Below are 144,179 nucleotides of genomic sequence, written 5' to 3'. Positions count from 1 at the left end.
GATTTGGCCCAAGTCTACCAACAGCTCCCAGTGGACACAGAGACTGCCAAGGCCCAGATGATAGTGACGCATAGGGGGGCTTTCAAGGTATGGCAGTTGAAATTTGGGGTTAGCGTGACTCTGGGGATATTTCAGAGCATAATAGACTCTATCCTAAAAGGGATCCCCGGAGTACAACCCTTTTTTGATGACGTTTTGATTGCTGCCCCTGAGTTCAGCTGCCGTCTGTGGGAGGTACTTTGCCATTTTCAGACTGCGGGACTGAAGGTGAATCGGGAAATGTGCTCACTCAGGGTGCCACAGGTGGAGTTCCTGGGGTTTGCGGTCAATGCTGCGGGAATCCACCCTACAGCTGACAAGACGAGGGCCATAGTCCGAGCTCTGGCTCCCACTTGCAAGGTGGAGCTCCAAAGTTTTTTGGGGCTCCTGAACTTTTATCATTCCTTCTTGCCTCACAAAGACACCCTCGCTGAGCCCCTACATAGACTCCTTTACAAAAAAGTGCCGTGAGACTAGGGTCCAAAATAGGCTGCCGCCTTCCAGGTGGTCATTCTGTTTCGAACTAGGAGCTTTACCACTTTGATGAGTCACTGCCAGTGATCCTGGCCTGTGATGCTTCTCCCTATGCAGTGGGCCACCTGAGTCACCAACTCTTAGATGGGAGGGAGGTTCCTGTGGCGTATTACTCCCAGACCTTGACCCCCGCAGAGCGCAACTATGTTAGGGTGGCCATAATATCTGCAGGCCAGCCAGGGACACCTTGAGGGGGGAATGAATGTTTGCCGCCGCAAACAGGAAGTGACATCACTTCCGGTGACATCGTTTCCCCGCGCCATTTTACCGACCTCGGAAGGATGGAAGGCTGAGTCAACCTGAGCAGGCTACCTGAAACCAGCTTCCGCCGGGATCAAACTCAGGTTGTGAACAGAGTTCAGACTGCAGTACTGCAGCTTTACCACTCTGCACCACGGGGCTCTAACTTTCTTTATGGGCCATTGCAAAGCCAGAAAACCCTAATAAATTCTGCAGGTGAACTGACACACACACACACTAAATAACATGCTTTGAAACAGAATTTTTACTGTGTGAGAATAGTAAAAAAAAACCACTTGTGAAAGTCACTCTGTGAAAGCACCCTGATTCCTCACAGCTTGAGAGTGCTGCTGTTTTCTCTGCCCTTCAACCAACAAACTCTATCTCTTCAGTAACAGACTTGGCCTAGCCTAGTCTAACCCTAACCCTGCCAGATCACATCCTTTCCCTCTACCAGATGCCAACAGGCTCTATTAAGCCCCACCCCCTGATCTGTCAGGTATCACACTTTGATTCCCAGGCCACACTTCCTGAGCCTTCTGGTTTCAGCCTACAGAAACCTTAAGACAAAACTCTAGACCAGTGGTTCTCAAACTGAGGGTCAGACCCAAAAGTGGGTTAGGCAGCTGAGTACAAAAGTGGAGGGTGCTGGGACAGGAGGTGCAAAGGGGGCCAAGAGCAGATTTGGGGCTGCCTCTATATAATGCAATATATAATATATATAATGTACAAAATGGCCACAAAATAAAGAATGGTATAGATTGATCACCACTGTACATAATAAATAATAAACTGGGTCAGCGTTAAAAATCTCATATAAATTATGCTGGAGAGGGGAAAGTGGGGACAGGGACTCTGCAGTAGTCCCAACCAGTAAGTAGAGAAATAGCAGAACTCAGAAAGATTGAGACCCACCATTCTACAGATATGAGCATTCAGAAAAAAAACTGGACAAATGTGGTGGAATGGGGGGGCACATTCCCCATCACACCTTTCCCCCAATTTTGGGGGCAGTACTAAAAAAAACCCCATGGAACATTTTCCCTTTCTGAATAAGAAAAACTCAGTAGCTTTTGGTGCTATGGTAATTATTTTACATACTTATTTTTCTTACAGAAAATGAAGATAACAGAATCATAGAGTTGGAAGGGACCTCTAAAATAATCTACTCCAACCCCCTGCACAGTGCAGGAAAATCACAAATACCTCCCCCCCCCCATACACACACACGGTGACCTTTGTTCCATGCCCAGAATACAGCAAAAAACCTCTCCAGGATCCCTGTCCAAACTGGCCTGGAGAAAATGGCTTCCTGACCCCAAAGCAGTGACGTGTAAGAAAGGACCATGACAACTAATCACTGAGGATATCTTTACTTTTTAATTCCATCAATACGCCAAACAGTACAATTTCATATACTACGTTATGTTGTTCAATCAGTAAAAGAAGTTTAGGTTTGATAGGAAAGTAAGTATTGCACCTTTCAACCTTCCCCCAAAGTTCCACTCCCCCCTTCCTCATGGTTTCAAACTTTCTGAAAATTGCCCATCTCTATCCCAATCAGCTGGATGTTCCTCTGAGGGACTCCAAGACTTCCCAGTGTGAAGCTCCTGAGTCAACTTCCAAACCTTGGGGAAGGTTGCTTTTTTTTCTTAATTAGCACAAAAAACTGACAGCCCCACAAGTTAAAAAAAAATTGCTGACACTACCTGGCATGACATTCAGGGTGGGGGACTTAAAGAGGAGTTTTGTAGAGCTCTTCCACAAGAGACCCTGCCTGGTGTGAGTTTTGTTTTATTTATGGCATAACAGCATACCTTCTATGCAGGAAGGCCCCATCCAAACAAATCCCTAGGGAGGAGGGGGGAAATGGAGCCGGGGAGCGTGGCAAGCCGCCACGCCGCTGCGGCCTCTTCTCCGCTCGCCGTGGCTGCTCCTCCGAGATGGGCTCAGCCTGAGCCCATCTTGGAGGAGCAGCCACGGCGAGCAGAGAAGAGGCAGCCGCGCCTCTGGGATGGAAGCGGAGGGGGGGGGTGGAGGGGGGCCGGGAGCGTGGCGAGCCGCAAGTCCGGGTCCTAGAAGGGCCTGGATTCGTGGCTCGCCATGCTCCTGGCCTGCCTCACCCTCCCCTGCGCTGCTGCCGCCTCTTGGCTGCTCCTCCAAGATGGGCTCAGGCTGAGCCCATCTCGGAGGAGCAGCCACGGCGAGCGGAGAAGAGGCTGCCGCGCCTCTGGGATGGAAGCAGAGGGGGGGGTGGAGGCGGGCTGGGAGCGTGGCGAGCCGCAAGTCCGGGTCCTAGAAGGGCCCGAATTTGCGGCTCGCCATGCTCCTGGCCTGCCTCGCCCTCCCCTGCGCTGCTGCCGCCTCTTGGCTGCTCCTCCGAGATGGGCTCAGCCTGGGCCCATCTCGGAGGAGCAGCTGCGGTGGGCGGGGAGGGGGCGGCAGCGGCAGCCTCACCCGTTCCAGGATCGGGCAGCTCACCATGCTCCCCGGCGCCGTTTTCCCCCTCCCCCCGCTTCCATTTCCTCGCCAGCCCGCCTCCTGTCCCAGATCTACCCCAACACCAGCTGCCGCTCTCGGGAACGGCAGCCGTGCATCCTGTGTGGGCCACTCCGGGAAGAGGGGGCGCACGCCGGAGTGCTTCTCCCTCCCCCCCCGCAGTTGCGTGCTGACATCACCCTCCTCCTCCTCCTCCAGCGGCTGCTGCCTGCTGCACAAGAGACTCGGCTTCAGTCTGGCTGGACCCCAGAAGTGGCGATAGCGTGTGGATAGCGGTGGAGCAGCTGCGGCGGCTGGTCTCCGCATGGGCGGGGAAGAGGCATTCGGCGGCGGTGGCGCGCCCTCGCAGCTGGCCGGCGGCGGGATTTGGTTTGTCCCGGGTTAGGCAACCCGGGAGGCGGGAATTTGGGGCAGGGGCGGGACTTTCCCGGGTGGGCGGGATGATCTGGCCAACCTAAACTATGTGCAAATAGACAAGAAGGTGCTGGCAATTGTGGCAGGAGTATATAAGTTCAAGTATATAAGTATATAAGTGATCCTGGCCTGTGATGCTTCCCCCTATGGAGTGGGCCACCTGGATCACCAACTCCTGGATGGGAGGGAGGTTCCTGTGGTGCATTACTCCCAGACCTTGACCCCTGCAGAGCGCAACTATGCGCAAATAGACAAGAAAGCGCTGGCAATTGTGGCAGGAGTATATAAGTTCAACGACTACCTGTATGATAGGCGCTTCACAATTGCCATGGATCACAAGCCCCTGCTGGGCCTCCTTACGCTGGATCGCCAGACCCCACAGATCCTGTCTCAGCGCATTCTGCAGTGGAACCAGTACCTGAATGCATACATATACACCCTCGTCTACCACCCTAGCAAAGCAATGGGCCATGCGGACGCCATCAGCCGTCTCCCATTGCCAACGATGGACCCTGATCCAGCCCCTGCTCATGACATTATGCTGATTGAGACTTTTCCCAACAGGCCTCTCCACACCGCTGAGGTAGCACGATTCTCAGGCTGGGTCTGCATACTTGCACGTGTTTTGGACTGGCTAGGGAGGGGTTGGCCCAATGGCAAGGTTGACTCAGTGTTCCAACCATTAACATCCCGCAGGGAGGAACTGTCCTCACATAAGGGTTGTCTTCTATGGGGTAGCAGGGAGGTGGTTCCCCCCTCCCCTCTGGGAATTCAATCAAACACCCTGGTACAGGTTACATCTAGACTTCACGGGGCCATACCAGGGTCAAATATTCTTCATCCTGGTGGACACTTACACAACGTGGCTGGAGGTGATCCCGTAGCCACAACCTCCACATTGGCTGCAGTTAGGGCCCTCCAGAGAGTCTTTTGCATCCACGGGATCCCAGACACCATAGTGATGGACAACGGTACCACGTTTATCTCCTGGGAATTCCAGGAATTCCTGAATAGGTACCTTATCTGGCACATACGATCAGCCCCCTTCTACCCGGCCACTAATGGACAAGCAGAGCGCATAGTTTGCACCACCAAAGAGGCCCTGGGTTGCTATGGGTTGCATAGTTCAAGGGGATTGGGACCACCACCTAGCCGCATTTCTTTTTGGGAACTGGATCACCCCAAACCCGGTTACGGGGCGGAGTCCCGCAGAGCTACTCATGGGCAGGAGATTAACGATCCAGCTAGATAGACTGCATCCCGACCGAGCCCCAGACCTCCGCAGCTCTCCGGAGACCCAGGAGGCCACTAGGGGGTTCTTTCCAGGGGATCCAGTTTATGCAAAGAACTTTGCAAGTGGGCCAGAGTGGATACCAGCCCGAGTGCTGCGGGTCACGGGGTCCTGCTTGTACGAGGTCTTGACAGAAGGGGGGGCCAGCTCCTCTGTCGGCACATTGACCAGTTGCGACGTCGCACCTGCTGGACTAACCGGTGGAACCTGAGGGAGTGGGGAACGGGGAGAGTGAAGGAACACCACCAGCCACTATCCCCCCCCCCAGCCCTGGTCAATGCTGATGATTGCTGGTGACCCGCCCTCAGCAGGAGAGCGGGCAGAGCTGCTGACACCAAGGCAGTCACAGGGCGGCACTCTTCCAGTCGCACCTCACAGCAAGGAACGCACAGCTCCATCAGTGATTCCATAAGCCCCCGAGCACCAGGGCAAACCACAGTGGTTCCACAGGGAGCGGTGACCACCAGCTTATTTGAAAGACTATGTGTTCTGAACTGGGGGGGGGGGGGAGTGTTGTGTCTTGCATTTCGGTCCCTGAAATTCCAACACAGCGCGACTGTGCATGCGCTGAGGTGACATGTGGGAAACCACGGTTCACCTGACGTAAGGACCTATGAAGATCTGTGGCGAGAAGTGTAACTGGCCAGGATTGGACCTGACCAGGAAAGGGGTTGTTCTGGGAAATGTATATAATCGAGGACCTGGCCCCGCCATGTTGTCTTTGTGATGTACTTGCCAATAAAACATGTTGCATTCTAAACATCTATGACCCCAGTACATTACAAAAGTCAAGGGTTCTTCTGAAGACAGCAACAGGCAGCTGCGGCTCCCAGCAAGCGGGGCATTCACTTTCAAAGAAAGCTGCAGGTACTTCCCACCACTTTCTGCACCTCTAGCTCTGTCACTACTGCTTGAAAAAAGCGTTTACACCTCCCTACTTTGTTCCAGAAATGGATACTTAAGGGACTCTTCCAAGTGCCATTCCTAATCAGAAATGGCAAGGGATGGGGTATCCATCTTTCCATTGCCCTGGTGACACAAGAGGTGGCACAGCAGTAGTTGATAATTAGCATTTACATTACATATTGCTTTTGGGCGCAATTGGCATGGATCCTACTGATGGAGGTGCAGGGAGTCTGGGCCGAAAAGGCAGGAGGGAGAAGGACAGGGTGTGGAAGGAAGCCAGCCCGGTGGCTCTCCCTGCCACCCTGCGCTCAGGGAGGAGAAGTGGTGGGGGCGGGCAGGCAAGCGAGCACTTGGGTGCAATTGACATGGCTTCTACTGATAAAGGCCCAGAAAGTCTGAGCCAATGAGGCAGGAGAGAGAGAATCGGGGGGTGGGGAAGGAGGATGGCTGGGCAGCTCTCCCTGCTGTCCCATGCTTGGGGAGGAGAAGTGGCAGAGGCAAGCAAGCTTTTGGGCACCTTTGGCACAACAGCTTTCCATGGAAGAGCTGGAATTGGCATAGCTCAGCTCTTGTGCCAGACAGCAACATGTAGTAATCTCTGTCAGTCCGGCTGCCCCTTGCCAGCGCCCTCTCTGGCAGCAGGAGGGGAAACAAGCAGATCAGACTTCACAGCCCCAGGCAGGCCCATAGCCATGGGGGGGGGCGGGGCCGGAGGGCCTGGTCCCTCTTTTAAACCCCTTCCCCCTGTAAGGCCCTTCCAGTGCCGGCTTGCACCCCCCCACACACACACTGTGCCACCTGCCCACTGCCTGTGCCTCCTCTGCCAGCCTGCTATCACTGCTACTGCCATCGCCCACCCCTCCTTTCTTTCCCTTCCCATCACCTCTTCCCCATGTGATCATGGCAGGGCCCAGGCATGGTGTGCTGTGATCACGCGTGGGGGGAGGTGATGGAAAGGGAAAGGAGAGGCAGGTGGTGGTAGCGACAGTGGCAAGCTGGCAAAGGAGGCACAGGTGGCAGGCGGTGCACTGGGAAGGTGCAAAGGGAAGGAAAAGGAGGGGTGGGTCTTTACCAGGTGGGTTGGAGGGAGGGGGGAGGCTCCGTGGAGGAGGGCAGGACTGCCAGAGCTGCAGGGAGGTCGAGGGCCACCAGAGCAATGGGGGCAGCCAGAGCAGGGAGCCCCTCCAACCAAAATTTTATTTCGCGGGCCCCCCCATCTGAAATTTTCTGACTATGGACCTGGTCCCAGGGATTCTCTACAGCTCTCCACCAGTGAGACTATGTTTGTAGTCACATGGGTGGTGGCCGATCGGGTGCTCCTGGGAGGCCAACGCCCTAGGCAATTGTCTAGTGGCAGAGCCGGCCATGTGTACAGCTCATATGCATGTGAGGTCTGTGCAAAAAAATTAAACTAGATACATGCAGGTCAAGAATAAGGTACAGTCCTGATCCGTTACATTCTACAGTTTTTAATGGCCATAAAAGGGTTCCACAGCAAAACAAGCATGTATATGTATGTGTGAACCAGTCTCCAGTCTGAAGTTAGAGTAATTGTTCCCACGGACATGGGGAAATTTGTGTTAGATCAATGCTTGTTACTACATGGCCTTACATTGATTTCTGCATTGCATCAGTATATTCATATGTATATTCATAAAGCTCAATGACTAGTGTTGTAAGCTGGGCCTAGCTTCAACAACTATTTGGAAAAGAGACTAAACACAACCTTCTAATAAGAACAAAGTTCATTAACATTAAAAAAACACCCAGCAGACAGGAATATCTCAGACAGAGATTAGTTTTTAAGTTACCACATCCCTGTCTTCAAGGTCTATCAGTAAGTTAAACAATATGAACAAACAGAGTGAACTATTAATTGAAGGTATGGGTAAACTTGATGCTTTCAAGTTGTGGTGCTGGAGAAGAATCTTGAGCATCCCTTGTACTGCAAGAAGATCAAACCAGTCAGTCCTAAGGGAAATCAACCCTGACTGTTCCCTGGAAGGTCAGATGCTGAAGCTGAAGCTCAAATACTTTGGCTACCAAATGAGATGGCTGGACAGCATTACTGATGTAACTAACATGAATTTGAACAGACTTCGGAAGATAGTGGAAGACAGGAGGACCTGGCATGACTTGATCCATGGGGTCTCAAAGAGTCAGGCTCAACTGTGCAACTGAACAACAAAATGGATAAACTGCCCAACTTCAGTGGTTAAAAGGCGGTGGGATTATTCTGCCCTGGCCATTACTCTCTACTGGCCAATTTTTATAGATTGTTTCCTCAGTCTCTTTGACCAGTGAGCCAAGAAAGCACTATTGTGGCTGGTATTGACTCAGATAGTTCTGGAACAGTTGCAGTTTCAGGAAATTCCTGACCATCACATGGAGAATTTACAACTCCTTCTTGAGACTATGATCCAGTTTAAGTTATGTTAGCTCTTAGAGAATCCACCTCAGATAAATCATTTCCCCCAAAATTCACCTCAGCATTCAGAAACTCAGACTGTACTGGTAGCACCATAAGAGCATTTAGGGCTTTCTGACTTTCAGTGGGCGTTTTCGCACTCACCTTCAGCCGGCACGACCCCCCTCTTCACCGCACAGGATCTGCGCGGATTTCGCACTAAACGCTGCGGAGCAGCTGAAAGAGCCGGGAACTCCCGGCGCTTTTGCGGCGCAAACGCCAAACTGCTTTTTGGCGGTTTCAGTTTGCGCCGCAAAAGCGCCGGGAGTTCCCGGCTCTTCCGGCTGCTCCGTGGCATTTAGTGCGAAATCCGCACAGATCCTGCGCGGTGAAGAGGGGGGTCGCGCCGGCTGAAGGTGAGCGCGAAAACGCCCAGTGTGAGACAGGAGATGCTCTACATGGTGTCTCATAACCATCCCATCCTCATCACCATATGTTGTAAGATGACCCTAACTTACAATGAATATTTGAAACAGAGACCAGACATATCCTTCTTATAGGAACCAAGCTTAATAATGTTTTAACTTCACCCCAAAAGTCTTTTATATCCCCTGCAGAACAAGCGATTAACCCTTAAAGTACCATGACTAGCTACAAGTCCATAGCTTTAAGACATCAGGGAGGATTTATATTCCTTCTTAACAGTTTCCTTATGGCATCCTTTACATCCTTGTTCCTTAGACCATAGATCAAAGGATTCAGCACGGGGATGATAACAGTGTAAAATACTGAAACCATTTTGTCCGTGTCCATTGAGAACTCAGAAGACGGCCGGAAGTACATAAACAATATAGTGCCATGAAAGAGGGCAAAAGTTATCAAGTGAGAGGCACAAGTAGAGAAGGCTTTGAGCCTGCCTTCTGTAGAGTGCATCCTGACAATAGTCATGATTATGAATGCATAGGAGGTGAGGATGGTCACAATGTTGAACCCTTCAACCAAGGTGCCAAAGATAAAGAGCAGCAACTCATTGAGAGATGTGTCTGAGCAGGCTAAGGCTATCAGGGCAGCCAAGTCACAGAAGAAATGGTTGACATAATTATTCCCACAAAATGATAACCTTAGAGATGCACAAGTATGAATGAGAGAGCTGATGACACCCCCAATGTACGCTGCAGCGAGCAACCAAATACAAAATGGCTTTGACATGATGACTGAATAGGACAGTGGCTTGCAAATAGCCACATAGCGATCATATGCCATAACAGCCAGGATGAAGGCCTCTATATCAGTAAAAGTACAAAACATGAAAAACTGGACAATGCATCCACTATAAGAGATGACTTTGCTCTTCATCAAGAAGTTCAACAGCATCTTGGGGGCAATGGTCGAAGTTACGCAGGCGTCCATAAATGAAAAGTGCCTCAGGAAAAAGTACATGGGGGTATGGAGCTGAGGACTGCTCCTGATCAACACAACCATTCCCAGATTCCCTACCAAGCAAAAAAAATAAAGGAAGAGAAATAATACAAAGAGGCTTATCTTCGCTTCTAGGTCCTCTGTAAATCCTTGGAGAATGAACTCTGACACTCTAGTGGTATTTCTGTATACCATTTCTGGAACAACAAGTCTTCTCCTGATGTGCGAACCAGCCAGGCTAAGAGCTGTCTTAGAGGGTTATTGTTCTGAGATCCCCCTAGAATTAGCACCTGAATAAATCCTTGAGCATGGTACATGATATGTGTAAACTGCTCTGACTGGGTCATGAAGATCTCTTGTGCATAGATTGCCTGAAAGATATATGAATGTTTCATCAGAGAAAGGTATGGCACATCATAAATCACATAATGCTTACTGGAGAAATTTCCATGTTAGTCTGTTATAGCAAAATAAAAAGGAACCTTGCAGCACCTTAAACACTAACAAGAGCATAGCTTCAGACTTTGAAATTCTGGCTGCGCCTCCACTTTGTATCTGAATACCCTAGTTTGTTTGTTTGTTTGTTTAAATTTTTATCCCACCCTCTCCACAAATAGTTTTGTGCATATTGTGTTACATGACTCTTTTTAAGCAACCAATCATGTTTAATTTTGCAGAAAATAAAGTCAATTAGTATTTCACTCGACTCACTTTTCATGCTGGAGAAACAACACGCTTTTAGAGTGTTGACTAGCCAGATATTGTTGGATATTTGGTGTGATCAGACGGGGAGTTAGCCACAGCATTCTCTCAGCTTTAAAAAAGCCAATCCTGGTTGAGACACATCATAGTGATCAGACAGCACTTGCCCACCTGGCAGCTGAGGCACGGGCCACACACATGCAGGGCAGAACAAACACATCACTCCCGCATGTGCATGGCAAACCCGGGCCAATAGCACAGCCAGAAATGAGCCTTGGAAGCATCAGAAGGACTTTGCCACCAGAGCAGGGGATAGGATGAAAAAATTCCAGAGGCTGGAATTCCCAGACTTTTTTTTTTAAGTGGATCTTTCCATTTTAGTGTTATACCTTTCCCCTTATATCTCCACAACAGGAGAGGGTAGAGATTTACTTTTCTTTTAAAATGTAAGCTGGGGATTCAGAGACACTGGTACACATACTTGTTATAACATTGTATTAATATATACTGTTACTCTAACTAAAAAAACATAAAGCCTCCTGTAGTGGAGGAAGAAAATGGCCTGTTTGGGGACAATTTCAGTGGAAATGGCTGCCATGTGGATGGGGGAGTCTGAATTTTCTTGGCCACACAGCAGCCTTTTAGGTTTTATTGCAATCTTTCCCAAAATTTCAGAGCAAAACATGTTTGAGAAACATCTAATAAAAGCCAACAAAACCCCAAGAGGGGCACAAATGAATCACAATGATATGGAGAACCTGGAAAAAAAACATTGCCCAACAGCACTGAAAGCAGATAACCCATGTGGGAGCCATTGGAGAGGCTGGATAACCTACGACAGACAGTGCTAATTAGATGTTACTAACTGCATGAGTTCTTCACAGGGACTCACAGCTATACTGTAGCTGTTGTACACTTTGTGGGTTTTGCTGGGTTGTTATGGTCTATGGCTACAACAATAGAACTACTTACTTACCTATATTGTAGCTGCAGCATCAGCAAATATTTGGACTGGGACCACTGTATGTAATAAAAAGGAATTCCTGCCTTCTCCTTGTGCCATTTTAGCAGTTGAAACAGCCCAGGGGATTTGGATGTTAATTGTTATTTTCTCTGAAGAGAGCCAGCACATGCAAGCCTTCAGAGCATATGCTGACTCCCAATAAACCAAATAACTTGCCCTCATGGCCCCATGGTTTTAGCTACTGAAAACAGACAAGGGAGTATTGTGCTTTTCACAACTCTGTTCCTTTAATCTGGGCCAATGTTTTTGACTGCCATAGTCCAGAACTTTGTGTAGAAAGGAAGATGTCACTGCAGCTCCAGATAAGAGCAAGAACCCTTGTTATTAAACTATGTTCCTGTTTAAAACTATGCTGCTTCCTTATTCTGATGCCATGCTTTAAGGACACAACAGGGAGAAGGCAGAAATTCCTTCTTCGCCTGCACAGCAATCCTGGTTTGAATTTGACCCTGCTGAACATTTACACATGAATTGCCACCAACAACTCAGCAGCCACTATATAAGCTGAAAACTTGTGCAGTTTGTAATGTCTAGTTAGGTTCTGAGGCAAAAGCAAACATTTGCATATTCTGAGATGCCGTGCCAACATTGGAGCAAAGCAAGGGCCCCCCCCCTCCCCCATACACATACACACTTATTTTCAAGTTTTTACTCATTCCTTCTCATTCTTACCCTGGGCAGCAAGTTGTATCATGCTTTATAGTAAAACACTAGACTTCTGCTAATATTACAAACAGTCAAGTTAATATTTCCCAACAATCTATCAAAGCAGTGAAAGGGTGATTTCATCACTTTCCTCCACTCTTCCTTTCACCTGGAGAGCCAGTTTGGTGTAGTGGTAGTGCGGGGACTCTTATTTGGGAGAACCGGGTTCGATTCCCCACTCCTCCATTTGCACCTGCTGGAATGGCCTTGGGTCAGCCATAGCTCTGGCAGAGGTTGTCCTTGAAAGGGCAGCTGCTGGGAGAGCCCTCTCCAGCCCCACCCACCTCACAGGGTGTCTGTTGTGGGGGAGGAAGGTAAAGGAGATTGTGAGCCGCTCTGAGACTCTTCGGAGTGGAGGGCGGGATATAAATCCAATATCTTCTTCTTTTACATTTATGGTGATCTGCAGTAATCTGTGTTCCCTCTAAGGTGAGTTAGTGTGAGCTAGCTCACAGTTTTTTAGCCTCTGCCTCACAAATTTTTGTCTTAGCTCAGGACAAACTCCTCATGGGCTGCCGGGTAGCCATCCTACTAGACCAATTGCACCCACACAGAGCCCTCGACCTGCAAAAGGTTCCAGAGTTGATCCGGGCACCTCGGGGGCTAGATATGGGGGACCAGGTTATGGCTAAGAACTTTGGGGGAGGGGGCCTGCTTGGATTCCGGCAAGGGTTGCCAGGGGGCTGGGGTCCGTAATGTATGAGGTTACAACAGAGGGGGGGTCCACCATAAGGAGGCACATTGACCAGCTGAGGTCCCGCAAGAACCCCAAGGTAGAAGTTGAGGATTACAGCCCTGACAACCAGACTGCCACCTCCACTCCTTCCCCGACCACCGCAGCGGAGGTAGGGACCCAGAGCCCTGCCCTTCAGGTGGAGCCGGCAGTCACGGAGGCCCGGGAACCACCAGCTGAGAGTGATACAGCGGCAGCCCCTCAACTCACCACCACTGCAACTGCGTCTGCTCCACCACCACCTCCGGGGCTCAGGTGGTCCATCAGCGAGCATCGCAAGCCAGCCTACCTCAATGACTACGTCAGCTAGGCTTGTGAACTAAGGGGAGAGGGATGTTGTATATGTGCTTAGAATTGTATCTATAAGCTGGAGTTCTTGCCTGGCTCACTGGGGCCTGAAGGACAGAGCTTGGGGGACTTGGGAACAATAGGCAGCAGGATCCAAATCCTGCTGCCCTGCTCCAATCAAGAGCCCCCGCCTGGTTTGAATGGTCCAGTCACAGGCAGCATGGGAACTTTGGGTGTGTATATATAGTTTTCGGTCTTCGTAGGCAGCACTATACTATGCTGTATTCAATAAAAGAGCTATGTTCAATGCTACCTCGCGTCATTAATGTATAGAACCCACTATATTATACCCTGCCATGGCAGAGCATGAGAAGAAGAGGAGAAAGCACCAGATTGGGGAGGCAAGCCTGCCTCCTTAATCTGGCCTGCCATTCTTGTGCAAGTACTGGAATTTAGGTGGGCAGCTAGCCACCACCCCTCTTTCTCCCTTCTGCAAAATCTAAAGGTCCCCCAAGCTGATTGGCAGGCCACATGCTCCCTTCAGATCAGCTGAAGGGTCCTTTTAATTTTGCAGGAGGGGAGGGAGAGAGGGGTGGCCATTGGTGGCTGGGCTTGGGGGTGAGGCTCCCCCCACCAGCCAGAGGGGCAGGTTGGAGCCCCCGAAAGCAGGGAAACCCCCACTGGGACCTGAGGGCTGGCAACTGTATCTTAGGCTAAGCCTTAGTAAAATCATGGTAGAAACAGAGTAAGCAGTGGTGAAGGTAAACAAAAGGAGAGACAGATTCTAGAGTGGTTGACATATTATCTGCTGTGGTAAAACCAAAAGGGCCACTATTAAAAAAAAATAACACCACAATCTCCATGGAGGCTTATCTCTCCAATTTTCCTTCTCCATTAAGCATCCTCACATTGCTGTGAGCTTGCTTTTTGGCAACCCTAGAATCATAGAGTTGGAAGGTAAACTACAGGGTCATCTAGTCCAACCCCCTACACAATGCAAGAAATTCACAAATACTTCCCCACACACGCACACACACACGCACACACACAGTGGCCCCTGTACCATGCCCAGAAGGCAAAAAACCTCCAGGATCCCTGGCCAGACTGGCCTGGAGAAAAATTACTGACTCATCCCAAACTGGCAATCAGCATTTCCCTGGGCATGTAAGAATGGACCGTGAAAACTAAGCACTGATGCAACCCTTCCTATCCTCACTCTCGTGGTTTGTCTAAGTTCACAGAATCAGCATTGCTGTCAGATGACCATCTAGCCTCTATTTAAAAACCTTCAAGGAAGGAGAGCCCACCACCTCCAGAGGAAGCCTCTTCCACTGAGAAAGAACTCTGTCATGCAGTTCTCCCTGCTGTTTGTCCAGAAACTCCTTTGATTTAATTTCACCCACTGGTTCTGGTCTGACCTTCTGGGGCAACAGCCAGCCTTCCCGGGACCCAGGCTCTGATCCTGCTCAGCCTTCCTGGGTCTCAGGAAAGCTGAACAGCAGTGAGCCACTCCACCACCACCACCACCACAGTCAAAAGGCCAGCAAGCTACCTGCCGCCCAAAATCACATAAGTGGAGAAAGGGGTGGTGTGGGCTTCTCCAGGGGTTAATGAGGGCTGCTGGGGGTGTGGCAAAGTTCCTGGTGGCTGGCTGGCTGCCCAATCTCCTAATCCAAGGATTGTTGTGCAGCTGCACCCACTACTCAATGGACAAGGTAGGTGGGAGGAGGAGGGGAAGCCATCAGAAAGGTTCAGAAGATATGCTCCTGTGAGCTCCTGCAGAATTCAAGGCCTGACCTTGGGCAACCTTTGCTAATCTTCATTTTCAGTCCAATTTATCTCACAGGGTTGCTGTGAAGATAACAGGGAAAGGGGAATTTCATACACTACCATAAACTTATCAGAGATGGAGTTGGATAAAAATATACCATCTCACTCTCACTCTCTCTCTCACTGTTATTCTTTAGGATCAGTTCTCATGGACATAGCTGCCAGGCTTGTAATGGCTGCTTCCCCACCCCAACTCGTGCAGCTCATAGAGAACAATTATTTGTCAAGCATGCTGAGGACTGGATTAGATGGTCTTCAGGCACATCTTTTTAATTTTATAATGTGATGAGTGTTTGATTCACCCTCTATGAGAAGGGTCTGCAGTTATGCATACTGATGCATAGCAAGTCAAATGGGGTTGGACTAGATGGCCCTGGAGATCCCTTCCAACTCTATGATTCTATGAATGTAAAATTGTAAATTCTCCTCATGGGGAAACAGAAATTTACCACAAACTGGGAACTGCAAAAGGAAAAGGCTATGCATTATGCATGAACAAGATCTATTCTGAGGAAATTTGAGTAACTGCAAATTTGTCCAGTCCAAGTTTTATGTCAGATTACAAAAACACACTGAGAAGAATGGGGATTGATTGTATGCATGCATGTATGGGACCTAATGAACTATCTAGCCTCACTGGCCTTTGGATACATTAAGATCAAGAATCAGTCATTTTGCATAGTTTCCAGAAGTACTCAGAAACATAAGGAAGGACTGAGTTATAAGCTGTGTATATACTAAAACAGCTATGCAACCCTTTCCATTTGTGCCAAATCTCTGTACAGATCCAGTAAACTTATCTCTGAACACCACTACTTGATCATGTGAATTGGCCCCATCAGGGAAGAAAGGATGAAACAGAAAGACCCTGTATCTTAAGGATTTGATGTCAGGGAACATTTACTTAGGGAGATGTCTCTCTGGTTATAAAGCAGCTTTTACCAAAATAATTATTTATATGTACTTGCATCCTGTATTGATTAATTGCTTATGTAAAGATGAATGAGTCTGGATATACAGAAAATTCACAGAATTTATAGCTCAGAGAAAACATCTCAGCTGTTTGTTTCTGAAAGTAAATTGTCATTTTAAACACACAGCATGAATAATTATTTCCCCCTTTCACATATTTTGAGTGTGTAGTTTCAGTTCTCAGACAGGGATAAATTTGGCAATACATCATAACTAGTTAACATGAGATTCCTTGCTAATGAAAAGTCAGAAATACAAGATTTACCTGAACTGAAAGTGTGTTGCTTTAATTGACTCTTGATTATTTACTGAGAAAAAATTTAGCAGCAATTTTAAAGTCTTTGAAGCTGATCCTTGGGGATCACTGCAAGGGAAGAAGTGGGCAATTAAAGAGTGTCTAAAGGTGGGTAAGCAATATGTCACATCATTCCTTTAGGGAGTGTGTCAGTTTCAAGGTACAATCTATTATTCCTCTAGGATAGTCATCCATTCTTCTCTGAAGTTTAGTCTTACTATTTACTTTTATTTTATTTTTTTATTTCCACAGATTTATAGGCCACCCTTTCCCATAGTGGGCTGAGGGCCACTTCCAACACAATAAAACAATCAAAACAGTTTAAAACAATTAAAAGTTAAAACAATTTAAAATTAAAGTGATTAAGCCACCGCTCACATTTACTTACATTTACTATTAAATGTCTGTTCCCAGAGTGTATCCAGAAGTTGTTGAATGTTTTTTGATGCAGGGTTTTATTTTCATCAGGGGTACAAAAATGACCCACCTACCCCCACGTGGTCTTGAGGTGGTACAACCAATGTAAGAGAATGTTTTCCCCTTGGTTATATGTCTGAATCGGCCCTAAACTGCCCTAGGCAGTTCAGTCAATGACACTTTTTCTTATGGAGACTGATCCAGGCAGATTAAAACTCCAAAGATTAAAAGATACAAAAGAATCTAAATGGACAATATGTGTTTTTATATACAGGCTCCTCTGGAAAAACTGAATATGCACCTTCTAGTTCCAGCTTGCTCAGTTGGCCATTCAAAGCTGGGAGAAGCCAGAGATCGTTATGGTGCATAAGGCAAATGCCTGCAGAAGAGAAGATTATTCCTGGCTTCTTCTTGCACACACTGCATCTAGCAGAGTGGTACTGAACTGGTAATTATGATAAGATATGACAGGAACATGTATATTTGTAGTACATAATAAACAAATCATGTGACTGGAACCAGGTGATAGTTTCTTGGTTATGTAAATATAAAATGCCAGGGCATTTTACCACCTGTGAAAAGGAGGAAGAGGAGGATTTATACTCCACCTTTCACTCAGAGCAGCTTACAATCTCCTTCCACTCCTCTTCCCACAACAACCCTGTGAGGTAGGTTGGGGCTGAGGGAAGCTCTGAGAAAACTGCATCTGGATTGAAGTGGGTTGGTGTTGCTGTTTCTTGATTTGACAGCAGCATTCAACATGGTCAGTTATGATCTTTTCCCCCACTGTCATTTCACCCACACCTAATTCAATCACTCATGCCTGCTATTGCCATTCAGCATCTGAAATAATCTTTATAAAGTTTGTATCTCTGGTACCCCATGTTACACTTTGTTAGTCTTAGCCATGTGTGTCATAAACTGACATTTATGTCAGATCTGTCCCTCATGAGTTTGACACCCCTGCTTAAGGGCTGTGATGGATCCAGCACAGGTGTTGGAGGTGCAAGCTAATGTATTATTTCAGCTTCATTTAACCCATGGGTGTCAAACGTATGGCCCATGAGCAGGAACCAGCCCACCCATGGCTTTAATCTGGTCTGCAGTTCTTTTCTTCCCCATCCTCTCCCTTCCCTGCCTGTCCTCACCTTTTGAAGCTCTAGGCTGCGAAAGAGACCAGCTCCCTCAGCCTTGTCTTTGTCTGCTTTGCCAGGAAGTTATTCTGGGCTTGCAAAGAAAATCTGGGATGGATTTTCCATTAAGGTCTCTGCACACAGATATTTATTTTATTTATTTATTATTATTTATTACATTAAATTTCTATCCCGCCCTCTCTGCAAGCGGACTCAGGGCGGCTCACAACATTCATTTTCACAAGTTAAAAACCAATAAAACCATAGCCTACTATGAGATTATTTCTATCAATAGAAATAGAAACAGTGCTCTGGGACAGGAATGACATCCCCCAGAGTAGAATGACAGTCTTTGGAAATATTATTATTATTATTATTATTATTATTATTATTATTATTATTTGTGAATTGCCTTATCCCGGTGATGCTGGGCTCTAAGCAATGTACATCAACATAAAATACATATAAAATCAGTAGATCCAATTAATTAAAACAATTTACAACCCAATTACATCCTTCATGGTGTGCAACATTTAACTTTCGAGGCATTGGGAGCAGAGAAACCCCCCTTGGGGGGTGCCAGCCCAACAACTGTTGCTGTCCTTACTCTTCCCTGTTCTTACTCTTGGAATAAGATACAGTCTGAAGGAAAGGTCAACAGTCTGGCACACCAACCTTGGTCTGACTTCATCTATAGACTTAGAAGGCAGTCTTAAGCCTCTGTGTACTTTGCCCTTATGCAAGACTGCTGAGGGCCTTGGAATATTTTGTACCCTTTCTCCTCCTTCCTGGAACACACATTTGGGATAGAGCTAAGGTAAACATCTGTCTCCTTATTCTGCATAATTCTAGTAAATGATTGTGTAATGAAGAATGTATAAAATAAACGATCACTGTCAGACAGACAGAGACTGGTGCAGAGAACATCAACCCTGTGTCGTGATTTCTACAAGTGGCGCAGCGAGCAGGGACCCCTCTTATCAATGCCTGGCATAGGCCCCCTGAGTACACTCCGTCATGTTCTATGACCCCTTCATTGGTGAGTATGGGAGGACAGTTCTCACAAACCCAGAGCAAACATTTGGAGGAGCTGCGGTCCCTCATCCAAAAGTCCGGCGGGTCCGTGACTTCTGGCCAACTTAAGACTCTGTTACAAGAGATCAGTAAGCAGTGCCCCTGGTACCTGGAGGGAGGTTCTCTTAAACTTCAGGAGTGGGAGAAGATAAGGAAGACCTTTCATACAGAGCCTCGAGCTTCTGTCAAAATTCTTCAAGCCTGGCATCAATGTCGGTATGCAGTAGAGAAATTTATGCCCGTTTTTAACACAAGCCAGCTCTCCAAAGATTGTCCCCCAAAATACACTGGTGTCCAACTTGTGCCTCCTGCCCCTCCTTTTCCCCCTCCTCCGCCAGCAGATCCACTTGTAGGCCCACCATCTAACACCCCGGGACACATAGTCCATGAAGTTTTGGAGAAGGAACTTGGTCAGGCTAAATTGGAAAATGTTCCAGAATTGGTGGAAATGTTGTCAATTTGCTCTGTACATTTGACAGGGGAAGAGTTTCCTGACCTTTTATCGGTATGCCAAGTAAAATATGCATAGAATGAGGATGGGCAACAGGTTGTTAACTATACTGCATTGCCCCACTCTGTTTTGAGTGAAATTCAAAAGGCTATCAGAGATACGGGCATAGGGGGAACCGATGTGCAGGGTCTTTTAGAAGGACTCCCTAATGGATACACTATGATTTCTCAAGATTGGAAAAATATGATGAGGATGATGTTAACTCCTGGACAGTATGTAGTATGGGACAGTGAATATCGTAATTTGGCTGATGCTCAAGGGCGTGGCTCCAATGGGGCTTATACTGCTGAACACCTATATGGATCTGGACAGTTTAGCACTATTGAAGCACAAACTGTGCTCCCTGTTGCAACCCTTGCTATAATATCTAAATGTGCTTTACAGTCCTTTGCCAAGGTACCTAGAGAACGGCAGCCAGCCCATAGTTTTGCAACTGTCTGTCAAAAGCCACAAGAGCCCTATTTAGACTTTATCAACCGTCCTCAGGCAGCAATCAGAAGACAGGTTGATAATCCTGATGCAGCAGGAGAATTGATGATGAAATTGGCCAAGGAAAATGCTAATTTGGATTCAGAAAGAATTCCATGGTGCAGAGTGTTAAAGCTGCAGTATTGCAGTTTTGAGCTCTGCTCACGGCCTGACTTTGATCCCAGCGGAAGCTAGGTTCAGGTAGCTGCTTCAAGGTTACTCAGCCTTCCATCCTTCCTAGGTTGGTCAAATGAGTACCCAGTTTGCTGGGGGGGAAGTGTAAAAGACTCACTTTACTTTGCAATAGCACTTAGTGCAGCAGGCTGAAATTGCTGCTATTACAAAGGCCTTTCAACTTAATAGCTGACACCTTATATGCATTGAATCTGATTCATCAATTTCCTGGTGCATGAATCACTTCACAAATTGACTCAAATTTGATTGGCTATATTTTTAATCTTGCAGTTTTTAATTTCTTGCCGTAGGGTACTTTTTTCTGTTGCTCACTATTCGAAGCCATTTTAATCTTCCTGGTGTGATTGCTAAGGGCAATGTATACGCTGATAAGACTTTAAAAGGTGTTACTTCTCTATTTACTGATCTCTTTCTCAGTCATAGTTATTTTCACCAGAATACCAAAGCACATGCCAAACAGTTCTTTTTTTTTATAGTTTTATTTATATTTCCGAACCTATAACTAATACATACAGAAAAAGAAATTTCGATACAAAAAAATAAAGCAAAGGATTAACATCATCCTATACTACTCAGTTTCTTACAAGAAGAGGTGAATTGCGGTTTAATACCCGCCACCAAAATTTACTATCCATCAATTATCTAAATAACTATAAACACAAACTATAAATCATAATAAATAAAATTCAATTTTTATCCAGCCATTTATATACTTTCTCCCATTTTTGTTTCGCTTCACTTTTCGGTATTCCTTTAACCGTATTGGCTAAAATATCCATTTCCGCTACCTGAAGAATTTTCTGAATTACCTCTTCCTTTTGTGGGGCTACCTTTAACCTCCAAACTTTAGCATATAAAATTCTTGCTGCGGTCAAAATATATACAGTAATATTTTCATCCTCACGGGGAACAATCCTCTAACAAACGAAAGTAACATAGTTTCTGGCTTAAAAGCGATATTTACCATAAGTATTTCTTTTAAGATTCTATGAATTACTATCCAGTATCTCTTTGCTAAATGACACGTCCACCATAAATGGTAGAAGGATCCTATCATCCTTTCACATTTCCAGCATTTAGGGGATATAGACTGCCTAATCTTATTTAGCTGTACCGGGGTAATATACCATCTGTGAAATAATCTTAAAAAATTCTCTCTGAAGTTAACAGGCTTTATAATCTTATAATTATTTTTCCACAGTAATTCCCATTGTTCCAGCTTTATGTTTATTTTCAGATTTTTAGACCATTTTAACATAGTTTCTTTTACCACCTCCTCTCAAGCTCAATTTGCATTATATAATTATAAACCTTCTTAATAACTTTATCCTGTCTTGTGGCTATAATTAAATCAAAATCAAAATTCTCCTTAGTAAAGCCTGTTACTCTATCTTTGTTATATTTTGCTAACACTTGTGTCATTACCCACCAGTCCATTGTAATTCCCCTTGCCTCCAAGTCCTCCTTCTTTCTAATTTTGGTATTTTCATCCAATAACTCTGCGTATCTGATCACTCTTCTAGAAGACCATAATTGCGGTAAAGTTGATGCTTCCACAGGGGAAAGCCATCTAGGCGTTTTTCCATAATTTTTCTCTTAATTTCAATCCAAACTTCTTGAGGAGATTTACGTATTAGATGATTTTTAAAGTAGTTTTGTGGTTTTTCAATATACCATAGATTTGCATGCCACCCAGCCTGCAAATCATGTCCTTCTAGGGCTAGTAAATGACTGTCTTCCAGTATAATCCATTCTTTTAACCATACAGTTGAGCATGCTAAATAATAACTCTCATAGTCAGGGAGGCCCAGACCTCCGTTCTCTTTTTTGTCTGTTAGGATCTTCCATCTAACCCTGAGTTTCTTTCCCTGCCATATAAAACTTCTTGTCAGCTGATTTAGTTTAATAAAAAACGGCTTCACAACTGCAAAGTTCACCATTTGAAATAAAAATAAAACCTTGGGCAGTATATTCATTTTAAGTAGCGCGGCTCTGCCCATAAATGAGAGCCTCAAATTACTCCATTTTTAAATAAAAGATCTATTTGTTTTAATAAAGGTATATAATTATCCTGGTATATTGTGCTACATTTATCCGAAACTAGTATACCTAAATATCTCACTTTTTTATCCCTTTTAAATCCTGTTTTCCTCTCAAGATCATCCTCTGCCTGTGAGGTCATATTTTTGGTCAAAATTTTAGATTTATTTTTATTTACTTTTAAACCCGCAGTTTCACCATATTCACTTAGATGCTTTAGAACCACCTCTACTGAATCTAGAGGATTTTGGAGTATAAGAACCATATCATCAGCATAAGCCAACAATTTATACTCTTCTCCTTTGACCTTTAAACCCTTCACTTTACTGTCCTTCCTTATTACCTCATTTAGAACTTCTAAAGATAAGATAAATAACAGCGGGGATAAGGGGCAGCCTTGCCTTGTGCCCTTAGTAAGAATTATCTCTTCAGTAAGATCTCCATTTACTATTATTTTGGCAAGTTGTTTGTCATAAATTGCTCGAATGTTATTTATAACGATGTCTCCAAAATCCATTTTCTTTAAAAGTTCGAACATAAAATTCCAGTCCAGATTGTCAAATGCTTTTTCTGCATCGAGAAATAAAAGCGCTAATTGTTTATCCCTATTAGACTCAAAATATTCCAAAACATTTAATAACATCCGCATATTTGTTCTCATGTACCTTCTTGGTATAAACCCGGTTTGATCAGGATGGATGACTACCCTCAGGATCTTTTTTAATCTATTGGCCAATATCGCTGTGAATAATTTGTAATCCAAATAAAGCAACGATATTGGGCGATAATTCTTGATATCATCCATTTCTTTTTCGGGTTTGGGAATAAGGACAACATTACTATACCTCCAGGATTCTGGTATTTTGGCCAACGACCACACCTCATCCATTAGATTTTTGAAGACATTTATAAGGTTTTCTTTAAAAGTTATATAATATTCTGGAGGAATACCATCTGGACCCGCGGCCTGATTTCTTTTTAGTTTGCTCCATACGTCTTCTATTTCGCAGATCGTTATTGGACCATTTAAAAAACTCCTCTGATCCTCCGTTAACTTTATCTCCACTTTATTTGATAAATATTCTTCTTGTTTTACCTTATTTTTCTGAATCTCGCTGTACAGATTCTCATAATAGTCTCGAACTATTGTTTTCATTTCCTCCAAAACAGATGTATGTTTTCCATTTTTATCTCTCAAAACTTTTATCACTTTCCTTTCTCTTTCTTTCCTAACTCTATAGGCAAGCCATTTACCTGGTTTATTTGCATTTTCAAAAAATTGCGATCTAGAGTAAATTATCTTTCTTTCCATCTCTTCTAACAACATTAAATGAATCTTGTGTTGAAGATTTCTAATTTCAGCCCTAAGTTCTTGCAGTGACGGATTTATCTTCAATTGTTTTTCTTTTATTTTAACTAAATCTGTCCACTTCGTCAGTATTTTACTCTCCTCACGCCTTTTATATGCACTATAACTAATAACTAATCCTCTAAAGAAGGCTTTACTCGCTTCCCAGATCGTTAAAAAGGAAATGTCCTTCTGATCATTTGTCTTAAAAAAAATTCAACTCTTCCCCTATGTAACGAATAAATTTCTTATCTTTCATCAAACTTGGATTCATTCTCCAGCCTGATTTCTTCCTAGCCGTTCTCATCGATAACAAAATAGGGGAGTGATCAGCCATCGTAGAGGGCAAAATCTCTACTTCCTTGACTATTTTGATTAGACCTGTTGAGATCCAGGCCATATCTATCCTTGACCAAGAACAGTGTCTATTTGAAAAGGAAGTATAATCTCTTCTGTTCAAATTAAATATGCGCCACACATCAACTAAAGAAAATTCTTCCACCATTCTGCAAAAACTTTCTGGGAGAGTATTACCACCCAAACCCCTACGTTTCTTTTTATCAGTTCTAGGACTCCTGTCTAAGTCTGGGTCGTAGACCGCATTAAAATCACCAATGATACAAAATTTTTCATACTCAGATTCAGCCACTTTACGATATAAATTTCTGTAAAAAAGACCCTGTTTGTCATTAGGAGCATAGACGTTCACAAGAAGAAATTTTTAGACTCTTTTATTATTTCAATTCCTTGCATTCTAGCATCCTTATCCTCAAAAATTAACTCTGCTTGCAAATCTTCTTTAATATATGTCACCAATCCTCTCTTTTTCTTGTCAGCCTCAGAGGTTATAACTGCCTTTCCCAACCTCTTATTGTATAGAAGAGACTCATCTTTTTTTTTAACATGTGTCTCTTGCAGGCAAATAATATCTGCATTTAATTTTTTAAGTTGTAAGAAAACTCGATTTCTTTTTTGAGGAGAATTTAAACCGTTAACATTCTGCGATATGATTTTTAAATTATTTGCCATATTTCAATCTTGAACTATCTACTGGATTCTCTTTTTTTTCTGTAACCTCGTCTCCCTTTGTACCAATTCTTCTGTTTGGGGAACCTCTCCCTCTTCTCGTTCTTCTAAAAACAACAAATCCGCCAATTGTGTTATATCTTTTTGTTCTAACTGATCGTCTGAATCTCTTGAATTTTTCCCTTTTGACTTTTTTTGCCAGTTACTAGTATAATTTTTAATAAATTCCTTTAATTTATGCGTTGAATCAATCTTGAATCAGTTATTTGCGAAGGTGAACAACATTCCTTCCGGTACTAACCACCTATACATGATCCCTTTCTCCTGTAATATTGAAGCTAGTTTCATATATTCTTTTCTTCTAATTCTAATTGACCACGGGATCTCTTTCATAATTTTTATCTTTGTCTCTCTGATCGTCATCTGCTGCTCTCTAACTTCTCTCCACACCCTTTCTTTAATGACTTTACGCAGAAATTTCACGTGGACCTCCCTATTAAGACCGTTCTTTTTAGCATATAAAGTATTTACTCTATAAACAAAATCAATTTCCCTCTCCATCTCATCCCTTCCCATTTCCAGAATGTCCGCTAGCGCTGCTCCCATTAATTTAATTAGGTTTTCATTCTTTTCCTCCAGAATATTTAGAAATCTGAGGACATAATCTGCCTGCGCCATCTCCAATTGAGCCATTTTAGAGTCGTATTTCAGTTGTTTTGATTCTAATTCCTCTAACTTATTTTCGGTTATTTTAAGCTTATCTTCTATGGATTTAGTTATTTTAACCACTTCAGATATATCTTTCTTTGTCTCTCCGATTTTATCATCAAGATTTCCTATTTTACTCGATAATCCCTCCATCTGTTTGGTCAAAGACTCTTTCATTTGATTTAAGGCATCTAAAAAATTCTGTTGAATATCTTTGAAAGAGTCCTGTGAGACCAATGCTCTAACAGCTTTTGGTTGTCCAGGGGAGAATTTTGATTTACCAGATTGGGACATTATTTTGAAGTATTTAAAGGTCTTAATTTCCACCAAACTTAAACCACTGTTCTTCAGTTCTTGAATTCCCACTCAAGAGATACCATCAACCCTTAGATGATTGGGCAATTTTGTATAACAATCAAAGCAGTAGTAACAAGATTAATAGCAAGAGCATCAAAGAAAGAAAAAAAAAGAAGGAAATTATTCCAGTAACCTCCCACCATCCAAAGACTGACTGGAGCCAACACCCAGCAGCCAACACTTCTTTAATGCCAGTCCAGAATCATTTAACTTCAGTCCTCACTTCAGCCTTCCAATTTTCCCAACCAAGTTGAAGCCTTACTTAATTCTGCGAATTATTGTCCCGAATACCGCTCAGGTCTCTCAGTTCAGCCTTACCCGAACATACAATAAACTTCTTTTCTTCCTATCTTCTCCTCTTCTTTTCCTCTTCTTATCTTCCGTCTTCTGTCTTCCAACCCTGTTTTTCACCGCCTCTTCGTCCTCCTTACATCACGACACAGCGTCTACTCCAGATCCTGCGCCTTTAACTCCTCACTTGCCGGCATCCAACCAATTTGCGGAAACGCCTTCCCCTCCAACCGGAAATCGTCAGCACCTCCTCCTCCACTCAGCTTCCACGAGAGTAATCTCCTCCGGAGAAAACCTCAGAGAGTCATTCAAACACAGGCACGGATACAAAAAAAGTAACACATAAAGAGACACCACCAGTTCACTCCGCGGCGAAGAGACTAAAAATCCAGCTCCAAAAATAAAATAAAATAAAAGAATCTCTGATACCCTCCGCTGCCGAAGGAAGAGGGCGCTGCACAGGCAAGCCTCACCAAAAAAGAACACATGCCAACATTCCGAGAAATCAAAGGAGAAAGAAACACGAAGGAAAAACCCCCCAATATCAATCAGTCCTCTCCTCCAACGCCCACCGCCAATCACCTCAGTGAACCGGTGGCTGGGGCTGACTCGCCCGCAGACGTCTTCAATCCCGGGGTAAAGGTAAGAGGGTAAACACTCACAGGGACGACCCGTTGGTCTCCCCTTTGCTTCCCTCGCCCCTTCTACACACTATGCCTCCTCAACCAGAGGCTGTGCGGACCTTAGCCCCCCAAAAAGATTGAAAAATTCGGGTCGTCTCGAAGAGCAGTCTCCGAACGACACCGCACCGCCCCGCCGGAACCGGAAACCCCCTCCCAAACAGTTCTCATTACCTTTTGATCAGGTCAGTGGCCCATCCAGTCCAGCACTCTGTGTCATACAGTGACCAATATATGTGTCAGTTTGGTGTAGTGGTTAAGCATGTGGACTCTTATCTGGGAGAGCCAAGTTTGATTCCCTACTCCTCCACTTGCACCTGCTGGAATGGCCTTGGGTCAGCCATAACTCTGGCAGAGGTTATCCTTGAAAGGGCAGCTGCTGTGAGAGTCCTCTCAGCCCCACCCACCTCACAGGGTGTCTGTTGTGAGGGAGGGAGATAAAGGAGATTGTGAGCCGCTCTGAGATTCTTGAGTGGAGGGCGGAATATAAATCCAATGTCTTCTTCTATGTATACACACATATACATACACACACACACACACTGTGGCTAATAGTAACTGATGGACCTCTGCTCCATATTTTTATCCAGTTCCCTCTCGAGGCTGGCTATGCTTGTAGCCATCACCACCTCCTGTGGCAGCGAATTCCACATGTTAATCACCCTTTGGGTGAAGAAGGACTTCCTTTTATCTGTTTTAACCTGACTGCTAAGCAATATCATTGCATGCCAACAAGTTTTTGTATTGTGAGAAAGGGAGAAAAGTACTTCTTTCTCTACTTTCTCCATCCCATGCATAATCTTGTAAAGCTCTTATCATGTCACCCTGCAGTTGACGTTTCTCCAAGCCAAAGAGCCCCTTTCTTCATAGGGAAAGTGTTCCCTAACAAGCTCTGGCAAATGGATGTTACCCACATAGCTTCCTTGAATACCTGGTACTGTGTCCATGTTTGCATAGACACATACTCTGGATATCTTTGGGCTACTGCCCACTGTGGTGAAGCTACAAAACATGTCATTGCTTGTCACTTGTATGTAAATAATCCTGACAGTTTTCTAGCACATGCTGGGAAAGTGAAACTGATCTGCTAAGCTAGATCATCTAAATGACAGGTGGTGGCTGGTTGCCAGAGGTTGCATCAGCCTAGAGCTTGCATCAGCATGACTCAGCAGGAAGCTGATTGGTTACTTGATGTATAAACGTACAAAGACACTTTGCTATGTGTGGATTATGGAAGTTGGAGAGCAGCGGAGCATTCTGTTGGATTGGAGAGTGAGAGGTGTAAATAAACTGTATATAGTGGTTTTAACACTGCTGTGTACAGCCTTCATTCTTTGCGTCGCTAAAGACCACCCTCTTAAGCTCGGGCGCATCAACATTGCTCACCTTATTTCTGCCTTTGTGGTAATGGGTCGTCCGCAACTGTTGAAAACTGATAACGCCCCATCATATAGTTTTTCTGAATTTGTTGATTTTTAAGAAATGGTGTCAGTTTGTGAATAGAACAGCATCCGAACCCCAACCTCAATAACTCAGAGAAGTGTTTGAATGAGTGCCTGTTATTAATGGGGGCTGGGCTGGCTGGTTACCCTGTTTGCTGATGTCTCTGTGAGTAGAAGAGAGGACCTGAGAGGTGAAATGATAGTGGAGCTCCAGAGATTTTAAAAGAGATGAGAAGTGTAGCATCAGGTAACATCCTGACCTACTTACAATCCTGAACCTGAGAGAAAGAGAGGTTTGTGGAGGGTGGTAGACACTCTGAGTGAATGGAGAAGGGGCATCATATGTGTGAATTTCATCTTCTTCCTTATCATGATTAATAAAGTCTAATCTTATTACAGATACAATCACTTGTTGATGTCATTTTGGCAGCCATGAATCTTCTTGACTACGCTACAGTAGAAATAGTTAAAATAAATGATGCCCTCAGGGCTTTTTTTCTGGAAAAAGAGATGCCAGAACTCTCTCGAGAGAAATGAAGGACAAACACATGGATGCCCCTCATAAACTTGTAAACTTTTTTTGAGAATTTTGTTTCCTCAAAGAGGTTCTAAAATTCCATTCCACCATGTTCCCCCAGAAAAAAAGCCCTGAATGCCATTGTAAGTTCCATACATCTGGGACCATGTACTCTGCCCAGGAACAATTAAGCTCTATCAGTGTCATTCTGGGAGATGATATTCTAGAGGTTCTCAAAAGAATACATAGCCATTAGTTTGCTGGACCTATTGGCAAAACAGATGCAACATTACATTCTAAGAGTTTCTTTTTCACTTGCTTTTAATTGTGCCCAAGGGATTCATTTTGAGAACCTTCAGAATAGTTACCAGAAGGTCTCAAGAAGTTGAAAAGCAATTGCTCTGTATATGAACAGCAGCTGGAATAACGTATGCAGAATCATCTCCCTAAACCACTAGTTATGCCAATCGGCTATTTAGGGGCAAGAAGAAGCAGAGCATGAAATCTGGCCTCCTGGCCCATTTCCTGTGAGTAGGGATGCTGAGACTTCTACTCAAACATTATCTCCAGGCAAACTTACCTCACGGGCAGCCCAATCCAGACATACATAGCGGCCGGCTGCTCAGGCATGGGCAGATCTACAGCGCCGCTCGTTGGCTTTCAAAGGGGAGATGTTACGCCACGCTTGGAGGGGGAAGAGTGTTGATGCGCCCGTGTTTAGTGAGGGTGGTCTTTAGTGACGCAAAAAATGAAGGCTTGCACACAGCAGTGGTAAAACTACTATATACAATTTATTTACACCTCCACTCTCCAAACCGACAGAATGCTCCGCTGCAACTCCACCATACATAACCCACACACAGTAAAGTGTCTCTGTACATTTATACAATCCATCCACCCATGCTGCTGAGTCATGCTGACATTGTCCAGGCTGATGCAATCTGGAAACCAGCCACCTTCTGTCACTTAGATGATCTACCTGGCAGATCAGTTACTTTCACTTTCCCAGCTTGTGCTTAGAAACTGCTTGGCTTCCATAATATTGACACCCCTCCTCAGGTTCGTATAGCACATAGCTGTCACATATTTTAACATTGCACACTACACATGTTCCACAGTAACACTGATACACAGTTTACATTCACATTTACTTTTATATTTTTACATTGCTTTCAGATATACAATCATCATCATTTATTATACTGTCTCTGTGACTCTATGTTGGCTCACACGTTTAGTCCTGTTACTTTATTACTGTTCCAAGTACATTCTTATCAGTTAGATAGTTTACTTAGGTAGCCTCCCTCGGCTCATCCCTTTTTCCTCCTCTGGCCGCTCTGCCAGAGCACATACTGTATCATCTGTATTACAGAGGCACACTATTTTTACAGCTTTGAGCTTACCAGCACTCATATCATTCTTTGGTGCTTACACATTGGTTTACACCAGTCTGCTGGCACATAGAGTCCGTTCTCGAGATACCTTCTTGGAGCCTCTACCTTTTTAGAACTCTTAGCTTGTGACTCTTCCTCCTCTGTGGAAGAGATGCCATAATCTAGATCCAGTACATTTTGGTAACACCTGGGCGCCCCATTAGACAGATAACCCCCATTAGACAGATAATTTATGTCATTGTCATATCCATACCGTTTAGGTGGAATTCCCTTGTTTTCTCTAGCAGACACTCTGACCTCAGGCGTTTTGCACCTTACATTTTCAGAGCTTTCCTGCTTTATACTGTCTGAACTGCCAGCAATTTCCTCTTTCTGACTCAGTACGGAGCTTCTCTGTTTACATCATTTTGCCCCTCCTCACTATGCAGAGATAGCTGTAATTCAACCCTCTTAGGCATTTCATTGGCATGGATTCTAGTCCAGTTTTCATCCTCACAGAACGAAGCTGCTCTGCTCAGCTTTACCATATCATTTGAGTCCGCAAACCAATATGCTTTCATGCCATTCTGATAGCCTACAAATAATAGCTTTCTGGCTCTGGCTCCCCCTTTTTTCCTCTTGTCCAGAGGAATATTCACCCATGCCTTAGACCCAAAGATTCTAACGTAGTCAAGGTTTGGCTTTTTTCCATACAGTACTCTGTATGGTATATCATCCAGAGCCTGAGTCCATAATGTATTAGAAATAAAACAAGCTGTTTTTAATGCTTCTCCCCAATATGCCAATTTCAGTGCACTGTCTGCCAGTAAGGTGTGACACATGGTCTGGAGGACGCCTCCTTTTCACTCCGCGACACCATTTTCGGCTGGAGAGGAGACTTTGGCAACTCGGTGATTAATGCCTTCTTCTCTTAGCCAGGCCTCAAACTGCTTGCCAATAAATTCACCTCCCATATCACTTTGGAGAGCTGCTATTTTGCAGTTTAACTGCCTTTGTACTCTTTTTGCCCAGTACCAGAAGGTTGAAAACACATCACATTTTTGCTTAATTGCATACACCCACGCAAAGCGACTGTAGTCGTCCACTATGATTAAACCATATCTATTCTTCGATACACTGGGTGCATACGGCCCCACCACATCTGCATGCACTAATTGGAGTGGCCTCTCTGACACCCGGTCACTCTTTTTTAGCTACTGGGAATGCTTTGGACTTTGCCTCTTTACATATATTGCAATCTAGGAACACATTACATGCATCAACCTTTTTCCCTTGCAATATGGCAAGTGTCTTATTGATGGTATTATAGCTTGCATGTCCCAGACATCTGTGCAATCGATGAATGCACCTACTGTGGGGTTGCTTATTCCACACTGTCTGTGCCCTTCCCACCGTCTGGTCTAATACAGAAACATTTTCCTTCAATACACCCTTTGCCAACTTTTTACCTTCTTTCAGTATCTTACAGCCATTAACATCAAAGGATACTGTGAAACCAGCTGCTGTTAACACTGAGACGCTTGACAAGCTTGTCTCCAAAGCTGGCACACACAATACATTAGCAAAGGTATGCTTTAGTCCTGGAAAATGCACCATGCCTTGACAAAGCATGTCAGCCTCCCGGCCGTCTGCTAGGCTTACAGTTTTTAGAAAGGCATAGAAAGATATGTATGTATGTGTGTGTATATATATGTGTGTGTGTGTGTGTGTGTGTGCGCACACACACACATATATTGGCCATTGTGTGACACAAAGTGTTGGACTGGATGGGCCATTGGCCTAATCCAACATGGCGCCTCTTATGTTCTTATGTTCTTATATATAGGGTGTTTCTTTATGACAGTTTGTGTTGAATATCTGGATCTGAAAATATATTTTGACCGAAGGTTGACCTAAGGTAACCTATTGGCAAAGCACATCTGGAAGTCATGCCTTGTTGTATAACAGCAAAATATTGGCAAAAACAACTTGTTCTCAAAACATCTGGAAATAATGGAAATATTGGCAGAACAATTTATCCTCAACACATCTGGAAGTGATTTGTTGTATAATGGTGAAGATCTGGTAAACGTCTATTAATCTTATTGAGGAAGAAATCTTTTGACAATGCACTTGTATGGAAAATGGGTCTGGCTTGGGGAAATAGTGCCAAACAGCCCGAATCTTATAGAATAATGTATGGATGTTTGTTTATACCCTGTTGGAGGAAAAATGAGAAGGATAAAGGGGTGGAAGAAATAATTTCCTATGAGATATGGAGTTTTTACAGGGAATTGATTTAATGCCATAATAAAATAGAGGAAAGGAGGGGGAATGAAATAGAGAGAGAGAGTTTTTGCCAAGTGGGAAAGCCTGTCAGAATTTAAGCATAGACACAGAGAAGGGATTTTTATTAAATGGATTTGTGTAGGGCTTGTTAGAGCTATAGGTGGAGGTAGAGAACTATGGTGGATCTGATGGTTAGTAAATCATAAATTTGAATTGAAGAGCAAGCATCGTTACTTACATAGAATCTTTGTGGGATTATATAGGACTCCCTGTATACACACATAAACCTTTCCTTTTGATATTTACACATGGGGGGAGGGAAGATATATCTCTGAACTCCTATATGCATAAATATATTGATTACATGCTTTGTTATGATATATATGTGTTAATGAATATGATCAGAATGGGTTAGATTGGGTTCTTAAGCACCCATGGAGAATCTCTGGTCCCAGATTAGGAGAATTGGCATCCGGAATACCAGAGGGAGATTTTCTTTTAGAGTTCATTGACTTCTCTGGTACCAATTATCAGGTCTGATATTTGGCAACAATATGTGGTTTCCTTATGTAACAGGGGTTTTTGGTGCTTTCCAGCCAAAAGAGGACCAAATCTAGCTTTCTTGTCTGTGATTGGTCAGAGGGAAGGGGCAGACATTTTAGGGAAGAGTATAAAATGGGAGGAGGATCTAATTTGGAAGCACAATTCGGAATTTAACAAATTTGCCACAAGGCAAACAAAATATTAGGGAACTGGATATCGGCTGTGAGGCTTTTGTGAATTTTTTCACAGATAAGGTCTTGTCACTTAGCCATGACTTCCCTGCCACATTAGATACAGTGAGTGAACTCGAGGTACCGGACACATCTTCTGGTCCTGTTTGGATTGCTTCACTCCACTCAGCCTGGAGGAAGTCAACAGAGTTCTCTCTTCTGTGTGCCCTACTACCTGTGTGTTGAATCCATGTCCATCCTGACTGATAAAGGTTTGTCTGGAGAGACTACAAGATCCTCTCCAGGAGATTGTCAACAGATCTCTCATAGAAGGGATTTTCCCAGACCCCTAAAAGAGGCTGTGATTTGGCCCCTCTTTAAAAAGAAATCTTTAGAACTGGCTGCATTGGTGAACTATCGGCCATTGTCGAGCTTACCATTTTGGAGTAAGGTTATAGAGGGAGCAGTGGTGACACAGAGTTTTCTGGATGATGCTTCCATGCTGGATCCATTCCAGTCTGGCTTTTGCTTGGGTCACGGGATGGAAACAGTTCTGGTTGCCCTCATAGATGACCTCCAAAGACATCTGGATCGAGGTTGCTCAGCGGTGCTACTGTTATTAGATCTGTTGGCTGCATTCGATATGGTCGATCATCAGCTGCTAGCCAACCATCTTGCTGATGTGGGGATTCAGGGGTTTGCCTTGCAATGGCTTATTTCTTTTCTCCAAGGCTGGGGACAAAGGGTGGTGATTGGGGAGACATCGTCCCAGAGACACCCACTTATATGTGGTGTGCCTCAAGGGGTGGTGCTTTCCCCAATGTTGTTTAGCATCTATATGCACCCCCTTGCTCAGATTGTCTGGAAGTATGGGCTGGGGTGTCATCAATATGCAGATGACACCCAGCTCTATCTATTGATGGGTGGTCAGGCTGAATCTGCCCTGGAAAATCTTGACCTGTCATTAGATAGATAGGTAGATAGATAGATAGATAGATAGATAGATAGATAGATAGATAGATAGATAGATAGATAGATAGATAGATAGATAGATAGATTGTTGGGTTTTTGATGCAATTTTACTTCCTGTTGTCATGAATTAATTAAGTGTTTGTATATGCATGCTGATGTTTAGCCAGTGAGTAAGTAGAGCCAATGAGAATGTTTGCACGTACTTCCCGCCAAGGTAGAGTCAAGGAGAATGTTTGCACGTACTTCCCGCCAAGGCTAGGTGTTGATATGCATAGTGACCATTGAGGGAGAGCCCTAACAGGTTAATCCATATATTTGGGTGGTGGTCTAAGGGAAACCATTTGGTCAGTTTTATTGCCCGTTGTGTTTAGCCCTTAGATCTCCATGCAATTGAAGTTAGAACTCGAGAGAGTCAAGATGTAACCTAGAAGCTAGATAGGATATTGAATCCTTCTTTGTTTTCTAGAAATCCAAGTCATACCTTTTCCTCATTAGTAAAGTCAACTCTCTTGCTCTCTCTCTCTCGGCTTGGCTTCGCAAACGAAGATTTAAGAAGGGTGCAGTAGTCCACGTCTGCTGCAGGCTCGCTGGTGGCTGACAAGACCAATGCGGGACAGGCAGGTCCGGCCACAGTGGCTGCAGGGAAAAGTCTGATTTAGGGTTGGTGCTGTAGCAGTGCAATTCTTCCTCAATCTCCTTTTGTCCTCAAGACCAGCTATGCGTGCGTTCTCAAAGGAAGAGACAGCCTGGTGGATGGTGTGCCTCCATGCTTTGCGATCTGAGGCTAGGTCAGACCACTGGTGATGGTTGATGCGACAGGTGCCAAGGGATTTCTTCAAGGAGTCCTTGTACCTCTTCTTTGGTGCCCCTCTATTTCGATGGAGAGTTCGCCATACAGGGCAATCTTGGGAAGGCAGTGGTTTTCCATCCTAGAAATATGCCCTGCCCAGCGCAGCTGCATCTTCAGCGGTAGTGCCTCGATGCTGGTAACCTCCGCCCGCTTGAGGACTTCAGTGTTGGTCACAAAGTCACTCCAGTGGATGTTGAGGATGATGCGAAGGCAGCGCTGATGAAAGCGCTTGAGGAGTCGCAGGTGATGACGGTATAAAACCCACGATTCGGAGCCGTAGATGAGGGTTGTCATCATACAAAGTCAACTACTTTGTATCTTAAGCTAAACCATGTGCTTGGCTGTTATTCATGGTTCTCTTCACGTTACTCTGCTAATAGTATGCTTAAACCCCAACATAGATAGATAGATAGATAGATAGATAGATAGATAGATAGATAGATAGATAGATAGATAGATAGATAGATAGATAGATAGATAGATAGATAGATAGATAGATAGATGGATGGATGGATGGATGGATGGATGGATGGATGGATGGATGGATGGATGGATGGATGGATGGATGGATGGATGGATGGATAGATGGATAGATAGATAGATAGATAGATAGATAGATAGATAGATAGATAGATAGATAGATAGATGGATGGATGGATGGATGGATGGATGGATGGAAGGAAGCATGAATAAATCAGGTCCACACAATTTGATGCAATACAATCCCCACAGTTGCTTTTTTCCTTGAGAGGAAAGCCTGAGATTTAGGCTTGCAATGCTCCACCTGCTCCTCTTGGATTACTGGGCATGGCATGGCAACCCTCGAGAGATCTCTCATTCTGTGTGTGTGTGTGTGTGTGATCAGCAATGGTATGATCAGCAATGGTGGACACTTCATCACAATTTCTAGAGAGAACAGACATAGATTCTGGGTTTTCCCCTGAGTGATGTCACACCATTGGGCTGATGGCTTTTTTCATTCAAGTACTGCTCTGACACTGGTTGGGAAAAAATAGCTCAGATTGCCTCCATCGAGGGCTTGGAACCCTATTCTCCTTCACCCCAGGTAGCTCCACATTTTCTTATTCCAGGAGAAGTGGCTCCCACTGGTCAGATTGTGGCCATGTTCTGGGTTCCCAAAGCTGGAAGAGATACTATCTCATTGTTGTAGGCCTTGTCAGTGGACATGGCTGTGAGACAAAGAAGGGTGGCCCGACTTCTTGCAATGGAGGAGCAGGATGTGGGCCTGATGGCAGCCCTGATTGTGGGTTCTGGAGCAGAAACAGTTTGGCAACCCCGCCTGAAGGAATATTTTAAGAAGCAAGAAAGGAGCTCTACTAGCCAAACTATTTATAAAGTCCTGATAGCCTAGTTTTGGTGTCCCCCACTACCCAATGCCTGGTCACCACAAGGACAGTTTACTGCCTTGTCCGCCCCAGGAGGAACAGCCACTTGCCAACTGCCTGCCTTCCCCTGGTGCTCCTTTTAAAATAGCATGTCCAAGACAGTGGAGATCTATGTGATATAGAGAACCACTACCAACATCAAAAGTGATAAAGTATTTATTAAAAAGAAAATGTTCAAAAGCATACTTTTAGCACAGCACTGGGCTGAGTAAGGGAGTCAAAACAAATACAGGTGGTTTAGCTTAGGAAGTTACAGATCTTTACAGAGTAACCATTACCTAGAACCTTTCTCCAGCTCTTCCAGGCCAGCACATGGTCAATGGCTGCCTTCTCCAGACCTCCGTTAAGACTTCTGTCAACTCTGATGGACTCAGCACCCAAAGAAAGAGTGCTTCCTCTTTACTCCCCTGAGTTTTGTTACCTCTCTTTCCCCACCAACTAATCAGGTCAGGCCAGTCAGAAAAACTTTTCTTGAAACCTCCAGAATTTTTCTTCCTGAAGCCTTTCTAGTATTTAATTCTTCCAAATCAATATTACTTTGAGTGGGGGGGGGGGGGAGCTTGACCATCCCATTGTCTAGACCTGTTAGCATTTGTATGAAGGTGGGCTGAGGTAAGTCTGGAAAACAACTGGACTGACTTTACCTTTCCTGCCTGTACTCTGGCAAGGGGAGGAGGCCCTTAAAACTCAGTGAAGGTTTTGTTCATTTCAAAACTCCAAGGGAAAAAACACATTTCTTCACAGTGCCTACTGTATAATTATATAGTGAAGAATTGTTTGGAATACTTAATGCATTGTCTATCTGTCTGTCTGAGAGCCAGTTTGGCATAGTGATTAAGTGCGCCGACTCTAATCTGGGAGAACCGGGTTTGATTCCCCACTCCTCCACTTACAGCTGCTGGAATGGCCTTTGGTTAGCCATCGCTATCGCAGGAATTGTCCTTGGAAGCGCAGCTGCTGTGAGAGCCCTCTCAGTCCCACCCACCTCACAGGGTGTCTGTTGTGGGGGGAGAAGATATAGGAGATTGTAAGCTGCTCTGAGTCTCTGATTCAGAGAGAAGGACAGCGTATAAATCTGCAGTATTCTATCTATCTATCTATCTATCTATCTATCTATCTATCTATCTATCTATCTATCTGTCTGTCTGTCTGTCTGTCTGTCTGTCTGTCTGTCTGTCTGTCTGTCTGTCTGTCTGTCATCAAATGAAATTAAGTCTATACCAAGGGATATTTTACATAATATAGATCAGATATGTAAAAGGTCAGTCAATCTTTGCTGTAAACTTCCAATGACACTGTGTGCATATATTTGGGAATCATCCTTGTATTTAAGTATAAAAGTATAAAGTAATAGGCTATGTAATATTAAATTGAATGTCTTGTTCCTTTTTGATATCAATTCATATAATAATAATAATAATAATAATAATAATAATAATAATAATAATAATAATAATAATAATAATAATAATAATAAATTTATTCTTATATCCCGCCCTCCCCCTCTGAGGCGGGCTCAGTCACCTCAAATATAAGACTAGGAAAAACAAAAATAATAACAATCAATGCAACAACAGATCAATAAAACAAAAATATGGTTTTCAGAAGTTCTCCAGCTATGGCTCTCCTCCTAGATATTTAAAAATGAATGCCTGCATTTCAACTATGGATCATCTCTTTGTTGTTGCTTATTTTGTGGCTTCGATAGAATACCCTGAATGTGTACTGGTTGCTAGCCAACTCTGTCAGGCTTCACACTTGCTTTTTTTGAATTGTTTGCTCAAGGACACCTCTAGTTATTCACTATAACTTCATAAAGTGGGGGGAGTTTGGTAATAGTGGACATGTTGATCTTTAAAAAATCATGAATGCCATCATGCATTTACAGCAAAATATAGGACACCACAGTCTGCAAAGTACAACCAATGAAGAAAAACACTGTGTAACAAACAATTATATTGTAATGCACTTTAAATATAATAAACAATTTTTGTTTTAAATGTCCAATTCAATCTGAAATTATTAATGTCCCATCCAAGAATATCATCATCATCATCATCATCATCATCATCATCATCATCATCATCATCATCATCATCATCATCATCATCATCATCATCATCATCATCATCATCATCATCATCATCTTCTCAATTTCAATCCACTGCATAAGATGAGAACCTTAACTGCCTGTGTTATAGACTAGATGACTGTTACATGCATAGTTAATATTGAGCAGTGGCTGCATTATACAAGTGATAAAGTGAAGAAGACTGGAATTGAAACATGCTATTTCTACTAGGGATGCATGCAGTTAGCTTTCATCTTCACTAGAAGATGGCAGTGGCTTGCTGCAATCAATAATCGGGTGACTTCGTAGTTTTGGATTTCAGTATATTATGAACTTGAGAAGATTCTTGGATGTATTATTATTGAAAGATTCTTGGATGGAACATTAATCATTTCAAATTGAATTGGACATTTAAAAATAAGAGTTGTTGGTCAAGATATTGTTTATTATAGCTAAATTGCATTACAATGTAATTGTTTAATTTTACACGGTGTTTTTCTTCATTGATTATATCATGCATTTTCAGTCAGATTTCTTTGGAAATTTTTTTTAGGAATAGTAGGGTTCTGTGGAACAGCTTAAAAACATCACTTTATAGCCAATATATTTTCCACACATACTCTTGTTCCTTCCATGGATAACTATTTGGAAACAGTAGCATTCCTTTTCAGAAGCCCTTCTTACAAAGTGCTTTTGTCAGGGCATGTTTTACATCTTTGTTCCTGAGACTGTAGATCAACGGGTTTAGCATGGGGATGACTACAGCATAGAATACTGAGATCCATTTGTCTTGTTCCATTGAGTGGCTAGAACTGGGTTGAAGATACATGAAGAGTGCTGTCCCATGGAACATCCCAACAATTGTCAGGTGGGAGGTACAGGTGGAAAAAGCTTTCTGTCTACCTTCAGTAGAGTGCATTCTCATAATGGTTGTCAAGATGTAAATATAGGAAACAAGAATAATTCCAAGGCTACCTGCTTCAACATAGCCATCAAAGATAAACACCACAATCTCACTGACATAGGTGTCAGAGCATGCGAGCTCAAAAAGAGGAGGCATGTCACAGAAGAAATGATTGAGGACATTGGAGCTGCAGAATGAAAGGTGGAATGTTGAGCAGGTGTATGCAATTGAGTCTACTGTGCCTATAACATATGCTACAGCCATCAGCCTTTTGCAAACCTTCTTTGACATAATCACTGTATAAAGCAGTGGATTACAAATAGCCACATATCGGTCATAAGCCATCACAGCCAGCAATGCACACTCTACATCTGCAAAGAATGTAAATAAATATAACTGTAAAGCACAGGCATTGTATGATATCCTTTTACTGTTGGTGAAGAAGTCAGCCAGCATTTTGGGGCTAGTGACTGTAGAGTAGCAGAGGTCAACAAAAGACAAATTAGCCAGGAAAAAATACATGGGGTTGTGAAGCTGCAGGTCAGTGCAGATTAACAAGATCATCCCAGCGTTCCCTATTACAGTAATGACATAAACCAGCAGAAACAACATAAAAAGAGGGAGCTGCATTTTAGGATTGTCTGTGAGTCCCAGAAGAATAAATTCATTTACAGAAGAGTGGTTTCCTTTATTCATTATTATTTGCAATGTAAACTGGGTTCAAGGTATTAGTTGTCTGTAGAATTCCCTTCTGATGTTTTCCTGATAGGGTAGGAATGAAAAATTATTTTCTTTAGAATTAAATATGTGCTGACATTCATGTGAGAACGATTATGGAAAATTAAAATTATCTACACGACAAACACCACTGTGCTAGTAACACCCAGTGGTTTGTCTGATATCAAGAAACATAATGAAAAATACAAATTATGGCAGCAGGCCCGTAGCTATGAGGGGGCCTGTGGGGGCACAGCCCCCTGAGTGCTAGGCAGGGCCCCCTGACTTGGGGCACCTAATCAGCCTCCAGTGTCTCGGAGCCTCCCGTGTCTTCTGCCGTCATCATACACAATTGTTTCTGCTTGCTTAGGGGACGTGATCATACACAGTTGTTTCTGCTCAGCAAGCAGAAACAATGGGGCACTTTCGGAGCCCAGGATTGAAACTTAATCTCCCTGTTGCTTCTGCTTGCTTAGGGACTGGAACCCAGGACTGAAAGTTAAGCTCCACATTGCTTCTGCTTGCTTAAGAGCTGGAAAAAAATCTCTGACCCCTCAGCAAGCAGAAACAAAGGGGCACTTTCTGAGCCCAGGACTGCAAGTTAAGCTCCCTGTTGCTTCTGCTTGCTTAGGGGCTGGAAGAAATCTCTGACCCTTCAGGAAGCAGAAACAAGGGGGCACTTTCAGTGTCCAGGAGTGAAAGTTAAGATCCCTGTTGCTTCTGCTTGCTTAGAGGCTGAAAGAAATCTCTGACACCTCAACGAGCAGAAAAAAGGGGCCCTTTCAGAGTCCAGGACTGAAAGTTAAGCTCAAAGTTGCTTCTGCTTGCTTAAGGGCTGGAAGAATCCTCTGACCCCTCAACAAGCAGAAACAAGGGGGCATTTTCAGTGTTCAGGACTGAAAGTTAAGCTCAAAGTTGCTTCTGCTTGCTTAAGAGCTGGAAAAAAATCTCTGACCCCTCAGCAAGCAGAAACAAAGGGGCACTTTCTGAGCCCAGGACTGCAAGTTAAGCTCCCTGTTGCTTCTGCTTGCTTAGGGGCTGGAAGAAATCACTGACCCCTCAGCAAGCAGAAACAACAGGGCACTTTCAGTGTCCAGGACTGAAAGTTAAGCTCAAAGTTGCTTCTGATTGCTTAGGGACTGGAAGAAATCTCTGACCCTTCAGGAAGCAGAAACAAGGGGGCACTTTCAGTGTCCAGGAGTGAAAGTTAAGATCCCTGTTGCTTCTGCTTGCTTAGAGGCTGAAAGAAATCTCTGACACCTCAACGAGCAGAAAAAAGGGGCCCTTTCAGAGTCCAGGACTGAAAGTTAAGCTCAAAGTTGCTTCTGCTTGCTTAAGGGCTGGAAGAATCCTCTGACCCCTCAACAAGCAGAAACAAGGGGGCATTTTCAGTGTTCAAGACTGAAAGTTAAGCTCAAAGTTGCTTTTCCTTGCTTAGGGGTTGGAAGAAATCTCTGACCCCTCAGCAAGCAGAAACAACAGGCTGAAAGTTAAGCTCCCTGTTGCTTCTGCTTGCTTAGGGGCTGGAGGAAATCTCTGACCCCTCAGCAAGCAGAAACAATGGAGCACTTTCAGTGTCCAGGACTGAAAGTTAAGTTCTCTGTTGCTTCTGCTTGCTTAGGGGCTGAAAGAAATCTCTGACCCCTCAGCAAGCAGAAACAACTGGGCACTTTTAGTGTCCAGGACTGAAAGTTAAGCTCCCTGTTGCTTCTGCTTGCTTAGGGGCTGGAAGAAATCTCTGACCCCTCAGCGAACAGAAACAATGGGGCACTTTTAGTGTCCAGGACTCAAAGGTAAGCTCAAAGTTGCTTCTACTTGCTTAGGGGCTGGTAGAAATCTCTGACTCCTCAGCAAGCAGAAACAAGGGGACACTTTCGGAGCCCAGGACTGAAAGTTAAGCTCCCTGTTGCTTCTGCTTGCTTAGGGGCTGGAAGAAATCTGTGACCCCTCAGCAAGCAGGAAGAACAGACTGAAAGTTAAGCTCCCTGTTGCTTCTGCTTGCTTAGGGGCTGGAAGAAATCTCTGACCCCTCAGCAAGCAGAAACAACTGGGCACTTTCAGCCCCCAGGACTGAAAGTTAAGCTCCCTGTTGTTTCTGCTTGCTTAGGGGCTGGAAGATATCTCTTACCCCTCAGCAAGCAGAAACAACAGGGCACTTTCGGAGTCCAGGACTGAAAATTAAGCTCAAAGTTGCTTTTGCTTGCTTAGGGGCTGGAAGAATCCTCTGACCCCTCAACAAGCAGAAACAAGGGGGCATTTTCAGTGTTCAGGACTGAAAGTTAAGCTCAAAGTTGCTTTTCCTTGCTTAGGGGTTGGAAGAAATCTCTGACCCCTCAGCAAGCAGAAACAACAGGCTGAAAGTTAAGCTCCCTGTTGCTTCTGCTTGCTTAGGGGCTGGAGGAAATCTCTGACCCCTCAGCAAGCAGAAACAATGGAGCACTTTCAGTGTCCGGGACTGAAAGTTAAGTTCCCTGTTGCTTCTGCTTGCTTAGGGGCTGAAAGAAATCTCTGACCCCTCAGCAAGCAGAAACAACTGGGCACTTTTAGTGTCCAGGACTGAAAGTTAAGCTCCCTGTTGCTTCTGCTTGCTTAGGGGCTGGAAGAAATCTCTGACCCCTCAGCGAACAGAAACAATGGGGCACTTTTAGTGTCCAGGACTCAAAGGTAAGCTCAAAGTTGCTTCTACTTGCTTAGGGGCTGGTAGAAATCTCTGACTCCTCAGCAAGCAGAAACAAGGGGACACTTTCGGAGCCCAGGACTGAAAGTTAAGCTCCCTGTTGCTTCTGCTTGCTTAGGGGCTGGAAGAAATCTGTGACCCCTCAGCAAGCAGGAAGAACAGACTGAAAGTTAAGCTCCCTGTTGCTTCTGCTTGCTTAGGGGCTGGAAGAAATCTCTGACCCCTCAGCAAGCAGAAACAAAGGGGCACATTCGGAGCCTAGGATTGAAAGTTAAGTTCCACCTTGCTTCTGCTTGCTTAGGGGCTGGAAGAAATCTCTGACCCCTCTGCAAGAAGAAACAATGGAGCAGTTTCAGTGCCCAGTACTGAAATTTAAGCTCGGAGTTGCTTCTGCTTGCTTAGGGGCTGGAAGAAATCTCTGACCCCTCTGCAGGAAGAAACAATGGGGCACTTTTGGAGCCCAGGACTGAAAGTTAAGCTCCCTGTTTCTTCTGCTTGCTTAGGGGCTGGATGAAATCTTTGACCCCTCAGCAAGCAGAAACAATGGGCCACTTTCAGTGCCTAGGACTGAAAGTTATGCTCCACGTTGGGCTGACGTTGAGCTAGAGGGTGCTTGCAAGAAGAGGGCATTCTGGCTCTCAAGTGGGGCGGAGGGTGTAGGTGGCAGATGGCTCCATTGCAGACAGGGCAGGGTAGGGTAGGCTTGTGCACACAAGTGGAGGTCCCGGCTGCAGTCCAGGGCTGGTGATCGGTGGAGAGGTGATGTTTGCCTGCAGGGGTTTTCTGGCCTGGTCTTGCTAGCCATCTGAGCGAGGGTGGGAGCTGCGCTTGGGCAGGAAGAAATCCGAATTGGAGGTCTTGTAGTTCCAGAAGTCAGTTGCGACTTGGTGGCGCCTTCCACCCCCCTGCCCCCTTGTCCTGCCGGGCTTGCCTAGCTGGATCATGCTACAGGTAAGGGCAGGAGACCGTGCGGCACGTATCTAAACCTTTGAGTGGCTCCCCACCAGAGCTGCTGGAAGAGGGGTGGAAAGGGATCACCTTTGGGCAGCTTGCTGGCAGTTTTCCTCCTCAGCTGTGGTAGGAGAGAATGCCATGGAGGTTGGGGCCACTATGTGCCCCCTGAAAAAAATCAGGGCCCCCCAATTCTTCAAATCCTGGCTACGGGGTTGTATGGGAGTATTTATATAATTTCATAAAACAGCCTGGTGGTCATGCATCTGAGAACTTATCCCAGATTAGGCATGTTGTCAGTCTCAAGAAGTACAAGCACACATTCCATCCCTGCCATTCAATAACCAGCGGACCATAAGAACCAGGAAATACAAGAGATGGATTCTAAATATTGCTGCAGGTGTCGATGCTAAACGATTAAGAGAAGTGGTTAAAGCAGCCACCAAAGCTAGCTATTGTCATGCTCATTAACATTACTTCTGGTGTCTACTCTCAATCTGCCTTTGAAGCTCCAGCTATATGCCTGATTGAACATGCTCCTGGGTGCTCCTGCTACCACATGATTGTGTACCTTTATACTTCCACACATATACACATGGATGATTAATGATATAACTTTGCTGATAGTATGATTTGGATAATCTTTGCTGCAGCATAGATTTGAAATAATTATGTGATTTGGAATATTTAAGGTTAATCAGATGGTTTAATGAATAGATAATTTTCTCATAATGGTCTACAGCAACTGAACTATGGCTATCAAAGATTTCAGGTTTTCAGGGCTGGTAACATCATTAGGGTTTGTAGAATCTTTCGGGATCAAGTGCCGTGTTCTACTGGAGAAAGTTTTCCTTCCAGACGTTTCGTTCTCAGCTGCGGAGAACATCCTCAGTGGAACATCCACTGAGGATGTTCTCCGCAGCTGAGAACGAAACGTCTGGAAGGAAAACTTTCTCCAGTAGAACACGGCACTTGATCCCGAAAGATTCTACAAACCCTAATGAACTATGGCTGTCTTTCAGACAACCTGATGGAACATAAAAGATGTATATTAGTATGCACAAATTCAAGACAAATTCCACAGTATTTCTTAAAAAGTTATAACTATTGGAACAGAATAACTTATTTGGTAGAAGTCTTGGTTTGATCATTTCTATTATAGGCAATCAAGGTGGCTAAACTTGCAATGTATTTCTTACACTATAAGTAAGACAGTGCTCTGTATACAATAACAGTTCTATGTCTTTTCTAAGTGAAAGACACTCCTAATGGAAGATCTTAAGAAGGCTGATCACTTGGAATTGTGACCAAATATGTATTCAGCATAGCTCAAAAATCTTGCTAGTCTGTGATTCTAATTATCAAGTTATACATATCCCAGTCAAGTGACTGGAAAGAAGTAATTTTTAATGGGGAAACATAAAAGCCTCAAGTACCAACATTTGCGCAAAAACATTTTTCTAAATTGGCTAACATACCTGCAGGGTCGGGAATGATTTCTTCTCTGCTTCCAGAATCTTCAAGTGGAAGAAGAGATTTTAAAAGCCACTGGGTTCCATGTGGGATACCATCCCTGATGTATCTGAAGTCCCCAGACCATGGGAATAACAAAGTTTATTGTATGCATGAGCAATTACATCTTGTAATATGTTTTTCTTACAATTAAAATTGATGTGCAGACATTCTGGACTAACTTTCTGATGGTTATGTAGAGTTACTTCTGCGTATTTGCCTCTAGGGCCCTCATTAATAATAGTAATTATTTTACAGCAATCAATGGCAATTCTTATGGATGCTGCAAAAAGTAAGAGTTTTTATCAGCTGATTAAGAAAAGAGAATAATTTGTTTCCTTTGTAAACTTTTACGACAAAATCTAGAAGGGTGTTTCAGGAATAAAAGAAACATGTTGTTCTTGTCCTCTATGGGCTTCATGGCTAACAAATATCTTTGACCCTCAGGAGCCATAAAACATTCGTTACTCAGGTCAATGAATGATAGAAGTTACAATGATAGCAATGACTAGGGTTGTCAAGTCCACTTCAAGAAATATTTGGGGATGGAACTAGGAGACTTTGGGGGTGGAGCCAGGAAACTTTGGGGTGTAGCCAGGAGCAAGGTTGTGACAAGCATAAATGAACTTCGAAGGGAGTTCAGGCCATCACATTTAAAGGGACCACACACCTTTTAAATGCCTTCCCTCTATTAGAAAGAATGAAGGATGGGGCAACCTTCTTTTGGGGCTCATAGCATTGGACCCGCTGGTCCAATTCTTTTGCAACTTCGGGGGTGTTTTGAGGAGAGGCATTGGAGGGAGATGAGTGGAAGACTGAGTTCAACACCCCCTTGGGACAATTTGAATATCTAGTCATGCCTTTTGGTCTTGAAGGGGCCCCTGGGGTGTTTATGAACTTGATCAACGAGGTGCTAAGAAAATACTTCTACAATGGAGTAGTGGTGTACCTTGATGATGTTTTACTTTATTCTAATGATTCTGAGAGCAGTTGATATAAAAGGCTCTCTGAGTCAGAGTGGAAATGTAGCCGTAGCCAGTATTTAAGTGACATTAGCCATGCTTGTGTTTCCACAAGATTCGTCTCTGTTTCTAAACACAAAACTGCATATGGTACGCACTTTGGGAATCCCAGAATTTTCCGTAGGAATTTTGATTGGACACCTTCAATGTTATTATCCAAGGCTTTGATCCACACTGGGACCTCATATAAAAGCTGCGATATCACTTTAGCCTTAAAGATTTTTAGCGCCGCTGGTATAAATTGATTGCCTCTGCTGTAAAAGAAGCGCTGCAACACTAACATTGACTGACTTAATTATACAGTTACGATGATTAGTCCAAAGTATGTTATATTGAAAATGAATTCCTACTTGTTCTATCTCTTTGTCGCCTATTGACCATTTAGTTGGTTTCCAAGATTTGGAAAAAACAACAATTTTAGATTTGTCATAGTTCAAGAGGAGCTTATTGTTGTTAAGGAAAGTGCTACAGCGAACAAGCAAACGCTTTAATCCAATTCTGGAACAAGATAGTAAGACTGTATCGTTCGCATATAACAGTAAGGGAACATGTCTGGCACCAAGTTTTGGACTATGATGGTCAGTATCTGACAAAAAGGGAGCAAGATCATTAAGAAAGAGGTTAAACAAACAGGGGGCCAACACACAACCTTGTTTAACCCCCTTTCTTAACCGGATTTTTGATGTAAGATTGCCTGATAAAGAGCATTTGACTTGACAAAAGTTGAAAGTATATAATTTTTTAATAAGCATAAGAAGTCTTTTATCAATACTTGTTTGTTCCAGTTTATCCCACAACGGGTCTCTGTCAATTGAATCAAATGCTCCCTTTAAGTCTAAAAAGGCTACATACAATTTCATCTTTTTCCCAATAGTGTATTTGGAAATTAGATGGGACAAAGTATTACAATGATCGAGAGTAGTTTTGCCTTTACAAAAACCCAGCTGTTCCGGATCAAGAATTTTTTCTCATGTCATCCATTGTTCAAGTTTCCTCAGCAGATACTTAAAATATAATGTACCAATGGTGGATAGGAGACTAATCGGCCTGTAATTATTTGGAATGGCAGGATCTCCTTTTTTATAAATTGGAACCACTATTGAATTAAGCCAGGCTTTAGGAATTATGCCAGTTCTGTCAATACTAGTAAAAAGAGATGCGAGCAGAATAGCCCACCAATCTGGATCTAACTTTAGGATTTCAGAGGGAATAACATCTGGACCTGCTGCTTTACCTGATTTCAATTGCAAAATTAGATCTTTAACTTCATCAGAAGTCACAGAGGGCCACTTCGGAAGATCTACCTGAGAAAGTTCAAAAGGTCTAGAAGTGTATAGTTTACTTTGGGAGAACACAGAGAAGAAATATTGGTACCAGACATTGGGGGAAATGGCAGACATAGAAGGGGCATCAACTCTATGGGCACCTGATACAATAGACCAAAAGTTTGTAAAGTTCTTTAAGATTATGGCCTGGTATAGCTCCTCCCATTGAAGTTTAGCACAATCATTCTTTTTGCTTATAATAACCTGGGACAGCTGATTTTTAAGATCAAAGTACTCAGATGGTAAAGACAAAGCCCCAGAGTCGCGGTAACATCTGTAGATGTTACACAACAGAGTTTTAACGGCTCTACATTCTTCATCAAACCAGGGCTGCAGATATTTTTTGTTTCTTCCCTTTTTTACATTTTTAGGTTTAACATTTAGTGAACTAAGAACGTTAGATACTAGAGAATCATAGGCTATTATTAGCACTGAAGAATTCGTTGTGGTGGTTAAAACCCTTCTAAGATTCAAAAGGGAATGAGAATTTAAAAGTAACTGAGCTTCTTGTTTAGTCTGACTATTCCAGCAGATTTTTGGTAAGGACGTAGACTCCAACAAGTGTATAGAAGGATTAAGGGAAGGGTATGGGGAAGACTTTGTATGAAGGGTCAAGATAAGTGGAAGGTGATCACTAATAATGAGATCACCTATACAGAAATCTTTTATGTAAAATTCTAGTGAGAAAGGGACAGTAATTTAATCAGTTATACTGCAACCTTTCTTAGAAATGAATGTAAAATCTCCCGAATGAGAAAATCTTTCCAAACCATTTATTGTGTTGGATACAAAATTTGGCAAAGCAAATGCCTGCCGGATTTGAATAGCTATCTTTAGATTGCCTCCTATAGGGAAAAAAAGGTGGTAAGGTATCATCTAGATTGAGGTTAAGGGCCTTAGAAAAGATTTTATCATCATTGCCCACTCTTGCATTAAAATCTCCTGCTATTATTATTTCAAAAGAGGGACATTTGGTTTCCAATTCACTCACAATTACATTCAAACGTTCCCAATGATGTAAAAGGGCTGATTTATCTAGGCAGGAGGAGATATATATATATATATGTTTACCAAACTCATAGAAAGATTCCCATAGATCAGCTTGATAGCTTGTTCCATAACACTTCCAGCCTGTAGGGGGATGCCTACAGAATTATGAAGAAGACACACAAATATAGACAAACCCATTTAAAAATGGCCTCTTGAGTTGGTTCTAAAGGCTGGGAGCGAATAGGACTTATAACCTTCAAGATGAATCGGACTTTGGGACCAAGTCTCTTGGAGTAAGATGACATCAAAGTTCTTAAGGTAACTAATAAATTCAGCATCTTTGGATTTATTCCACCAACCAGCCACGTTCCACGAGATGATCTTAATGTCCGATAATGGAGAAGTATTTGGAATTGAAGACAATGAAGGGGATCTCAGTCAGTCATCTTGGGAAAGTTGGTTTGGCAAGCAGGAAGAAACAAAAGTCATACCTTCATTTTCAAGGCCCCTAGAAATATTTTTGCTAAGTTCACAAAGGCTTGGCCAGATGAAATTATCTTTAGGATTGATGGAATTGTCCATAGACATGGTGGGTGCTGGATTTCAGCAATGACCAGCCTTTCCAAAGGCCGCCTGATTTCAGGTTGGGGATAAGTGGTTAGTGAAATCTCAGATGGGAAAGTAGATATCATATTATCCACATTCGAGTTTGTTAAAGGAGGGCAAATGGAAATTGAAGATTGAGGAGGATCTTGTTGATCTAGGTCAATCAAAGGCATATCTTGAAGCTCTCTCAACTCGATAGAAGAAGACCCAGGAGAGCTCTTTTGCTGCTCACTCTGCTTCAATAAGAGGCTTTCTTTCAACAAGTCTAGTCTTTTTAAAATGTCTTGTTGATCATAAGACTGAAGGGATTGGAACTGATCTCTAATATTGTCTTCCAAGATGTTGGTTGCAGAAAGAACCTCCATAGATTCATTAAGAGGGTAAGATTGAGGAGACAAATTTGCTGTGGTGGATGAAGTGTTTGCGTTCAATAAGTCACCTGATCTATCTGCAACTATTGAAGAGTTATCCTGTAGGTCTAGATATTTCTTTCGATGAATCAGGGGTAGAATGCTTTCATTCTTGAAGATGCGCGTAGGGAAGATTCCTTTGGATGAGAGATATTTTTTTGATCGCAACAGAAGCTGAGGAATCTTCACTGACCTGAAAGATAAAAGCACCCTCTGTGACTGGGAACAAGCATCAAAGAAATCTATCTCATGTAGATCAATCCAAGCCATTTCCCCTGGGAATAAAGTTCTTAGATATCTTTTGGATAGTTGCATAGAGTTCCACAAAGGGCCCCTCCCCTTATAGTTGCAGATGGTTAAACAGATTTTGTTTGGGGTGAGGATGAGTTTATAGATATTGAAATGCAAATGTTATATAGCCTGGCCAACAAGTCCTGCTCCCCGTTGAATTTCGAACTTCCTCTCTCAGTAGGGAAATTAGCGTCGTATTTCTCCTCTCCACAAAACTGAGCTCGATTGCTTGGGGTTTCATGTATCAGGGGAGGGACTAGCCATGGACCCCTCCAAAATTCAAGTATTGGGGTAGGAATCTCTCAAAACCCGGAAGCAACTACAAAGTTTTCTTAGGTGTGCAAATTTTATAGACTATTCATTCCAAATTTTGCCCAGACTGCCCTGCCCCTCACAGACCTCTTAAAAATAAAAGGGAAAAGGCCAGAGACACAAAAACCCAGGGCCTACCTAAATTGGCTTTTTGATTACCAACAGGCATTCAATGAGCTAAAGAAACTATTCACCTCAGAGTCCATTTTGCTGCACCCCAATGAAGGGAAAAAAAATCATGGTCCAATATGATGCCAGCAATGTGGTATGGGTGGGGTCCTCCTTCAAGAGGATGATGAAGGGACGTTATGCCCATGTGCTTACATCTAAAAAAAATTATGACCACAGAACGCAATTGGTCAGTATGGGATAAAGAGGTCACAGCCATTACGTTCGCTCTCACCACCTGGTGGCAGTGGTTTAAGGGAGCGCGAGTCCCCTTTGAAGTTTGGACTGATCACAAAAACCTAGAAGCCCTCCACACCCACCACAAATTGTCCGTTAAACAAGTTTGGTGGGTGGGGTTTTTCTCCAAATTTAATTTCATGCTGCAACACCTCCCTGCCAAGCGTAATTTTTTAGCCAAAGCCCTATCCTGCCTACCTGAACACAAAAGCAAATGGGAGGAGGTGGTGGATTAGATGTTCACTCCCTCCCAACTAGGGGGAACGGTGATGACACACAGCATAACGGCCCACCTTCTGTAATAGATGCAATGGGGAGAAAAGTTCAGACAAGCAGCTGAAATGGAAGGGAAAAGCTGCTGGTCTCCAGATGTAACACAAGGGGATGGAGGCTTCTGGTACAGAGGCAGTAAGCTATATGTGCCAGAAGCTTTGTGAAAGGAAGTATTACAACACTACCTTGACAATAAACTGTCAGGTCACTTTGGTTACATAAAGACATTACATTGGTCCAATGACAGTTCTGGTGTCCACACAAGACAAAAGACATCTCTGAGTACGTGGCCTCTTGCCCTATATGTCTGATGGCAAAACAGAGAAGGGGACCCCTCCCCCCATTATGACCACTAGAAACAGCTAAGCACCCCTGGTCTGTTGTTTCTATGGATTTTATTACAGACTTGCCAACGAGTAAAAGGAAAACAGTTATTTTGGTAGTAGTGGACACATTCTACAAACAAGCCCATTTTATCCCTTGCTCAAAATTACCATCCGCCAAGAGATTGGCTTACTTATTTTTCCAACACATTGTGAGATTACATTCATTCCCAGACAAGGTGGTCACAGGGGCCCTCAGTTCATTGCCGTCTTTTGGACTGCCTTTTACAAGCTCACACAAACAGAACAAGGGCTTAGCTCCGCCTACCACCCACAAATGGATGGGCAGACGGAACGGGTTAATTCTTTAACTGAACAATACTTGCACTGTTTTATTGGTTATCATGACAATTGGGTGGAACTGCTCCCCTTTGCAGAATATGGATATAATAACAGCTTACACAGCTCCACTCAAGACTCCCCTTTCCTGATTGTGAATGGTTATGAGGGCAAGCCATTTCCCTAGTTGCCTGGGGGAGGCACTGCCTCACTACCAGCTGACTTTGCACAGTGGTGGTCAGACCTGAGCACATCCTGGAAAACAATAACACAAAATCTGGATAAGGCTGAAGAGACATTTAAAGCTCACTATGACAAAAATAAAAAATAAAAATTCCCCAGGATGGAAACTAAAACTTGGAGACTCTGTATATCTGTCCACCAAAAACCTCCCCTCTCTTCAACCATCCAGGAAACTTGGATATAAATATTTGGGATCTTTGAAAATTAGAAGGGTGATTAATAAAGTGACTGTTGCACTTGATTTACCTAAGACTTTGAGTAAACTTCACCCCATTTTTCATTCCAGCCTGTTGAAACAAGACCCTGGTGAATCGAAGTGGCACCCCCACTCACTTGCTGCAGACGTTATCATTGTGGGGAACCCAAATCACCATGAGGTTGAAGAAATCTTAGTGCAAAATGAAAACAAGGAAAACTCTATTATTTGATCAAATGGCTCCACTTTCCCCCATCCCATAATGAATGGGATGAAGCCCCCAGGTTTCTTTGCCAATTTTATAAAAAATATCCCGACATACCTGGAGGCCCCTCTGAAAGGAGGCAGTATGTCAAGATCCCTTGCCATGTTTTAGAAGCTATTTTAGAATGCTTGCTTGCTTTGCAGCTATTGTTTCCAAATTGTATCAACTCCAAGCAGGGCCCCTCAAATGCACCAACACAAGCTGGCTTTCAAGGTTAAGTGATATCTCATGGTGTTTGTAACTGTCTCCCTTTGATTTTCTTGTGAGAACTAATTGTCTAGCTAAGGCACACTTTTCTTGCTTGAATTCTGGCAGGGAAGTAATGATTGCTGATAAAGGTATATAACCTGGACAATTCTCAGTTTAGACACTTTCCCCCAGAAATATCTGTCATCTGTTATTCAAAATAAACACTTTTCCTGGATACATGGAGAGTGTCTTTATTTGAAGATAGGAGCAGAGCTGACAATAACCATGGATCAATTCTCCATTATACCCTATGGGAATCAGTCTCCATGGGGAATAATGGAATACTCAGCAGACATCCCCCCCTCTGCTTTCTGATGACCCTGAAGTGGGGGAAGGCCTCCAAACCGGGGGAGCCTCTGCCTCCACCTGGGAATTGGCAACCCTAGCAGTGACAGATTCTACTGGTGGCTTTGAAGATTATTGTAATTGTGATAACAACAATGGGAAAGGCAGCAAGGTTGCTGCCTACCAAAAATTGATATGATCAATGAAGTTTTATTCCAGTTTGGTCCCATACCTTGTCAACTTCATTTCTCCCCACCTTTATTCATTTACAAAATCTATATCCTATCTTTCTGCCCTTACAAGTGCTGCCAAAATGGCTGAGAATTTGAAACATGCATGATAAAATTAAAAAAAAAACCATTAATATCAATCCACCTACCAATCATACACCATTAAAACAACTTTCAAAAGAGTTTTAAAACAGAATGAAAACACATACAAAAGAATAAAAATATATACAAAACATCTGCATGTAATCAGGGTGAGCACCGCAGTGACCTGGTATTTTCTGCCTTAAGAAGGCTGCAGTCAACTAACCAGTCAAAGCTGTTAAAAGGCATTCTTGGCCACACCTGCCCCTTGCTTATCCAGAAGTAGGCCTGGGTCCAAAAGTACACCCAGGCTATGGGTTGCTTCTTTTAAGGAGAGTGCAATGTTATCCATAATAGGTGACACTTTAAAGCCCAAGTCAGACCTTCTGTACACCAGTAGCACTTTGGTCTTGTTGAACATAAGAACATAAGAGAAGCCATGTTGGATCAGGCCAATGGCCCATCCAGTCCAACACTCTGTATCACACAGTGGTCAAAACACACACACACACACACACACACTGTGGCTAATAGCCACTGATGGACCTCTGCGCCATATTTTTATCCAATCCCCTCTTGAAGCTGGCTATGTTTGTAGCCGCCACCACCTCCTGTGGCAGTGAATTCCACATGTTAATCACCCTTTGGGTGAAGAAGTACTTCCTTTTATCCATTTTAACCCAACTGCTCAGCAATTTCACTGAATTCCCAGGAGTTCTTGTATTGTGAGAAAGGGAGAAAAGGACTTCTTTCTCTACACTCTCCATCCCATGCATAAACTTGTAAACCTCTATTGTGTCACCCTGCAGTCGACATTTCTCCAAGCTATAGAGCCCTAAGCGTTTTAACCTTTCTTCATAGGGAAAGTGTTCCAACCCTTTAATCATTCTAGTTGCCCTTTTCTGCACTTTTTCCAATGCTATAATATCTTTTTTGAGGTGCGATGACCAGAATTGCACACAGTACTCCAAATGAGACCGCACCATCGATTTATACAGGGGCATTATGATACTGGCTGATTTGTTTTCAATTCCCTTCCTAATAATTCTCAGCATGGCGTTGGGCTTTTTTATTGCAATCGCACACTGCCTTGACATTTTCAGTGAGTTATCTACCATGACCCCAAGATCTCTCTCTTGGTCAGTCTCTGCCAGTTCACAACTGAGATTAATCTTCAATTTATTAGCCCACACCTACTTCAAAACTTCCTCCAGGCACCAATTCAGGAATTCTACAGCCTCCCTGGGATCATTTGGAAGTGCAAGATACAGCTGGGTGTCTGAATCTCACCCAGTTAACAAGCATATGGGGAAAACTGGACCTTGTCAGACCCCACAGGCCAAAGGGGCAGAACAACACTTTCCCAGCACCATCTTCTGAAACCCATCCTCCAAATAGATTCAGAACCAACGCAGAATGGTGCCTCTCAATCCCAGCCTAGATAGGTGGTCCAGAAGGATACCATAATCAATAGTACTGAAAGCTGCTGAAAAGGTCAGGAGAATCACACGCTGTCTACCCATTTTCTAGCACAAGTAATTCACCAGGGTAACCAAGACTGTTTCAATTCCACAACTAGGCCTGAAAATAGATCTAAACAGTTTGTCTTATCCCGGAAGACTTGGAGTTGTCTAGCCAATATTCATTCCATCACCTTACTCAGGAATGGAACAGTTGTGACTGGTCAATAATTATCGAGATCTCCAGGGTCTAGGGTAGGCTTCTTTAGGAGTGGACACACTACTGTTGGGGAATTCTGTTTTTGCATAGTTCCTGTACCTCCAATTACCCAAACAACCAGGAGCTTCTGAAATCACATCGATAGGTCATCAACTTTGTTGGGGGATTTCTTTTGTACCCCCAACAGCACAAACCCCTAGCTAAAACCTGCAGGTACCAAAGCAACCAGCAGTTATCAGAAGGCTAATACATATTCACTAATAAGTTTTAAGACCTCGTAGAAAAACTTTATTAGACTTCCAGTTTGGAAAAGCAAAACGGTTTATTAGACTCCAAGTTTCTCCTTTAGACAGAAGGCTTAAAATATCATTAGAAAGGCAAAACAAGAGATTACATTAGTACAGTTGCTCATACAGTTCCTTTAGACAGAAGGCTTAAAATATATGGATAGAAGGGCAAAACAGAAAACAGTTACACAGTTAGAATTCAGTCAAGCATAAAGCATAACAAACAATAAAGCAGCCCCGTAGCCAGGATTTGAAGAATTGGGGGGCCCTGATTTTTTCAAGGGGCACATAGTGGCCCCAACCTTCATGGCCTTCTCTCCTACCACCACTGAGGAGGAAAGCTGCCAGCTTGCTGCCATACAGCCTCCCCCCTCCTCACAGCTGCCCCAAGGTGATTCCTTTCCACCCCTCTGCCAGCAGCTCTGCTGGGGAGACACTCAGAGGTTTAAATACGTGCTGCACGGTCTCCTGCCCCTAACTGTAGCATGATCCAGCTAGGCAAGCCCGATGGGACCGGGGGGGGGGGGGTGGAAGGCGCCACCAAGTCGCAACTGACTTCTGGGGCTACAAGACCTCCAATTCAGATTTCTTCCTGTTGGAGGGCAAGCCAAGGCTGCCCAAGCGCAGCTCCCACCCTCGCTCAGGTGGCCAGCAAGACCAGGCCAGAAAACCCCTTAAGGCGAAAATCACCTCTCCGCTGATCCCCAGCCCCAGACTGCAGCCGGGACCTCCACTTGTGTGCATCAGCCTACCCTATCCTGCCCTGTCTGCAATGGAGCCATCTGCCCCTACCCCCGCCGCCCCACTTGAGGGCCAGAACAGCCTCTTCTTGCAGACGCCCTCTAGCTCAATGTCAGCCCAACGTGGAGCTTAACTTTCAGTCCTGGGTGCTGAAAGTGCCCCGTTGTTTCTGCTTGCTGAGGGGTCAGAGATTTCTTCCAGCTCCTAAGCAAGCAGAAGCAACACGGAGCTTAACTTTCAGTCCTGGGCAGTCTGTTGTTTCTGCTTGCTGAGGGATCCCAGCCCCTAAGCAAGCAGAAGGAATTCAGAGCTTAACTTTCAGTCCTGGGTGCTGAAAGTGCCCCATTGCTTCTGCTTGCTGAGGGGTCAGAGATTTCTTCCAGCCCCTAAGGAAGCAGAAGCAACAGGGAGCTTAACTTTCAGTCCTGGGTTCCAAAAGTGCCCCGTTGTTTCTGCTTGCTGAGGGGTCAGAGATTTCTTCCAGCCCCTAAGGAAGCAGAAGCAACAGGGAGCTTAACTTTCAGTCCTGGGCTCCAAAAGTGCCCCATTGTTTCTGCTTGCTGAGGGGTCAGAGATTTCTTCCAGCCCCTAAGCACGCAGAAGCAACAGGGAGCTTAACTTTCAGTCCTGGGCTCCAAAAGCGCCCCATTGTTTCTGCTTGCTGAGGGGTCAGAGATTTCTTCCAGCCCCTAAGCACGCAGAAGCAACAGGGAGCTTAACTTTCAGTCCTGGGCTCCAAAAGCGCCCCATTGTTTCTGCTTGCTGAGGGGTCAGAGATTTCTTCCAGCCCCTAAGCACGCAGAAGCAACAGGGAGCTTAACTTTCAGTCCTGGGCTCCAAAAGCGCCCCATTGTTTCTGCTTGCTGAGGGGTCAGAGATTTCTTCTGGCCCCTAAGCAAGCAGAAGCAACTGTGTATGATCATGTCTCCTAAGCAAGCAGAAGCAATGGTGTATGATGATGGCAGAATGGAGAAGGATGCAGTCGAGGCACTGGAGGCTGGTTAGGAGCCCCAAGTCAGGGGACCCTGCCTAGCACTCAGGGGGCTGTGCCCCCCACAGGTCCCCTCATAGCTATGGGCCTGCAATAAAGCAGAGAGCACACTGAAAAATATAAGTCCCAACAGCAACAGGGACTTACCCTATTAGTCTACATTTTCCCATTTAAAATCTAAGTCCCATTCTATCAGAGCTATGCTCTATCTTCTAAGTTTGAGCATGTTTGAGACCCCAAACAGAAATCAACAATGACCAGATGAAAATGATCAGATGAAAAGGTAGCATAAAAGGTAGCATAAAAATGTTTTAAACAATTAAAAATAATATTTTGATGCTGATTCTATGAGACTCATCCTGCAAATCTTTTTAGGTGGCAGTGTGCATATCAGACCAGTACATATGATGCCTCAAAACCTCATTCTATTGAAAGCATTATAATGTTGCTTAGAATGACATAGGGAGAGCTCCTAAGTAGGTCTATTTATAAGTAAGTCCCATGCTATTCCCTTGTTATTCAGTGGGGCTTCCTAGCTGGAAATTGTCCTTAGGACTGCAGCCTTTGAAAGCACACCTAAACATAACTACTCAGAAGTCTTATTTTACTCAGTGGGGTTTACTCCCTGGAAAGTGTTCTTGGAAAAGCAGCCTAAATAATTTCTGATATGCAAGAACATTGCACTGAATAAGCTCTCAGATCTGATGAAGGGATGTTGTCATTTGCTTTTTACAGAGAACCTCATTGTGGTACTTTAAAATGATGCATTTTCCTGAGTTCATTAAAAATTGTTTCCTACACTAGAAAAAAAAAATATGTACTTCTTGTTATATTACATCTCCAGACTGATTCCTCACCGGCAGTTGCTCCACCCCCAGGTTTTGCTTGAGCTGGCTCAGTGATCAGTTCCCCATCAGTTGCTGCGCAGGTGCCTTTTGATTGGCAGCTACCTCCCATTCCCCTCACAGCAACCATATCTCCAAAAAACCCCCCAGATCCAGTTGCTGAGAGGGGAATGGGAGGTAGCCATGGATCAAAAGGCAACCTTGCAGCAACTGGTGGGGAATGCATCGCTTGAAGCCCAGAGGTAGAGCAACTGCCAGTGAGGAATCAGTTTTAAACAGCACCTGCTTTAAGTCAGCATTTCCTATCTGTGGGTTCTAACTCAAAAGCAGGGTTCTAACCCAAAAGCAGGTTGTGAAGCCTGCAAAAGTGGATCCCAGGCTTTTATTCTTTTGCTGACCTGTGCTCTTTTTTAAAAATGGGTCACCGTACCAAATAAATTTAGACTTCTGAGTCATCATACCCAAAATAGTAGGAACCACTACCTTAGGTGTATCCTAATATTCAATTCCTCCATTTCAATCTGTCAGTTTACCAGGCTGACACTAATTATATGGGAGTATAAAGCACCACGAGAAGAAAATTCACCCCTTTTTATTTCTTAAAACTTAGACAATATAGCAAGAATTCAAACAGTTTAATTTTTTTGGACTACATGGAAGTCAAAATGGTAGAATATGGGATAATTTTGTGACATGAATATCACTTTTCTGATGTCAGCCAACAACATTAATTAACCACCATTAATGATAATTTTCTAAAAGAGACTGACTTCTAGAAGAGATTGAAACCCATGGAAATTTTCTAGAAGAGACTGAAATCCATGGAAAATTAGTTTAAAACAGTTAGCTCCTTTATTCTCTTATGAATTTGAAGCACTGTTTTTTTTTAACATACCTATTTTTTAACATACTGTTCTATTGTCTACCTGCTCCAAGCTTGTCCAGTTATGAGATTCAGAAGTATCAATGAGCAAAGATTTTAGTATCTTTTGCTTTCCAGAAAGCATCTTTTACATCTTTGTTCCTCAGGCTGTAGATTAGAGGATTCAATACAGGGACAATAATAGTGTAGAAAACAGAGATGTACTTGTCTGAGGTAGGGGAGTACCAGGAGCTGGGGCGGGAATAGATGAAGAGGAGAGTTCCTTCATAGATAATGACAGAGGTCAGGTGAGAGGCACAGGTGGAGAATGTCTTGTGTCTTGCTGCTGCAGACCGTATCTTCAAAACAGAAGTGATAATAAGGATATAGGAGATGATGATAATGATTGAAGACATGATTTCTACAGAGCTACCATAGGTGTAGAGTAGGAGTTCATTGAGGGAGGTGTCTGAGCATGAGAGCTTGAGGAGCAGTGGAAGGTCACAGAAGAAGTGGTTGATTAAATTAGGTCCACAGAAGGACAGTCTGAAGGCAAAGCAAGTATGGACCAAAGCACTTAATGTACCACCAAGGTAAGAGAGTGAAACCAGCAAGATACAAATTTTGGGAGACATCATGACAGTATAAAGAAGTGGGTTACAGATGGCTACATAACGGTCATATGCCATAGAGGCTAGGATGAAAGACTCAGTGTCAGCAAAGGTGCAAAAGAAGTAGAACTGCAGTCCACAGCCAGCATATGAAATTAGCTTTTTCTCTGCCAAGAAGTTTACGAGCATCTTTGGGACAATCACTGAGCAGTAGCAAAGATCAACAAAAGACAAATTGCTGAGGAAGAAGTACATTGGAGTGTGGAGTTGGGGGATGGTTCTTATTAGAACCATTAGTCCAATATTTCCCAGCAGAACCATGCTGTAGAGTATCAGAAATGTCAGAAAGAGGACAATTTGAATGGCTGGACTGCTGGGAAACCCTAAGAGAACAAAGTGGGTCACTGTTGTTTCATTACCAACTAGCATCTTTTTGCAATATGCTATATCCTGGAAGGATACAAAATTTTTGACTGCAGAAAAATAAAGCTGAAGTTTCAATAATGAAGGCACAGCTAAAATGACAGTAAAGCAACCACATATACAAATATTAGTGTGCAGTACATTATAATTAGAAACAGGTATATTTGGGAACCCACAGGAACAGATATTCAGCTGGTATAAATCATTGATGTTATACCAATCCATCCTCTGTCAAGGAACACTATGGCCATTGTCTCTATTTGCTTCTTCCATTAATACATTTTTTTACAGACAAAAGTAATGCATGTCCTGTTAATACTCCTCTTCTGCTTTCTGCAGTGCAGGTAGTCCTGGTCTTGAGGACAATATCTGAAATGTGTTTACTTGCTCCTAACTTTTATTTTACTCAGCTATTTCTTCACCTCAGGTTCCAAATAGAACTATTTAATACTGACAAGTGCAAATAAATGCTGTGTCCCAAACAATTGTGTCTCCCCTTTGATCTGAAAGAGAAGTAGTGCAGGCATTATACAGTGAAAACAAAAAGACTCAAAAAATGATAATGTGGTCATGGGGATAACCTCTAGTGAATCAAGGTGTTTGTCCCTGTTTGTTTTACTACATTGACAAGAGAGACAGGGATTTGGGAAGCTCAGTGGCAGAACACATGCTTTAAACACAGATGGTCCTTGGTTTTATTCATGACATGCTTAATTAAAGCATCTCTGGTAGCAAAATACTGGGTTCCTGGAGAGATTATATGCTAAAATGTTCAGTTAGATATATCCATGATCTGTAATGGTTTTTTTTTTCTGTCCAAGAGAGCCAGTATGGTGTAGTGGTCAAGAGTGGCAGTCTCTAATCTGTAAAACTGGGTTTGATTCCTCACTCCTCCACATGCAGCTGCTGGATGACCTTGGGTCAGTCACAGCTCTCTCAGAGCTGTTCTCTCAAGAGCAGTTCTCTCAGCCACGCCTACCTCACAGGGTGTCTGTTGTGGGGAAAGGAAGGGAAAGAGATTGTAAACTGTTTTGAGACTCTGCAAGAAGGGCAGGGTATAAATCTAAACTTCCTCCTCCTTTAATAATGTTTTATTTATACTTATATTTTTAACTTTATTTTTGCAAGGAAGAAAGGTGGCTAATTAATGTTTTAAACAAAGACCTCCCCCCCTCTTTTTGGCTGCTAGGTATTATAAGCCTCAATCAAGGCACAGCCGCCTTGAGCCACCTTGGTGGGAAGGGCAGGATATAAATCATAAATAAATAAATAAATAAATAAATAAATAAATAAATAAATAAATAAATAAATAATGGTTGCTGCTAGGTATATAAATCTCAATCAATTCTTTATTGTTTGGCCAGATACGATAATTATGCCATGAGTTTAAAAGCAATATATCAGCTTCCAGTGGCATTCTGAATGCTGTTATAATCTGTATGTTTTATGACTATAGACCAAAATGACTGTATACATTTACAGCTCCACCAGCAATGCCAATATGATCCTGTATTCCTAAAACCTCTCCAACAAGTTGGTGAGAGTGTTGATGACAGATAATGTAGCTTCTGTGGAGTGAAATGCCACCTAGATAAGAGTTTAAAAAATCACATCCTGATGGTTATCCTCCTGGATTGGAAGAGCACTGAGGCCAGTGTTCCCTCTAAGCTCAGTTAGTGTGAGCTAGCGCACAGGTTTTTTTAGCCTCTGGCTCACATATTTTTGTCTTAGCTCAAGAAGGATGCCCCCAAAGCAATCTAATTTATGCCATAGCTCACAACTTTAATGCCAGTAATTCACAAAGTAGAATTTTTGCTAGCTATCTATCTATCTATCTATCTATCTATCTATCTATCTATCTATCTATCTATCTATCTATCTATCTATCTATCTATCTATCTATCTATCTATCTATCTATCTATCTATCTATCTATCTATCTATCCATCCATCTATCTATCTATCTATCCATCTATCTATCCATCTATCTATCCATCTATCCATCCATCTATCCATCCATCCATCCATCTATCCATCCATCCATCCATCCATCCATCCATCCATCCATCCATCCATCCATCCATCCATCCATCCATCCATCCATCCATCCATCCATCCATCCATCCATCCATCCATCTATCTATCTATCTATCTATCTATCTATCTATCTATCTATCTATCTATCTATCTATCTATCTATCTATCTATCTATCTATCTATCTATCTATCTATCTATCTATCTATCCACACACAAACACACAGTTGCTTAATATGTGATGGATACTTCAATCAGACATTCACTCAAAAGTAAATTTCCCTGACTTCAGTGTTGCTTAATTTTATGTAAATGTATACCAGATTGCAGTTTTAGTTACCCACCAATTAGTTCCAGCAGCAATTAAAGTGTTCAAAGCCAAAACGCTTGCCCAAATTCTCTATGGTATCCCTATATGGATCCCAGCTTTTACCAGGAATGTGGAGGGCATTCAAGCCTCATTCTTTAGACAAATTCTTGGTTTGCCAAAATGTGTGTCCTACTTTGCTCTGAAGTGGGTCAGTTTTTGGTGGAGACAAAAGCCTGGATTGCAGTGTTTAAATTCTGGCTCAAAATTCACTTTAGAACAGATCCTAACAGCCTTCTTGATTGTATGAAAAGAGACCCATATACTTCATCCTGGACAGCAGTGCTTCTGTTCAAACTCAATCAATTGGGGTTAGAGGTAGATGATTTTTCTACCTCTGATGAGTCATATATCTTCAGATGTATTAAATTGAGACTGTGGGAATCGGAGGAAATGAAATTACGGCCAACAGACCCTTATATTTGCTCTCCAGCTGCCTTAGGTCTCTATGCTTTCTGTGGCAAAATGCCCAATTATCTATCAGACTTAACCAGTCCAAGTCATCGCAGGGCATTTATGTTGGCTAGACTAAACGCGTTTCCCTCCAAAGTTTTACAAGGGAGATATCAGCGAGTCCCTTTAGCCGACAGACTTTGCTCCTGTGGAGCAAATACTCCTGACTCAATCCAGCATATATTACTTGATTGTTCTCTTTACCATAACCTCCGTAAAGATTTATTTGGCAAGCTTTCTTTTCCCCCAGATTTGTCTATTCTGCCACCCTGTTATTATTTAGTGAGTGATACTGAGGGGGTGGTTAGTGAGGCTGTGGCAAAATTTCTGGCTGACCTCCTTAAATTTAATTCCGACCATGTTTGAATGCATCTGTAAGCTCGGTTTTATTTTGATTTTATCACCAATGTTTACATTTTTATATTCTGTGTATTTTTATTTGAATTTATTATGCCATTAAAGGTTTGGTATGGTAGTTACCCACCAAAGTAGTTACACAAATTAGGAAAATTCTGCCATGAAATATAGCATTGACTAGAGATCTGGTTGGGATTTACAAATACGACTATGTTAAAGTTGTTACCCAAGATGGGTGTGTATTTTCAAGTTTGGGACAAGCCTATCTCCTCTTCTAAATTGGAATCTGAGTAAGTATTGTTATCTTGTGCTCTAAAATTGCATTCCCCCCCGCTTGCTGCTACCTGCTTTATATTTCTGAGCCAGGTAGACATTATTGTGCTCTTTTGCAGCTGAGAAAAACAGAATGCATCTCTCCAAAGACCTGAAGGAAAGAGAAAAACGTTAGCTTCGGCTTCAGTTGAAGAATTGCTACTCCTCCACTCCCACATTTTCCTGTATCTTGTGAGATGTCACCCAAAATCTTCATTCATATGCCACTTGTATTAATACACATTCTGGAAGAAGGCCAAAACTTATGCTAAGGGTGCACTGTTATAAACCCATTTATTTTCATTGGGTTTAGAAGAGTGTGACTCTGTTTAGGGTTGCACTGTTAGCATATGAAAATTACACAATGCACAAAGACTGTTACTATTCCTAAAAAGATGACCAGTTTTAACTCATTATGCACTAAATTGTATTCCTTTGAGCTAAAATGTAAACTCACCTAGCATATCTTTGATGCAGTAACCTCTTTTCCCTGAATTCACAAGCTGCTAGTCTGTGGAGAAGAGGTAATACATGCAGATTTTAGCCTTTGGGAATTGTGGTACCATAAAGTCTCAGGAGTACCATCTGACAGGCAATTAAACCCTAACATTGTTTTGTGTGTTTTAAATGGGATTTTAAATGGAGTTCTTTCTCTGAATTTCAAAATAAAACATAAAATTTCATAAAACTCATTAATGAAATCCAAAGATTAAAAAACTTAGATAGATCATAATGCAACATAGAACACAGAACAACTTAAAAAAAGTCAGATATTTCTCAGGTTAAAAATACATTATAAAAAAATGTGTTATCAAATCAGCTCTTTAATTAAGGAAAGGAAAGGTCCCCTGTGCAAGCACCAGTTGTTTTTGACTCTGGGGTGACGCTGCTTTCACGTTTTCATGGTAGACCTTTTTACGGGGTGGTTTGCCATTGCCTTCCCCGATCATTACAATTAAAAGCCTAGGATAGCCCCGTAGCCAGGATTTGAAGAATTTGGGGGCCCTGATTTTTTTCAGGGGGCACATAGTGGCCCCAACGTCCATGGCCTTCTCTCCTACCACCACTGAGGAGGAAAGCTGCCATAAAGCCTCCCCCCTCCCCAGAGTTGCCCCGAGGTGATTCCTTTCCACCCCTCTTCCAGCAGCTCTGATGGGGAGCCACTCAGAGGTTTAGATACGTGCCTCACGGTCTCCTGCCCTTACCTGTAGCATGATCCAGCTAGGCAAGCCTGGCGGGACAAGGGTGGTGGTGGATCTCTTCCTGTTGGAGGGCAAGCCAAGGCTGCCCAAGCGCAGCTCCCACCCTCGCTTGGGTGGACAGTGAGACCAGGCCAGAAAACCCCTGCAGGCGAACATCACCTCTCGACTGATCCCCAGCCCTGGACTGCAGCTGGGACCTCCACTTGTGCACCAGCCTACCCTACCCTGCCCTGTCTGGCAGAGAAAGCCTGCAATGGAGCCATCTGCTCGCTACCCCCGCCACCCCACTTGTGGGTCAGAACGGCCTCTTCTTGCAAGCACCCTCTAGCCCAACGTCAGCCCAACGCGGAGCTTAACTTTCAGTCCTGGGTGCTAAAAGTGCCCTGTTGTTTCTGTTTGCTGAGGGGTCAGAGATTTCTTCCAGCCCCTAGGGAAGCAGAAGCAACACGGAGCTTAACTTTCAGTCCTGGGCACTTTCAGTGCCCGTTGTTTCTGCTTGCTGAGGGGTCAGAGATTTTTTTTCAGCCCCTAAGCAAGCAGAAGCAACAGGGAGCTTAACTTTCAGTCCTGGGCTCCAAAAGTGTCCCGTTGTTTCTGCTTGCTGAGGGGTCAGAGAATTCTTCTGGCCCCTAAGCAAGCAGAAGCAATGGTGTATGATGACGGCAGAATGGAGAAGGATGCAGCCAAGGCACTGGAGGCTGGTTAGGGGCCCCAAGTCAGGGGGCCCTGCCTAGCAGTCAGGGGGCTGTGCCCCCACAGGCCCCCTCGTAGCTACGGGCCTGGCCTAGGTAAACAGAAGCATTGTGGCCTGGTGCCTAAAAGAGAGTCATATAGAGCAAAGTGAGTCAAAGAGAAAGACTCTACAGGTGAAATACTGTCAGCAGGGCTTTTTGGGTAGAAAAAGCCCAGCAGGAACTAATTTGCATATTAGGTCAGGCTCCCTGACACCAAGCCAGCTGCATTCCTGTGCGTTTCTGCTCAAAAAAAGCCCTAACTGTCACTGAAGAAACTCTTCCTGCCTTGCCTCTGAAGGTTGGAACACAGGGAGCAGGACTTGTGAGAACAACTTAAGTTGATGCAGAGTAGATTCAGGACCAGACAAAAGGAAATATTTCTTTATTCAGTAAGTAATTGAAATATGGAATTCACTGCCAGAGAATACAGTGATGGCCACAGGCAGTAAGCACTTAAAAGGGGGATTTGAGAGATTCATGGAGGATAGGTCTGACAGTGGCTACTAGACATGGTGACTGAAGGGAACTTTCACATTCAAAGGCATTAAACTTCTGATACGAATTCAGCAGTAAACTTCTGAATACCAGGCCTCTATGCCCTGTTGTTGGCTCTTCAAAGTATTTGGTTGGCTGGTTGCTGGACTAGATGGAATGCTGGTCAGGTCCAGCAGGGGTTTTATTGTATTTCTATGACTGATGGGCTAGATAGTATGTGAGGAGGTGGTTTTTCAAGTAACATGGTCACAAAGTTTTAGCGGAGGATTACAACTAATAAAATTCCCACCTCTGTCCAAGATCTATCTAGACAGAGAGAAAATAAGCACTCAAGGTTATGGGCTGGTAGAAAAGGCTGGTTTTAATAGAATGGCCATTTGATATTTGCAGGGCAGAAAGCAAGTGAACATAAACACAGAATACAGAATTCTTCTTTTATAGGGTTAGATGAAAAAATTCAGGATCAAAAATTCCAAATTATATAAACCTGTATCAACCCCCCCCCCCCCCCCGGTTGTCTCTTTTCTAAACTAAAAAGTCCAGGACTTTTCAGCTTTTCTTCCTAGGGAAGGTGCTCCAACCCCCTAATCAGTTTGGTTGCCCTCTTCTGTGCTTTTCCTGCTCTGCAATGTCCTTTTTGAGATATAATGAATGGAACTGTACACAGTATTCCAAATGAGACTGCACCATAGATCTATATAGGGGTATTACAATATTGGCTGTTTTATTCTCAAACTCTTTCCTAATAATAACTACGGTAACATAGAGTTTGCCTTTTTCACCACTGCACAGGATAAAGTATCTGTTAGATGCCAGCTTTCCTGCATGACTTGGAATAATTACGTTTCTGTATGAATGTTTATATGTCCCTGGAGCACACGTGCCTGATGAAGCCTCTGGGAAACAACTTGGTATATGCTAGCTATCTGTTGCAGCAATATCTGGTGCAGGGACGGCAAGACTTTCTCTTCACATTCCCACATGAGCATATGCAAAGGAGTTGAGCTCCATGATGCAACATTAAGCTCTTGGGACTTTGTATATTGGTTTTCTCGAGTCTGCAATAGGTTCCTATATGTAAGCTTTTGAAGGGCTGTAGCGGAGCCCCGAAGGTGTATATATTTTTCTCATTCATGTTAAAAATACACATTTTCTATATAAGCATCTTATACAATTCTTTATTAATATTGTGACATTGTTGTACAGCTTGTTTTAGCCATGAGCTATTGCTTTTTGTCTGGTGTTTTCACACAGCTTCCTCTTGTGTCAGGTTTCTATAATTCAAGCAGTATACAAATCTTATTGGTACATGCAACCACTGAATGGCTTTAAAAGTTCAGAAATAATTATAAATTGCAACATCATCAGCATTCACCCACAAAGTCTCATGTCCAGTATCATCAACTTGATCACTTGAAAACAGGTGCCTGGTGTCCTTCCTTTTTCAATAAGAATCTTCAGATCTCCTTGCCAGTCTGTAAACTTACCTACAATATGTACATAACATACTCAATTATATAAAACAATTACATGATTACACAAATGATTTCTATATGGAGAACAATCCACTCATAATAACTCACCAGTGCCTGTGTCATCACAGAATACAATCAGCCCAAACAAGTAGAGGAATACATTAAGCATTTTCAAGATCAATCTGATCTAAATAAAAACAAAACACCCTAAGAATTCATGTATGCTTCAGTCACTGTTTGCACAATTAAAAATCTGGAGTCACAAATATTACTCACCCTAACCTATTAAAGAGAATCATCACACCACAACAAAAACGTTCATTTTGCACATCATAGCATCCAATTAGAGTTACTTTAACCCATGTGTTCTTCCTGTGTGACTAGTCCAAAGGAAAAACATCTGGGGAAGAGGGAAGGTATGTGGAGATGCCCCCAAAGGGATGAAAAATGTGGAGGGTAGGAGAGAAAGAAAGGTAAAAGAGGAGGAAAGAAGTCCTTAGCTGGGCATGGAAGAATGGAAAGGCTACAGAAACCAGATACTAAGACCTAAGTCCAGGTATATGAAGTTCAGGCAAACAGCATGAGTTTTGCCAAGTCACCAAGGTATGCATTTTTTTAAAAAACAACAACAAAAAACAACAACAACATAATTTATCCTGAATATTTAGGTTGCAATGCAGCACCCAAGCAAATATGTTTACATCTCATTTATCTCAGTTTCCCAGTGGCTTCATATATGGCTTAACAGTACACTGGTTCATAATATTCAACAAAATAATTTCCATTGTCAAATATTTTTTACTTCCTTATGCCCCTCAAGAAAGTTATCTCATGTGTTTGAAGTCTTCTCAAAGCATTTTTCACTTCCTTATTCCTCAAGCTGTAGATCAGGGGGTTCAGCATTGGGATTACCACAGTATAAAACACGGAAGCCCACTTGTCCTGGTCCATGGAGTAGCTAGAACTTGGTCGTAAGTACATGAAGACTGTTGTTCCATAGAAGATGGTTACAGCCATTAAGTGTGAGGCACATGTTGAAAAGGCCTTTTGCTTTCCCTCAACTGAGCGAATCTGCAAGATTGCAGACAGAATGAATGTATATGAGATCAAAATTTCTGCAGAAGTGAATATGCCCAGGACTGTAGCAAACAAAAAGAGTATCATTTGATTGAGGCTTGTGTCAGTGCAAGAAAGAGCTAACAATGGGGGAACATCACAGAAGAAATGGTTGATGATATTGGAGCCGCAGAAAGATAATGTGAAGGTGGAAATTGTTTGTGTCATGGCATTCAGAAAGCCAATCAAGTAGGATCCAGCCACCATCAGGATACATTTTGGGGGGGACATACTAACCATGTACATGAGAGGATTGCAGATTGCTTCATATCGGTCATAAGCCATTGCAGCTAGGAGGATACACTCAGTACTTGCAAAGAAAACAAAGAAATACATCTGTGTAGCACAGAGCGTGTAAGAAATTGTTTTCCTCTCTGTTAGAAGATTCTCCAGCATTTTGGGGGCAATGGCTGAGGAATATCCAAAATCTAAGAAAGACAAATGGCTGAGGAAGAAATACATGGGGCTCTGGAGTTGAGAATCCATCCAGATTAATATGATGATCCCAAGATTTCCAGTCATGGTGACTACATACATAATTAACACTATAACAAAACAAAGTTGTTTCATCTTTGGATTTTCCACTAATCCCAAGAGGACAAATTCTGCCACCTCTGTGTGATTTTGCTCATCCATTTCCCTGCTGCACCTGTTCTCTCTCGATAGAATTTGATTTACTGATGTAATCTGATCTGTAATTTAGAAAAATAATGTCATATGTTAAAAACAGTGACCAATACAGAACTCAGAATGGGCTGTGATGATTAAACTAATTGGCTGCTTTGAACTAAGATAGAAAACAAATGTTGTTGGTGACTATTGGACATAACCACTAAAAGTTATGGACCATGTAAAGATTCAATCTGTTTTAGGCAGGGTTGCTGTTGCCCCCAAACAACAGGTTTACAGTTTGTGTTTGCTAGCCAATCCATATTTAAAAATGCATAGCCATACCTCATTTGTAGCATGCAGCACCTTTAACTAGGCTGGAAAGCCTTGTGAAAAATGTGATGTGCCCTCCACCATCCACATTCACATCCTCTCACAGTTATACCACATAAGATTACAACCATGAATTCTATGTGAGACTCTCTTGAAGATTCAGTTTGTTCCTAATAAATTGTTCCTAACAAGACAATTGGCAAGCCCCAATATTAAGGAACAAATACCAGCTTTGTTGAAGTAACTCTGTTTCCAATTTGTTCCAGGGCACCATTGGAAGTATGAATTCTTACCATTAAAGGCCCAAATAGCTGGGGTCCAGGATGGCTGCAGGGTCACCTAAATGAGCCTTCCTGAAAAATAGTATCTGATTGAAAGGCCCTCCTGATCCATGTACCCCCACTTTTAGAGGCAAGAAATGGGACACCAAGGAGAAGGTTTTTGTGGTGGTATTTCATTAATGGAATGCTCTCCCCATGACTATTGATCTTGTACCAAACATGAACTATTTTGGGTGAGATGCACAAACCTTTGTATTTACTCAAACCATTTCATTTGTTCTATTATCATTTTTTTTAATATGCTTCTGCAGTTTTGGAGAACTGCTTCTTTTAATTGCTGCATCTTTTAATGAACATATGAACATATGAAGCTGCTTTATACTGAATCAGACCTTTGGTCCATCAAAGTCAGTATTGTCTTCTCAGACTGGCAGCGGCTCTCCAGGGTCTCAAGCTGAGGTTTTCCACACCTATTTGCCTGGACCTTTTTTTGGAGATGCGAGGGATTGAACCTGGGACCTTCTGCTTCCCAAGCAGATGCTCTACCACTGAGCCACCGTCCCTCAGTGCTGCTTACAGATTAGTATTCAACATAGAGCTGAAATGATTTTTTTTTAGGGGGGGGGGGGCGGGAATCTCATCCATGATTCAAACCTGCATGGAAAGATATTGTGTAATGGTGTAATGCCAGGTCCATTAATAATAAGATCGCAGTCCTATGTGACTTCGTGCATGAGCAGGCAATTTACCTGGCTTGCGTGACCAAGACCTGGGTGCGAGATGGAGAGACAGTAGCTCTCTCCCAAATGGCTCAACCTGGGTACTCGGTCCTCCACCAGTCATGGACTAGAGGGTGGGGGGGGAGGGGTGGCACTATTTATACTGGAGGCTTACTCCTTCTGGGCGCTCCCACCTCTAACAATCACCGGCATAGAGTGTACTGGCCTGTTATGGGATGTGGGGGAGAGGTTGGCTATCTGGCTGGTGTACCGACCACCTAGCACAACAGTCAGTGCCTCACCATCCCTGATGGAGGCCGTAGCAGGCTGGGTGCTGGAGTACCCATGGCTTTTAGTCATGAGTGATTTCAACGTCCACGCTGATGATGTGAACTCCATACAGGCGACGGACTTGGTGTCATCCATGGCGACATTAGGACTCTCCCAGTATGTAACAAATACCACCCATCAGGCTGGGCACATGCTGGAGTTGATCTTCGTGGTGGGAGTTACGGTGGACCAGATCACTGCTGAGGCAGCGTCATGGTCGGACCACTATGCCCTGAAGGCCCGTATAGCTGTTTAGGAGGCAAGTGTATTTTGGCTTGCCCGCAGAGCCAGAAGGACCTATGCGACTTCCCTCTGCTGGCTTTTTATGGGGCACCACTGATGCTTGCTTCAAAGGTCAAGAGCTTAGGGGCGCTTCTGGAGCTGTTGCTGGTAACAGAGGCCCAGGTAGGAGCCACTGCCAAATCCTCATTTTATCACCTTAGACGGATAAAGCAGTTGGCTCCATACCTAGAGCACAGTGACTTGGCAACAGTGATCCATGCGATGATCACCTCAAGAATTTACTGTAACACCTTCTACATGGGGTTGCCCTTGACTCAAATTCAGAGGCTGCAACTGGTGCAAAATGCAACAGTCAGGCTGTTAATGGAGCTACCTGTATGGGTGCACATTCAACCTTTGCTGGAAACATTGCACTGGTTCCCTGTGGCATTCCGGATTCGTTTCAAGGTGCTGGTCATAACCTTTAAAGCCCTATATGGCCTGGGACCTGCCTACCTTCAGGACCACCTCTCCCCATATGTGCCCCAGAGATCACTTCGTTCAGGGTTTCAAAACTTCCTTAAGATCCCCGGATCGCAAGAGGCTCGACTGTCCATCACCAGAGCCAGAGCGTTTTCAGTAATAGCCCCTGCTTTGTGGAACACCCTCCCTGAAAACATCAGGACCCTGCGGGACCTGCCACAGTTCTGCAGGGCCTGTAAAACCAAATTATTTAAACCCGCTTTTAACGGTTGAAGGGAGGTAGCTATTACTCCATGGCACTGATAATCCCACTGAATTATTATAACTGAAACAAGAACATCAGAGAAATTAGAAATGCACAATGAATGATTTTATTATGCATTTTGTTTTTAATGTTTATGTGGTTTAATTTGTTGTTGTTAGCCGCCCTGAGCCCATCAGGAGAGGGTGGGATATAAATTTGGTAATTTTGAATTTATTTTGCATTTTGTAAATTTATTAAATTCATTTATGCCCCATTTTTCGCTCCAAAGTGGTTTGCATTGGTTTCCTCTTCTCCATTTTATCCTCACAACAACGCTGTAAGGTAAATTAGGCTGAGACTGGGTGATTTGCTCAAGGTCATCCAGCAAGGCTGCATGGTACAAGTGGGGATTCAAAACCAGGTCTCCCAGTTCCTAGTCTGACACTCTTAACTGCTACACCACACTGGGTGTTTGGTAATATAGGTTTTATGGAATTATTTCAAGTCTGCTGGTTATATTCCTAACAATTCTTTCAGAGGAAAAAATAAAGTTAGAGTCCAGTGGCACTTTTAAGACCAACAAAGTTTTATTCAAGGTATGAGCTTCAGATATCTGAAGAAGTGTGCTTGCACACAAAAGCTCAAACCTTGAATAAAACTTTGTTGGTCTTGTTGTAATCTACCATGAGCCCATCTGGGGATGGTGGAATAAAAATCTGAAAAATCAATCAATCAATCAATCAATCAATCAATCAATCAATCAATCAATCAGGTGCACTAGATTCTAACTTTATTCTATTGCTTCAGACCAACATGGCTACCCACCTGGATTTATTTTCAGAGGAAAGATTATCTTTCTGTAGCAAAAGGTATTTCTTGATCTTTTTAATGCATGACTGGAAGGAAACATCCACCCCAAGACGTTATGCCCCTCGTTTCTCTTTTTTGCTCTTAGATAAATGGAAGCAGTTGAGTGTATGACAAAGAAATAGATTGCAAAAGAAAGATGGAGAGATATCAGAAAATTTTAATTAATTTTTTACTTCTGTTTCACAGTCACTATTTTCAAGAAGGGAGTCTGAAGAACTGAGTCAAATTGAGGTGATGATCCAATCGAAATTCCTGCAGAAAGTCTTAGGCTGGCTGAACTGCATTCCATACACAGCAATATGCTTGGAAACTGGCATGTCTCTATCGGTGAACAGAGCTTGGCTTGCTACTGTCAACTTCTGGCTCCGTCTACACTATATCTCTGAATCGGAGAGCTTTTCCCATCATATGCTCTCTGAATATAAATTCTCCACTTGGTGAGAGTATATTGCAGGGAAAATCAAGTCTTTGGGCCTATCCCTGGAATCATTGTCTATGCTGTCGTTTTCAGCAGCATCTTACCAAATTAAAAGTAGACTTTGGACATTGAAAGCCAGGAATTATATAGTCTGGCCAATAAAACTTGTTCACTGTGTTTTGAGATTCCTCTCACCATGGGGAAAATGGCTTCATACTTTTCCCTTTTATTGACAGCCCAGCAACGAAGAGCTTTCTCTCTTGTTAGATGTAATGCTCTGCCCTGTGCCATACTTCTTGGCAGATTTAACAAGATGACCTACTCTCTTAGATACTGTCCTTGTGATCACACATCTGTTGAAACAGTCCCTCATGTCTTGCTCCACTGTTTGCTATATTCACAGCTTTGAAACTCACTTCTGCATCCCATTTTAGAGAAATCAGGAGACTGCTCAGATGCCTTGAAAGTCTTTAGTCTCCTGAGCGGTTTCCTCCTGAAAGACACTGAAATAGTAGCCAAGTTCATTTTTCTGGCCACCATGATATGCCAAAGGATTTTATAACCATAGTTTTAACTGGTAATGAGGTTTCTAAATTTTAACTGTATTTTTGTATTTTATGGGTAATTTTTATTCTGTATAACTTGGTAATCCTCTTACTCTGTATAACTGATTTCTTTTATGCCAATAAAGGTTTCTGCTGCTGATATACAAATTTCTAGACCAGGAGTGTCAAATGTCTGGCCCATAGGCCAGAACGGGCTGGCCCAGGGCTTTAATCAGGCCAGTGGGGCTCTTTTCTCCTCCCTCCTGTCCCCCTTTGAAGCTTGGATGCTGCTGAAATTCCCTGCTCTTTCTGCCTTGGCTTTGCCAGCTGTAGCAGGAAGCAAAGCTGGAATAAAAATGCAGTGGATTTTCCATTAAGGTCTCTGGGCCATGGACCCAGAGACCTTAAATGGAAAATCCATTCCATGTTTTGCTTGCAGCCTTCTCTGTGCTGCAATGCATTTAAATGGAGTGGAATTTGGATTCACTTTTCAACGTTCCTTTGGCCAGCTGAAGCTCATACTTCCTGGAGTTGTGTCCTTGCAAATAAAGGCTTGATGCTTTGAGCCAGCTTGTGTCTGCTGAACAGACCTGAGAACTGGTGCCTAGTGAGTACTTCTAGCCTGGAAACCCATAGCTAAAGGGGGATATTACACTGGAGAGCCATTGCCAATCTGAATAGATATGGGGTTGAGGGAAGGTTGCAATGCCCAGCCATTTCATGTTTTCCCAGGCTCAGAGGATTTTATATTTTTAGTTTCTGATGTGATCTTTGTGCTTCTTCTTGATGTTTTATTTTAAAAAATACCATTGCCAAATCCCACTATTCCCTCACCTTTCCATTTTATACAAAACATTGCAAGAGTTTTAAGCATTTTTGTATTTTAAGTTAAAAAATATCTTTAATTGTGTTTGTCTGTGACCCTCATAAAATTTATATCTCTACTACCTGCCATTACATTTTATGATACACATGGCCACACCCAACAAAGTCCCATTTATATCAGATCTGGCCCTCATAACAAATGAGTTTGACATCCCTGTTCTAGATCTATTGGAAAAATTAAAAACAGTAAGTCTCCAGGTGCTGATGGCATACATCTGAAAGTTCTTAAGAAACTCAAATGTAAGATAGTTGATCTATTAACCTGCATATGTAACCTGTCACTAAATTCAGCTGCTGTACCAGAAGACTGAGAGTAGTAAATGGTAAACCAGTTTTTTAAAAGGAACCAGAGGGATTTTTGTGGGGAGCAGCAATTAGTAGTTTAAATGGCTCCCAGACATTTAAACTAAGCAGCTAAGCTGCAGAGAGCTCCTCACCGCTAAGCTGGTTTTAATGAAGAATGTGGGGGTTTAAATCTCTGCTCTTCAAGAACCACTACAAATCACCACAAACTGCATCAAAATTCATGAAAGTTCAAGGTGGTTCTTCAGTTCATAAGCATTGCTTCACAAATCATGATCTGATCAAAATTTATGACCAATTTTGGGTCATCAGCCAGTTGTGCCATTCCTAGTAGAAACTGTAGTCAAAGAGTATTATTAAGCACACAGACCAACAAAGCCTTCTGAGTGAAAATCTGCATGACTTCTGCCTCCTTAACCTTTTGAAGTTCTTGGAAAAACTGAACAAGCATGCAGACAATGGTGACCCAATAGACATTGGACTTTCAAAAGGCTTTTGAGAAGGTACTTCTCCAAAGACTCCTGAGTAATTTTAGAAGACATTAAATAAGAGAACAGGTTCCGTGATAGATTAAAAATTGGTTAAATGACCAGAAGCAAAGAGTAGGAATATATGGACAGTTCTCACAATGAAAGGAAGTAAGCAGTGGGGTCCCACAAGGGTCAGAATAGGGGCTGGTAGTATTCAATATGTTCATAAATGACTTGGAACTGGGGATGAGTAGTGTAGTGGCTATGTTTGCAGATGACATTAATATTCAGAATGGTGAAAACTATGGCTGATTGTGAAGAGCTCCAAGAGGATCTCCACAAATTGGGTGGTGGGTGACAATGTGACAAATGAAGTTCACTGTTGGTATAAGGTAATACACACTGGTACAAAACAACAACAACAACCCAATTTCAACTATAGGCTAATAGGGTCTGTACTTGCTGAGACTAAGAGGATCATAGTGGATAGCTCAATGAAAGTGTCAACCCAGTGTGCTGGGACAGTGTAACATTCCTGGCCAGCATCTTTCTCTTGTCAAGTAGAAGCTGGTTCTAAAAGCAAACATGAGATAGTGTGTTGTTTAGCTTCATAAATGTGTAGATTTAGAAAGCAGCATCATGATAATCCTGTATGACGATTTTATCTAATACAGACTACCAGATGCTGAATTGTATGCTGTATTCCTGCATTTGACCTCTTTTTTTCCTGATAAACTGAGAATAATGTTTTAGAATTTTGCACCTTCTAAGCAGAGCTCCAATTGTGCCCCACTATGAGGAGGCAGAAAGACTGTGCCCTTTCTCCTATCTCCTGTGCAGCAGTGAAGTGTACAGAGGCAGCAAGGTGAAGTGGCACTAACCCTCTCCTTCCATCCCTCACAGAACTATGGCATGGAGGAGGTAAGGCAAGGCTGTGTCCATCTTCCCCACTCACACTGCAGTGAAGCACAGTGAGTGAGCACCTGCCTTTCTCGACCTGAGATCAGAGGTGAAGTAAGGCACAAAGGCAGCATGGCAAAGTAGCACCCACCCTTGCCACCCCATCACAGTGAGGTGAGGGTGGGGAAAGAAGGAAAAGAGGGCCACCTCAGGGAAGGAAGGATAGAGGGTGGGAAGGAGCAGACAAGGGTCAATTTTTTCAGTAAATGATTTATCAATTACCCCAGCTGATAAATTAACCAAAACCTTTGCCCTGTATAATACATTTCAGCATGGATAGTTGCTATAATAGCATGGCAGAGGAATTAATGGGGTTCTCCCTCATACAAATAGCTTGTACTATGAATTAGGGATGACTGAATTTCCTCAGGGCCATTCTTTTATTATTTTTGAAGTCTGGTCTGACTGGCAGGGCTTCTTTTGAACAGGAATGCACAGGAACGCAGTTCCAGCTGGTTTAGTGTCATATGCAAATAAGTTCCTGCTGGGCTTCTTCTACAAAAAGCCCAGTGTGAAACAGTGGTGATATCAGGGGTGTGGCCTAATATGCAAATGATTTCCTGCTGGGCTTTTTCTATCAAAAAAGCCCTGCTTACTGGAGTTCCACTCCCCTTTAGTTCTGGTATCACCAAGGAAAAATTCTAAAATTAATTCTGAATGGGAGTGTATGCAAGTTACCACAATATTAAGTTCCTATAGTTAATTTGCATCTTTCCTCCTAGTATTACCAATGCACATATAAACACTGAAAAAGGACTCTCAGTCTGATTATAGGTATGATGGCATTAAGATTCTTTCTGTGCAGGATTTTTCTGATATGCCAATGAATGCAACTCAAAAAGAAAACCTGATATATGTACAACACACCAAGCTTTATCAATTTAAATGAAACATCAATCACAAGGAACCAAAAACTGCAGCAAACTATACCTGCAGAATACTGTGTACAAATGCTAGAAAACCAGAATAAATCAGGGGATTCCTAATGAGTGGTTTCCAGTTCTGAAATAAGAATCTGAGGCTAAATTCAAACAAGAATTCTGGAAGCACCTCTGATGTAAACAAATTATATACAATTTTCAGAAAGTAATTTATGCTTAAGTGCCCAATTGATTGGAGTTCCTACTATTTTCACCTGGTTTAATACTGTCTTCAGGGGTTTTTTTTGCCTCAGAAACTGCAGCAGAATGGAGTTTCAGAACCTCTTTGTGGAAACAAAATTCTCAAAAAATGTTTAAAAGTTAATGAGAGGCACCTGTGTATTTCTTCTTCTTTTCCTTCTTGAGAGTTCCAGTACCTCTTTTTCCAGGAAAAAAAGCCCTGTCTTTCATTACTACTTTGGGGGAGAAAATTATGCAGGCTAAGCTGCCATATAATTAGGCAATCATATGAATCCAAAGAACTATGATGGTATAATGGTTAGATACCGGACTAGAATCCAGGAGGTGGTGCTGAAAAGTGGCAACAAGTCACAGCTGATTTATGGTGACCTCATAGGGTGTTAAAGGTAAGAGATGGTCAGAGGTGGTTTGTCATTGCCTGCTTCTGTGTTACAGCCCTGGTATTCCTTGGAGGTCTCAAATCCAAATACTAGCCAGAGCTGATGCTACTTTTAGTTTCAGAGATCTGACAAGAATGGGCTAGCTTGGCCTAGCCAGGTCAATACTGAATCCAGAAGACCCAGGCTAAATATCACCATTTAGCCACGAAGCTCACTGTGAAACTCCATTCATTCACAAAGGGGCTAGTTGTTCACTCTTACCCTAGCTTGTCTCACTGGGTTTTTGTGTGGACAAAATAGAGGCAGAGAACCATGTATGCCACCCTAATTACCTTGGAGGAAAGTGGGGACATTGATCCCACTACTGGAATGGTGGGGAAGAGGAAATTGCATAATTTCTTTGTCATTAAAGAACAGCCTTGGTAAATGCATAATTTCTTTGTCATTAAAGAACAGCCTTGGTAAATGTATTAAGAAGTCTGGTTCAGCTGTTTCTATGCGTTCACCCCTCAGCAATTTTAAAAGCCTGAAAAATCTTACCTCATTATTTATTCAGCACAACTGAGGTCACCCCACCCACTTTTTTGAGAATTACAGTATATTTCTTTCTCAATTGTGTTTCTGCAAATATTCTGAAATAGGTACAGTGAGGGTGAAAAACATTTTTCACATGTATAACACCCAATTAGCATATTGCAGAAGAGGTTGGCTGACTCCTTAATAAGTAAATTCTGACTCACCTTTGTTCTTTGCCATTTATGAAATATGGAACAATGTTCAAGAACATTGGGATAATGATGGTGAATATGTGTGATGAAGAGTTCTGCTTATGCAGATCAAGAATGCGGTAGAGGAGACTTTGATATCTAAGTGGTATTCATACTGATATCATTGCCTTTGGAGACACTTTTCATGTGGGATGTCCCATGTGATTAAATCTCCTGATTTCTAGTGGTTTATGCTTTGTGATTACATTGATTCTCCAGGGCTATGAAATCATTTCACATATACTACGAAATTTTCTAAGAGACAATGGAAATGCTGGTCATTTATTCCTTGAAGATGGTTATTCTTCACATCATAAAAGATTTACATCTAATAATTACATAAAGATATATGAAAAAAATTGAGCATTTTTTTAAAAAAAGACAGTTCTCTGGTAGGCCAGTCCTGGAGTATATGCTGAATTACAAATGGCAACACAATGTAGGGATTTTAATTTTCTTAACTTATTTTTATATACTCTGGGATTTCTTGTAACTGAAACAGCATGTTGCTCAGGCTCTGTATTCAGTGCTAGGCTGTGGAGGACTTGGTGTATTTATAATCTCTTGTGGCAGAACAGTTCTGTTCTGGCCTGGAGGGGCTTTCTCCCTCTCAGTTCAGCCATTGCCACCACCTGACCTTTGCAGGAATTGCCCACTGGGAGGGTCAGAACTCCCAACTTCCCTCCTCTTCTGTGTCTCTCACTTTCCAGAGTCTGGTGACCATGGGGATCACTTACTGCCTTTTGCACTACCCACTTGCCAACTGACCAGACTTCCCTTCCTCCTGGCTCTCCTTTAAAATAGCGTGTCCAAGATGGTAGGGGTCTATGTGACACAGAGAATGACTGCCAGGATCAAAAGTTATAAAGCATTCATTAAAAATAAAATGTTCACAAGCATATTCTTATTACAGCGCCAGGCTGAGCAAAGAAATGGGTAAAACGCAATTCCTTTGTCCCTCTGTCTGTACATGCCCTATCACAGGGGTGGCCAACGGTAAGTCTCCAGATGTTTTTTGCCTACAACTCCCATCATGGCCAATGGCTGGGGCTGATGGGAGTTGTAGGCAAAAAACATCTGGAAAGCTACCATTGGCCACCTCTGCCCTATTAAATGTTAAAATATAGGACAGGCTCTTTCGTTTAGGAAGTTACATATCTCTACAGAATGCTATTACCTTGACATTTCCTTCAGCTCCTTGGGACAGCGCATGGTTAAATGGCTGCCTCCTTCAGACCTCAGTTTAGAGTTCTGTCTGCCCTGATGGACTCAGCACCGAAAAAAGCTTCCTCCTTACTCCCCTGAATTTTATCTCCTTTCCCCATCCACTGACCAGGTCAGGTCAGGTCAGGCCAGGGAAGGTTTTCCTGATTTTCCAGAAATTTCCTTCCTGAAGTATCTAGTATTAAATTCCTCCAGATCTCTGTCATGGGGGGGAGGGACCTTGACTATTCTATTGTCTAGACTGTCAAACACACACACAGGTCTAGGGGTTTTGGGCTATGCCCTTTCAGACCTGGGAGGGGAAGGTAGGAAGATAACTGAAAATAACTTATAACTTTGCAAAACTGATTCCTTAAGGGTTCTTGTGGTCTAGTGACCTTACTGATCACAGGTCTACAAAATACCAAGCCAAATTATAGAAAAATATATACAGGCTTTTATTTACAAAGGGAAGAGGGAACATAAAAGAGACATAAAACCAAACAAAAGATAATACAATGTATACAGAGGAAGACACTCAAATAAAAGACTATAGGCAGTCAGTCAACTAGCTCCTACACTTAACCGTGTAGCATTCCCTGGATACTTGCCCAAAACCTTACTCACTTTGATGCTTTCTTGGTTAGGCACCACAACACAGTTAGACATCACTCCTCCTCATCGTCAAGATGATTGTGAAGTCGTATTGCTATGTCCGTCTGTCTTCTTGTCTTGATGATGTCTGCGATTTTTTGGGTGTGGCTACTAGCCAGATTATATCCCATTTATTACATAACTAGCTAATTGATTGGCCAATCCTAAACGTGATCTAATTTAGAGCTGTCAACTAACACTGATCTAGATGACATGCTGTCAGAGTTAGATCTAAATGATCTACTATTAAATGGACACAAAACATACAGGTGTGACTAATTAACCTAGTGTCTACTTAGGTAATTGCCTGCTGTCACAGCACACTCAGAGGTACAAATCCTGATGCTACTTAAATAAGATGACATTGACTAATACAAACACCTATACATATTGGATGAAAGTTCAGTTTTTTGACATAGACCTATTAGCATTGAATGAAAGTGGGCTGAGGTAAGTCTGGAAAGCAGCCAAACTGACTTCTCTTCCTGCCTATTCTCTGCCCAGAGAGAGAGGGGGTGGGTAAAAACTCAGATTAAAGGTTTTGCTCATTTCAAATCTCCAAAGGAAAAAAAAAATCATTTCTTCACACCCCTTAGCAGACTTTCATAGTGCCTGTGAAAATATGATTTGCCTACTAATGGTAGGCATGTTGAGATATGGTTACAATTTAGTACTACCTCTGATTTGATCTTAAAATGCATTTACTCTCACCTACATGGGACAATCTAACCTTACAACTTTGTATGGGATTTTTAGTCTGGATAGAATGGGTTGAGGCTGGTGTGGTTAAAGAGGAGGATAAGAGCTCATTTAAAAATTCCATCTGAAACCCAGGTCTCTTTAGCAATATTTGTCAATGAACAATGCATTGTTTTTCATATATTAGTTTGAATCCTATGCTAGCGGAAGGTGTTGCCAGAAGCTATTTTTTCCGCCTGTCCTTTCTGCTCAAATCTGTGTGAGAATTGATGATGTTGGTTTTCTGGGGTGGGTGGGACTTTGAGAGAAAAAAAAATGCAATATGGGGGACAACAGAGGAGGGGGAAGGTGAAATCATGTCTTTCTCTTATGTAAGTGAAGCCACTTGTGCCAGCAGAAGTACAAGTGGTAGAAAAGGTAGGTGAGACTATTTTACCTACTTCAACCTCCTTACTACAGTGCCCTCTTAGACGGCTAGAATGGTGCTGGCGATGAACTCATGACAAAGCAACAAGAGCACTTTATATTGTCCGCTTGAAGACCTATGAAGTGGCAGTGAAGGGAGTAAAGTGCTCTTATTTTTCTGCCACCTTTGTAAAAAGGAGGCTTAGACAGCTAGAACGGTGCTGGTGATGAACTCATGACAAAGCAACAAGAGCACTTTATATAGCTCGCTTGAAGACCTATGAAGTGGCGGTGAAGGGAGTAAAGTGCTCTTATTTTTCTGCCTCCGTTGGATCTGCCACGTTGCGTCCAGCTCAGTTGTTCAGAGTTATTTAGGCAACTGACTATCCCTTCAATGGTTCCAAAAGTAGATTGAAATTTGGCTATTAGCTGCGACACATTTGTGATGTTCTTTTCAGACAAAGTCTTGATCCTTTGCCAAGACTTGGCAGCCATATTTAGAGTCAGTAGGAATCTTGGGGCCTAGTGTGTGCTGTTGGGTCTATTTTTGGACTCCTTCAACCCACAATGTTGACAGGGTCCTATCAGCTGCCCTGCTTACTACCTGCTCCTTGGATCCCTGCCTTCCTGGTTGGTGAAAGACTCCATGTGAGGGTTAGAAGGAGCCATAGGAGACATTATAAATCTCTCACTCTCCCAGGGTTCTTTCCCTAGTTCCCTAAAGAAGGTAGTGATGACACTCCTCCCAAAAAAGCCATTGTCCAATTAGAGGGACACATCAAATTACCGGCCAGTATCTAATCTTCCAGTTCTAGGAAAGGTGATTGAATGAGCAGTGGCTGAACAGCTCCAGGGTTTCTGGAGCTGAATGAGACTTCTGCCCTAGTTCCCTTCCAATCTGGCTTCTGGCCAGGGTTTGGGTCTGAGACAGCTCTGGTTGCTCTGATTGCCAGTCTCCAGTTACACCTTGATGCAGGTGGGGTGGTGCTGTTGATCCTGTTGGACCTGTCTGCTGCCTTTGACACTATAGACACAAACTACCTGCCTTATGTCAACAAGGGTGAGGGCCTTCTCAGTGCCTTGCAGGACCTATTTTTATTTATTTCATTAGATTTGTATCCTGCCCTCCCCTTAAGAGCCTACCTAGGTTCTGCAGGGCATGCAAGGCTACCTAGCCTCCTTAGGTGTGAGAGGTATGGCCTTGAGCTAATTCTCCTCATTCTTCCAGGTTTGGATAGAAGTTGTCAGTGCAGGCCCTAATCTGTGGAGTTCCACAGGGGTCAATTCTCTTCTCAATGTTAAACATCTATATGTGCCTTCTGGCAGAGACTGTATGGTGGTTTGGAGTGGGGTGCCATCAATATGCAGATAACACCCAGCTCCACCTCTTGTTTAAGGAGCAACCAATAACTGGAATTCCAGTCTTGGCCTCTTGCCTGAACGCAGTGGTGGAATGGCTAGGTAAGAGATGGTTGAAGCCAGGGCCTTTTTTTGAGCAGGAACGCACAGAAACGCAGTTCCGGCTGGCTTGGTGTCAGAGGATGTGGCCTAATATGCAAATGAGTATCCACTGAGCTTTTTCTACACAAAAACCCCTGTGCAAAACAATGCTGATGTCAGAGGGTGTGGCCTGATATGCAAATGAATTCCTGCTGGGGTTTTTGGGGTTTTTTTTAACAAAAAAGTCCTGGTTGAAGCTAAATACATTTAAGACAGAGATTATGTGGCTAAGGAAGCCTGGAGCACTGGGGTGGCTGCTTCTACCAACCCTTGATAGGGTCCATCTTTCTACTGTCGACTCAGTCAGGAATTTGGAAGTATGGCTCGATTCTTTGCTCTCCATGGACAAACGTGTGTCCTTGGTGACAAAGACATTATTTTACCATCTTAGCTGGGTCAGCCAACTGGCTCCTTATCTGTCTCAAGGGGATCTTTCCATGGTAATTCACTCAACAGTCACCTCAACAGAGATGACTTAGGAGAGAACAGTCACCTCAACAGCAAACAAGCTACAAGTGGTCCAGAATACAGCTGCCAAATTGCTGACAGGAGTGTCTTGGTTTGCGCCATATAGCACCTATCCTCCCAATTAGTTTCCAGTGCCAATTCAAAGTGTTGGCATTTACCTTTAAAGCAGGAGTGGGGAACCTTTTTTCTGCCAAGGGCCATTTGGATATTAATAATATCATTTGAGGGCCATACAAAACTATCAACTTAAAAAACAGTGCTCCGTCGAGGGAGAATGATTCAGGCTAGCAAAATTAATGCAAATAATTGTTTTTTCTATTAGAAATTATGTGGGGAGAGCCTAATTTGGTGCAAACCCCCCCCCAGCCTGCTGCCCTAGGCAAATGCCTAGGTCCAGGGCTTTTTTTTGTAGAAAAAGCCCAGCAGGAACTCATTAGCATATTAGACCACATTCCCTAATTTTAGCATATTAGGTCACACACTCATTAGCATATTAGGTTGCACTATCTGGGATAATCAAGTGCAAATTGAACTGGTGGTAGCTGGCTCCCATTCCCCATCCCTGCCACCCCTCCCTCCCTCCCTACGGAAACTGCAGCTGCTCCCAGCAGACCTTTAAAGGCACCCACACACCCCAGCAGCAGTCCTTCACAATGCCTACTACTCAGGCTCCACAGAGAGAAAGAGAAAGGGGGGGGGGAAAGGGAAAGAAAGGGAAGTAAAGAAATGGGGGGAGGAAAGGGAAATAAACAGATATAAAGAAATGGGGGGAATAAAGGGAAATGAAATGGGAGGAAGAAAGGGGAATAAAGGGAAATAAAGAAATTGGAAGAAAGGTGCAATAAAGGGAAATAAAGAAAAAAAGAAAGGGAAATAAACGGATTTAAAGAAATGGGGGAATAAAGGTGAATAAAGGGAAATAAAGAATGGGGGAAGAAATGGAAATATAGAAATGGAGGGAGAAATGGAAAGAAAAGGAAAGAAAGGGAATAAAGGAGAGAAGAAATGGAAAGAAAAGGGAAAGAAAGGGGAGAAGAAATGGAAAGAAAGGGAAATAAAGATATGGGATAAAATGGAAAGAAAGGGAAATTAAAAAATGTGGGGAAGAAATGGAAATAAAATAAAATAAAGAAATTGAAGAAGAAAGGGTAATAAAAGGAAATAAAGAAATGGGGAAAGAAATGTAAAGAAAAGGAAATAAAGAAAGTGGAGAAGAAAGGGGAATTAAGGGAAATAAAGAAATGTGGGGATGAAATAGAAAGAAAGGGAAATAAAGAAATGAGGAGGAAACTTACCTGAAACGTGACAGTGATTTTTCCAAGCTCTGCAGTGATTCTGCCCGACCAGCCAGGGCCCAGGGAAACCATCATGCAGCATGGCTGGACCCAGCAATCCCTGCCTTCAGCCAGGCCCCAGGGAGGCCGTCATGTGGCTCAGCTTGGCCCAACTATCCCCAAAAGCCAGATCTTGAGGGCTGTAAACAGCCCTTGAGCCAGATGTTCCCCACCCCTGCTTTAAAGCCCTAAATGACCGGGGACCTTTATATCATTGGGATGGTCTCTCCTGGCACGATACTCCTTGTCTTCATCTCAGAATTTATTGAGGATTCCTGGTCCACAAATTACCCAACTTGTGTCAACAAAGGTGAGAACCTTCTCAGTACTGGCCCCTGTCCTGCGGAACCAGCTGCCCAAAGAGGTGTGTGTGTGCCTTTCAGGACCTTTGTTTTCAGGTGGCCTTTGGGTGATTGTGATTCACCAGGCAGCTGATATATTTCAGCTGTGTCTTCATCATCCTTACATCTTAACCTGCTTGATATTGGATAGATTTTAACAGGGGTAGATTTTTAACTTTTATATTTTAAATATTATTGATTGTACCTTTGTATTGTTTTATTAGTGTATTATAAATGCTGTTAGCCACCCCAAGTTCCATTTTGGGGAGAGGGAACAGGATATAAATTTGATAAATAAAATAAAACACATGAAGAACAAGAGAATGAATGTCAACAGACAGCATAGATCATACACAGTAGTTAGGTTTACAGACCCATTCCCTTCCTTGAAACATCTCCTAAATCATGCCATTATTTTTGTTGTTCAGTCGCACAGTTGAGCCCGACTCTTTGCAACCCCGTGGACAAAGTCACACCCTCCTGTCTTCCACCATCCTCCGAAGTCTGCTCAAATTCGTGTTTGTTACATCAGTAATGCTGTCCAGCCATCTCATCTTTTGCCATCCCCTTCTTCTTTTGCCTTCTGTCTTTCCCAGCATCAGGATCTTCTCCAGTGAGTGCTCCCTTCTCATTTGGTGGCCAAAGTATTTGAGCTTCAGCTTCAGCATCTGACCTTCCAGGGAACAGTCTGGGTTGATTTCCCCTAGGACTGACTGATTTGATCTTCTTGCAGTCCGAGGGACTCTCAAGATTCTTTTCCAGCACCACAGCTCAAAAGCATCTATTCTTCTGTGCTCAGCCTTACTTATGGGCCAACTCTCACAGCCATATATTACTACTGGGAATACCATCGCTTTGACTATATGGACTTTTGTTGGCAGGGTGATGTCTCTACTTTTTATTATACTGCCTAGGTTTGCCATAGCTGTCCTCCCAAGGAGCAATCATCTTTTAATTTCATGGCTACAGTGACCATCTGCAATGATCTTGGGTCCCAGAAATGTGAAGTCTGTCATGACATCCATGTCTTCTCCTATTTGCCAAGGTGTGATGGGGCCAGATGCCATGATCTTAGTTTTTTTGATGTTGAGTTTCAAGCCTACTTTTGTGCTCTCCTCTTTCACCCTCAACAAGAGGTTCTTTAGGTCCTCCTCACTTTCTGCCATTAGAGTGGTATCATCTGCATATCTGAGGTTGTTGATGTTTTCCCCGGCAATCTTAATTCCAGTTTCTTCTTCATTCAGGCCAGCATTCCGCATGATGTACTCTGCATATAAATTAAATAAGCAGGGTGACAATATACATCCTTGTCGAACTCCTTTTCCTATTCTAAACCAATCAGTTGTTCCATATCCTGTTCTGACAGTTGCTTCTTGACCCTTATACAGTTTTCTCAGGAGACAGGTGAGGTAGTCTGGTACTCCCATCTCTTTAAGGACTTGCCACAGTTTGTTGTGATCAGTGTAAGATGAGTTAGCATGAGCTAGCTCACAGATTTTTAGCCTCCAGCTCACACATTTTTGTTTTAGCACAGGAAGGATGACCCCAGAGCACACTAATTTATGCAGTCACTTACAACTTTAATAACAGTAGCTCACAGCTTTAATACCAGTAGCTCACAAAGTAGATTTTTTGCTCACAAGACTCTGCAGCTTAGAGAGAATATTGGTTGTGATCCACACAATCAAAGGCTTTAGCGTAGTCAATGAAGCAGAAATAGATATTTTTCTGGAACTCCCGTGCTTTCTCCATAACCCAGCAAATGTTGGCAATTTGATCTCTAGTTCCTCTATGTCTTCATAACCCAGCTTGAATTTCTGGTAGTTCCCGATCTACATACTGCTGAAGCCTGGCTTGTAGGATCTTTAACATGACCTTGCTGGCATGTGAAATGAGTGCAATGGTAGGATAGTTTAAACATCCCTTGGCATTGCCCTTCTTTGGGATTGGAATATAAACTGACCTTTTCCAATCCTGTGGTCACTGTTGCGTTTTCCAAATTTGTTGTCATAATGTGTGCATCACTTTAACAGCATTGTCTTTTAGGACTTTGAATACCTCAACTGGGATACCGTCATCTCCGCTTGCTTTGTTGTTAGTAATGCTTTCTAAGGCCCATTTGACTTCACACTCCAGGATGTCTGGCTCAAGGTCAGCAATTTCACTCTCATGGTTGTCAAGGACATTGAGATCCTTCTTGTATAATTCTTCTGTGTATTCTTGCCATCTCTTCCTAATCTCGTCTGCTTTTGTTAGGTCCCTACCGTTTTTTCCTTTATCATGGCTATCTTTGCATGAAATGTTCCCTTGATTTCTCAAATTTTCTTGAAGAGATCTCTTGTCCTTCCCTCTCTATTATTTTCCTCTATTGCTTTGCATGGACTCCAAACCTTTGCCTTTCACTTTCCTTCTTTCCTCAGCTATTTGTAAAGCCTCATCAGACAGCCACTTTGCTTTCTTGCATTTCTTTTTCTTTGGGATGGTGCTGATTGCTGTACAATGTCATGAACCTCCTTCCATAGTTCTTCTGGCACTCTGTCTATCGACTCTAGTTCTTTAAACCTATTCTTCACCTCCACTGTATATTCATAAGCGATTGATCAAGGTCAAATCTAAATGGCCTAATAGCTTTCCCAGTTTTCTTTAAGCCTGAATTTTGCAATGAGTAGCTCATGATCTGAGTCACAATTATCTCCAGGTCTTGTTTTTGCTGACTGTAAGGAACTTCTCCATCTTTGACTGCAGAGTATATAATCAATCTGATTTCTGTGTTGCCCATCAGGTGATGTTCATGTGTAGAGTCTCCTTTTAGGTTTTTGCTATGACCAGCTTGTTCTCTTGACAAAACTCTATTAGCCTTTGCCCGGCTTCATTTTGTTCTCTAAAGCAAAACTTGTCAGTTGTTCCGGTTACCTTTTGACTTCCTACTCTGGCATTCCAGTCCCCCACGATGAGGATGACATCTTTTTTTGGTGTTAGTTCTAGAAGGTGTTGTAGATCTTCATAGAACTGGTCTACTTCAGCCTCTTCTGCGTTAGTGGTTGGGGCATGACTTGGATTACTGGGATATTGAATGGTTTGCCTTCGATACAGATGGAGATCATTCTATCATTTCTGAGATTGTATCCCATTACTGCCTTCCTCACTCTCTTGTTAACTATAAAGGCCACACCATTTCTTCTACGGGACTCTTGCCCACAGTAATAGATGTTGTGATCCTCTGAGTTAAATTTGCCCATTCCTGTCCATTTTAGTTCACTGATTCCCAAGATGTCGATGTTCAGTCTTGCCATCTCTTGTTTGACCATATCCAGCTTACCTTGATTCATAGATCTTACATTCCACGTTCCAATGCAGTATTGTTCTTTGCAGCATTGGACTTTCCTTTCATCATCAGACACATCCACAGCTGAGTATCCTTTCAGCTTTGGCCCAGCTGCTTCACTCCTTCTGTGGTTACTTGTACTTGCCCTCCACTCTTCCCAGTAGCATATTGGGCACCTTCCGACCTGAGGGGCTCATCTTCCAGCGCCATATCTTTCAGCCTTTTGTTACTGTCCATGAGGTATTCTTGGCAAGGATACTGGAGTGGATTGCCATTTCCTTCTCCAGTGGATCGCATTTTGTTGGGGTTCTCAGCTGTGTCCATCTTGGGTGGCCCTGCATGACATAGCCACAGCCTCCCTGAACCAGGCAAGCCCTCTCGTCATGTCAAGGCAGAAATCCATGAGAGGGCATTCCATTATAGTATAGCCCTAATCACCTTTCTAAAAACACTATCCTGAAAAGCTCTGTTTTGCATGGTATGTGGAATGCCAGAAGTGTGAGACCCTTCCTGTCCTTCGTGGGTGGGTATTCCACAAAGCTGGGGCTGCTACAGAGAACATTTGTGTAAAGATTGTTATTGATCTTTCCCATTTTTAAAGTGGTACTTACTGCTTAAATGAGCAAAGTTGTGGTAGAGCAGAGAAGGAGCGATAGTCCTGCAGATATGAGGGTCCAAGGCCATGAAAAGAAAACTATAGAGGATACATTAAAAAGTTATTTTTCCTTCTTCCTGGATAGCCCCACTGAATTTCATGTTTTATGTTTTATTAACTTACTGTTTTGAACTGTTGCTAATTGATGCTTTAAAGCTAAACCTATGTTAGATTTTATATGCTGTAAGCTGCCCTGAGCCACTTCGGTGGGAAGGGCGGGATATAAATCAAAATATAAATAAATAAATAAATGAATAAATAAATGAATGATGGAAGAAAGGACACTTTATAATGTAAGCTGCCCTGAGCCACTTTGGTGGGAAGGGTGGGATATAAATCGAAATATAAATAAATAAATAAATAAATAAATAAATAAATAAATGAATGAATGAATGAATGAATGAATGAATGAATGAATGAATGAATGATGGAAGAAAGGACACTTTATAATGTCGTATTCCATTTATGTTTGCTATTTTGTCAGAATTGATAACAGTTCCCTTTGATTGGTGCGCCAGTCACTATCAGTGATGAGAACCATCAGGAAAAATCCTATCTATTCAGAGGGGCTTACTCCCAAGAAAGTAATTTAGGTTTGTGGCCATAGAAGAGCTGTGTGAAAGTATCAAGCAGCTGATTATATATTCATTAGCAGGGGTCGTTTTGTAGAAAAATAGGTTGTGGAGCTCATTAGCATATGCCTCCTCCCACCAGCCAAAAGCAACTCAATGCAAGAAAGGGGAGAGATCCAGCCAGCCCAAGGAGGCTCAATCCCCTGGGGCTCTCCTTGGCCACCCCCACTCCCCATAGTCAAAAGGTCAGCAAGCCACCCGCTGCCCAAAATCACATAAGAAGTGGAGAAAGGGTGGTGCAGGCTTCTCCAGGGGTTAATGAGGGCTGCTGGGGTGTGGGAAAGCTCCTGGTGGCTGGCTTATGGACTGTTATGCAGCTGCATCTACTATTCAATGGGCAAGGTAGGTGGGGAGGAGTGGGGGGGGACCGTCAGAAAGGTTCAGGAGCTGTGCTCCTGTGAGCTCCTGCTGAATTTGAGGCCTGTTAATCAAAAAGTTCTAGATGTCTGTCATGTTTAAGGAAATGTTACAATTAAGCAAGAAAATTACCAGTTAATAAACACAGCAATTTACATTACTCCCAGGATCAGGGCTATTTAGATACATCAGGGATAACATCCCAGATGATACCAAATAGCTTTAAAGATCTCCTTGCCTGTTACAGATATTGAAAGCAGAGATGAAACCACTCACTGTACTCTGGGTAAGTTTGTTGATTCAGAAAAAGATGGTCAGAGCATGGTTGGGGTACTTAGGATATATTTGCATGTTTTTCCATCATAGATTACCGTATTTTTCGGACCATAAGACGCACTCCCCCCCCGCCCCCCAAAAAAGTGGGGGGGAAAGTGTGTGCGTCTTATGGATCGAAGGTACCTTCGAGGGGGGGGGGGAAGGTGATCCGCTGCCTCCGCCTCTGATCCCGGCGCTTCCCCTGCGCCTGCCTGCCTGGCTCCAGCTTCTTCCAGCAAGCTCCACGCTGCCCCCACCGCAAACCCAGCGCTTTGCGAGCGCCGGCTGCGGAGGGGGCAGCGTGCTTCCTCCGTGCCTGTCTGCCTGGCTCCAGCTCTGACGCTTACAGCAAGCGCCAGGATCGCTCCCTCCACCCTTCGATCCCGGCGCTTGCTTTAAGCATCAGAGCTGGAGCCAGCCAGACAGGCACGGAGAAAGCATGCTGCCCCCTCCACAGCCGGCGCTCGCGAAGCGCTGGGTTTGCGAAGGGTTTGGGTGCTTCCTCCATGCCTGTCTGCCTGGCTCCAGCTCTAATGCTTAAAGCAAGCGCCGGGATCGGAGGGTGGAGGGAGTGATCCTGGCGTTTGCTGTAAGCGTCAGAGCTGGAGCCAGGCAGACAGGCATGGAGGAAGCACACTGCCCTCTCCGCAGCCGGTGCTCGCGAAGCGCTGGGTTTGTGGTGGGGGCAGCGTGGAGCAATCCCAGCGCTTGCTGGAAGACGCTGGAGCCAGGCAGGCAGGTGTGGGGGAAGCGCTGGGATTGGAGGCGGAGGCAGCCGATCGCCCCCCAGGAGGAAGGTGCGTCCTATGGTCCGGAGCGCCTTATGGACCGAAAAATACGTACTTCTTTCCAGTCACTTGACTGTGTTTGACCATGTGGGGATTGGTATTAAGAAAACACATGCCCATATTGGAATCACAGACCAGCTTGGGTTTTTGTTCACAATTTCAAAATTATCTTTCAGCAGAAAAAAAATAGGCATGTGAATCCATCATAAGATACAATCTTATATGAAGTCTGATAAATGCATAACATTTTGGTTCAGTCTAATTACACACAATTTAAATGTCCAAAACCAAGGCTGGTACCAGTTATTTTTTTTCTGATTGTTTTAGCGGCTACAGCTTGATCTTAACCCACTGGTTCTTAACCTTTCACCCACTATCACCTATCATAATCACAAGACTGTCATGGCCCCACACCTTCAAACAAGACAATATTTCCAAATATTGGAAACTCTTTACCAAAGAGTAACATCCAGGAAGTTGTCTGTCTAGGTGCAATTACCATGAGAAGGGATCCATGGCCTGCCTTATTAATACACCACACCACACATCACACAGAATATGAGATAGCAGCACCTGGTCCAGAATGATGTATGCTATTTTCTGTGTGCATGCACAGCTGCTTTGAAATATATGTATATGTATATATGTGTGTATATATATGTGTGTGTATAAAACTGAAAGGCCCTAGAGGCTGAAACACATATGGTCATAGGCTGGTCATTTGACTTGTCCATTAACTTTGTATATGCAATTATTGTTGCTTAGATATAGTTTACTCTGGCTTTTAACGCTGCTTGATATTCAGATCCTATGATTTTATGTTGGGTATATTGTGTGTATCATATAAAAAAAATTGTTTTGTTATTTTATTTGAATTATCTTGGCCATTGTAGCATACCCACCCCCTCAAAAACCACGAGTCATAAACTCCAAACCATTTGGTCATAAAAACAGCAATCCAGGGAAGTCAATGTTATTTATATGAGTATGATATATGCATATGATTTAATGATATATTCAATGATGCCCATGTGCCTGATGGCACTCAGCTAACTCATTAACATACTTATTTCTTGTATGACACTTTGTTAAGGTGTGGGGGAGAACTGTAGGACCTCATGGAAGGGTAAGCAATATTAAACAAATCTCCTCTGCTAGCTGTCAGGAGCCACTGTCAGGAGAGCCAGTTTGGTGTAGTGGTTAAGTGTGCGGACTCTTATCTGGGAGAACCGGGTTTGATTCCCCACTCCTCCACTTGCACCTGCTAGCATGGCCTTGGGTCAGCCATAGCTCTGGCAGAGGTTGTCCTTGAAAGGGCAGCTGCTGCGAGAGCCCTCTCCAGCCCCACCCACCTCACAGGGTGTCTGTTGTGGGGGAGGAAGGTAAAGGAGATTGTGAGCCGCTCTGAGACTCTTTGGAGTGGAGGGCGGGATATAAATCCAATATCTTCATCTTCTTCTTCTTCTTCTTCTTCTTCTTCTTCTTCTTCTTCTTCTTCTTCTTCTTCTTCTTCTTCTTCTTCTTCTTCTTCTTCTTCTTCTTCTTCTTCTTCTTCTTCTTCTTCTTCTTCACTGTAAGTGAGGAGAAGGGAATGCCTAAAGTCCCGCAAGGCAGTCAAAATTCTGAACGTCCCCCAGAATTTGTGGCTTACCCTCATTAATAATGACTGTCTTTATCTTAGGAAACCTGCAGCATTTATCTTTCCTTTCATATACCCTTTGAACCCGCTAGCAATTTTTACACCAACATTTTTTCCAGGGTATAAGCTTTTATGATTCAACGCTCATTTCATTAGATACAAAAAAGAATGAAGATCCATCAGTCATCATATACATCCTGCATGTCTAACCATATTAGCTTGTATCCAACAGTCATTTTCTGCCCCGCACCAAGAGAAAAGGAGCAATTTTTGCTGACTGCATCCTTCCACTACAAACCCACACATTGTGTACTGGCCTGTTCCCGGCAGTTTAACGAACTCAAATAAGTGTTTGGGGGCGGGGAGGGGGCTCAGTGAGCTACAGTGGGAGGTGAATTCAAGGAAAGTCCAATTCTGTTAGCTATCTTCCACTCAAAGTTCTCTTGAATGCATGACAATATCTATAAGAAGAGGGTATACTCAGACTGAATACCTCACTTAGTAAGAAGGGGTAATGTGGAAAAATAATTTTGGTTCCAGACTTGTTCTAATGTAAAAGCCATGTTGACTGAAATTATGTCTCCATTTTCTCGCTTTCAGAGGAAAAATCAAATATTTAACAAAGCTGATGTCTTCACCTGTCATCCATTGTGAATGATAATGGATAAGGCAAATTACTCAGTTCTAACTGATTTTATTCTTCTGGGATTCACAGATAACCCTCAAATGCAGCTCCCTCTTTTTGTGATGTTCCTGTTGGTTTATGTTGTCACTATAATATGGAATCTTGGAATGATTGTGTTAATTTACTCTGAGTCTCAGCTTCAGAACCCCATGTATTTTTTCCTGGGTAACCTGTCCTTTGTTGACCTCTGCTACTCCTCAGTCATTGCCCCCAAAATGCTCTCTGACTTCTTAAGTAAGAGCAAAAGGATTTCATACAATGCCTGTGCTATACAGATGTATATATTTGGCTTCCTTGCAGATGTAGAGTGTCTTTTGTTGGCTGTGATGGCTTATGACCGATACGTGGCTATCTGCAATCCACTACTCTATACAATTGTTATGTCCAAAAGAGTCTGCAAACAATTGATAGCTGCAGCATACATTGTAGGCATGGTGGACTCAATGATACACACTTGCAATACATTCCGCCTACAATTTTGTAGATCCAATGTCCTCAATCATTTCTTCTGTGACATACCTCCCCTCCTAGCTCTTTCCTGCTCTGATACCTACATCAATGAGATTGTGATGTTCACCTTCATTGGCTTTATTATAGGAAGCAGCATTGGAATGATTCTTGTTTCCTATACTTACATCTTGAGCACTATAATGAAAATGCGTTCTGCTGAAGGCAGGAAGAAAGCTTTTTCCACCTGTGCCTCTCACCTGACAGCTGTAGGAATATTCCATGGAACAATGCTGTTTATGTATTTTCGACCCAGTTCCAGTTACTCATTGGATCAAGACAAATGGGTGTCCATGTTCTACACTGTAGTGATCCCCATGCTCAATCCTTTGATCTACAGTCTGAGGAATAATGATGTGAAGAATTCCCTAGCAAAAATCTTTTGGAGCACAGCATTTTTGAACAGGAGTAATTTTACCTCAAAATAGCAATCTGTGGAAAACATAATTAACAAAATGTTTTTAAAGGTGTGTCCTGGTGGATGCTTTTTCCTGAAAAAATTAGGCCTTCATCTATGAGAAGATAAGTTATGCTGGACCTGTTTACTGGAAAAAAACAGTATGTCCACCCATGTCAATACTCTCCTGCTATGTGCAGCCCCACAGAAACACCGGGCATATTACAAATCATAATTGGTTTACAAAAAAATAAAATATATCAGGACTAGAAGGACTTTGTGCCATCATATAGCATAAACTGGGTGTTCCCATAATACTCTACACAGGAGTAACACAAATGATCTACAAGGGAGAATGTTTCCTGAAGGGATACATGTTGAAATTCACTGGCAAAATAAAAGGATAAAAATGCTTATGCAACAATTTATAATCTAGCATGGATAGGGCCAAAAAGGGCAATTGGACCAGAGCCTTAGTTCAGGCAACAACTCAAAAAGACATTTGTTGTATCACAAAAATATTTAAAATTTTGGGATGCCTTATTTTGTTTTCATGTGTCATTCTTTTAATTTGTTTATTGTGGCTTAGTTAATTAATTAGGGACAAGTGGCCTGGGTGTCTCTGGACTTCTGAAAGGGCATGTAAACTCACAGAGATTAAGTGTACATTCATTTGGTATTTTGCACATTTTAAATCATCACGATAATCTTGTTTTCTGTAGACCAAGTATTTTATTTCATATTTAAGTCCCATTGATTTCAATAGGAAAATTGAGTATATATTTGTTTACTTCATTGATGCCTTGCCTTTCTGGAGAGCCAGTTTGGTGTAGTGGTTAAGTGTTCGGACTCTTATCTGGGAGAACCGGGTTTGATTCCCCACTCCTCCACTTGCACCTGCTAGCATGGCCTTGGGTCAGCCATAGCTCTGGCAGAGGTTGTCCTTGAAAGGGCAGCTGCTGTGAGAGCCCTCTCCAGCCCCACCGACCTCACAGGGTGTCTGTTGTGGGGGAGGAAGGTAAAGGAGATTGTGAGCCGCTCTGAGACTCTTCAGAGTGGAGGGCAGAATATAAATGCAATATCTTCTTCTTCTCACCAATGGGGACCCATAGCAGCTTATTTCATTCTTCTCCCTTCCAGAGTCAGTGTCAAGCTTTCTGGCACCCTAGGTTGGGAGGTAGGGGCTGCCCCCTCCCTCTCAGGCAATTTAAATCCCACAGGAGGGCCCCAGGAGCAGCTGCTATCCTCCCTGCCAGTGAAAGGTCCCCGCCAATCAGCTGCCAGCAGAAGTAGCAAGGTTGGACTCCCCTCCATTTAAAGAGCTTACCAAACAGCTGGTCAGTGGGGTCTTTAAATCACATGGGGGAGCTGTGGCTGCTTTTGCCAGCCCTCCTGCATGATTTGAATCACTGGCACGGGCGGCTGTCAAACCCCTGCTGGCAATCCAAATTGCACAGGAGAGGCGGCAGAAGCAGCTGCATGCCTCCCTGCATGATTTAAAGACCCTACCAAGCAACTGGTTGACAGGCTCTTTAAATGGAGGGGGAGTCTGGCCTGGCTGCTTCTGCTGGTGCACCCTGCCACAGTGAAAGGTCCCACCGATCAACTGATCAGTGGGACCTTTCACTGGTGGGGAGAGCAGTGGCGACTCCTGGGGCCCTCCTGCATGATTTAAATCACGCAGGAGGGAGGGGGCACCTCCCAGGGGGCACCCAATTCAGCACCCTCTACTGTATCCTCAGAGTAATCCTGTGAAGTACATTAGGCTGAGATAGTGTGACTGGCCCAAAGTCACCCAGTGATCTTCCAAGGTAAAGCAGGGTGTCAAAGAATCCTGGTCCAGTCCACACCAAGAATTCTGTGAAGGCCGCAGGATACAAAATTACAAAACCCTGGGGTGTGACTCCTCACACACCAGTCTGGTAGTCTGCCACCAGCCTTTTAAACTATCCTAATGGTTAGAAACCAAAGGATAGACTTCTGCCCTTCCCAGGACTAAACAAGAAAGTCCACTCTGCAAGGTAGGCTTGAAGAATGATTTTCTCACAAAAGCAAATTACTCTGGTAGGTGGTCAAGCAATCTAGGCTCTAGATTTAGATTGTGGTCAGTGGAAGGCAAATAACCACAAAAGTGAATCATTTTTTTTTAAATTAAGGTGCAATAATATTTCCAAAATGACGGTAACTGTGAGGGTAAAACAAGAAAGCTAGAAATTCAAATGCTAACTAAAACAGTAATACTTTGCTCAGCTGAAGTTCCAGTAATCCAAAGTGGCTTTCTTCTGAGAGTCAGCATTGTTGGAATGAACCACACAACACGCGTGTTGAGGAGAAAATGCTTCTGCCTTGCCTCTCTGAGCAAGGGTTTATTTATCTCTGCATCAGTTGCACCAGAAAAAAAAACCAGCTTACAGCATCGAACAGACAAAAGCACTAACTGGAAGACATACCCCCCTTTACCATGAGGTTGTGTCTGCCTAGTCTACAGAAACTAATACCAGCTCAGCAGTTGTCAAGAATACACGTGTCAGCAAAAGGAAGCGTGAATACGAGAATACGAGTCTGCACCCTTTTAGCCTTTCAGACACAATGTGGGCAGCTCAGGCTGATATGCCAAATGCGTGATCCACCCACATTTCTGTCTTCAGGCTTTGTGGGGTCTAGGGGCTCAAGCGCGTAAGCCCCACACAGCATAGCCAAAAGTAGGGATGGGTATAAACTGAACTACAAATTGTGATTTGTGTCTATCTCCAGGACCATCTTTCTCCACACGAGCCCCAGAGAGCACTATGATAAAATTCCCAGAATCTTTTAAAGATCCCTGGGCCAAAGGATGCTCATCTGTCCACCACAAGGGCAAGAACTTTCTCAGTGGCTGCTCATGCCCTCTGGAATGCCCTCCCTGAAGAGGTCAGGCCCTGCGGGACCTGCCACAATTCCGCAGGGCCTGCAAGACGTACCTGTTTAGACAGGCTTTTAATGTCTAACCGAAGGCATTTTAACATCTGACAACGGCACTTAGTACCCACCACCCCTTGGAAATACTTTCCTTCCGAACCAGACAGAAAATAAAACGCTTAAGAATTTTAATTTTAACAATTAGCACTACTAACGCCACCTTGAAACCACAAACTACATCTTAATTTGTATTGTTATATTCTTAATAATGTTTTATTGTAATAATTTAACACTGTTGTTTTACTGTAGTTTTATAATAATGTTTTATTGTAATAATTTAACACTGTCGTTTTACTGTTTTACTGTTGTTTTAATTGTTGTTAGCTGCCCTGAGCCCAACTGGGGAGGGCGGGGTATAAATGCAAATAATAAATAAATAAATAAATTTGTGCTAAAAATGGCTGATTCATGGTTCATTCCAAACTGGTTCATCTGATCCTGCCAAACCAGAATACTCACTAGCCTTTTTTCTTGGCACGTTGTTTGGTTCATATTTGGGTTGTTTTCCCCAGAGCCTGGCATGATTTCCCAGGCCCCACCCACATTTCTGGTAAGTTTCCAGTGAAATTGAGAAGAAGCAGCCGCTCTGCCCTCCCCAGCCCCTGCCTGCACTTTTGGTCAGATTCCAGTGAAACTGACTAGAAGCAGCAGCTCCGCTTTCCCCAGTCCTTGAACTGAACGAACCCACGAACCATGAATCATTGAGGAAATGGAAAAACACAGCATGAAACAAACCACCAAATTGGGCAACCATGAAATGAAATAAATCACAATTTTTGTGTTCCATACCCATCCCTATCCAGGAGCTGTTTGGCTCTCACAAGCAACATTCAAGATGGCCACTGTGAGCAAAATGATGGTTGCATATCAGGATCTCAAGCTAGAGAATAGACTAGACACCTTTACAACTTACCATGGCTCTCCTTCAGGACAGTTTTTCATCATCTGGCCCTCCGTCTGAATTACTTCAGTGGGGAAATAGATGGAGTCCAATTAGATGGATGCCCGAACTAATTCCCACTGTGTAGAACATCATGTTCTTCATATAACTGTAGTTTAATCCTTAGTGAATTCATGAACCAGATGGATGACCAGAATATGTCTGAATATGTCAGAACTGCCTTTGATGCAGTCCCCAGGTCCCAGCTCTGGCTTAAGCTAGCAAAAACCTTAATTGATAAAAGGTTGCTTTGGTTGATCTCCAAACACTATGAGAATCCTACTGCCCAAATCGATTGTGGGTTGGAGGGCCAGTTGACCAACACTATCCCTCTGTTAAAGGGTTTTAAACAAGGCTATCTGTTAGCACCTATGCTTTTTAACCTTTATATTAATGATACGATCGCAAATATTAAGGAAATAGCACATCATGCTCCAGTACTGGCTGGTCAGGAAAATCCCATTTTGCTCTACGCAGATGATATAGTCCTTTTGTCGAGATCAGAAGTAGGACTTAGGAAAATTCTAAAATCATTTATAGGGTATTGGACTCAAGGGGCTATCAATAAACTATGATAAATCAAAAATAATGGTCTTCTCAAACCATTTGTCCTGTAGACAGAAACCCTGATTTGTCATGGGTGAGAAAATAGAACAGTGACCCAATTTAAATATCTGGGAGTGACATTCAGTCACAATCTGTCTTGGAAGCCTTACATTAACGCAGCATCGGAGATTGCTAGAACAAACTCAAACACTGTCCTTAGATATTTTTTCTCTGGGGGGTCAGTATGTTCCAATGGCCTTTGCAGTCTTTAAAGCTAAAGTAACTTCTCAGATTTTATTTGGTACGGCCATTTGGATCAACACAGTGAATTTGCTCGACAGTCTTTGGAGTCTACAGCCTGGATTGCAGTTTTTAAACTGAGACTGAAAGTCCTTCATTTAGCACCAAATGCTCAAGGTGGCCTCTTATGTCTCCTAAAGGAGGGCAACTACAAAAGCAGTTGGGAAAGATATCTAGATGCTAGATTTGAGTTATTGGGCTTTCCTCCAACAGCCTGGAATAATTTAACTTACCAGGAAGCTCTGAAGCAGACTAGAATGAAGATGATCAATCTTGACCGGGCTAGTACTTTAATTCGAGCAAGATGCTTATGTTCCACTCTTGCCCTAGGTATTCCTCCTCTGGAGTCTCTTTCTTCATATACTAGGTCCCTAAAAACACCTAGTCATAGACATGTTTTCACTTTTGCTAGGCTCAGGGGTGGAAATCTAGAAGGAGCTCCTTTGCATATTAAGCCACACACCCCTGATGTAGCCAGTCCTTCAAGAATTTACAAAGAAGAATTTTGTAAGCTCTTGGGGGATTGGCTACCTAAGGGATGTGTGGTGTATTATGCAAAGGTGCTCCTGCTAAAATTCCACCCCTGGCAAGGTTTAATTCTTTCCCCACTGCTGAGTTGACAGGTTATTTCTCCAAAGTTGCATACTCGGATCGCTTATGCAATTATGAGTCTGGAGCTGTAGCAACACTTGGCCATCTTCTGTTATTTTGTCATCAGTTGTTGATTCCTAGATCTATTTGGATAACTCCTGTTCTTACCAAACACCAATTACCAACTGAACTTTGGGTGGTCCCCTATTTGTTGGCGGATATTAATCCTGAAACCACCTATTTTGTTACAAAATGTTTAATGATAATTTTATCTGTAAAACAACAAAAATCTAGATTGATCCAATTGTAACAGAATCTAATATATATTCAGCTAACATGACAATTTTAGATTTACTTAACTGAACAATAGGTTTTATTAAAAACTTCTGTTTTAATATTTTATTTACTTTTTAAATTTGAATATTTAGACTGTAACCTTCAAATTCTGTGAATTTTATGAGTTATGTATATCCATGTATGTTTGATAATTGATACATTCTGGTTGAGCTTAAGACTTTAGGACCTTTGAAGATGAGCTTAAGACCTTTGAAGGAAATGGAATGGACTAGAAAACTACTTCTTTATGGGTAAGGGGCCCTCATGGCCTCAGGTGTAAAGACCAATTGAGACTCTAAGTGGTAATGCATAGCCAATTCATCAGGCCAATAGCAAACCAGTGACAGAGGGAGAATAAATGAAACTATCTGCAGCTAGGTTTAGCTCTTTCACACAGGTGCGAATCATAGACCTTAATTAAATGGAATGTGGCTAATTGGAAGCTGGTATCAAACATCTTTTTCCTCCCTGCAGCTGTATATTATCTGCAGTTTAACAAAAGCAGTGTGCTCTAGCTTTAGCAAAATTGCTTTTCTGAACTGTATTAATGTACAAGCAAGCTGCATTCAAAGCCTTAGCCAAACTTTGAAACAGATAAGAAATTTTAGGAAACCAGTTTTCTTTATACAGAGATTTGAACCTGGGTCTCCCAGCGCCTAGTCTTCTAGTTTGACTTTTCATGTATTCAACCTACTGAAGAGGGTATAAACCGTGCTTATTAGAGTTTCAACCTCCTTAATGATGGGGATTCCCCCCCTTGCATCATTTATACCTAAATTTTCTTGATGAACACAATGCTGCTCTAGCAGATGAGGACTTGATTCATGCAGAATTACAGCAAACACCATTCCACTTCCTAAGCATTGACAGAGGCACCATCTGATGCAAACATAACCAGGTGATTAATGTCCAAATGATTCTCATTATAAAACTTCCTTATGGAATCAACTATTACAGCACTACTGCAAGCAGCCAATTTTACAATGCCAGCAAAAAACAGTTTTATGATGATCACCAGCTGTTCTTCTGAATTTGATGTACATAATAGGTACCTTGGACACAGTGATGGCAGTATTTTAATCAATTATGAGAGTTTGGAAAGAATATTTTCGGATTTCCTTAAAAAATTCACTCTTGGCAGCACTATTTATGTATTTGATACATTCTAAGACATAGTTTTTGCTTCTCCGGCTAGCAGAATTTTGGCATATTTTGCCATATAATTGTGAATTTCCTGCACAGACAGCATGGATGCATTCAGCTTAAGTACACATTGTCAATTACAATCTTGACCTCCTCAATTCTGGGATTCCAATACTCAGGGGTTTCTTGCAAGAGATTCACTATATCCAAGTGGTATTTCAAGAATAGATGGTTTGATGGTAAGTGCAAATCTTTAAAGCCCATCCACCATAAACATCATGAATTCAAAAGGAGCAACACATTGGGAATTCTAATGGAATTCCTCAAAGGCCAATACAAGGCAATGGGGTGGAAAAATCTGTAATGGGGAGAGCCAGTTTGGTGTAGTGGTTAAGTGTGCGGACTCTTATCTGGGAGAACCGGGTTTGATTCCCCACTCCTCCACTTGCACCTGCTGGAATGGCCTTGGGTCAGCCATAGCTCTGGCAGAGGTTGTCCTTGAAAGGGCAGCTGCTGTGAGAGCCTTCTCTAGCCCCACCCACCTCACAGGGTGTCTGTTGTGGGGGAGGAAGGTAAAGGAGATTGTGAGCCGCTCTGAGACTCTTCGGAGTGGAGGGCGGGATATAAATCCAATATCTTCTTCTTCATCTTCTTCTGTAATACCCTTGAAAGCAGAACTTACAGAGAAGATTTTTGATACAACTAAATGGACATTCTAGTAACAATCTTAAATGATGGAGATATTTAAAAAATTAAATACAGCTGGATACCTTTTTATAGATGGCTTAATACATAAATTTGGAATATAACTGGTATGTATAAAAAGAATGGAACTTAGAGTTTATATGAAATGTAATAGTCTACCAGATTTCTTTGGTTTTTAATGCTTACAGAAGAATCTCTTTGTTTTTTCTCTATATATGCACGAGATAGATGTGATTATATATGTTAGCTACTACTTGTAAAATTACAATTTTTCCTTTTTACATTCCCTTTACCCCCCTTTACTTTTTTCTGTTCCTAACTTGTCCTGAAATTTTAATAAAACTTATAAAAATCAAAAGCCAAAACAAGAAATTACTAATTAAGAAAAAGTGGAGGAGATGTACAAGACATGGGACCTTTTGATCTCTGCAATTCACAATAAAGATTCTAGTATTTTCTGGTCATTGATCTCTAGAAAACTAGTTAGAAAACCATCTTTCCAATTCTATATTTCTGCTCCTGAATGGATGCAATTTTTCAAGAAAACATTTTTTTTTAAAGAGTTAACTGGAACCTGATTATAGGATGCTCTTCTCAGTACTTTCATTTCCTTCTGTTAGTCTGAAGAAGTTGCAGTGTCCTTTTACTTTTCCTGATTTGGGTGACTTGGATTTCTGGGGCTTAGGGGGTTTTTTGGGGGGGGAGGGGTTGGCTAAGTTCCTGTATTGTTAAAAGTCATTTTTTTACTGTTTTAAAAGGATTGTTGCTGCTGTGTTGTGCTGCTGTTGTTCCTTTTCCCTTCTGGTTCTGGTTCTTGGGGGGGGGGGTGCTGTTTGGCGTAATTTTTTGTTAAAAAATTCAGTTTTTAACAATTGAGTTTGTTGGCCTTTTCTCAGTTGGATTTGTTTGGATCTGTGTTGTTGTTGGTTTTGCATCCTGTCCAGTTGTCCCTTTTCCTGGTTCTGTTTTTTTTTTTTGGGGGGGGGGTTTAAAAGTTAAGTTTCTTTCTGTTACATTTTGGGTTTTTTTAATTACCTCTGGTTGGTGTGAGGGTGTTGGTGTGTGGGCTGTGTGGGGTAGGTCACTTTCATGTTTTTATAGAGCTATTTTTGGAGTCTGAGGGTTCCCTGTAGTTTTGGGGGCTCTCCCTCAGACCCCCTGCCCCCCAGTAGCGTCTGATTATGCCCTATGTTGCCATTGAGTTCAGTGGCCCATAGGGTATAATGGTGGGATGGGGCACCCTCTTTGGGTTCCCCTGGAATGGGACCCCCTGCCCCAATCTTTTTGGGACTTGGGGGTTTTGTAGGGGGGTATCCCCTGCAGGTTCCCTGCAGTTTTGGGGGATCTCCCTGAAACCCCCTGCCCCCCAGTAGCCTCTAAGTATGCCCTATGTTGCCATTGATTTCAATGGCCCATAGGTATAATGGTGGAATAGGGGCACCCTCTTTGGCTGCCCCTGGAATTGGGCCCCCTGGCCCAATCTTTTTGGAATTTGGGGGGTTTGTAGGGGAGAGTCCCCTGCAAATTTGGGGGTTCTTCCTCAACCCCCCTCCCCTCCAGGCGGCTTCCAATACACCCCATTTTGCCATTGATTTCAATGGCCCATAGGTTATAATGGGGCCGTATATTCGGAAATAGCTGTATATCTCCAGCATATACGGCTATTCCGAGTACCGGTATTCAGAAATAAACAGTATTCTGAATATTTTGGCCCCGTATATTTCCAAATCCGATTGTTTCTGATTTTATTTTATTTTTTGCACACCCCTACCCCACACCTGAAAGGGAGAGATCCACTTTCCCATTTCTCCATGCCTGGGGCTTCTCTGGCTGATGGAGTGGGGGAGGGGGGTTGAGCCTGGTCACTAACTAAAGCAGCATTAGAATGGCACCTGGGCTGTGCCTTCCTGCAGTGTGGAGGCAACTGCTCTAGGAAACTGTGGGAAGGCCCTGGCCTTCTGCTACCTGGCTGCAATAGCAGTGTTTGCAGGCCAAGCGTTTTTTTTTTTTTCAGAAGCACTCTGGCTGCAATCCTGTATGTGCTTATACAGGAGTAAGGCCCATTGATTTACTTCTGAGTAGTCATGCTTAGGATTGGTTTTAAGAAGTTTTATCTGGATGTACTAAAGATGCATTGGTGCAGAGGATCAAGTGCTTTCCCAAGTAGCTGATTCAGGGCAGTAGCCAACCAGGAAAGTTCACAGGAACTTCACTGTCCAATCCACCCCTGTATGGATGAAGAATTAGAAACATCCCTTCTGACCACCCTGCCCTTTTCCATGTAGGGCCCATATGCCTACGTTTTGTCCAATCCCAAATAGACACATCCATTGAAGTCCATTGACTTCAGTGAATGTACAAGGATATAAATCTGTTTAGCGTTTCCTGTACACATCTAGGGGTCTGATCCAATCACAGAATCAGATTCAAAACATTATGTATAGTATGTCTAAAGATAGATCCAATATTGGTGGACAGAAAAAGACTGATGAAGTAATAATGTTTAGACAGCAAAAGGACTACACGGGCTTTTGGATTACACAGTGGTTTTCCCTACTGAAGAATTCTATTTCTGTACCTCAGTTTTGTCACCTAAAATGCTTCCGTTCACCCTTCTGTGGATTCTTTTTCTTTCTGATCAAAATAGCAACAATGATCTATATGACATTGCAAAAGCACAAGAAATAAATGCAAATCCAATGATGTCCGGATGAGGCCCATGTATTTCATTTGAAGATGTTTAATTCTTCTTTTGAAATAATTCAATCTTAAATGCATCCTCACCAAATACGTTTATTGTTTGCTGGATACAAAATGCACATACATTTAATTTCTGCTCATTGCAAACAAATACATAGGTGCTGTTTACTGCATGTGCATAGCAAATGATTTTATTTATCTATTCATTTATTGGTTCTTGTTAATTTTCAATTGCCGTATTACCAAACATTCTGATGATGGCATATAAATAACAAAAACACAAAATGTTCTCATGCAAAAAATCTTGCAAGTTCTAGAGCAACATCTAGTGTACAAATCATACAACAGGAAAAGAGTTTTCAAACTTTCTGTCTCTGTAAAGCCTTCTCCATTTAATGTCTGACAAAGAATCCAGGTGCATCAGCCATGGTACCCCTTTCTGCTTTCGGAGATTCTGGGGGCTGCAACAGGGCACACATAGTGCACACCAAGTGCTAACCAGGCTTGTTGGATTTCACAGTTATGTTTTTGAGAAATGAATGTGTTCAAGTACTTGCCAAGTGGTTTTCTGCAGCTGCCCATGGAAAGGGCACATTATTAATGCTTGATGCACTAATTTTCTAGGAAATATAAGTTCCATTCCTGATTTTACATTTTGGGTTTATGGGATACGTTTCTGAAGCATAGAAAACCTGAGTTTTAAAACTATGTACAATTATATATTTTCCACACATGCTTTTGCTCTTTTGGGGTACATTGGTTGTTTTGAAACTATGTCATTTCCTTTCAAAAAAGCCTGTGTTTCCCAGAGTTTTAATCAGGGCATGTTTCACATCTTTATTTCTGAGACTGTAGATCAGAGGGTTGAGCATGGGGATTATTATTGTATAAAAAACTGAGGCCCATTTGTCTTGGTCCATTGAATAGCTGGAACTGGGTCGAAGATACATGAAGAGAACTGTCCCGTGGAATATCCCTACAGCTGTCAGGTGAGAGGCACAAGTGGAAAAGGCTTTATGCCTGCTTTCAGCAGAGCGCATTCTCAGAATGGTGCTCAAGATATATGCATAAGAAACTAGAATCATTCCAATGCTGCCTGCTTCAACATAGGCAACAAAGACAAACATCACAATCTCACTCAAATAGGTATCAGAACATGAGAGCTCTAGCAGGGGAGGAATGTCACAGAAGAAATGATTGATGATGTTAGAGCTGCAAAATGAAAGTCGAAATGTGCAGTAGGTATATGCAATTGAATCCACTGTTCCTATAATGTATACTACAGCCATCAGTTGTTTGCAAACTTTTCTGGACATAATGACTGTGTAGAGCAGTGGATTACATATAGCCACATATCGGTCATAAGCCATTAGACCTAGCAAAATACACTCTATATCTGAAAATAAGATAAACAAATATAGCTGAAGAGCACAGGTATTGTATGAAATCCTTTTACTCTCAGCTGCAATGCCAGCCAACATTTTGGGAACAATGACTGAGGAGTTGCAGAGGTCAAGGAAGGACAAGTTTCCCAGAAAAAAATACATGGGGTTGTGAAGCTGGGACTGAGTGCAAATTAAAACAATCATCCCAAGGTTCCCTATTACAGTGATGGCATAAATGAACAAAAACATCACAAAAAGAGGCAGCTGCATTTGTGGATTATCTGTCAGTCCTAGGAGCACAAACTCAGTTACAGCAGAACTATTTCCTTTATCCATCATTCATGGCAGACATGAATTGTATGTGAAGTTTCCTTCCTTCTGAGGTTTTCCTGACAAAGGTAGAAATGTTTTTCTTAGAATTTCATTCAGTATAACTTTTATGTGAGAACAGTTTTTTAAAACCACATATATTTATACCTTTATCATCACTGCATTACTCTCATACCAATTACTAGAACGGTTAAGGCAAAAATACAATGTATCGCAATCATATTATTATTTACTGATCTAATCTGCATTAAATACTTTGAAGATTCTAATTTCAGCTATTTTAATATCTTCTAAATATGTTGTATGCTATTGAAAATTATAACTAATTATAGTTTTATACTGTTATGAGAATAAAATGTGGAAGAGAGACCCATGAATGCAGGATAAAAATCTATTTGGCAAAAATAAGCATTCCACCTTCTTTGAATACTTGCCTAAGATAATTTTTGTCTAATAATGATTGTCTGATGCAGTCTTCATGTAGTTCAAAATTAAATGGCATAGGTTTGTCAAAAAAAAGAGGAGACATCAATGACTGCAGCAACTATCAGACCATTGCATTAATTTCTCACACAAGTAATGTGATGCTCAAAATCTTGCAACAAAAATTGTTATATATGGAATGAGAAATACCAGATGTTCAGTTTGGATTCAGAAAAAGAAGACACTACAGATCAAATTGTAAATTTACATTGGTTACTGGAGTGTACGAGACAATTAAATGTAGCAATGCATCACAGATTATGGAGAAACAGAATGGTTTGTGATTGGCAAAAGTGTCAGACAAGGATGTATTTTATCTTTGTATCTCTTCAGTCTATGCAGATAAGATATACAGAACATATCATAAGGAAAGCTGGCTTAGATTCAGGTAAAATGGAAATTGGCCGAAGGAACATTTCAGTTTGAGATATACAGATAACACCATGTTACCGGCAGAAAATAGTGAAGACTAGAAATGACTACTGCTGAAGGTTAAGCAGAAAGTGCCAAAGCAAGATTACAGCTGAATATCAAAAAAGACAAAGTAATGATTACTGGGGAATTACACAACTTTAAGGATAACAATGAAGAAATCGAAATTATTCTGTCTTTCCTATTTTTTGGCTCCATCATCAAGCAAAAGGGAGACTGCACCCAACAAATCAGAAGGAGATGGAGACTGGGAAGGGCAGCCATGAAGGGGCTAGAAAAGATTCTTAAGTGTAATCATGTGTCTCTGGCAACCAAGGCCAAGTTAATTCATGCCATACTATTCCCCATTTCCATGTACGGGTGTGAAAGTTGGACAGTGAAGAAAGGTGACAGGAAGAAAGTTGATTTATTTGAAAGGAAGCGTTGGAGGAGATTTTTACAGATACTGTGGACTGCCAAAAATACAAATAAGTTCATTCTAGATCAAATCAAGCCTGAATTTTCCCCAGAAGCTAAAATGACCAAACTAAGGCTGTTACTCTGGTCCCATCATGGGAAGAGAAGAATGACTGGAAAACACACTGTAATGTTAGGAAAGCTGAAGGCAGCAGGAAAAGAGGAAATCATAACATGGTATGGATTGACTGAATAAAGGAAGCCACAGGCCTCATTTTGCAAGACCTGAACAAGGCTGTTAATGATTGGATTTTTTGGAGGACATTAATTCATAAGGTTGTCATAAGTCGGAAGTGACGATGATACCATAGAGAGAAAGAAAGGGAGGGATATATATATATGCAGTCTTCTCCTTGATTTCTAAGGTTCACGCTATACTTTTAAAGGTAAACAGATCTATGCAGTTGCCTGTCTGTTACAATCGTGGTCTTGCAGCCTGCAGCGTAGCTGCTAGGCTGCTTGGAGCTGTTTGCCCTCCAGGGCGGGAGAGTTGGTCTGCGCCCTGTTTGGGCGCGCTTTGCTGGGGGCGGGGTTTAGCCGCGTCAACGGCTAGCTCCCCAACCCTTTCCTCAGTCCCTCGGCGATCGGCCCTCCCACCCGCCCTGTCTGCTATGTGGGCATTGCTGGTTGCCTCATTCGGGGAGCCGGGTAGGAATTTTTTACGCCCCAGCTGATTGGCTGGTGCTGGGGTGTGTTTTTCGCCTACCCTGCATAGCAGTGCAGTGGATTGTGGAATTGGCTTTGGGAAGGTGCCTTTAAATAGGCGGTCACTTTAGTTGGCAGGTTTTAGGGGTTTAGGACACTATGCGGCTAGGGGAGGACTGTGAAGCATCCCCCCCTTGGGGGGAAATTTGGGGTCTGGCATGATCGGCCTTGGGGTTTGGAGACCCGGGTTGGAGAATGCAGACTGTCCAGGAGGCTCGGCTAGAGGGTGCCTTTCTGCCGAGACGTGCGTCTGGGTTTGGGCCCTCTGGTGCGGGCCTCCCTGCTGGGCCTGCCTGGAGGGAGCTGAGCAGTTCAGCTCCGGAAGGGGGGCTGGGTCCTCGCCCGTTAATGGCAGGGGAGCGGTCGCGGTGACCCCTAGCCCTGGCCAGGCCGCTGGTGGGGTACCCTTGCTGTTCATGTTGTAAGTTAATAAAGTGGCCCAATTTCAATCCAATGCATTGTGTCCGACTCGTTATTCCGACCTTGGTGGGCAAAACAGTGTAAAGTGGTGTTGCATGGGAGAAGCAGCAGTGTGGTAAGTGGATCATAAAATTTACCTTCACACACTGCTTTCCTTGTGCAATTCAGGCTCCAAACAGCTTTTCTATCAGTATGCTAATTGTATAAAATTGTGGAAAACTGAACAGGGTTGGCAATGTTTCAGGCGTAAAATAGTAGGCAAATCAGCAGAGAAATAGTGACAGGAGTGTCCTTGAAAACATTGCCATTGGTTGTTTCTAAATCCAGCTGCTATCTTTATGTTTAAGGCTCTTGCTGATCTCTACTATCCACTTACACATCAATTCCAGTCCAATGGAACCAGTTCCTGGTTGCTCTGGTTACTTCCTACTAGTTCTTGCATATTTATCATCCCATGATTAGACAGATGTCTGACTACTGATTTGGCGTCATACAAAAGCAAGGTTTGAAAAAAAAATGTATGGTTAGATTTTGAAGATCTAGAGACGTTAAACAATATAAATCAGAGTTGCCTTTTGTTTAAGTTACCGTTTTTAGAAATAAAGGATGTGCATTTCCATGTGGAACTAAAGACAAATCCTGCAAGATTTCCTCAAATTAAGATGACGCTGCAGTAACTGGAAGAGTAAGAGAGTAATCTTATTGGCAGATGACTTTTTCTAGTCACTTATGTTTATGTAATGAGACTGAACTAGATTCAAGTCCATTAGCACCTTAGAGACCAACTTCTAAATAATATATATTATTTATATATATATGGGGGATATAAATTTTAGAGAGTCAGGGCTTTCAAGAGTGAGATACCTGCTGTATTACCTTTTGAGAATTCAATACTGAGGAAAGGAACTCTGGCTCTTGAAAGCTTTTAGCTTCCAAATCTTGTTGGTCTCTATGGTGCTACTGGACTCCAATTTAAATCTTCAGTTGCAGGCTAACATGAGTACTATCCCAAAACAATTGAACACATTCACTATGGTTTTATCAGTTTTATAAGATCATATTCTGAGATGAGTGCACATGTCCATTTTTTTTAACCACACAAGAATCCTCATGGATTGTAGTCTACAAGTTTAGCACTTCAGAACTGTGAACCAACAGCTCAGCAATCAAGCTGTGTTTATGATCCTTGTATCCCAGCAAACATCACATGTAAACTCAAAGCATTTCAGCAAGTGGGAATGCTATATTACAGCCAGAAGAGTGTATTTCTAACCTTGTTCCTGGTCTCTATTCTTGCCCTGCACAGGGATCTCCAGTCTAATCAAATAAGTTCCTAATTGCCCCTATTACCTCCTAATTGTTAAATCTTATTCACTCCCGAATTAGACAAGCTAATGATTTGGCTTCAGTTGAATGTGAGAACTGGAAAATCTTTCCTAAACATATAGACAAGTTATCATAAAGGTCTATAATAATAATAATACAATTTTATTTATATCCCGCCCTCCCCGCCTAAGCAGGCTCAGGGCGGCTAACAACATCCATAAAATACAATACAATAAATATACAAGACTTTAAAATAACATTATCCAAAAACAATTCTAAATTCACATTTGACATAATTTGACAGAACAATTTGACAGTGATGTTCTTGGCGCGATTTCTGTCAGTTTACGTGATAGCGCGGATCCCTGGGCAAAATTTTTGGCGGATCCATTTATTTAGCGATCATAAATCAGCAGTCTGTAAAAGCCGACCTAAAAAGGATAGTCTTGCAGGCCCTATAGCAACTGAGCTGCCTTTTCTGTTCAGCAGCATGGTGAAATGCAGAGGATGTAATATTAGTACCTCTAACTCAAGACCAATGCTGCAGGATTTCTTAAGATTAAATGACTGGCTGTAGGTAAAAGAGTGAAAGAATAATGTAATTGGCAGATGATTTGGTTATGGTCATTTAAGCCTAACACACATACATTTAAACTGTGTGTGTTCATAATGAACAAATGTACTATGCATTTTTCAGCCTATTTTTTTGCACTGCAAAATGATCTTCTGGGAATCTGGACATGAGAAGGCTAATCATTCTGAAATCGTAAACTGCCCTGGATTTTATAATAATGTTGGTTTAGAATAATGTTGGTTTATGAACCTAATGTGGATTTGACCCATCCCAGAATCAAGTTCCACATGAACAGTCACAGTCAGATTTGTTGCCAAAAACTGTCAAACTTACCTTGAGTATAGCAAGTGGTTCCCTGTTTTTAGTATCCATGAGCAGGCAATGAGATTTTTAAAGTCACATGGTGTCACTTGGGAAATCATCTTTGTAGCATTGGGAATAATATCTTATGTGGTTTATACTAATAATTAACTTTCCATTCTGTTTTTTTGTAAACAGTTTAATTGGGTATAGCTTGCATGTAATTTTCCATCAAGGAACTTCCTGATCAATGTATAGTCAAAGTGATAATTCTAGATATATATATGTATGGTTGCTCCCACACTCCAAAAATAAGAATGCCAAGCAACAAATGTAAGTTAAATGAATGTTCCTTAAAGTGATTCAGACAGAAGAACTCTAATTCACTCCTTTCTCTTGTATTAAAGTGTATTCTTAGAAGTTTTCCAGCATTTGGGTAAATCCATACTGGCTGAAAGCATGGACTGATAATATAACTGCTCTTCACTCTTCTTGGCCAAGATAGCAAAGGAAGCTCAGAAAGGCTGTTCATGAAGAATGTTCCCCTACACTGGAGACTATGCTTGTTCCGGTGATGATACTCAACACACCACGAAAGTTCCCTCTTCAGCCCCTTAAGCTGATGAACCCTTAATGTTTAATTAGGTTAGTTCCCCCCAAATTAATAGATGTTTTGGGGTGCTTGGCAATTTAATTAACTGAAGGCCTGTGTGCAATTCTGGTCACCGCACCTCAAAAAGGATATTATAACATTTGAAAAAGTCCAGAAAAGGGCAACTAGAATGATTAAAGGGTTGGAACACTTTCCCTATGAAGAAAGGTTAAAACGCTTGGGGCTCTTTAGCTTGGAGAAACGTCGACTGCATGGTGACATGATAGAGGTTTACAAGATAATGCATGGGATGGAGAAAGTAGAGAAAGAAGTACTTTTCTCCCTTTCTCACAATACAAGAACTCGTGGGCATTCAATGAAATTGCTGAGAAGTTAGGTTAAAACGGATAAAAGGAAGTACTTCTTCACCCAAAGGGTGATTAACATGTGGAATTCATTGCCACAGGAGGTGGTGGTGGCTACAAGCATAGACAGCTTCAAGAGGGGGTTCGATAAAAATATGGAGCAGAGGTCCATCAGTGGCTAGTAGCCACAGTGTGTATATATGTGTGTGTGTGTATATATAATTTTTTTGGCCACTGTGTGACACAGAGTGTTGGACTGGATGGGCCATTGGCCTGATCCAACATGGCTTCTCTTATGTTCTTAAGCCCATAACACACACTAACCCCTCCACAAGAGGCGGCAAGCACAAGTTCAGAACCCACTTACCAATCATAAAAATGTATAAATCACCCTGCAGTTCAGACAAAAATAAACCATTCTCTACATTGGATAAATGTACCCCATTATTGCTGTACAGGTGAGGACAGATGGATGTGATAGGAATTGTAATTGTCCTGCTTGCCTCTATTGCAAATCCCTTAGCTAGGGAAGGCACATATATCAGAGCAGACAGGTCCAGCGGGTAAGCAGGCTGTGTTCATCTGATACAATTCATCACCATCATTGATCTGACACAGTTGCCAGGGCCCAAGCCTCATCTCTGTTGGAAATATGTATCTGTTTCGTATGTCCTTTGCAATGTTCTAAAGTTCCAGTCATTATAGGGTTAACACTGAGCCTGATTGGAATGATTTTGCTTTTTTGGGGTGATTTTTGATTTTTTTTTTTCATGAACAGTGTAACAGGAAATTTTTAAAATCTTTATTGGTGCTACTTGCCTTTTTACCTCTTTTACCCTTTGTTTAAGTAAACCACTGTCAGGATTTATACATGCATTGGCTATTTCCCATTGACTTAAGCTTCCATATCACCACCATTTGCTATGGATGTTGCACATCTTCTGTTCTTCTGGGGCTGTTTCGCATCCATTTATCAAACCAAGCTTCACCCTAACTAAATGGAGCAGCTCCAGTGAAGCAGAACAAACTTTTATATACTTTTAAATATATTAGCAAGATAATTTCTTGATTTTATTTGGCTCTAATTCAAGTTGCTCACTGGAGTGCCTCTTCATGAAATTTCACCTACCACCTCCTTGCTCAACACACACACAAAAATGCTGTATTACTTGTTAAATAAGGCTGTATTTGATAGAGCAGGTTTTTAAAGTTCATGTCCCAGTAAACTATTTGGGCATTTTCCAGGTCCAGTCTTGAATCTAGTTTTTAATGCATCAATGTGACATCGATGTGTTGCCAGCATCATCATTACATTGCTCATGAGCCCTCCCCACACCTGGTAAACCTCTTGTCAACCCATTTCTTTGACCCCTGAAAGCAAAAGAGGACACTTGTGTGATTATATGATCCACTGAAAAGGGTCCTGCCACTGCAGTAGAGTGAGGATGTGTATGCCCTCGGTGGGGTAGGGCGGGATATAAATCGAATAAAGTAAAGTAAAGTATGCGTATGGCCTACTACACAGCCCTCGTTATAGGTGCCTACTATGCCCTGAAGTCTTCAGTGATTCCCTATAAGTGCACAAAGTGTGCTGTACAAGGGTTGCTGCAAGCATTTCATTGAAGGCTTTTCAAAAGAGGCAGAGATCTCTTTTCCCATGTGCTTAATAGTTTACACAAATTAAATGAATATGGCACCCCTTATGCTTCTAGGTTTGCCAGCCTCCAGGTACAGGCTGTCATTCTCTTAGAAATACAGCTGCTCTCCAGACTACAGAGATCAGTTCCACTCGAGAAAATGGCAGCTTTTGAGGATGGACTTTATGGCATCACATCAATGCTGAGCTCCCTCCCCTCCTCTCACCCCTCCCAGGCTCTGCCCCCCAAGCACCAGGAGTTTCCAATATCAGAGTTGGCAACCCTATATGCACCTTTTATACCAACACTGGAAGGAGCTGATACGGGGAGGGTTTGGATAAGGGGTTTTGTGTGTGTTGTTTCCTTTTTGCTTTTATTATTATGGCAAGACAATTTAAATTATTTATTTTTAACAGTCATTGTGAAAACATTTTTACGTTCATTGAGTGCTTGAAGGCCTCCTTCACATCCTTGTTCCTCAAGCTGTAGATCAAAGGGTTCATCATGGGAACCACCACTGTGTAGAACACAGAAGCCACTTGGTCCCGACCCAATGAGTAGCTTGCATTAGGACGTAGATATGTAAATATCAGAGTTCCATAGAAGACAGTGACAGCTGTAAGGTGAGAGGAGCAAGTGGAGAAAGCCTTGTGTCTGCCTTGAGCAGAGCGGAGCTTCAGAATTGCAGACAGAATGAAGGTATAAGAAAGGACGATGATTAATAGGGATCCAATGGTGGTGAGACCAGCTAGAAAAGAAATGACTGTTTCAGCAATATAGCTATTAGAGGCCAGTGCTAACAATGGAGGAGTATCACAGAAGAAATGCCTGATGATGTTGGAGCCACAGTATGGCAACCTGCTTAAAAAACATACCGTTATCAAGGCATTTGTGAAGCCAGTGAGATATGAACCAGCAACCAAAGGGAAACAGACTCTTTGCGACATAATTGATGAATAGAGCAATGGGCTACAGATAGCTATGTAACGATCATATGCCATTGTGGTCAGCAAGAAACATTCAGAACACACCAAGGCAACAAAGAAGTAAAGCTGAACAAGACATGCATTGAAGGCAATTGACTTGCCAACTGCTAGAAAGTTCATCAGCATCCTTGGAGTGATGGTAGATGAGTAACAGATGTCAATGATAGACAGGTTGCACAGAAAGAAATACATGGGTGTGTGAAGCCGGGAGTTCATTCTGATTAATGCGATCATTCCCAGATTTCCCACAAAGGTGATGAAGTAGATTACAAGGAACACCATAAAAAGGGGAAGCTGTTGCTCTAGACTTTCTGCAAATCCCGTGAGAATGAACTCTGTCACCTTGGTGCAGTTTCCCTTTGACTCTGTTTCCGAATTCTCAGACCTGCCAAATTATAGAAAATAATGTAATGTAATGTAATGTAATGTAAAATTTTATTTATATCCCGCCCTCCCCGCCGAAGCAGGCTCAGGGCGGCTAACAGCATTTCAGGTAAACAATAGTAATAAAAACATTAAATTCACATTAAAATTCACATTAAAATCAGTCAATAATCAATAATTAATTAAAACATTCCTAAGTCAACATTGGCGGTAAACGTTACTAATCTGGCGGTAAACATTAATTCAGTTATTGGTGAACGCCTGTTTGAAGAGGGCGGTCTTGCAGGCCCTGCGGAACTGGTCTAAGTTCCGCAGGGCCCGCACCTCCTCTGGGAGTTGGTTCCAGAGTTGTGGGGCCGCAACAGAAAAGGCCCGGGTGCGGGTGCTTTGAAGTTTAACTTCTTTTGGCCCAGGGATATTCAGTCTGCTTTTCCCCACTGACCTCAGTGCTCTCTGGGGCTCATATGGGGAGAGACGGTCCCTCAGGTAGGTCGGTCCTTGGCCATATAGGGCTTTAAAGGTTATGACCAGCACTTTGTACTGGATCCGGTATACGATTGGCAGCCAGTGCAGTCCGCGCAGCCCTGGCCGTATATGCTCCCATCTTGGGAGACCAAGTAGCAGCCTGGCCGCCGCGTTCTGCACTAGCTGCAGCTCCCGGGTCCGGTACAGAGGCAGCCCCATGTAGAGAGCGTTACAGTAGTCCAATCTTGAGGTGACCGTCGCGTGGATCACCATTGCTAGGTCCTGACGCTCTAGGAAAGGGGCCAGCTGCCTCGCCCGCCTCAGGTGGAAGAAGGCTGATTTGGCAGTGGCTGTTATCTGGGCCTCCATTGATAATGAAGGCTCCAGTAAGACGCCCAGGCTCTTTACCCGCTGCGCCGTCTTCAGCGGCGCCTCGTCAAAGGCCGGGAGAGATATTTCCTTCCCCAGAGTGCCACGACCCACATGGAGAACCTCTGTCTTCGCTGGATTTAACTTCATAATGAAAGTATTAATTCGTTTGGCTAGCTTTGATAGAAAAGATCTTAAAATCAACATTAAGCCATGAAATAGGGCGCTATGAATGCGGAAGAGTTGTGTCTTTTTGTGCTTTTGGAATCACCACAATTGTTGCCTTTGACCATGAGGGAGGTAGTGTTTCTGACTCCAAAATTTGGTTGCAGGCTTTCAATAAAAGTTCCACTAATTGAGAAGCAAATAATTTATAAAATTTGGCCATGAAGCCGTCTGGACCTGGGGCTTTATGGCTTTTCAAGAGTTTGATAGTGTCCAAAATTTCTTGTCTAGAGAAAGCTCTGTCCATAAAAGCTTTATGTTCTGGTTTTATTTTCAGGGTTGGATGTTTTTGAAAGAAATCTTCCAATTTGAACTGAGGAATTTTGGAAGAAGTATAGAGTGTTTTATAATACTGCAGAATATTTTTAGTATATCTGCATTTTTGGACTGTAACTTACCCTGCTTGTCTTTAACTAAATTTACTGTTCTGTTAAGACGCTTTTGTTTGACCCGTCTTGCCAATATTTTTAGTACTTTAGATGAATTATCCCAAACTTCAATTTTAAAAAATAGGGTCTTTTATGTATTGTTGTAGTGTCTAAGGGCCCCAATTGTCACCTTTTGGCTAAAAGGTGTTTACATGGGTTTTTTGCACAAGTACGTTTATGTTCTTCTTCCAACAACTGAATGACCTGCATTTAATTATGTCTATGTAAAGCTTTTTGTTTTTTAATAAAGGAAGCCTTAGACATAAGTATGCTACGTAATGTGGATTTTATAGCAGCCCATATTATTTTAGAGTCTACTTCAGCTGAGTCATTATCCTGTATGTAATTTTGAATATGAATTTCTATATCTTTCTTAAAATTTTCATCATAAAATAAAGTGTTATCTAACCTCAATTGATATTGTGGTTTTGGTTTGGTTTCTTTTCTATCGAATGTACACTCAACCCATGCATGGTCGGAACAATGCTTGTATCCAATATATGAATCCTGTATATCCCAACGAATCATTGGACACTAAGATATAGTCGATGCGAGTGTGGACCAAATGGCGTGGGGAGAAGTATGTGAAGTCTCTCTCGGTCGGATGGAATTTTCTCCAAATATCGGGCAAGGGTGTCTTTAATGAAAGTCAATTGAGACATATTGGGAGCATATATTGTGCCAAGAGTAATTTGAGTATTATCCAATAAGCCCTTAATGAATAATAGAAATAAGATAGGTGTAAGTAGATATGTTAGTGTGTTTGAGTAAATCTTGGTGAGAGTGAGTGCAGTTCTGACTAATTCCCTTTCCTATGACTATAACATTATTAGCTTCCTAAATAACACTTAACTACCTATCTACATATGTCTAACTGAAATTACTATACTATAAATCTAATTAATATTCTACACTAACAGATATAATATTAAAATAAAATTAAAAAACTAAGCTTAACTTCTATTTCTGTTCCTATGAAACTACAGTCAAATTCTCCAGGTCTCACTTGAATTCAGTAAGACAGTAGAATATCCTTTTCTACTTCCAGGAGAAAGGAAAAAGGAAAAAGATAAATTGAATACAGAGAAACTCTTTGCTTCCAAAAACTGTTACCACAATAAACTCTTCCAAGAGAGTGAGAAAAAATTAGAAATTTACCACAACAGAAAAAACCTCTTTGCTGCAGGCCCAGAACAAAATATTAAAACTGGCTATTGAGTTTTACATATATAAAATATACCCAGCTTTGTCAGAGAGAACACATAGTGTGACCTAATCTAAAGTACCCCTCGATGCAGTAAACTTTCACAGTATATTGAAAACAAAAACAAAAATGGGAAAAAATGACATTTTAGTTTTGCAGTCAAGTAATCTTCCGAGAGGGAGACACAGCCACGGGGATTCTGCTATTAGCCATTGATATTGTTGATTATGCTTCTTCTATATCAAATAGGGCACAAGACTGACTGGTAGGAGCATTTTGGAACAGAATATAAGGTCTCTCTGCCTACTTGTTGAAGATATTTGCTGTATGCTTTTTAAATAGGCTGGCCTTTGAGTAAGAACATAAGAGAAGCCATGTTGGATCAGGCCAATGGCCCATCCAGTCCAACACCCTGGTTGTTTTCGCACTCACCTTAATCAGCAGCGACGACCCTCTTCACCGCGCAGAATCTGCGCGGATTTCGCACTAATTGCCACGGAGCACCCAGAAGAGCCGGAAAGTCCCGGCGCTTTTGCGGCGCAAACGGAAACCGCCAAAAACCAGTTTACGTTTGCGCCGCAAAAGCGCCGGGACTTTCCGGCTCTTCTGGGTGCTCTGCGGCAATTAGTGCGAAATCCACGCAGATCCTGCGCGGTGAAGAGGGTCGTCGCTGTTGATTAAGGTGAGTGCGAAAACGACCTCTGTGTCACACAGTGGCCAAAAAAATTATATATACACACACACATATATACACACTGTGGCTAATAGCCACTGATGGACCTCTGCTCCATATTTTTATCTAACCCCCTCTTGAAGCTGTCTATGCTTGTAGCCGCCGCCACCTCCTGTGGCAGGGAATTCCACATGTTAATCACACTTTGGGTGAAGAAGTACTTCCTTTTATCTGTTTCAACTTGACTGCTCAGCAATTTCATTGAATGTCCACGAGTTCTTGTATTGTGAGAAAGGGAGAAAGGTACTTCTTTCTCTACTTTCTCCATCCCATGCATTATCTTGTAAACCTCTATCATGTCATCCCACAGTCGACGTTTCTCCAGCTAAAGAGCCCCAAGCGTTTTAACCTTTCTTCATAGGGAAAGTGTTCCAACCCTTTAATCATTCTAGTTGCCCTTTTCTGGACTTTTTCCAATGCTATAATATCCTTTTTGAGGTGCGGTGACCAGAATTGCACACAGTATTCCAAATGAGACCACACCATTGTAGTTAGGCTATAGTTAGTTTGGCTGGAATAGGGTGAGTGGCTCATGACAAGCAGGCACTCTAGGACATCACACAATGATGAATGAGGTTCCTGCACAGTCTCTAGGTGAATAAACATAAATCGATGGCAGTTTCTTCAAAATATGTACAAAGCACAATACTCATTCATACGTTTTGATTTTACAAATGAAGCAGATTTGGATTAGTCTCATTGTTTAAATTGTCCCTGATGTTTCATTAACACAGAAGCTATGTAGACTCAACATGAACTGTACATAGTGAAACTGAAGATACTAGACTTACCTTGCATTCTGTAATGTGGTCATATTTGCTCAATAATGAGGGACTTCAGCTTGTTCTGTTTTGAGGTGAAGAAGACTATTGAGCATCATTTTTTTTCTCAGAACTAGTAGAAGACTCCATCATCCAAGAATGAGAAGTCTAGATATACTAATACAGAAGAGTTGTCCAGCAGCTAGCACTTAACAGAAATGTCATTATTCAAATGCAAGTGAATAAGTAATCATCCTGTTATTTTTCCAGTCCCCCCTTCTTCTCTAACTTGGTAGATCAGTAACATATCTGAGCTATTTAGATCAAATTCATAAAGACTCTGTAAGATATAATTTCTTGATGGCACAACAACATTAATTGTGGCCAACTCCCTGTGCTTGCTCTATTGACCACAGGGGAGATTCTTGAACTTTCAAGATTTCCTCAGGGAAAGACCTGATCAAACCAACAGTGCACTACAAGGGAGAACTGCTTAGCTGCATGTAAAAATCAAATGTTAGAAACTGATTCCTGGATTGTTGATATCATCTATTCAGGGTACAAGAAACACACAATTAAAATTAAAGACACAGATAACTGCTGTAACTCCAATTGTCCTGAGGCCAGAGAAGACAGAAAGAGTGCTCTCCTCTCTGTCTCCAGCTACAGCAGGGTTCAACAACCTTGGGGAACTTCTGGGCTCTTTGAGAATATTGAGGACAGGTAGTGGGCACCGCAACAAAATGGCAACCTTGGGGAACAGTCATGAAATAGCTCCCATGAAGGCTAAGTTCAATCATGGAATGTTGGGAAGTTTCACAGAATGTTAGAAGAGTTCTAGGCCAAACATCCTCACATATTGGAAAGACCTATTCACAAATGGATATTCCCTGAGCTCTTTTGGAACACCTCCTTATTCTGCTAAATGAAGGAAAGTCAGGATTGTTTCTTTGAGATAGCCCAGGCGAGCACAATCTCATCAGATTTTTGAAAATGGCTGCTTTTTACAGCATTTTATCTAGCTGAGGCCTCTCCCATCCCCAAATCCTGCCCTCCATGTCACGGCCTGGGGCCGGATCAGGCAAAGTCCAGGGGCAGTCCAAGGTCTGTAGCTGGTGAGCAAAGAGGGTCCAAGGCGCCAAAACCAAATCACAGTCCAGGTATCACAGGTCAAAGGTTCAGAAGCCAAAGTCAGGGGGTCCAGAAGTGAAAGCCAAAGTCAGGGGGTCCAGAAGCCAAAGTCAAAAGCCGAAGTGGATGCTAGAACATCAGGTAAGTGACTAGTTGCTTCCACAAAGCCTCCTCCCAAAGCCCACAGCTATATAGCCCTCTGCTGTCTGTTGCCCATTTGGGCTAATTGCTGGCTCAGAGAGGCAGCCAGGATCCTGCTGAGACTCAAGCATCCTCACTCCTAGAAGGGCCAGAATCCTTTCAAAACTCAGGGCTCAGAGAGCGTCTTGCTCGTGAGTAGGGGTGTGCATTCGGTTCCGCCGAACTGAATCAACCGTCGAATCACCCCTGATTCGGCTGTATATGGAACCGCATACAGCTGATTCCAATTGGGGCCCATTATGCGGGAGCCGAGTATATTTCCGTATAAATATTCGTAAGTATACGGATGTCAATACAAAAGGCGGGAAAGTAGCTTCTGCAGCCTCAGGGGAGCTGTTTGTCTCCTTTCCCGCCTCTCCCATAGCCTCCCTGGGATCAGGGAGGGGGGGAGGGGGAAGAGGAGCCCCAGCAGCCAATCCAAAGCATGCATTTGCAAAATGCATTGCAAATGCATGCTTTGAAGGGCTTTTGTGTAGCTGATCCTCCAGCCATCCACAACAATGTTGTTCTTTTGTTTGTGTGTGAGAGAGATTGTTCTGTTCTGGCCCTTTGGCCTCAGGCAGCTGCTGCTGCTCACTCAGCCTTACCAGACTTGCTTGGAGTAAGAAAACACGTCTAAAAGGTAAGACAGTGCTGGGGTTCTTGTTTTTATTTTAGTTGTAAAAGGACTTTTTAAGACTCAGAGTCGCTTTACTTGTCCAGATTTGGGTGGTGGTTACTAGCTTATTTGGGGTTAGGGGGTTCTGCTGGGGTGGGGTTTTTTTTTGCCAATTTGCCCATATCTTAATTTAGTGAGAGGACTTTTAAAAATGCAGTGTCCTTTTACTTCTCCTGATTTGGGTGGCTTGGATTTCTTGGGGTTACAGTGAAGGGGTTTTTTTTGGGGGGAGGGGTTGGCAAAGTTCCTGTATTGTTAAAAGTTAAGTTTTTTACTGTTTTAAAAGGATTCTGTGTTTGATTTGTTGCTGCTTGTTGTGCTTGGCCAGCTCTCCCCATGTTGTTTGGGGCAGGGCTGGAGAGCTGGCATCTGTAGAAGCTGGCACCTGGGTGAGAGATCCAGGGAAGCTGGCACCTGGGTGAGAGACCCAGAACCAGCAGGCTTGTTGTGTTTGGCCAGCTCTCCCCGTGTTGTTTGGGGCAGGGCTGGAGAGCTGGCATCTGGGATTGCTGCAGCCAGGTGGTGGTGATGTTGGCAACTGGATTTATATTGATTCCAGGCCTGCACTGCAGGGTTCATAGAGTAGATAGAGGGATGTAGTGCATTTGGGTCCTATAGAGATTATCTGGTGTGAAGTTAGGTTTGGCTTTGAGTGCCCCCTGGTCCAATTATTTTGGGACTTGGGGGTTTTGTAAGGGAGAGTCCCCTGCAGGTTCCCTGCAGTTTTTGGGGCTCTCCCTCAAACCCCCTGCCCCCCAGTAGCCTCTAATTATGCCCTATGTTGCCATTGATTTCAATGGCCCATAGGGTATAATGGTGGAATAGGGGCACCCTCTTTGGGTGCCCCTGGAATGGGATCCCCTGGCCCAATCTTTTTGGGACTTGGGGGGGTTGGAGGGGAGAGTCCCCTGCAGGTCCCCTGCAAATTTGGGGGCTTTCCCTCAAACCCCCTCCCCTCCAGGTGGCTTCAAATACACCCTATTTGCCATTGATTTCAATGGCCCATAGGGAATAATGGGGCCGTATATTCGGAAATAGCCGCGCATCTACCGTATATGCGGCTATTCCAACTCCGGAATTCAGAAATATACGGGATTCCGAATCCCCCCCCCCCCCGTATACTTCTGTAATTCTGAATTTTTTTTTTTTGCACATCCCTACTCGTGAGCGTGCCACCCTCCTCCAATCCCTGAGGTCCTGACGAAGGCGGTCACGCACACGAGCCACCCGAGAGGGTGAGGCAGGGGGGCTTGGATCTTCTCCAGCAGGAGGCAGGGGCACTGGTGCAGGTGGCAGGGGCACAGTTTCTTCTGCAGGCTCAACTTCTTCTGCAGGGTCCCCAGTACCCACTCCATAGATTCCCATCACAAAATCTCCAGGCATTTCCCAGCTTGAAGCTGGCAACCCTAGCCGGCCTCTATGAGTCCTCCCTCAAAGCCCTTAATAGGGCCCCACCCCCACCCCCTGACTTTTACTGATAGAACCTACAATGGAGTGCTGTAGTTGCCTAGCAATGGCCACTCAAGGAATCAATTGCTTTAGCTACAGGAGCTCCTTTTATTATTTGGTTTGTTTTTTATCTTCTCCATTTTATTACTTTGTAAAAAACATTTGACATGTTTCTGCAAACCTGAGGCAATTTTAGGTTTGTAGAAAGATCTGTCTTGCCCATTCAAAGCTCGAGTCACCAGATTTAAGTATCCTCAGATCTGGCTGACTTAGTTATTAGAATATGACCTGCAAGAAACTTGTGGAAAGGGTACATCCCCCTTTTGCATTCTTCCCTTCCCCACTTCTCAAATGATTGTCCCCTTCTTTCTCATCCCTCTCCTTCTGTCTCTCAATTTCTTTGCCCTCATTTTCCATCAATCCACTCCTTGCCCTCTGTAATGTACTGAGAACCGAACATAGGATTCAAGCCTGGTTTCTGTCAGTAAAATGCAGGGGGAGGGGGCAGAGACCTTCTCAGGGCTGTTTTGGCCTTTAATAGAGAACTTGTTATGGGAGACCTGGCAGCAGCCACCAGGCAACGATGCTGTGCAAATTGCATGACTCAACCAGTCATCATACTACTACTACTACTGTGATAAATGGATTCCCCCTGAACCTCCAAAAGAAAACAGAGTCAGTCAGGTAGATCCTTTTCATAGATTTACTGATATCAGTAGGAGCAGCAATACATCAGGCAAGCTCGGCTCATTAACAAAATTCCATACAATTTATCCTGATCCCGACCGATAGGTCCCACCCCTGTCCCTCTCATTGGATGAGAGAGAGCAGGGTTTACAACTTTCCGGTACGCCTTACCCACACAATTTACATATCAACTCCTTAATATGAATCCCCACCTTCAACATGTGTTCCATGTTCATGCAAACGAAGTGGAATTCACTGCCACAGGAGGTGGTGGCGGCCACAAGTATAGCCACCTTCAAGAGGGGTTTAGATAAAAATATGGAGCACAGGTCCATCAGTGGCTATTAGCCACAGTGCATGTGTGTATATAAAATTTTTTGCCACTGTGTGACACAGAGTGTTGGACTTGATGGGCCGTTGGCCTGATCCAACATGGCTTCTCTTTTGTTCTTATGTTCTTAAGCAATTACCTATGCTGGGCGTGAAACTGAATATGCATAAAGCTATTAAGCATGCTCAGTGGTCCCACTTTTATTTCTCACTGCCAAGATGGCCTTGAGATGTATCAAACTCTGTCTAACACAGAGACTTCACTATAATATATAGCGTCCCTAAGTTTCACTCCTGCTTCTCAGTTGGCTAAAGTTAACCCTTACACATTGGGTTTCACTTCAGCTCAAACATCAAAATCATTTCCCTCACTACTACTACCACATTGTAATATATAATGAAATAATTATTCTGTGCAACAGCGGCCACTCCACAAAAGTCAGTGTGGTGTAGTGGCTAGAGTTTCAGGCTAGGATCTGGGAGACCCAGATTCAGATCCCCACTCTGCTATGGAAGCCTGCTGGGTGACCTTGAACCAGTCACCCTCTGTAACCCAGTGGCCAGCTCTACAGCCTACTGAAAGAATGGCTCTTTAAAATGCCTGGGGCTTCTATTCCCTTGCCACTGCTGCTCCCTGTGAGAGAGGGGAAACCCTGCTGCCAGGTTGGCTGCTGCCCGGGACATTGCAAATAACGCATCTTTAACATGTAAAGGTCCATTATTTTTAATGGGATGTAATCCAAAGGCCAGATCTACTACCCATTATTTACCATACTCCCAGACGGACTTCTGAGCATTGGCTCTTTAAGGTTAAGAGGACTACTGGGGGTAGAATTGACCTTTAGCGTTTGGAAGCAGGGCCAGATCTAGGGGAGAAGCAGAGGGGTGTGCTTGCCCTGGGCACCAACAGGGTGGGGGGGGGGCGCCAAATTGGGTATGGAGCCCATTGTATTCTATGGGACCATAAGACAGAATGGCCCATAAGGGGGTGCCATTTTTAATTTTGGTCCCCTCCCCTCAAAAAACATGTAGATACGGTCCTGTTTGGAGGCTAGGTCTTCAAACTGGAAAAAAAAACACAATAGTGCTATAATCATAGAATCATAGAGTTGGAAGGGACCTCCAGGGTCATCTAGTCCAACCCCCTGCACAATGCAGGAAACCCACAAATACCTACCCCAATATAAGTGCATACAACACAATTATTCAGTACTTTGTGTTTCCTGATGTGAATCTGTCCAGTCCACAAATTAACATTTTCCTATTTGTTTCAGTACTTTATTTATGAAGAATAGGCACTAGATGGCACCAAAGATCTATCTGTATTTTTTACTGCCCTTTTTTTGCATGGCAAGATGAGCAACACATATACCGTTTTCGCACACAGCTTACCTCGCAGTCACAATCCTGTTCCCTCCTCAGCGTCCGGTTGGATTTCTTCCATCTGCGCTGGAGTTACAGGAAATGCCGCAGCTTCTGCGTCGCAAATGTAAACTGGGTTTTAGCGGTTTACGTTTGCTACGCAAAATCCGCGGCACTTCCTGTAACTCCAGCGCAGATGGTGCGAAATCCAACCGGACGCTGCGGAGGGAACAGGATTGTGACTGCGAGGTTAGCTGTGTGTGAAAACGGTAATAGGGTTAGTGAATTCTTCTGGTACAGCTGCTTTCCTTCACATCCTTTCTCAAAATCAACCCCTTTTCTTAAACCTGTAGTACAACCTCTTGGCCAACATGTCATGGTGAAATAAACCCTTTATACATCACGTGAAGAAAGGCTGGAGAGTCTGGGAATTTCCAGTCTAGAAAAATATGCCAAAGGGAAGACACTTAGCACTTAGCAAGGGGGTATCCATGTGATACCCACCTGAATGTGGAGGCTGCAGGGCATTAGTCCCCAACCTCTTAGGCACCAGGGAGCAGTTTTGTGGAAGACAATTTTTCCAGGGACCGGGGTGAGGGGCATATGGTTTTGGGATGATATAATTGTGCACTTTATTTCTATTAGTTTGGCATGGTGGTTAAGTGTGCAGACTCTTCTCTGGAAGAACTGGGTTTGATTTCCTTCTCCTCCACTTGCAGCTGCTGGAATGGCCTGGGGTCAGCCATAGCTCTCACAGGAGCTGTCCTTGAAAGGGCAGCTTCTGGGGAGAGCTCTCTCAGCCCCCTCCACCTCACAGGGTGTCTGTTATGATGAAGGTCAAGGAGATTGTGAGCTACTCTGAGACTCTGAAATTTGGAGTGGAGGGCAGGATATAAATCCAGTTTACTACTACTACTACTAGTATGACTACTACAACATTGTAATATATAATGAAATAATTATACAACTTATGGCCCGGTTGCTAACAGGCCATGGATCAATACCTGCCCACGGCCTGGGGGTTGGGGACCCCTGCTGCAGGGGATGATCCTCTTGACAATGTTGTTAACATGCACAAACACCCCCTTGTCCAGCTGGTCTGGGGGTTTGGGTTGGGCTGTCACCAATATGTGGATGACATCCAGCTCTATCTGATGATGGATAGCTGCCAAGACTCCACCCCACAAAATCTGAACAGAGCATTGGAGGCCCATGGTTGGGTGGTTATAGCAAAGCTAGTTGAAACTTAATCCAAGAAAGATGGGGGTCCTGTACCTGAGCTGGGAGGGGGAGTTGAGTTGGGAATTAGGCTGCCCATCTTAGATGGTGCATGACTTGTGCCAAAAGGTGAGGAGCTGGGGGTGGTCCTGGATGCCTTATTTCCATGGAGCCCCATGTCACCACAGTTGCCAGGCCTGCCTTTTATCACTTTTGGCAGATCAGGCAGCAGGCTCCCTACTTCTCCTCTCAGGACTTGGCTGCAGCGAACCATGAAATGTTCACTTCCAGGATTGATTGCTGTAACTTGCTCTATGCTGGCTTACCCTTGTGGCTGATCCAGAAATTCCTGCTGATGCAAAATGCAGCAATATACTTGCTGACTGTATTGCCTGTGCAGGCACTCATTCAGCTGGAATTGCACTGGCAACTGATCAAGTACCAGATCTGCTTCATAGTACTGGTATTGTCCTCTAAAGCCTTGTTTGGTCTGGGACTGACATATTTGAGGGACTGTCTCTCCCATACGTGCCCCAGAGAGCCTTGCACTCTGCCAATCAAGATCTGCTGGCTGCCCCAGGACCAAAGGACCATTTAGCCATTTAGGCTTTTTCTGTCCTGGCCCTGGCCTGGTGGAACATACTTCCCCATGAGATCAGGACCCTGTGGGAGAGCCAGTTTGGTGTAGTGGTTAAGTGTGCGGACTCTTATCTGGGAGAACCGGGTTTGATTCCCCACTCCTCCACTTGCACCTGCTGGAATGGCCTTGAGTCAGCCATAGCTCTGGCAGAGGTTGTCCTTGAAAGGGCAGCCCCTGTGAGAGCCCTCTCCAGCCCCACCCACCTCACAGGGTGTCTGTTGTGGGGGAGGAAGGGAAAGGAGATTGTAGGCCGCTCTGAGCCTCTGTCCTTGAAAGGGCAGCTGCTGTGAGAACTCTCTCCAGCCCCAACCACCTCACAGGGTGTTTGCTGTGGGGGAGGAAGGGAAAGGAGATTGTGAGCCGCTCTGAGCCTCTGTACTTGAAAGGGCAGCTGCCGTGAGAGCCCTCTCCAGCCCCACTCACCTCACAGGGTGTCTGTTGTGGGGAGGAAGGGAAAGGAGATTGTAGGCCGCTCTGAGCCTCTGTCCTTAAAAGGGTAGCTGCTGTGAGAACTCTCTCCAGCCCCACCCACCTCACAGGGTGTCTGTTGTGGGGGAGGAAGGTAAAGGAGATTGTGGGCCACTCTGAATCTCTGTCCTTGAAAGGGCAGCTGCTGTGAGAGCCGTCTCCAGCCCCACCCACCTCACAGGGTGTCTGTTGTGGGAGGAGAAGATAAAGGAGATTGTGAGCCACTCTGAGCCTCTGTCCTTGAAAGGGCAGCTGCTGTGAGAGCCCTCTCCAGGCTCACTCATCTCACAGGGTGTCTGTTGTTGGGAGAGAAGATAAAGGAGATTGTGAGCCGCTCTGAGCCCCTGTCCTTGAAAGGGCAGCTGCTGTGAGAGCCCTCTCTAGCCCCAGCCACCTCACAGGGTGTCTGTTGTGGGGGAGAAGGTAAAGGAGATTGTAAGCCGCTCTGAGACTCTTCAGAGTGGAGGGCGGGATATAAATCCAATATCATCATCATCATCATCATCATCATCATCATCATCATCATCATCATCATCATCATCATCATCATCATCATCATCTTCTTCTTCTTCTTCTTCTTCTTCTTCTTCTTCTTCTTCTTCTTCTTCTTCTTCTTCTTCTTCTTCTTCTTCTTCTTCTTCTTCTTCTTCTTCTTCTTCTTCTTCTTCTTCTTCTTCTTCTTCTTCTTCTACCATTCTTCAGATCCTGTAAAATACAACTGTTCTGCCAGGATTTTGGCAGCGAGTGTTCAATAAAAAAAGTCAACCTCCCCCGCTAAAGTTACCATCTGCTGAAGTCACCATCTCTATGCAGCCCAGCTTAAGCAAACCTAGAGTTCCAGCAGCACCAGTTGGCGATGTGCACCTAATAAGTAGTGCAACTGGTTTTTAAACTGTTGATAACTCTTTTGATTATTTTATTAATGCATTTATATATTGTGCTGCCAAATGGCTTAAGTATTTTCTTGTGATTTTCCCTGAGCCCACTCATGGGGAGGGCAGTATATCAATTTGAAAAATAAAATAAATATCAGCATGGTATCTTCAAAAGGACATTGCAGAGCTTGAAAAAGTACAGAGAAGGGCAACCAAGATGATTAGGCGGATGGAGCACCTTCTCTATGAGGAAAGGCTGAAGAGTTTGGGACTTTTCAGTTTAGAAAAGAGATGACTAAGGCGGGGCATGACAGGGGAGAAAAAGTATGCATGCAGCGGAGAGAACTGACAAAGATTTCCCCCCCCTCCCTCTCCTAAAATTCAACAACTTGCAGGCATCCAATGAAGCTGATGAGCAGTAGGTTCAGAATAGACAAAAGGAAATATTACTTTACACATAGAGTGATTAAACTATGGAATTCACTGCCAGAAGATGTAGTGATGGCAACAGGAATAAACAGCTTTAACAGGGCATTAGATAGCTTCATATTAACTCTATCAATAGCTACTAGCCATAGTGAATGAGGGGAACCTCCACATTCAGAGGCAGTCAACCTCTGAATCCCAGTGTCAGGAGCAGGGCTTTTTTTAATAGCAGGAACTCTTTTGCATATTAGGGCACACCCCCTGATGTAGCCAATACTCCTGGAGCTTACAGTAGGCCCTGTGCTAATTGCCCTGTAAGCTCTTGGAGGATTGACTACATCGGACTGCGTGGCCTAATATGCAAAGGAGTTCCTGCTAAAAAAAAAAAAAAGCCCTGGTCAGGAGCAACATCAGGGGGAGTCCTCAGCCTCTATGCCCCGTTGTTGGCCCTCCAGAGGAACTGGTTGACCACTGTGTGAGACAAGATGCTGGACTAGCTGAACCATTGGTCTGATCCAGCTGGTCTCTTCTTATGTTTTTTATGGTGGTGGAAAGTTTCATCAAGTTGCAGGCGACTTATGGTGACCTTTTCAAGAGAAGAGACATTCAGAGATGGTTTGCCATTGTCTGGATTGCATGGTGTTCTCTTATCCAAATACTAACCAGGGCTAATCCTGCTTAGTTTTCAAGATCTGATGAAGCCGGGCTCTCCTGGACCATCCAGGCTAGAGTGGCCATGAGCACAGATAGTTTTGAATGGGCATTGGTCAGATTTATGAAGGAGACTGTATTGCCTGTGGCTACTACCCATGTTTACTGAAGGGAGTCTCCCTGCAAGAATTCAGCTACTCTGCAGATTAACATAGCAATAATTAATTAACTTTTAGCAAGATATGTTTTCCAACTTATTAGAACTTGAACTAGGCATGGACCAAAGAGACATAGTTCAGTCTGGGGGCCATGGTGGCCTGTGTACTGAACCCTGAACAGAAGTGGCATTACGTGTACTGAACCAGTCCAGAAAGTTCGGTTTCCCTTTCTTCCTGGCTGCAGTTTGCCAAGGCCAGGAGAAAGGGGGGGTGGATGGCCTAGGAAGGGATTTCCCTTCCACCTTTCTCCCAGCCTGGTGAGCAGTGACCAGGAGAAAGTTAATGGATCACCTGGTAAAGGACTTCCCTTCTCCCTTTTTCCTTGGCCACGGCTTGCCACATCTGGGAGGAAGGGGCTTCCCTTTCTCTTGGCTGTAGCAAACTGTGTCCAAGAGAAAGGGGGGATAGCCTGGGAAAGGATTTCCCTTTCCCTCTTTTCCCAGCTGTGTGAGGCACAGCCAGGTGAAAGAGGTAAGAGGCTTCCCTTCCACCCTTCTCCCAGCTGTGGCAAGCCGTGGCTGGCAGAAAAGGGAGGATTGCCCAGGAAAGGACTTCTCTTCCCCTTTCTTCTGGCCATGGCAAGCCATAGCTAGGAGAAAGAGGGAGATTGGCCAGGAAGGGGCTTCCCTTCTTCCTTTCTCCTGGCCACAGTGAGCTGTCTAAAAGGGATGTGCTTGGGAGCTGGCAGACAGAGACAAACAGCCAAACTGACCAAAGTTCGGTAAATGTTCAGGGAGTGTATCTTCTCCACACCTCTGATCCCAAGCCCTCAACTAGCCCAAGTTTGGTCCGAATTTTGACTCATGAGTGGATTCATACTCATCTCTATTGCAAACTGTACAGAATATTCTGCCCCTTCACATATCAGTTTATGTTTCAGCATCAAATGTGGTATGATGGTGTCAATATTTTTAGCAATAGGCCTTTTTTATTTTGAATTCAATTTATATTCTCTTTATTTTTTTCTTCGTTGGCCAGAGGAATGAGTATTTATACATAAAAGGGGATAGTTCAAGGCCTAATTAAGAGAAGGCTCAGCATTGAGTAGTCTCATGCCTTAATTTCACAGTTATGAGGTCCTTGATAACTTCCATAGTAGCTTTTACTTCTCAAGACTTCTTCTGTATTTCATAGTACCTCAGCTTCTTGTGCGATGCTGAAGGGCTTGACATCTTGAAGCCAGGACTTTTCAAATGCAGAAAAGTAAAAAAAAAAAAAAAAGAACTACATTTTGAAAAAGAAAAGAAATAGAACAAATGTATACAATGCTGTATAGTGCAGGGTATGTCAAAGGTGAGCTAGATCCTTTCCACACTAGACTTTAATCCTGGTTCAACCCTGTCCCCAAATCGACATTCTACACCACACTCAAGTTCGTCCCTGTTTTTATCTCATCCCCCGCCCCCATTCCCACACTACACTAGAGTTCACCCCTGTTTTTATCTTGGTCTTTTTTCATTTCTACATTACACTGAGTTCACTCCAGTTTTGCCCCATGATTGTCCCAGGGTATATGGATGCTGCTTTGCCCAGGGTTTTCCTGCAAATGTGAGTTGAACTCAGAAAATCCAGGTGGAGATCCAAGTGTAGAAAGGTCCCTAGTGTCTCTATTACTATGCCGAATGGGGAAGGTGCATCAGTGGAAAGATTTGAAAGAGAAGGATGCTTAGTGGTATCTCAAATACCTTCTTCTCATTTCTGCATATGTCCCAGAAAGAAATGTCCAAAGTGAGGCTTTACCACTTCTTAGTGAATAAGGTCATTGGTTATTTTATTAGTATCTAATAAAAACTAAAAATGTCTGTCCTCGTAAAAATCAAAAAGGCATGCCCTCAAAGTTTGTGGGACTGTGAATAGAGACTAGTGGTTTTTTTGTGGGCTTCTTGGCTATAAGACCCAGTGTGGTATAGAAATTAAGAGCAGTGGACTCTAATCTGGATAACAGGGTTTGATTCCCCACTCTTCCACTTAAAGCCGACTAGATTACCTTGGGTCAGTCACAGCTCTCTCAGACCCACCTACCTCACAGGGTGTCTGTTGTGGGGAGAGGAAGGGAAGGAGATTGTAAGCTGCTCTGAGACTCTGAGTGAAGGGTGAGGTATAAATCCAACTCCTCCTCCTCCTCCTTTTCTTCTTCTGTAGGGTAGGACACCACTTAGGGAGAGCAAAGGACCCACCTAATCACTTTGCAGGAGCACCTGTGTGTCTGGTCATTTAGAGATTTAAAAGTTAAAACTAGTTCCTTGTCTAATGTCCCCAAAATAACTTATAACAATGCAATTTAGAGATACTAAAAGCAGGGCTTCTTGTGGGAAATTTTTCATTTCCCCTTTTCCCACTATTTCCTTTTCTCCTCCTCCCAGCAGCACCCAAACCCTCACCTTTCCTTCACCTTTCCACAGTATCACACTGGCTTTCATAGGGTGGCTGCTGTTGAACAGTAGTGAGCAAATGGACCTAGTCAGATGGTAGCAATTCATCCAGTGGTATACTAGTCAGATGGTAGCAATTCATCCAGTGGTGGCTTTTAATGAGTCCTCCCTCAAAGGCCAAAACAGATTGAATAGGACAGCCTTTACTCACAGCTTTGGAGGCTAGCAATATTGTTATGGTTGCCTAGCAATAGCCACAGAGGGCATTTGTTTCTTAAAGCTAAAAGTGTTGTTTCTATTAGGGAGGGGGTTAACTTCACTTTTCTAACAATTCAGATGTTTTTTGTCTGTTAGTAGAAAGTCTGTAGAAAGATCTGTCTGTCCATCACTCCAATCTCTGGATTTTAAGTATCCACAGATTTGGTCATATTGAAAATTACATATATTGATTAATGATGCTTCATTCCTGTTAAAAAAAATGAGCTACCACATTTGGGGAAATAGTTCATGAAATGCTCCAGAAAATATTGTTCTTGACTATACCTTTCAAACCTGAGCTGTTTCTTTTGAATATTGTACCTGATTTGATTATACACGTAGTGACTACAGCTAGAATAATACATTCTAAATATTGGAAGAGGACAGAAGTGGCCTCAAAAGAAAAACTCCTGAGCTGATAGCAGACAGCTGGTTCAGAGCGGCTTGAAGCTGCCCCAAAGAAAGCTGGTTGGACATAGAGCACCCCAGAGCTTCTGGATGGTGCTCGGAAAAGGCAGCGGTCCATGAGTGCCCAGGGAGCATCTGGAATGCTCACACATCCTGTCTGTGGCTCCCCGGGTGCTCTCTGGGTGCTTCCCAGCCTTTCAGATGGCCGGGGAGGTGCCCCAGTGAACAGTGGTGCCTTTTCAAGCCGGTTTCTGGCAAGTTGGCGGTGAGACAGGAGGCAGATTTGTGCGTGTGGATGCGCTTTTTTGGTCTGCCTTCCTCCCGCCCCCCAGGCAGCTTTAAATGCCCATCTGTTCTCAGCCCTGGAGAAGATACTGTAAATGGCAGAAATGGACATTTTGACTGATTTATTGGAAGAAGATACCAATCAAGACACAAAGGAACTTTGGGCACCACGGTGTGAATGGATTAAGACAAATGATTAAGCTTATTTACTATGATATAACTTAGACTTATAGAGCAAACTGAGTGTGGTTACAGTTAACAAAAAATATGGTGATATATAGTTAAAGACATAATGATAGCAAATTTGCAGACTTTACTGATGTTATTGAGAATTTATTGTATAAAATGTGACAATAGAAATGGTTATATTACTAATTTTTAGTCTTTCCTTATTGTTCCCTTCCCCTCCCTCCACAACCCTTATTTTAAAAGGTAAAGGCAGTCCCCTGTGCAAGTAGCAGTCATTTCTGACTCTTGGGTGATGTCGCATTGCAACGTTTTCACAGCAGACTTTTTGCGGGGTGGTTTGCCATTGCCTTCCCCAGTCATCTACACTTTACCCCAGCAAGCTGGGTACTCATTTTACTGGCTGAGTCAATCTTGAGCCGGCTACCTGAAACCAGCTTTCATCAGGATCAAACTCAGGTCATGAGCAGAGAGCTTTTATTACCTAATAAATACTTAAAAAAAAAAGAGCTACCACATTTCAAAGGAAGATGCATGGAAAGATCGTTTACTGTAGTAAAAGTTTCAGCATCATGAAATTACAATGACATGAAGTTGCTGAATTGCAGTTATATTTATTTTATTTATTTATTTGGTTCATTTATATTCTGCCCTTTCCCAGACTCAGGGCGGATCACATACAGATATATACATATATATCACATATAATACGTCACATATAATAAAACCAATAAATACAATTAAAACAACAGCATTACATCAACATTAATAGCATTACATCAATATCAATAGCAGAGGTGGGCGGCACATAGTGCAAATGTAGGTGTAATCATTCAGTGGCCTGGATATAAAGGTTCAGATGATAGATCACTGAGGGGGAGGGCAGCCGATGGTATAGGCCAGAGGTGGCCAACGGTAGCTCTCCATGTTGGCCATGTTGGCTGGGGCTGATGGGAGTTGTAGGCAAAAAAACATCTGGAGAGCTACCGTTGGCCACCCCTGGTACAGGCAACAGAGTAGAGGATGCCCGCCTGCCTCAACTAAACGTCTGATGGAACAGTTCTGTCTTACAGGCCCTGCAGAAGGGTAACAAATCTGGTAGGGCCTGTACCTCCACCGGAAGTTGAGGCCAGGGCCGAAAAGGCCCTGGCCCTAGTCGAGGCAAGGTGGATGTCCTTGGGGCCAGGGATAACCAGAAGGTGTTGATTGGCCGATTGCAATGCAAATATAGCAAATAGCAAGCCTTTATTGGCATAAAACAGGTTTGGCAGTAAAAATAGCAATATAAATAATATAAAATCCTAGATTATAGAGTACATAGGGAGCTAAAATACATAAAATAAGTAAAATATATATGAGTCGAGTTTAGCCAAATTAAATAATTAAAACAAACAAAATGTGGTCATTCCAGAACCATTCTCTGTCGTATTTCCATGGCCTGTTGGAGAAATCTGGCCACCATTAAAGTTACCTCAGTGCAAGTGTCATTTAAAAGTTTGTGGACTTTGCCTGAATCAGCACAGCCCAACATATCTGCTAAGATATCTTTCAAGTATATACAACGAATATCATCATAAAGAGGACAGTTCAGTAGTACATGGGAAATAGTTTCAATACACTTGGAATTACAAAGACAGTGTCTATTAGAGTACTCAATCCTGTTAAATCTACCAAATAGGATAGCAGATGGTAATGCATTCTCGTTAAAGAGAACGCACGCCGTTGCTGTGGAGCTTGCAGAGAGGAGAAATACGACGCTAATTTCCCTACTGAGAGAGGAAGTTCGAAATTCAGCGAGGAGCAGGACTTGTTGGCCAGGCTATATAATGTTTGCATTTCAATATCTAGAATTCTGAGCTTAAGTTTCAAAAAAGCTTCTTTTAAGGATAGCATAAGAAGTGAATCTAAATCAATGCCCATAGATTTTATTTTCCTCTCAATAAATACTAACCAATTTGACAAATTAGATTCTGAGAGCAGTTGATATAAAAGGCTCTCTGAGTCAGAGTGGAAATGTAGCCGTAGCCAGTATTTAAGTGACATTAGCCATGCTTGTGTTTCCACAAGATTCGTCCCTGTTTCTAAACACAAAACTGCATATGGTACGCACTTTGGGAATCCCAGAATTTTCCGTAGGAATTTTGATTGGACACCTTCAATGTTATTATCCAAGGCTGTGATCCACACTGGGACCCCATATAAAAGCTGCGGTATCACTTTAGCCTTAAAGATTTTTAGCATGGCTGGGATAAACTGATTGCCTCTGCTGTAAAAGAAGCGCTGGATAGCTGCAACACTAACATTGACTGACTTAATTATACAGTTACGATGATGAGTCCAAAGTGTGTTATATTGAAAATGAATTCCTAGGTATTTGTAGTATTTTACTTGTTCTATCTCTTTGCCGCCTATTGACCATTTAGTTGGTTTCCAAGATTTGGAAAAAACAACAATTTTAGATTTGTCATAGTTCAAGAGGAGCTTATTGTTGTTAAGGAAGGTGATACAGCGAACAAGCAAACGCTTTAATCCAATTCTGGAACAAGATAGTAAGACTGTATCATCCGCACATAACAGTAAGGGAACATGTCTGGCACCAAGTTTTGGACTATGATGGTCAGTATCTGACAAAAAGGGAGCAAGATCATTAAGAAAGAGGTTAAATAAAAAGGGGGCCAACACACAACCTTGTTTAACCCCCTTTCTTAATGGGATTTTTGACATAAGATTGCCTGATAAAGAGCATTTGACTTGACAAAAGTTGAAAGTATATAATTTTTTAATGAGCATAAGGAGTCTTTTATCAATACTTGTTTGTTCCAGTTTATCCCACAACAGGTCTCTGTCAATTGAATCAAATGCTCCCTTTAAGTCTAAAAAGGCTACATACAATTTTATCTTTTTCCCAATAGTGTATTTGGAAATTAGATGGGACAAAGTATTACAATGATTGAGAGTAGTTTTGCCTTTACAAAAATCCAGCTGTTCTGAACCAAGAATTTTTTCTCGTGTCATCCATTGTTCAAGTTTCCTCAGCAGATACTTAGAATATAATTTACCAATGCTGGATAGGAGACTAATCAACCTGTAATTATTTGGAATGGCGGGATCTTCTTTTTTATAAATTGGAATCACTATTGAATTAAGCCAGGCTTTAGGAATTATGCCAGTTCTGTCAATACTAGTAAAGAGAGATGCAAGCGGAGTAGCCCACCAATCTGGATCTAACTTTAGGATTTCAGAGGGAATAACATCTGGTCCTGCTGCTTTACCTGATTTCAATTGCAAAATTAGATCTTTAACTTTATCAGAAGTCACAGAGGGCAACTTCGGAAGATCTACCTGAGAAAGTTCGAAAGGTCTAGAAGTGTATAGTTTACTTTGGGAGAACATAGAGAAGAAATATTGGTACCAGACATTGGGGGAAATGGCAGACATAGAAGGGGCATCAACTCTATGGGCACCTGATACAATAGACCAGTGTTTTTTAGAGTTTTTTAAGATTATGGCCTGATATAGCTCCTTCCATTGAAGTTTAGCATAATCATTCTTTTTTGCTTATAAAAACCTGGGGCAGCTGATTTTTAAGATCAAAGTACTCTGATGGTAAAGACAAAGCCCCAGAGTCGCAGTAACATCTGTAGGTGTTACGCAACAGAGTTTTAACGGCTCTACATTCTTCATCAAACCAGGGCTGCAGAGATTTTATATTTCTTCCCTTTTTTACATTTTTAGGTTTAACATTTAGTGAACTAAGAACGTTAGATACTAGAGAATCATAGGCTATTATTAGCACTGAAGAATTCATTGCAGTGGTTAAAACCCTTCTAAGATTCAAAAGGGAATGAGAATTTAAAAGTAACTGAGCTGCTTGTTTGTCTGACTATTCCAGCAGATTTTGGTAAGGACGTAGACTCCAACAAGTATATAGAGGGATTAAGGGAAGAGTCTGGGGAAGACTCTGTATGAAGGGTCAAGATAAGTGGAAGGTGATCACTAATAATGAGATCACCTATACAGAAATCTTTTATGTAAAATTCTAGTGAGAAAGGGACAGTAATGAATTATACTGCAACCTTTCTTAGAAATGAATGTAAAATCCCCCGAATGAGAAAATCTTTCCAAACCATTTAACCAGACCCTATTGTGTTGGATACAAAATTTGGCAAAGCAAATGCCTGCCAAATTTGAATAGCTATCTTTAGATTGCCTCCTATAGGAAAAAAAAGGTGGTAAAGTATTATCTAGATTGAGGTTAAGGGCCTTAGAAAAGATTTTATCATCATTGCCCACTCTTGCGTTAAAATCTCCTGCTATTATTATTTCAAAAGAGGGAAATTTGGTTTCTAATTCACTCACAATTACATTCAAACGTTCCCAATGATGTAAAAGGGCCGATTTATCTAGGGCAGGAGGGATATATATGTTTACCAAAATCAAAGAAAGATTCCCATAAACAAGCTTGATAGCTTGTTCCATAACACTTCTAGCCTGTAGGGGGATGTCTACAGAATTGTGAAGAAGAGACACAATTATAGACAAACCCATTTGAAAACGGCCTCTTGAGTTGGTTCTAAAGGCTGGGAGCGAATAGAACTTATAACCTTCAAGATGAATCAGACTTTGGGACCAAGTCTCTTGGAGTAAGATGACATCAAAGTTCTTAAGGTAGCTAATAAATTCAGCATCTTTGGATTTGTTCCACCAACCAGACACGTTCCACGAGATGATCTTAATGTCCGATAATGGAGAAGTATTTGGAGTTGAAGACAATGAGGAGGATCTCAGTCAGTCATCTTGAGAAAATTGGTTTGGCAAGCAGGAAGAAACAAAAGTCATACCTTCATTTTCGAGGCCCCTAGAAATATTTTTGCTAAGTTCACAAATGCTTGGCCAGATGAAATTATCCTTAGGATTGATGGAATTGTCCATAGACGTGGTGGGCGCTGGATGGATTTCAGCAACGACCAGCCTTTCCAAAGGCCGCCTGATTTCAGGTTGGGGGTAAGTGGTTAGTGAAATCTCAGATGGGAAAGTAGATATCGTATTATCCACATACGAGTTTGTTAAAGGAGTGCAAATGGAAATTGAAAAGGGAGGAGGATCTTGTTGATCTAGGTCAATCAAAGGCGCATCTTGAAGCTCTCTCAACTCGATAGAAGAAGACCCAGGAGAGCTCTTTTGTTGCTCACTCTGCTTCAATTAGAGGCTTTCTTTCAACAAGTCTAGTCTTTTTAAACTGTCTTGTTGATCATAAGACTGAAGGGATTGGAACTGAACTCTAATATTGTCTTCCCAGATGTTGGTTGCAGAAAAAACCTCCATAGATTCATTAAGAGGGTAAGATTGAGGAGACAAATTTGCTGTGGCGGATGAAGTGTTTGCATTCAAGATGTCACCTGATCTATCTGCAACTATTGAAGAGTTATCCTGTAGGTCTAGATATTTCTTTCGATGAATCAGGGGTAGAATGATTTCATTCTTGAAGACGCGCGTAGGGAAGATTCCTTTGGATGAGAGATATTTTTTTGATCGCAACAGAAGCTGAGGAATCTGCGCTGACCTGAAAGATAAAAGCACCCTCTGGGACTGGGAACAAGCATCAAAGAGATCTATCTCATGTAGATCAATCTAAGCCGTTTCCCCTGGGGATAAAGTTCTTAGATGTCTTTTGGATAGTTGCATAGAGTTCCACAAAGGGCCCCTCCCCTTGTAGTTGCAGATGGTTAAACAGATTTTGTTTGGGGAGAGGATGAATTTATAAAGTTGCTCTCGCTCATCAGATGAAGATTTTAATTTGTAACCTGTTGTTGACTTTGTTACTTGCTTTGGAAAGGCAGTCTTGGGATAACTATCCCAAAAGGGGCTTTTTGGAGATTCCATCTCTCCCAGTTCCTGGAGTCTCTTTCCAAAGTAAGAGATCTGCTTACTGGCATGATCAATTTTACTATGCAGCAGTTTTAGTTGATTATAGATGTGCTCAACTGTTATAGCAACATGGCTGATCGAATCAGATGGGTCATTAGAATTGTTGCACTCAGTGCTGCTTAGAGGACTCCGCACTGCCCCCTCCGGCTTACAGCTGTTATTAATTACTGGGTGTGAATCACCAACTTTTTGTTTGGTTAAGGCTGATTCATTTAAAGCTGGGTTATTTAAATCATCATTATAGTCAGCCAGAATCTCAAAACGATTGGAGGTTGGAATTTGTACAGAGTAAAAGTCTCCAATTCTCTTTTGCTTAGGAGGAGGTAATGAAGGTTCCTCTTGGTCTCTTCTATGCTTAGACACACCCATATTAGTCTCAAAATGTAATAGCAAAAAGTAACTGCTTTATTTCCTTGGCTCAGGCTGATAATAAACCGCAGAGATACATCACCAAACACAGGGCAAAATTTAGCAACTTCTCAAGCAATTACATGCTATTCCTCTAAAAACATCAGCTGGGAAATGAGTAAATACCTAGCGACCAGCTATTTATAAAACAAAGAAATAAAAGTCAGCCAGGAAGAGTTAACTATGTTACTGTTAGGCTGCTTCAAACAATTAACAGCCTAAAGGAATAGAAAAAAGGTTTAAAAGGTTAATAAAACTGTTTAAAAGGTTAATAAAACAACTTGGCGTTTTTGGAGCTTCGGCGGTAGCCGCCTTCATTCATCGCCCAGAAAGTGCTAAAGAGCTGATTGCAATGCCCTTCAGGGCTCATATGGGGAGAGGCAGTCTCGCAGGTATGTCGGTCCCAGGCCACGTAAGGCTTTGAATGTCAATACTAAAACCCTGAAATGGATCCAGTACTCAACCGGTAACCAATGCAGTGTGTACAGCATCAGTCAACTGCTTGCCTGTATAGCTACCGCATTTTGCACCAGTTGAAGTTTCCAGATCAGCCTCAAGGGCAAGCCTGCATAGAGCGAGTTACAGTAGTCCAACCTGGAAGTGACTGTTGCATGGATCACTGTAGCTAGCTGTTTGGCCTGCCACAGATGGTGAAAGGCAGATCATGCAACTGTTGTGACCTGGGCCTCCATAGAAAGGGAGGCATCCAGTGTCACCCCCAGACTCCTCACCTTCTGAACTGGTTGCTAGGGTGCGTAGTTGGATGCCTGATCCTGATCCCGCCCCCCCCCCCCCGACCCAGGTACAGGACCTCCGTCTTAGTTGGATTTAGCTGCAGCCAACTTAACTGCAACCAACCTACCACAGCTTCTAAAGCCCTGGTTAGATGGTTTGGGGCGGCGTCTGAATGTATATGCAGATTTCATACAATTAAACATTTTCAGTAGGGACTAGGAATGGATAAGCTCATTACAGAACACCTCTATGTCTTGGAATTATCAAGCATCGATATTTCACAATAATCAAGCTTTTGGTTTTAATCAAAGACTTGCTTTATTGAAAACTCCATGACTTGTTCCAAGGACAGATTCCTTGGAAGTAATACTTAACATTGTATTGAATAGTATCTTATGGACTACTTCAAAAGGCAGGGTTACAGGTAACTTCAAAAGAATAACATAAAGATGCAAATTGGGTTGAGGGTTCAAAGGCTACTCGCTAGTATCTCTTTCATGACTAAGGAATGCTAACATCTCCATTTCTCACACATTCTCTGCTAGGTGATAAGACATGACGGTGTGAATCTGGGGGAGAGGCACTTTACACCATTAATACAAGGTTACATTAAACATCCTGGTTTCAGAGGGATTTATTATGCATCCATAGGGTGGGAAGGGAGAGAAGGGAGGAGGGAAGAGAAGAAAGGTATGGATAAACCAGCACTTAGAAATAACATGCTTGACAGGAATGTTGAGCTTTCCAGCTTATACATTAATGAACATGATTCATTTCACATTGCAATTAATCAGAGGCTGTTTTCTTCAGATGTTACATCCACACATACTTGGAGCCCTGCTACCAGGCATCTTGGGAGTGATGTTTCCAATATGTTGTCTGCACTTGAACCCTTCTTAATTTCCCCCTACCAGCCTGTTAAACAACAGTGGGGAATGAGGGGTGTAACCAGGATGTCTTCCACTATAGTGGGACACATGTCTGCCTCAAAGCAACACACATATTTTGCATATACATTTAACTTTGGTATACATGAGTAATAAATCTGAAAAATCCAGTGATTGAGTTATGATTACTGAACCTGTATGCACATGCAAAATATTGTGTGTTGCTCCTGTTCTGACAACATAGTGGCTGCATGCAAATGAAGGATCTATATGGGTTAGGAAGCTCCTAGTATCATGAATGTAATGTCTGAAAAGGACCTGAGCATGTTCCATACAAACTTTGTTCATTGATGAACACGGGTTATTGAGGAAGACTCAGCATGGGTTCTGCAAGGGAAGATCTTGCCTCACTAACCTGTTACATTTCTTTGTGGGGGTGAACAAACATGTGGACAAAGGAGACCCGATAGATGTTGTTTACCTTGACTTCCAGAAAGCTTTTGATAAAGTTCCTCATCAAAGGCTCCTTAGAAAGCTTGAGAGTCATGGAGTAAAACAACAGGTCCTCTTGTGGATCAAAAACTGGCTGAGTAATAGGAAGCGGAGAGTGAGTATAAATGGGCAGTCTTCGCAGTGGAGGACGGTAAGCAGTGGGGTGCCGCAGGGCTCAGTACTGGGTCCCATGCTCTTTAACTTGTTCATAAATGATTTAGAGTTGGGAGTGAGCAGTGAAGTGGCCAAGTTTGCGGATGACACTAAATTTTGCGGATGACACTAGGGTGGTGAGAACCAGAGAGGATTGTGAGGCACTCCAAAGGGATCTGTTGAGGCTGGGTGAGTGGGCATCAACGTGTCAGATGCGGTTCAATGTGGCCAAGTGCAAAGTAATGCACATTGGGGCCAAGAATCCCAGCTACAAATACAAGTTGATGGGGTGTGAACTGGCAGAGACTGACCAAGAGAGAGATCTTGGGGTCGTGGTAGATAACTCACTGAAAATGTCAAGACAGTGTGCGTTTGCAATAAAAAAGGCCAACGCCATGTTGGGAATTATTAGGAAGGGAATTGAAAACAAATCAGCCAGTATCATAATGCCCCTGTATAAATCGATGGTGCGATCTCATTTGGAGTACTGTGTGCAGTTCTGGTCGCCGCACCTCAAAAAGGATATTATAGCATTGGAGAAAGTCCAGAGAAGGGCAACTAGAATGATTAAAGGGCTGGAGCACTTTCCCTATGAAGAAAGGTTGAAACGCTTGGGACTCTTTAGCTTGGAGAAATGTCAACTGCGGGGTGACATGATAGAGGTTTACAAGATAATGCATGGGATGGAGAAAGTAGAGAAAGAAGTACTTTTCTCCCTTTCTCACAATACAAGAACTCGTGGGCATTCGATGAAATTGCTGAGCAGACAGGTTAAAACGGATAAAAGGAAGTATTTCTTTACCCAAAGGGTGATTAACATGTGGAATTCACTGCCACAGGAGGTGGTGGCAGCCACAAGTATAGCCACCTTCAAGAAGGGTTTAGATAAAAATATGGAGCACAGGTCCATCAGTGGCTATTAGCCACAGTGTGTGTGTATATATAAATTTTTTTGCCACTGTGTGACACAGTGTTGGACTGGATGGGCCGTTGGCCTGATCCAACATGGCTTCTCTTATGTTCTTATGTTCTTATGATGGTGTTGTTTTTTCTTTTGACTAGATCTTGTTTTCATCTGTGCTCTGCAATGCAATATAACACCTCTATGTCTTGGAATGCTGAGCTTTCCAGCTTCTCTTTTGTAATAATAACTCCTCTTTTTGTTTGTACTCTTTTGCGCCTATATCTGTCAAATGAATAAAGTGCTTTGTACTGGTGATAAAGTATATTGTGCCACACAAGACCTTGGCCACAATAAATTTGTTGGTCTTTAAAGGTACCACAAGACTTTTTTGTCATTTTGGCATCAGAGCACTAAGATGGAGCATGAATTTGATTGCTAAATCTGTGTTCTCCAGATGCAGACACAATTTCCAGATTAAGTATTCTTGGCTTCCACAGGCAAGTGGAGAACCAGGTGCAGGCCCACCTCCAAGAGAACAATTGACTATATACCAGATCTCCCAGTGTATGTGTGTGTGTGTGCATATATGTGCTTGTGAGCAAGCTAGGAATATTACTGTCTGAATATGTCTTCTACAGTGCTTACACAAATCCTTGTTAACCATACTGACACATTTTAACATGAGAATACTGTGTAAAATGTTGGAAACTGCCACCTAATTCAAGCAATACTTAGCTATTTAATTTAAAGGATGAGTGGGAAGCGTGCTTTCAGTTCCTGTAAACAGACCTAGTCTGTAGGTAGAATATCTGTCAGCATGTTTTTTTAAGGCACATTCTCTGCACAAGTACTAGTAAAAGACCTAAGTTCTGGAGTATCTGTGAGTACCTGTGGCTTGGGTATCTGTGATTTTTCACACCAAGAGCATGCCATGTTGACAGCAGTGTGCAAGCTTAGGCTGCTTCTGTGACCTCAAATGTGACCTCTACAACTCAATTCTATTGCAGCAGAGAATTGCCCACTGGCCTTTCCTAAAGGGTCACCAAAGGGGTCACCAGGGACACCTGAACTTTCCTTCAGCCCTGAGATCATGACAGAAATGTCAGAACAAAGCATGTCTTTCTTCCATGAAATGCTGTTTTATAGTAAATATACCATGCTATATATAACTTAATTCTATAAGCCGTTCCTAATTAAAAATCGCATTCTGGGCCTTGTTGTGTTGCACCGCAATGGTAAGGACAATTAACTCAAGCTGGGAAGGCATGAATTGTGCTAAAGCAAAAATCTGATTCATTGTATCTAAATGGAACGAAGCATAGATTTTGCAAACTTAATCTTCAGTATCATTTTGCAGCCAGGTGTATAATTAGTTTTCTTCTCTTTACCTTTCTGTTCTAGGCAATCCTTTGCAGTTAATTCTTGCACCCCCTCTTCCACTGGGAGCTAAGAGTACACTGTGGAGATGGTGTGTATTGCTTCGGCCTAATGATCCCAACTCTGGCAACAAACAAAAATGGAAATTCCTCAGGGGCTGCTCCTTTGAGTGTCTGCCTCTGAATCTGAGGTGATCAATTTAGAGTAATTGACTCATATCTTCAATAACAGTATTAATTCCCAACTATTCTAATAAGCTCTCATGGGCACAATTAAAAAGTAAGCACCTGTCAACCTGTTGTTACAGAACTTACACAAGAAGTTTGAAAGTTCTGGCAAATTGCCTCCTCTGTGCATCATTAAAATTCTAGCTAACATCAAAGACATTGTTTTAAATTAGGGAATGGCAGATTCTGGTTCTCTGGAATTAATGATCATTTTAAAATAATGTCTTAACTTAATGGGAAAAATACAAACTTCTTGTGCTTAATGACAAAATTGACAATGATTTTTATTTCTTAATGACAATGATTTTATTTCTTATTTATCTTGCCCACTCTTTCCCTTGCTATTTCTCCAAGCATGGCTTGAAATGGTCTCTCTATACTGATGTAAGAGTAAAATGTTTATGGGTACACTTATTAGCAGGGTAAGCATGAATACTTGCAAGCCTTCAACACACTTGCAGTGCCATATGTGAAGTGGGCTGAATGCATATACCGTTCATGCAATCCTTCCATCACTAGGGAAAAAAATGCGTAGGCAGATTTTTCATATGTATTAATTTATGCTCACACCACATGTTGTAGAGACTAGTGAGCCTTCTTGCTCCTCCACACACATACAGTGGTCACCACCAAATCAAAAGATAGAGCACGATTATAGTATGATGGAAGGATTAAAGATAGGGGCTAAATGTAAAAACTGTGTCATAATAGGTGATTTTAACTACCTGCAGATTGATTGGGTCAATATGTGTTCAGGTCGAGAGAAAGAGATTGTTTTTCTAGATGCTCTCAATGACTGTGCTATGGAGCAGATGGTCTCAGAACCTACCAGGAGTGGGACGATCCTGGATT

At 42.8% G+C, this 144,179-nt stretch overlaps 7 protein-coding genes across 8 annotated transcripts; 1 reads left to right on the top strand and 6 right to left on the bottom strand.

The window, feature by feature from the left end:
• Positions 1-9,005: 9,005 nt before the first annotated feature.
• On the bottom strand, positions 9,006-9,944 carry LOC132589704 (olfactory receptor-like protein OLF1). The gene has a single exon (XM_060262432.1). It carries the CDS (start codon positions 9,942-9,944, stop codon positions 9,006-9,008), a length of 939 nt encoding a protein of 312 aa, XP_060118415.1.
• A 28,902-nt stretch (positions 9,945-38,846) lies between these two features.
• Positions 38,847-39,837, bottom strand: LOC132589903 (olfactory receptor 5AR1-like). The gene has a single exon (XM_060262688.1). The coding sequence runs from the start codon at positions 39,777-39,779 to the stop codon at positions 38,847-38,849; it is 933 nt and encodes a 310-aa protein (XP_060118671.1). The 5' UTR covers positions 39,780-39,837.
• Positions 39,838-57,935: 18,098 nt separating this feature from the next.
• LOC132589095 (olfactory receptor 5I1-like) lies at positions 57,936-59,231 on the bottom strand. 2 transcript variants are annotated; one of them, XM_060261718.1, is made up of 2 exons: positions 58,321-59,231; positions 57,936-57,960 (listed from the first exon to the last, which is right to left on the bottom strand). In XM_060261718.1, exons 1-2 carry the CDS (start codon positions 59,229-59,231, stop codon positions 57,936-57,938), a joined length of 936 nt encoding a protein of 311 aa, XP_060117701.1. The 2 variants fall into 2 exon arrangements, with proteins under 2 accessions (XP_060117701.1, XP_060117700.1); XM_060261717.1 differs by lacking the exon at positions 57,936-57,960 and having other exon boundaries at positions 58,293-59,231.
• An 8,057-nt stretch (positions 59,232-67,288) lies between these two features.
• Positions 67,289-68,410, bottom strand: LOC132589768 (olfactory receptor 5AR1-like). The gene has a single exon (XM_060262493.1). The coding sequence runs from the start codon at positions 68,404-68,406 to the stop codon at positions 67,453-67,455; it is 954 nt and encodes a 317-aa protein (XP_060118476.1). The 5' UTR covers positions 68,407-68,410; the 3' UTR covers positions 67,289-67,452.
• A 24,275-nt stretch (positions 68,411-92,685) lies between these two features.
• On the top strand, positions 92,686-98,087 carry LOC132589703 (olfactory receptor 5AR1-like). Its single transcript, XM_060262431.1, has 3 exons — positions 92,686-93,573; positions 95,426-95,511; positions 97,628-98,087. The coding sequence occupies exons 1-3, from the start codon at positions 92,686-92,688 to the stop codon at positions 98,085-98,087; spliced, it is 1,434 nt and encodes a 477-aa protein (XP_060118414.1).
• A 6,522-nt stretch (positions 98,088-104,609) lies between these two features.
• On the bottom strand, positions 104,610-105,562 carry LOC132589702 (olfactory receptor 5AR1-like). Its single transcript, XM_060262430.1, has one exon. It carries the CDS (start codon positions 105,555-105,557, stop codon positions 104,610-104,612), a length of 948 nt encoding a protein of 315 aa, XP_060118413.1. The 5' UTR covers positions 105,558-105,562.
• Positions 105,563-113,254: 7,692 nt separating this feature from the next.
• On the bottom strand, positions 113,255-114,181 carry LOC132588958 (olfactory receptor 5AR1-like). The gene has a single exon (XM_060261447.1). It carries the CDS (start codon positions 114,104-114,106, stop codon positions 113,255-113,257), a length of 852 nt encoding a protein of 283 aa, XP_060117430.1. The 5' UTR covers positions 114,107-114,181.
• Positions 114,182-144,179: the final 29,998 nt, after the last annotated feature.

Source organism: Heteronotia binoei, chromosome 21 (genome assembly GCF_032191835.1).
Source record: "Heteronotia binoei isolate CCM8104 ecotype False Entrance Well chromosome 21, APGP_CSIRO_Hbin_v1, whole genome shotgun sequence".
Classification (NCBI taxonomy): Eukaryota; Metazoa; Chordata; class Lepidosauria; order Squamata; family Gekkonidae; genus Heteronotia; species Heteronotia binoei.
The sequence above is the reverse complement of the archived record's forward strand: the minus strand, read 5'-3'. Positions and strand labels throughout refer to the sequence as shown.

Bases quoted from the DNA above. Each gene is read 5' to 3' on its own strand.
- LOC132589704 (XM_060262432.1), bottom strand. From the start codon at position 9,944: ATGGTATACAGAAATACCACTAGAGTGTCAGAGTTCATTCTCCAAGGA.
- LOC132589903 (XM_060262688.1), bottom strand. From the start codon at position 39,779: ATGAATAAAGGAAACCACTCTTCTGTAAATGAATTTATTCTTCTGGGA.
- LOC132589095 (XM_060261717.1), bottom strand. From the start codon at position 59,231: ATGCTAGTTGGTAATGAAACAACAGTGACCCACTTTGTTCTCTTAGGG.
- LOC132589768 (XM_060262493.1), bottom strand. From the start codon at position 68,406: ATGGATGAGCAAAATCACACAGAGGTGGCAGAATTTGTCCTCTTGGGA.
- LOC132589703 (XM_060262431.1), top strand. From the start codon at position 92,686: ATGGATAAGGCAAATTACTCAGTTCTAACTGATTTTATTCTTCTGGGA. The intron at 93,574-95,425 runs GTGAAGAATTCC...TGATCTTCCAAG, and splicing joins ACAGTCTGAGGAATAATGAT to GTAAAGCAGGGTGTCAAAGA. The intron at 95,512-97,627 runs GTGTGACTCCTC...ATATAACTGTAG, and splicing joins CAAAATTACAAAACCCTGGG to TTTAATCCTTAGTGAATTCA.
- LOC132589702 (XM_060262430.1), bottom strand. From the start codon at position 105,557: ATGATGGATAAAGGAAATAGTTCTGCTGTAACTGAGTTTGTGCTCCTA.
- LOC132588958 (XM_060261447.1), bottom strand. From the start codon at position 114,106: ATGGTGTTCCTTGTAATCTACTTCATCACCTTTGTGGGAAATCTGGGA.